The sequence below is a fragment of the Podarcis bocagei genome (genome assembly GCF_964188305.1).
Source record: "Podarcis bocagei genome assembly, chromosome: 2".
NCBI lineage: Eukaryota > Metazoa > Chordata > Lepidosauria > Squamata > Lacertidae > Podarcis > Podarcis bocagei.
The window spans coordinates 111,884,577-112,011,057 of NC_138126.1; the positions used below are offsets into that span (position 1 = coordinate 111,884,577).

General features: G+C 47.6%; 4 protein-coding genes across 5 annotated transcripts in view; 1 reads left to right on the top strand and 3 right to left on the bottom strand.

Annotated features, from left to right (window-relative positions):
- The window catches only part of TUBA1B (tubulin alpha 1b), a 10,750-nt gene extending 7,041 nt beyond the window's left edge, over positions 1-3,709 (bottom strand). Inside the window, exon 1 of the mRNA XM_081181456.1 lies at positions 3,558-3,709. Within this exon, the coding sequence (XP_081037582.1) occupies positions 3,558-3,560 (3 nt within the window). The 5' untranslated portion in view covers positions 3,561-3,709. The remainder of the gene's footprint in view (positions 1-3,557) is intronic.
- A 7,414-nt stretch (positions 3,710-11,123) lies between these two features.
- TUBA1A (tubulin alpha 1a) lies at positions 11,124-98,206 on the bottom strand. 2 transcript variants are annotated; one of them, XM_081181455.1, is made up of 4 exons: positions 98,084-98,206; positions 13,112-13,334; positions 12,865-13,013; positions 11,124-12,326 (listed from the first exon to the last, which is right to left on the bottom strand). In XM_081181455.1, the coding sequence occupies exons 1-4, from the start codon at positions 98,084-98,086 to the stop codon at positions 11,346-11,348; spliced, it is 1,356 nt and encodes a 451-aa protein (XP_081037581.1). In that variant the 5' UTR covers positions 98,087-98,206; the 3' UTR covers positions 11,124-11,345. The 2 variants fall into 2 exon arrangements, with proteins under 2 accessions (XP_081037581.1, XP_081037580.1); XM_081181454.1 differs by lacking the exon at positions 98,084-98,206 and adding an exon at positions 16,495-16,654.
- On the top strand, positions 62,417-79,331 carry LOC308580146 (tubulin alpha-1C chain). Its single transcript, XM_081181459.1, has 4 exons — positions 62,417-62,575; positions 75,986-76,208; positions 77,466-77,614; positions 78,251-79,331. Exons 1-4 carry the CDS (start codon positions 62,573-62,575, stop codon positions 79,223-79,225), a joined length of 1,350 nt encoding a protein of 449 aa, XP_081037585.1. The 5' UTR covers positions 62,417-62,572; the 3' UTR covers positions 79,226-79,331.
- On the bottom strand, positions 87,737-98,217 carry LOC308580145 (tubulin alpha-1C chain-like). The gene is made up of 4 exons (XM_081181458.1): positions 98,084-98,217; positions 92,500-92,722; positions 92,253-92,401; positions 87,737-88,816 (listed from the first exon to the last, which is right to left on the bottom strand). Exons 1-4 carry the CDS (start codon positions 98,084-98,086, stop codon positions 87,842-87,844), a joined length of 1,350 nt encoding a protein of 449 aa, XP_081037584.1. The 5' UTR covers positions 98,087-98,217; the 3' UTR covers positions 87,737-87,841.
- Positions 98,218-126,481: the final 28,264 nt, after the last annotated feature.

The following is a 126,481-nucleotide window of genomic DNA, read 5'->3' on the forward strand; positions in this document are numbered from 1 at the left end:
TTTACTGGTAACGGGAGCAACGTCGTGCTGCAGTTAAGATTGCTAGTGAGGCACATTTACAGTTCAGCTGGCAAGGCCTAGCTCACCATATTGAAAGAGGAATTTTTTTAAAACATTAGCTTCCATTTGCAGGCCTAATGAAGTTCCCGCACTAAGACAGACTTAATCACAGAGGGGAATTCTGCCGTCTATAAAAAAACCAGCATGAATAAGCTGTTCAGCACAAAGCTGTGACTGTACTCTCTGCAGTCAGCAACCAGCAGGTCACGCCACTTGCCGTCAGCTGACTCGGAAGGCAAAAAGCCGATGGAATCGGCTTCTTCCCCCATGTGTAGAGCAGAGACCGGAAACCGCTAGCCCCACCCTTCGAGAATCAATTTACTCTGTGCAGCATCTGCTGGCGGCCTGCGGCGAGGATTATCTCAAGCCTAGATGTAGATTCCTGTCAGATGCCTTCTGCAATCCACTTGTGCTCATCAGGCACAGACCACACACCCCAGGGTGTCACTTGCTTTGAAACATGCCTTTTGAATCTTCCAACAGATGGCACTTGAGAGGCCATTGGGCTCTTGAGCATGTCAGACATTAGTCATTCTAAGCAGGGATGCGGGTGGCGCTGGGGGTTAAGCCACAGAGCCTAGGGCTTGCCGATCAGAAGGTTGGCGGTTCGAATCCCCGCAACGACGGGGTGAGCTCCCGTTGCTCAGTCCCTGCTCCTGCCAACCTAGCAGTTCAAAAGCACACCAGTGCAAGTAGATAAATAGGTACCACTCCAGTGGCAAGGTAAATGGCGTTTCCGTGCGCTGCTCTGGTTCACCAGAAGCGGCTTAGTCATGCTGGCCACATGACCCGGAAGCTGTACACCGGCTCCCTTGGCCAGTAAAGCGAGATGAGCGCCGCAACCCCAGAGTTGTCCGTGACTGGACCTAATGGTCAGGGGTCCCTTTATCTTTACATTCTAAGCAGGGCAAATTAGGCAGTAGCAGAACATGCCCCAGGGACCCCAAATTTAACCCTCATTATTCAGGACAGCCCACTGCGTCGTGCTAACCCCTGGTTTCGGCGGCCTGCCTCAGCCACGGCTTTCCTCAAGCGTCCAAGGGCTCAGTAAGACTCCCTTTCCTTGGATGTCTGAAAGCAGAGGTTGGACGGCCGTCATGGATGCTTTAGCTGAGATTCCTGCATCGCAGGGGGTTGGGGTAGATGACCCTTGGGGTCCCCTTCCAACTCTAGGACCTACCATCCTGGATATGTGTTACTGAGGAAAAGTAGCACTCCACCCACCTATTTAATTGACCTTTCTCATTCTCATATATATATATATATATATATATATATATATATATATATATATATATATAAACATTACATACCATTTTGACTTCCATCAGTCCTGTCTGAAAATTTTCCAATCTAATCTCTTGGTATACGTTTCTTATTTTCCCCGTTACATTTAAAACACATAACCAGTATCTCTATTCTTTATCTACTTTGTAGCACTTCGAAACCGGCGGGACCAGAGATTTACAGAAGACTGGAAGAAGTATATGAACTATTTGAAAAGCATTTGTAACCAACAAATTACGCTAGTAGGACTACAAGAAGTTTTGTAAGGAGGAATATTTAATTGACCTTTCTATAGGTCTTCTTTCCAATTACTAGAGATTTTGTTATGTCCAGTCCTGAAATCTTGCAAAAATAATAATAAAAAGGGGGGTGTAATATAGCAAAGATAGAGCTCTGGATCCTAATGTTCTGCAACGTTTCCAAAAGGTTGTGGGGGGGGGGAGATTTGCAGAAGCAAGCAGGGGACAGGGTTGCCATATTTCACACAAAAAAGTAAAAACCAGGACACTCCAAATGTTGTTGAACTTCAACACCCCAAAATTCTTGGGCTACTTTCAGGAAAACCTGGCGAGCTTTCCCCCTTCCCGATTGAGCAACCTCCCCTTGTGCCGAAACAGAATATGTGATGTGTGCACTGCTTCGCGGATGGGGGAAGGGGAGGCATATGCACCCGCTGCGTCTTTGCTGTGGCTGCAGCGGAAGCAGACCTCGTGGCGCGGGCTCAGCGCCCCTTCCGCGCGCCAAAGGCAAACAGCCCCCTCCTCCAGCCTCGCAGCGCGGGAAAATGTTAACGGCAGGCGCGCGGGGGAGGAGCCAAGGAGGGGGGGCTCCATGCGCCTTTTCAACCTCTCCCCATCACCACCAGCGTAGAAGAAATAATAATAATCCGAATAACCCAATGAAATTAGCAAAACCCCTCCCACGCATCTCGGATGACAAGGCTTGCAATTCCTAATAATAATAATAATAATAATAATAATAATAATAATAATAATAGGGAGGCAAGCCTTGGCCCCAGTAGTTTTCCCCCAGTGGCATCAGCAAGAATGTCTATTCCAGTGGATAACGGGGACTATATGTTAAGGGCTTTTAGGATATGGAGGTAATCCATGCAGAGCCTTCAGATCCTGTTAAGAAGTTGGCATCTATCTTGCAGTGGCGCGGGGAGCCCTCTTGCATTCCCACCTCCAGACAGAGGAAAAGCCCTTCTTGATTGCGCCCAATGGCGCATTTAGTCGGCCCCCCTGTTCCACCGGGGCCGACCTGGTGCATTCTCCGCTCCCGCAATTGCAATTCAGCAGCAGGGCTGCCTCCGACCTAAATGCTACCCCGCCCCCCGCCACGATCTCACACACACTCTCTTCCAATCCTGCCATTAATCCGGAGGCGGTAATGAACGGGTCGGATCAGAGCCGAGGATTGACCCGGCTTCGCATCGCGTGTCTCGTTCAACTCAGCTGAACCCACCTGGCTGGAAGGTGAAACGGGGAGACGGGACCGTGTAGGGCACGGCATAAAATGCAGGGGAAAAAGCCCCCTTCATCAGCACCTCCGTCTTTTGAGATCCCCCCCCCCCCTTCTCCATCATCGCCCTCCTCCAGGCCCACCACCAGCTCCTGGCCACCCAGTTTAGAACCTTCTCTCCGCCCCACCCCTGGCTCTCCAGCGTCCACCCCCCAACAAGAAAACCTCACCACCTTCCCTCCCGAGATCAAGGACTGGCCCGGCTCCTGCCACGATCCTTTTCCAGCCCCCTCTTTACGCCTCGCGTTTTTGTTATTATTTCAGACGTGCCCTTTCCAAGATCCAAATCGATTTCTCCGCCAGCAGACACATCACATCCTCTCCCGAGCCACTATGGGCGAGCTGCCTGTCCCTTGGGCTCCCCCAGCTTCTCGATGCTTATGTTCCTTAAGGTAAAACCTCCTCCCCAGCCCCCACCCGACCCTCCAAGCGGTGGATCCCGTAATCCTTGCGCGCGCGCTCCAGCCATCATCGCCGGTGGCTTTCCTAGTGGGGAATCCAGTCCGGCCTCCGGGTTCTCCCCCCTCCCGCCCCGATCCCTTCGCCCCACGCTTCCCTGGACATCGGAGGGGCGCCCCACCCTGGGATCTACTCCTTTGCAAAAAAAGCACCCCTTCTCTCCCCCCCCAAAAAAACCCCACTCCGGCTTCCTCCTCCTCCTCCTCCTCCTGCCTCGCCTCACTCACCATGATGTCGACGAGGAAGGGCTTCAAGAAGCAGGAGAAGGAAAGAAGGGACAGAAAACAGGGATGTTACTTCTCTCGACAAGCTAAGAGTCGATGTAAGTAACCGAATGGGAGATGGAGGGGCCGCCCGGCTGCTTTTATCTCACATCTCCCTCCCAGGGCTGGGCGGGGGAAGCTGGGCTGGCAATGCATTTAGGATAATCCTTCTGCTTGCGCGGTTGCCATTGGGCAGCCGGGCACGTCCGTCTGTGAGCTCACAATCCGTGATTGGCTGAAACCAATGTCCCCCTTTTCGCTGGGAAGATGGGTTTTGGGGAGAAGAGAGGGAGGCGGCGAGGTGTGTGGGCTCCCGGGATCCACTCTTCCTGTTCTCCGACGAGGGCGAATCCTTCATTTTTTTAGGGGACAGGCTTGAAGATTCTTTGATAGCACCCAGCTGAATTCCTTGCATCGAAAACTCTTGATGCGACTATTCCCGATCACAGGGTGTTTTATTTATTTATTTAAAAACAACAACTGTTCATAGAGTGATGTAACAAAACAGTCCCCCCCCCCCTCTAGGGAGACGGGAGAGCCCTGATCCTTCAACAGGGCAATTATCTTTGCTTTTGGAGAGGATCAAAGGGTCATTCTGTAGGAAGAAATGCAGGGGGGACATCCGGCCACTCGAATGGCGCCACTGTCACTTTTATTCACATCCTATTGTCCCCATAGGGATACAGTGGCGCTTTTGGATTATAATGTGTTATCTAAGCCGTCTGTCTGGGACACAACAGTTGCAGTAGAATCGTGTGCGCAGACACATGCATTCATAAAAGCTGTACCCTTTGAAATCGAAGCAGAGAAATGGGGCTGCGTTTTGCCATATCTTCAGCAAACCTTCCCCAAACCACAGTTTCCCCAGTAGGTCTCTGTTTTTTAACCCAGGGCTTATATTCTTTAGGACAATTCCATCGTTGCCTTGTTTAAAACAGCATTGAAATGCACGGTGCAAAATGTCGCTTGCGGCGTTAAAACGAAAAACCGACTTCAGAATGATCTCTATCCTGCTGGAATTGGGTGGGTGGGTCTGGAAGACAAATGGCGGACAGCTGCAGGGGCTTCTCAGCATATTTGGTGGTCAAATAACTCGCATGCTTTCTGGCTGAGATACAATATGCGTATCTTCCCCCATCCCCCTTGTAGCTGGATCTGCTGAGTGATTTATAAGACAGGCCTGGAATTCAAGGAAGGCCAGCGCAGTTGCATTTTGATTTTATTTTGACCTTAGCCCAACCTGTCGTAGCGTCATCATAGGTCGATAAGCCTTCCTTAATGAAAAAAGAATCAGAAAGACTCAGCCCCAGTCTTTGTCCTAGATAGAGATGATCGTTCGGAAAAGCAAAAACAACACGGCCATGTGCAAGGGGATTAAAAGGGCTCTGGAACAACAAGAGGACGGGGAGCCAAATGCAGAGCATGAGTGAGGAATGTCCCGGATGCCATAAATAATAAGACAGAACTGCAGAGCAGAGCGGGGGTGAGCTGACGCTGAGCGGTGCGCTGCGTGGCTGCAGCTTCATCCTGCAGAGGAAAACTGCGGCAGCCACGACGATATTAATATCTCTGGAGTTTGCTGCAGACCGTGAGACACTGGGACCGGCTTTGCTCTCCTGCCCTTGGGCAGAAGCAGCAAAGGCTGCGAAGATGCAAATACGCACGACTGCCAAGCAAAGGCTCCTCTGCTGCCCTGTATAAGGATGGAGATGGGACTGAACGAAGGGAAGTTTCAGAGATTGGGTCTCCCGGCTGTGGGTACTGGATGTCAATTGTATGAAGCTGGATTTACATTTTTGTAAAATCGGGGAGAGCGGGGAAAGAAGGATGGGCGGGAAACAAGGCGAACCTCCTTGCAACGCCATGTTTTGCCTTGCGTGCCCTCGTTTTGCCGGCTCCATGGTCTGTGTGTGCAGGCAGAATGGAAGAGACCTGGCTTCTCACCCAGCACCCACGTGGCATCTCTGCCCCTGTTCACTGCACTCCCCTGCGCAATGCAGAGCCGACGCCTTTCTGCTCTGTGAAACATCCCCACCTCTGTCTGGCCAAATGCAAGGTGGTTCTTTTGAAATGAGATTCGCAAGCAATACAAAACGCAAGTGAGTGAGAAGATTAAAGATTTTATTCTTTTTTTAAAAAAATGCTTTTTATTGATTTTCCAAAACAATAATAATAAGAATAATAATTTATTATTTGTACCCCGCCCATCTGACTGGGTTTCCCCAGCCACTCTGGGCGGCTTCCAACAAAGATGAAAATTACACTAAAATGTCACATATTAAAAACTTCCCTGAACAGGGCTGCCTTCAGATGTCTTCTGAATGTCAGGTAGTTGTTTATCGCTTTGACATCTGATGGGAGGGCGTTCCACAGGGCGGGCGCCACTACCGAGAAGGCCCTCTGCCTGGTTCCCTGTAACTTGGCCTCTCGCAATGAGGGAACCGCCAGAAGGCCCTCGGAGCTGGACCTCAGTGTCCAGGCAGAACGATGGGGGAGGAGACGCTCCTTCAGATATACTGGACTGAGGCCGTTTAGGGCTTTAAAGGTCAGCACCAACACTTTGAATTGTGCTCGGAAACGTACTGGGAGCCAATGTAGGTCTTTCAAGACCGGTGTTATATGGTCTCGGCGGCCGCTCCCAGTCACCAGTCTAGCTGCCGCGTTCTGGATTAGTTGTAGTTTCCAGGCCACCTTCAAAGGTAGCCCCACGTAGAGCGCATTGCAGTAGTCCAAGCGGGAGATAACCACTTGGCGTACCACTCTGGCAAGACAGTCTGCAGGCAGATAGGGTCTCAGCCTACGTACCAGCTGGAGCTGGTAAACAGCTGCCCTGGATACAGATTTGACCTGTGCCTCCATGGACAGCTGTGAGTCCAAAATGACTCCCAGGCTGCGCACCTGGTCCTTCAGGGGCACAGTTACCCCATTCAGGACCAGGGAATCATCCACACCTGCCCGCCTCCTGTCCCCCCAAAACAGTACTTCTGTCTTGTCAGGATTCAACCTCAATCTGTTAGCCGCCATCCATCCTCCAACCGCCTCCAGACACTCACACAGGAGTGTAAATAAAGCATATACTCTTACAGTCAACATTTTTGTGTCTGCTTATTTACCATGTGCATTATCGCACCCGGACTTCCTTCCTTCCCTACATCGGCTTTCAAAATTAACATCCTCTCTTACATCCGATTTATAGATAACTAGCCTGTGTGGCTTCCCGACTGGCTATGTGCAGATTATTCATTAGCCCCCCCCTCCCAATGCTTCACTTTCTTAAAACAGTGTCCAGCATCAAAGAAGATACCTAGCACCAGAGGCGGAGCTAGCTGCTCCAGCACCTGAAGCAGCCCGCAGGGGCAGGGCTAGTCGTCCGTGGGGGTGTGCCAGCGATGGCACATGTCCCAGGGGTGTGTGCCAGCAGCAGAGAGCGTCTCAGAGGGGTGCACCAGCAGCGGCATGTGTCCCAGGGCGATGTCACCCCCTTCAGGGATGACACAAGGGGCGGACCACCCCCACCACCTTTCTCCGCTACCGCCTAGCACCATCACTTCCTCCCAACTGATTAGGACATTAAATGCTGTTCTCATGCCATCAAATAGCTTAATAAGAGATAAGAAGAGGAAGGAACAGAGGCAGGAAGGGCAACCGTGTTAGATCATAAACTCCTCGATATACAATTTATCTTCCGGATACATTGCCCATACAGTCATACTTCATGTTACGTTCTTTCAGGTTACGTCCCGCAGTGACCTGGAGGTACCGGAAAGGGTTACTTCCGGGTTTTGCTTCTCGCGCATGTGTGCAAAATGACATCACACTCATCCGCAGAAGCGGCAAATCGCAACCCACGCATGTGCAGACGTGCCACTGCAGGTTGTGCTCTTTTCATGTTGCGAACGGGCCTCCGGAACAGATCCCATTCGCAACAGAGGTACCACTGTACAACCTACTACTGCAACCTCACCTTATTAAGTACAATTGCGGTCTTTAACGAGGGTGTCGCTTTTAATCTCATTTTCTCTATCCCTGCCCTCTGCTTGCTCGCCTGGGACAATTCTCACATACTAAACATTTTATAGCTTCCCCCAGTCTCCCTTTGCTGGGGTCCAGGGATGCCAACTTGAATAAAATGTTGAGGAGGCCCAGGTAAGCCCCACTCCACATGATTGATCACATAATGCAGCGCGCGCACATCATTTGAACGGCAGTGCTCATTAACGGGGGGGGGGTGTCCTCAATTTATAGGGGGAGGTGAAGGGACCTCAGCCCCTAGAAGTTGGCTTCTATGGTGTAGTGGGGAGGGCATGTTATGTATAATTGTTTAATTGCACCGGAAATGGAGAATGCCTGCATGTGTATTGCTGACCGGGTTTAACATTGGAAAATTCCATTGCAGCGTACTGAAGCTCTCTAAGCTTCTAATTGAGCTGATAGTTAACTGTTGATGTTCTCTGCTAGCTTTCACATGGATGTTTAACCTTAAATCATGTGAAAGGTATTCGATTGCAAATCTCCATCTTGAAGGGTGTTGCCTCTGGGCCATTTGTTCCCAGGCACAGTGAGAGAAAGATGTGATAAATGAGTCTCTCCAGGAGCTGCATAGCTTTAGGCTGAACGCAGGCGAATGCAAGCTATGGAAGAGACAGACCTTTGAATTTTTACTCTAATTGTAATTATGTTATATGAACCACCTATATGCATATGCTTTATACAACTTTATGGATGTATCATTGATTGTTTTGTACCTGTTTTGAAGACGTTCTGGTTAGAAAAGCTTTGAATAATATTTATGGGTCTGGACTACTTTTATTTCCAAAGGAAATGGTTTTTATGCATCCAATTGCTTCATGCTGTGCAATATTAATATCTACAGTAGGAGAGGAATTCTGTCCTCCAACCCAACTGGATTTTGCATTCAGCTATTCCTTTGTGCTGAACCTCCACTGAAAATGTCAGTAGTGGGAATCAGTGCAAACTTCAGGCACAAAGAAGGCAGGAGGTGATTCTCATTTTTTCCACTTCCTGCCTGCAGCCTGCACACTTCGCACAAATTTTGCATGTTTTGGGTGCCTACTGTGCATGCTAGCACTGCCTTTAGGTAGGAAAGAAATCTTCCTAAAGAGAAGGAAGAAACTAGGATTACTCATCCTGACATGTGATGCCAAATCTGTAATGAAGGCAAAGAACTGGAGTGCTTTGGATTTGAAGACGGTTCCTTTCTCCTCTCCAGATGTTCCCAGTCTAATGAAATGCCAAAGAAATATTAGCATCATCACATGTTGTTGGTAACACTATCACCTGAAACGTAAGTTTTTCTGGTTCTTGAGAGGGACTAGGAAGACTCAGTTAAGGCTTTATGACTCACTGTTAGAGTCTGGAGTTTGTGTCCATTTCAGAATCTAGTAGCAAGACATGCTGCAGGAAAATGGTACCTTTGCTTTGTTTATTTGCCCTTTGTGATAGTTCCTTGGTAACTGGAAAATACAAGGGCATAAGTAGAACCCTTCCAGATCAGACAAAAATCTTATCTAGATCCTTATCAAGAGTTGCTTAACAAGACTTGCTGACATCACTACTCACTCCAGTATTCATTCATGCTTGCAGATATTATCGGCTTCTGTTATAGACATTCCCTTTAAAATAAATACCGTATTGGCCTGGATATAAGCCTTGCTTTCTCTCCAAATTCTGTTCATGAAAAGTTAAAGTGTGACTTATATTTGTGACCTTATGGTAAACAGCCAGGAGCGTGGGGCAAACAGCACCATGACTGTGGTAATATTTGTATTTACCCATGCAAAAGGCAGAACTGTCATATGGTCATCTCCAGTGAGTGACGTCACTTCATCAACCAAAGTTAATAGCAATAATGAGCATGGTCACATCATTGTTTAAAAACGTTCCACATAAGCTCAAGGATTTTTAGCACAGCCCCATTATCCCAGTCTGCTTGTGACATGTGGGGTTGGGAAGGGCCATAGCTTAGTAGCAGAACACATGCCTTACATGCTAAAGGTCCCAGGTTCAAATCCCACCACCTGCAGGTAAAGGTAAAGGGACCCCTGACCATTAGGTCCAGTCGTGGCCGACCCTGGGGTTGTGGCACTCATATCGCTTTATTGGCCGAGGGAGTCGGCGTACAGCTTCTGGGTCATGTGGCCAGCATGACTAAGCCGCTTCTGGTGAACCAGAGCAGCGCACGGAAACGTCGTTTACCTTCCCGCCAGAGTGGTACCTATTTATCTACTTGCATTTTGACGTGCTTTCAAACTGCTAGGTTGGCAGGAGCAGGGACCGAGCAACAGGAGCTCACTCCGTCGCAGGGATTTGAACCGCTGACCTTCTGATCGGCAAGTCCTAGGCTCTGTGGTTTAACCCACAGCACCACCCGCGTCCCACAATCTGCAGGTAGGGCTGGAAAACCTCCTGTCTGAAACCCTGGAGAAGTTGCTGCCAGCCAGTGTGGGTTATATGACTTGGTGTTAGGCAGCTTCGTATGTCCCTAAGCATGGCATTGCATTTAAAGCCATCTCTACGTGAATAAATGTGTTGAAATGTGTAGCAATAGCAGTCTACGCTAGCATCGTTTTACAATACTTTTTGGAAAACATGCTAGGAATCTACACACGCCTGAGAGCAAATAATGAAGTATTTATCTGCCACAAATAAAACCATATCACCAAAGCTAATGGTGGTAAGTTTGCTATTTGGAAGTATCATATAATATCCCTAACTTTATAGCATGCTTAAAAAAACAACACTCTCTTGTAATTATTGTTTTTGAAAAAGAAATAAAAGGCAGCCCTGTTTAGGGAAGTTTTTAATGTTTGATGTTTTATAATGTTTTAAATATTCTGTTGGGAGCTGCCCAGAGTGCAATGGGCGGGGTATAAATAATAACAATAACAAATTATTATTATTATTATACTGAAAACAGTTTTCCTCTTTTTGACATCTCTTCTTTTTATATGAGGCATATTGACTTGGTGTAGATCTTTGGGCTGGACATTTTTACAGCACATGTGAGTTTATTCTCTCATGGCATGCTCATTCTTCTCAGCTTTCCCCATCTCCAATTTCACTCTGCTTCTTACTTCCTTTTCATTATTTATTTAAAACATTTGTTCCCTTCTGTGTCAGAGGAGCAGAAATGGTAGGGTTTGTTTGTTGTTGTTTCAAAATGCAAAATACATTACAATCCCATACATGTCCATTCAGAAGGAAGGCCCACTGAATTCAATGGGAATTACACACCAGGGTGAGCGTTTTCCAGAATTGTAGCTAGGCAAATAACCTTTAAAAGTAAAAACACCAGCAGATAGGAATTGTCTGTGTTTGCAACTGTGACTACATGGGAGATATGCTTTGGTTTTTGAACATTTCGGAAGTCAAATGGTCTTCCAGAACGGATTACATTTGAAAACAGAGGTAACACTGGATAGGAATGTGCCCCCAATCAATTCCCAATATCATATTTTTCAAAAAATAAATATTGCATGTATTAAGAATAAAGACAAAGACACAAATCTCCTAGGACAGGGAATGCCTTTTATTCTCAAACCCAAACCCACAACATTAAATGGCTTGGGCTTGTAATAAAAACCGTCATGTTTTAGAGCACAGATCAGTTATTGTAGGGCAAACAAAGGTTTCTGAACACGGCTACATAAATTAACTGATCAGACCAAAACTTGAATGTTGTTAAATAGCTTTAATTTCCCTGTAAGAGCAGCACCATTGTGACATTTTGTTTTAGTATTCCTCTCCTTCCTCTTCACCCTCCCCTTCGACAGAATCCACACCCACTTCTTCGTAATCCTTCTCTAGGGCAGCCATGTCCTCCCGGGCCTCCGAGAACTCGCCTTCCTCCATCCCTTCCCCAACGTACCAGTGGACAAAGGCACGCTTGGCATACATCAGGTCAAACTTGTGGTCCAGGCGAGCCCAGGCCTCAGCAATGGCTGTGGTGTTGCTCAGCATGCAGACGGCACGCTGCACTTTGGCCAGGTCGCCCCCGGGGACCACTGTGGGGGGCTGGTAGTTGATGCCAACTTTGAAACCAGTGGGGCACCAGTCCACAAACTGGATGGTACGTTTGGTCTTGATGGTGGCAATAGCAGCATTGACATCTTTGGGAACAACGTCCCCACGGTACAACAGGCAGCAGGCCATGTATTTACCATGACGTGGGTCACATTTCACCATCTGGTTGGCCGGCTCAAAGCAAGCGTTGGTGATCTCTGCTACAGAAAGCTGTTCATGGTAAGCTTTCTCAGCTGAGATGACCGGGGCGTAGGTGGCCAGGGGGAAGTGGATTCGGGGATAGGGCACCAGATTGGTCTGGAATTCTGTCAGATCTACATTCAGGGCACCATCAAATCGCAGGGAGGCTGTAATGGAGGACACAATCTGACCTATCAACCTGTTCAGGTTGGTGTAAGTGGGGCGCTCAATGTCAAGATTCCTGCGGCAAATGTCATAGATGGCCTCGTTGTCTACCATGAAGGCGCAGTCGGAGTGCTCCAGGGTGGTGTGGGTGGTCAGGATGGAGTTGTAGGGCTCGACGACAGCTGTGGAGACTTGGGGAGCTGGGTAGATGGAGAACTCCAGCTTGGACTTCTTGCCATAGTCCACGGACAGGCGCTCCATCAGCAAGGAGGTGAACCCAGAACCGGTGCCCCCACCAAAGCTGTGGAAGACCAGGAAACCCTGGAGACCTGTGCACTGGTCGGCCTGTTGGGATAAATTGATGCTAATGTAAATAAAAAAATATTTTCTCTCTCCATTCTGTTTAGATGAGAAAGGACTGTATACTTATGTAGCTTCTTAAAGTGAACGTGTATCAATCTAGTTCATGACATTCTGTGTCACCAAGCTTTTTGGGCCAGTGAGCATATTTAGAATTTTGCAAAATGGGATTTAAAAAAAATAATAGTCTAGAATGTTTAGTTCCTGTTCAAAAGCATTACAAGAAAAATCCATTTCCCCATGAACTTATTAGGATGATTTATACATCTTCTCTTCAAGTAGGTTAGCTTGATCTTCAATGTAACTCCAATGTCAAGCTAACTTTTTAATCCCTAACATTAGAATAAGGTCTATAATTAATGTATATCTGCATTTTCAATACTAACCTAGTAGCTAATATCAATGTTGATCTTCTTTTAACTACTGATATTTGTTATATGGCAGTAAACAAAACAGCAACATACGATCATGTTGCTTCGTTTTCTATCCTTCACAAATCTTCCATCAGACAAAACATGTTTACCAGTTTGCGTATCCTGTCGAGGACCAGGTCAATGATCTCCTTGCCAATGGTGTAGTGGCCCCTGGCATAATTGTTGGCAGCATCCTCCTTGCCAGTGATGAGCTGCTCAGGGTGGAAGAGCTGGCGGTAGGTGCCAGTGCGCACCTCATCTGTGGAGAGAAGCAAGTGGAAGCATCAAGACCTCTGGCATCCCTCCTGTAGACACAAACACAGCTAGAAAGCTATTAGAAGTGCCTTGTTTGCTCACCAATCACAGTTGGTTCCAAGTCCACAAAGACTGCCCTGGGCACGTGCTTTCCAGCTCCCGTCTCACTGAAGAAAGTGTTGAAGGAGTCGTCGCCTCCCCCAATGGTCTTGTCGCTGGGCATCTGCCCATCAGGCTGGATGCCGTGCTCAAGACAGTAGAGCTCCCAGCAGGCATTGCCAATCTGGACTCCGGCTTGGCCAACGTGGATGGAGATGCACTCACGCTAAAGGTGAAGGAGAAGCACATATATGTATTAATTGGGAATTGCTTTTGGGTGTTGTTTTCATAATCCTGCTATTTAGGATTCTGCTCATAGGCTACACCTGTAATCGCTACCTCAGTCCTGTCAACTGGACATTGATAGAAGAAACGCAGGCAACCAGTTTTGTGGGAGATGCGTACAAGGTGAAAAGCAAAGGTCAGCGAATGACAAAGCCAATAATTGTGATAAAGAAGAATGGCAACTTCAGCTGACAAGAGTATGCGCAGCTTGCAGTCTTAACATACAGATAAAGAGAACAAGAAGAGCATACGTTTAGAGAAGATTGGAAAATGTTTATTGAATACATGGGGGGAAATTGTGTGCATTTGAAAACGTTGGAAGCATTAAGATAAATTCAACAGTGTAAATAGGTTTTGATGGATGCAATAATGGAATACTGAATGGTTTACTTTTTGCAAAATATGCAGGGATTTTTGATATGCAAAATGAACCATGGGAAGAGAAGAAGGGAAGTCACTGATAGTTTAAGGATGTTTAAATGAGTATTTTAAATTGCAAAACAGAAAATTTAATAAAAGTTATTTATATATACAAAAGCCAAAAATTGTGCAGCAGGTGCTAGCCCATTGTTCAAAAACCCTTGTTCAAATGGGAACTAAAAAACAGTGGGAGAGAGCCACCTTAATCCCCTTGAAGGGAATCCAGTGAAATTTAAAAGCTCTAGTAGCATACCTGTTAATGAGGCAAGGGTGCCACACCCAGGCCATTGTTCCTTGGATACTATGAATCTCAGTGAATTCACTATCCAACTTTGTTGCTCACGGAGATTCGGAGACTTATTATCCAAGAATGCTCAGCCTTAACATGGCACATAGCAAATGCCTGAATTTTCAGAAGACCCAAGCCCTTTGAACCCTGGGATTTATCGTCAGTCTTTTCCTCCCTCCAATTTGCAAGCACAATGTGCCCAATCCCAGGTATTGTTTCCGTCGCTTTCAGGGACATTTAGTCATTTGAGGTGATCTATTCCTTAGCCCATAGGGAACACCAAGAAATGCCACACCCTGTCCAGGAATACTGGGTATTCTTCTGCATTAGGTACACCCATTCTAGTAAATTATTTTTGCTGACTACGCCCACGCTGACTGCTGGAGCCTGCGCTCTGTGATGGATTAACACAGCCGAGTCTATTTCCAGCATGATCTCATTATACCGTTTTGCCAATTTTCCCTTCTCTGACCCCGGCTGAGAACATGCTTGGGAATGAAATCAATCAATGGGGGTGTCTGGACCAGAAGACAAACCTCCTATCTCTTGCCAAGGAGGGCATGTTGCTGTCTGTTCTTCCCATGAAAATTGAGGATGCGTGTGTTGTTGTTTTTTAAAGCCCCAGTATCTTTTTATTATATTGGGAAAGTTTCAGGGGCAGCTAAAGAGTCGTTCCAGAGCAGGAAATGTATAGGAAGCTATCTGCAACACCACAACGGCGAGGGTGCTTTTCGAAAACGGCAACCAGCGCAGTTAAGCCGCCTTGCATTATTGTCTCTCCATAATTATTCTGGTCACATCTGCCAGAGGAGCCACTCTCTTTGTCTGCTGTCTCAGCCATCGCCTTCAGACCAATCTGTGGGCTGGGAGGGGGAGGGGAGAGGGAAGGAGCTGCCACTTAAACCGACGTGATTCTCGGTGGGTCCCCAGCCCTGCCCTCCCCCACCCCCTCTTCCCGGCTGCTCCCCATCCTTAACACAGATTCCTCGCTTAACAATGCTGCTCTTTATGCGGAATCTCTTGGAGCGATGCAAAGGCGTGGCTTCTGCCAAGATGATCCCCTCTGCGCACAAGAAATCGGCAGAGCTGACAACTCCTGAACTGGTGGCGATCCCCCCCAGCCTATGCATGCTTCTCTGCTCAGAAGCAAGCTCCCCTGCCTCTACCATTTCTTCCTAGAGCGCAGGATTGCAGCAGAAGACAAGAAAGCTTCGGTATAAGCCGCCCCCCAAGACCCACGACTGCTGCACTGGTGCTAACTTTTGCCCCCTTGCGGAATCGCTAGTGGCGCAGAAATCAATCATACTGAGTATTTTGTTTCAGACGGAAACCTATTGCTTTTGATTGCTACTGAAACACGTTTACTTCCAAGGGGGTGTGTGGAATCCTGAAGCTTCAACCCCATAACATTGGCAGAGGCGTAGTGTCGGCGGGCGGGAGGGGGGTGGTCCGTGGCCCCACATTTTTGAAGGGGCTCAATCAGCTGCCCCCGCAACGGGCACAGAGCCCTGGCAGCTGAGGCGTGGCGGCAGGCGGGTTGGTCTAAGGGGCAGGCGCGCCCTCCCACCCACCCCAGCTGCCCAGTCCATCAGGGGGCGCAACACTTGCCCTGCCCCGAGCGCCTGCAACCCGTGCTACGCCGCTGCATTTAGTACGCCTTGTTTGTTTGGATTCTTTTTTAAAAAAGGGGTTTTAATTTTATAATCACTGATATCCCCCAGTCTAATCAGGTTTACATCCTGTGAAATAACACCCCCCTCGACTTCCACCCCACTTCCTTCCGAGTCAGGAGAGCAGCTTTGAATTGCAGATGGCTCCATTTGCGCCCCTGCATTCGGGTTAAAGCACAGGCTTGCTTGGGGCTGGTACCGCTGCTTCCCCGCTGACACTGCCTCCTCCTCCTCCTCCTCCTCCTCCCTCCTATGCGCATCCGCAGCTGGGAAGGACTGGAGATGGAGACGCAAGCCCGCAGCCAGCAGCGCTACGCAGGCAGGAAGCCACCCTTGCCTCGCCTTTCCCAGCCAAGGGGAAGCCATTGCGTCAGGCTTCGAAGATGCACTGCTTCTGCTACCGCCGCCTTGGAGAACAACAGCTCGTCCTTTTTCTTTCTTTTTTTACAGAGGGGAAGGGAGAAGGAGGAACCAGAAGCCTCAGGAAGGCTCTCTGCATTTCCACAGCTCGGCAGCAGCAGCAGCGAGCCGCTGGAAGAAAAAGAGCCCCCGCAGAGGCGCAGGGACAAAGCATGCCCAGAAGAGCCAAGAGAAAGATGGGGAAGAAAGCAGAATTGGCTTGGGGCGGGCCAGGAGAAATGCTGCCAGGATTGCCTGTGCTTTGTCCCACGCCCTCCTCCTCTGACCCCCCCCCCCCGCAGCCGAGAGGCGCTGGCGCTTACCATATCTGCCTCTTGGTTGCCGAGCTTCGAGAAATCAAACGGGAGCCGAGGAGGGTTTTTGCTTTCTTACAGCGCGACTCTTAGGAGGTCGATGTAAGAGAACCTGTAGCACACAGGGCAACGCGGCTCCCTATATACAACCTCGTCACCATGGGGACGGGCGAAGGCTTTTTGCGGTTGGTCGAGACACCCCCAATCTGCCTGGAGAAACCAGGGGAGGAGAAAAGCCATTGGCTCAGGGCGCATAGGATGAGGTAATCTCTCCCCACACCCCGCCTCTCCTCAGCATCCAAAGTCGCCTCGCATCCTCCAGACAAAGAGACCAAACAGAAGAACAGTTACTCTCTTCCATGCGCCATAGCGCGCGAGGCGGGGCGGGGCGCGGGGGGGGGCAGTACCAGAGGAGCACCTGAATTTTGCATGATTTTAAACATTTAAGTACAGCCCTCTCCCCGCTCAGGACGGTGCAGCCCAAAATGTCAATCCTGCATTAACATGCAAAGAAATAATGTTGCCACAGGATGCGCATTTCTGCAAAATCAAGGGCAACAGCAGCAGGTCGCTGGGCTGAGATTCCCATAATTTGGGGGGGGAAAGTACTGTATTTTTTATTTTTATTTTATTTTATTGGAAAGAGAGGTCTGGGCAACCGGCGATTGCTTTCATTTGATGAGCACAGAAGATATTTAATACATTAAAAAATATTTTATTAGATATAATTAAGATGGAGGAAACTTGGGACTTAGTGGGGCCACAGCGGTGCTGACGAGCAGGCAAAAATGTTAGGGGTCAGCAGAATTATGCATTCAAGGAAAAAGCTGCAGAAGAGGGCTTTCTACGCCCAATTGTGCATTCGGCTGCTGCCTTACGCTGCAGACCTGCTGTAAAAGCGACTTTGGTTGCAAACCTGCTCTGTCACACGGATGCCCTGGGCAAATTACGCAGCGAGCTGGCGAGAGGGACGCAGCGCCCCATGGGAATCTGCGGCTGACGTGGAAATAAGTCTGGGATCGGGTCCCTGTTCCTCCCAGTCTACGCAAGAGTGAGACGCGCGTGGGTGGTGGGGGAGCCCTCGCCAAGGAGAAAGCGCCGCAGGCGGCTTCCGGCGTGGAGGTCTCTTTCCTAGCAGGGGATGCGGTGGAGGGGAAAATCTGAACCCAGAGCTTGAAAAGAAAGGGGCTGAGGTTAGGCCCGGTGGGGATAAAAAACGATAAACTGGGATGTTTTTTTGTAACTGGGGGAAGGAAGGAGAGCGAAACCCAGAGCTTAAGCGGGGGCGCCTAGGTCAGACGGCAAAGCCTTAAGCGCAATAAAAGTGCCGCCTTCCGCCTCTCCAACTCCTGCTTCCAGCAAACCGCTCCCAGCTTCCTTTCTGCAGCCAAGAAGGGCGAAGGAAGGCGGGTGGGTGTGCGCGCCCTCTTGTAGGGAAGGCCCTCGGAGCATTTGTTCCAACGCCCCAAGGGTGGGTGTGGCTTTTTGTCTGGGGAAGAAGCGACGGGGAGGGGGCGCGGGGGAAGGAGGAGTAACCGTCGCAGTCTCCGTCGATCCGGATCGTGCCTGACAAGGGCTCGCAGTTAACGATCTTTCCCGGCTCTTCAGCCGCTTCTCTTCCATCCCCGCCCTCCTCCCTTGCTCGTCTGGCAAGATAGACGGCGGGTGGCGGGGAAGGGCGCGCGGATATGAGAGAGAGAGACAGCTGCTCGCAGGTGGAGTCGGAGGCAGACAGCCAGGCAGCCGCCCCTCCGCAACCAGAAAGATGAAAACCCACGTATCCCCTCGCCCTCTTCACACCAAGATCCCGCATCTTTTACGCATTTTCTATGTTATATAAATGTGCTTCCCCCACCAAAAAAAAGCTGGTTGGATTGCGCCCCCTCGACCTCTCCAGCGGATGCCCAGATCTTCCTTTATTTCAGAACCATGCCCGTTTGATTGAAACCTTTGACTGGCAGCCCTGATTCCCTGACACTGACCTGCAACCATCTCCCCACCCCGCCTCCCCAGATATAGCTTCCTTCTGACAATAAATGTTTTGACGGAATAAACAGTAGCTCCTGTTGAGACAAATTTTAATGCACACTTGCTAGCTGGCCCTCAGATCAATGGCTGGGTTTCCTGAGCGTGGACGATGCGTTTTCCTCTGCCCCAAACCTTAGCTGTACAGCTTGGTATTCCGCGGTTTCGGATCTATAAGCAGATCATTTTCTTTTAGCGGTTCTTGAAAGCCGGTCGCTAATTCATTTCCCTTAGGTTGCCACCGTTTCTCCTGGGAGTGGTCCTGTGCTTTTAGCAGTGGCACAGTCTGCAAGTGTGCGCCTAGGGAGAATTATTCATTTATTTATTGTAATCGTGAAGATGCTGTGATAGGGAAGCAGACTGGATTTCTGGCTGTCTCGTTGTTTTTAAAGGCACAGGGGAGCCCTGCCCCAAACAAAAGCTGTAACCTAATGTCACTTTAAGAAAGGCACAGGCATCATAAATAGTTCTATATCTGCCTTCTGTAATTGCTCCAAATGATGGAGCTGACTCCTTTTACTTTATTTATTTAAAAAAATCTAGACTGCAGGCATAAATCTGGGATTAATGGAACACTGAAATAGCAAAGTATATTATAGCAAGCAAACAAGGAAAGGGTAGTTTTAGCTTTGTCACTAGAATATAGTAAAGCCCTAATACAGAGCACAGGAACATCATTATTGCAATTCCTCCTTTTCTTGTTCCATGAGGATTAGAAAAGCTCTCTTTTTAAAAAAGAAATGGAGATTGTGCTAATGTTTAGTAAGTGAAAGGGGAGGGGAGAGATTTCATCAGGCAAGGCCTCCTTCCATCTGCTTTGCCCACTCTCCAGTCTCTGCTTCTCAGTTTATATTCTATTATTTTATGCACTGTGACTTGCCGTTTTATTGATTATAGTTTAGAATTTATTTACAGTGGTACCTCTGGATGTGAACGGGATCCGTTCCGGAGCCCCGTTCGCATCCCGAGCAGAACACAACCCGTGTCTGCACGTGCGCGGGTCGCGATTTGCCACTTCTGCGCATGCGCGTGATGTCATTTTGAGTGTCTGCGCATGCGCGAGTGGCGAAACCCGGAAGTAATGTGTTCTATTACTTCCGGGTCACCGCGGAGTGTAACCTGAAAATGCTCAACCTGAAGCGACTTTAACCCGAGGTATGACTGTATTATTGTTGTTAAGAGTGGGTTTCTGTTTAATTTTTAGATGTTGATATTTAATATTCTGTGACTATTATTTTATTTGTTATAAGTTGCTTATCTTAAAGTTATGTTTTATTGTCACATTTTTGTATTGAATTAGATTGTTATAAGGTGTACATTCTTTGATTCTTCAGCTTGTAAACCGCCTTGGGTATTGTAAGATAGAAAGACGGTATACAAAGAAAAAATGATGATGATAAGTGAAAGAAGCCTATCTCAAATGAAAAAGGTGTGAGCTAACTTGCAGCGCAGACAAGTGTTCCAGAGATGCTAAAATATAGCGGGCATAAAAAAGAAAAAGAAATCTTATCAATTTGCTGGGGTTTCTTAATAATAATAATAATAATAATAAAGCCCAACTATTTCCTGACATTTTTAAGAAGTTCATGAGCAAATAACAACACAATTTATTTATTTATTTTTAAAAGACGTTCATGTGGCTTAGTGGGGCACGGGTGGCGCTGTGGGTTAAACCACAGAGCCTAGGACTTGCCAATCAGAAGGTCGGCGGTTCGAATCCCTGCGACAGGGTGAGCTCCCGTTGCTCGGTCCCTGCTCCTGCCAACCTAGCAGCTCGAAAGCACGTCAAAGTGCAAGTAGATAAATAGGTATAGCTTCGGCGGGAAGGTAAACGGTATTTCCGTGCACTGCTCTGGTTCGCCAGAAGTGGCTTAGTCATGCTGGCCACATGACCCAGAAGCTGTACACTGGCTCCCACGGCCAATAAAGCGAGATGAGCGCCGCAACCCCAGAGTCGGCCACGACTGGACCTAATGGTCCCTTTAGCTTTACCTATGAGGTTTAGTAACAAAGCAAGTCTACCTACAGAGACTTCATTAGCAATAGTGGGCTGTTGGCTGGTGCCAAGAGAGCATCAATATTTTACTCCAACCAAGCTGCCCCCTGCTAAGAACTTCCAACTAACTAATACAGTAAATGAAACAGGCTAAATGGAAAAGGAGGGAGGAGGGCATGATTGTGGGGTTCTGTATGATTTCTTTACATTAGTAAATCTAGGGGGTTTGCATCTGGGGAATAATTGGGATAGGCACATTTCAGCTTCACTGGCGAACAAGTAGAATGAAGAAGAGTATAATGCTTTCCATGCAGTATATAATAAGATTCTGAGCTCAGCTTTAGCCAGACACAGCAAAGTGCTACGTTCACCTTCCCCTGCGGTTCAGTGAGACACATATTGCTCACTTGCAATACTGTATCCCTCTTCCTGGATGATGATCAGTGCTTTCTGAGCAGGGCTATTTTGTGCCTATTCCTTGCCTCGTGGGGGGAAGGTGATGCCAGGAAACTCAACTCTCTGTACGGTCTAGTTCTCAGGGTCATTTTACTCTGGTTTGTGCAATGGCTTTTCAGTGCATTTGTGACAATAGGAACCAGGCTTGAAATGAGATCCAGTTGAACGCTAGCCAAAAATGCTACTACACAGGAAATGATTCTTGTTCAATTGGGGTTTTATTTCCCTGGTCTACTTACAAACTGATTTATTTTTTTAAATCTCATTAGTGGCTTTAATTGTTATCATCATTTGCCTGATGACACTAACTGCTGTGGCTTTGCTAAGGAGACAATCCAAACGCTCGCAAATGATGAGGGTACAGTGGTATCTTCGTTCTCGAATGGCTTGGCTCCTGAACAAATTGGCCCCCAGATGCTGCAAACCCAGAAGTAAGTGTTCCGGTTTGCGAACGTTTTTTGGAAGCCGAATATCCGACGTGGCTTCCGCTTGGGTGCAGGAAGCTCCTGCAGCCAATTGGAAGCCACACCTTGGATTTCGAACGGTTTTGGGAGTCGAACAGACTCCTGGAACGGATTAAGTTCGAGAACCAAGGTCCCACTGTACTTGCACCAATCACAGTGGCAAATGAATCAAGTTTAGGAGTCCCATCCTGCGGCCACAGATGTTGGAGGAGATGCTCCAGCCCAACCATTAGGCAGAGTGAGGCGGCAGCTGATTTTGGGTGCCTGCCTCAAGTGTCAAAATAACTTGGCCAGACTTGGGTCTCATGTACCTCAACAAGGGGAGGGGAGGAGCACATTTGCTGTTCCATTTTGGACACTAAAAAAATAATAAAAATTGTAGAGCTGGAAGAGACCCAAAGAACAACAAGAAGAAGAGTTTGGATTTGATATCCCGCTTTATCACTACCTGAAGGAGTCTCAAAGCGGCTAACAATCTCCTTTCCCTTCCTCTCCCACAACAAACACTCTGTGAGGTGAGTGGGGCTGAGAGACTTCAGAGAAGTGTGACTGGCCCAAGGTCACCCAGCAGCTGCATGTGGAGGAGCGGGGAATCAAACCCAGTTCACCAGATTACGAATCTACTGATCTTAACCACTACACCACACTGGCTGACTATCTAGGCTTGTGGTTCCCAACACACCCCACAGGGGGGCAATTTGATTTTTAAAGGGGGTGATTTGATTTTTAAGGGGGGCAATTTGAGAATAAGTTATTAACCCTGAATGGCCTTTTAGGCTTCCACCACGTGAATAGTTCACTTTTTGAATAATAAAAATTACTATATGTCATGGGGGGGGGGTTACATCAGGATTTTAAAGATGCTTAGGTGGAGCATGGCCAAAAAAAGGTTGGGAACCACTGATCTAGTCCAACCCGCTTAAATATTATGGGCTGGCCTAGCGGTTACATGACACCAGTAGAGTTGCAACTGAAGAAAACAAGGCTCCTGGATTTCTCTAAAAAAAGCTTTCTGGGAGACAAAAATTTAGCAAGGAAAACATTTCCCATTACTTCATAGCTTTTATATGCTCGTCTTCTTACAACACTTCTTTTGATCTCAGCTTTCTGACTCAGCTGACTGAGGCAAGTTTCTTACTCAACAGCTCAGACGAGTTTCCCCTGGCAGTGCGCTTCAGAGCCTGAAAAATAGAGCTCTCTGAAACCAAGCCCTGGCACATCCTTGGAAATAAAGAGCAGGTCAATGGAATAGAAAATAGAGATGGGGCACCAAAGTGCTGCTGTAGATCAGTGACAAGAGAATCTGCTTTGCTTTCAGAATGACCCAGGTTCACTCCCTGGCCCCTCCAGGTAGGATGGGGGAAAATTTATGGTGGTATTCAAATAAGTACAACTCAAAGTCAGGGTCATTAATTTCAGGGAAAGGTAAAGCAGGTGGCGCTGTGGTCTAAACCACTGAGCTTCTCGGGCTTGCCGACCGGAAGGTCAGCGGTTCGAATCCGTGCGACGGAGTGAGCTCCCGCTGCTCTGTCCCAGCTTTTGCCAACCTAGCAGTTCAAAAGCACGCCAGTGCAAGTAGATGAATAGGTACCACTGCGGCGGGAAGGTAAACGGTGTTTCCTTGCACTCTGGATTTCGTCACGGTGTCCCGTTGCGCCAGAAGTGGTTTAGTCATGCTGGCCACATGACCCAGAAAACTGTCTGTGGACAAATGCCGTCTTCCTCGGCCTGAAAAGCGAGATGAGTGCCGCAACCCCATGGTCGCCTTTGACTGGACTTAACCGTCCAGGGGTCCTTTCCCTTTGCCATTAATTTCAAGGGGTCTACTCTGAGCAGGATTGGTGTTGAACACCACCAATGAACTCTAGAAATATGCTCCAAGTCCGTGCACACAATACTGAGCAAGATGCTCCCATGATCTGCTTTGGCATGCTCTGTACGATCTCTCCACAATGGGCACTTCTCAAGATTTTAATAAACAAAGGAAGCTTGTAAATGGGCTTAGGAAGTGACAGCCCAGCCATACCTGATGTGCCATGTTCCTTCCTTTCCCTCACATCATTGGAGCAGCAGAAAACCCTGGTCAGAGGACAATGTCAAATGCTGTTTTACAGTGGCGTAGCGTGGGGGGTGCAGGGGGGGCCGGCCGCACCGGGCGCAACATCTGGGGGTTAGGGTTAGGGGGCGCAAATCCACGGGTTAGGGGGCGCAAATCCACGGTTTAGGGGGCGCAAATTACTTGCCTTGCCCCGGGTGCTGACAACCCACGCTACGCCACTGCTGTTTTACGGGACCACCACTCCTGGTATGCCCTGCAAAGGACCTTAAGGTCCATGAATAATCATAGGTTAGAGGTCCTGGGCCCTGAGGAAGTCAGATTATCCTTCACTAGGGCCAGGGCCTTCTCAGTGATGGCTCTGACCTGGTGGAATGCTCTGTCCCATGAGACCAGGGCCCTGCAGGATTTAACTTCTGTCCACAGGGCCTGTAAGACAGAGCTATTCCGCCTGGCTTACAATTTGAACTTAGCCTGATCTTTTATTCCCCTTCCTTCCCTCCCTCTTCCCTTTTTATGAAGATCCCACAGCTAATTCTCCCCTGGTCTCCCCGCTGGCCCAAATAGGACTAATTTAGCCAGCTAGCCCTGGTGATCCTCTAATGTTTATTGGGTAGATTTCCCCCCTAAATTGATTTTTGAATTCTGAATTTATTGTTATTCCCATTTTATACTGTATTTTATGCTGTTTTTTTGTTGCATCAATTAAGTGTTTTAAATTTGTTGTTAGCCGCCCTGAGCCTAGTTTTCTGAACTGGGAAGGGCGGGGTATACTGTAAATAGAAAAATATTATTATTTATTATTTATATTATTCCTCCCATGTGCAGCCTGCATGCCTCAACCCTCTGTTGGCCTGTTTCTTTCAGCCAGCCACTCAAACTCTGCGCATGAAGCTTATCAGCAAGGAGAGGCAGCAAAGGAGAGTCTTATAGCACTTGATAGCCTACCACATTTATTGTAGCATAAGCTCTCCAGTAGTGATGTATGGAAGTGAGAGCTGGACCATAAAGAAGGCTGATTGCTGAAGAATTGATGCTTTTGAATTATGGCGTTGGAGGAGACTCTTGAGAGTCCCATGGACTGCAAGAAGATCAAACCTCTCCATTCTTAAGGTAATCAACCCTGAGTGCTCACTGGAAGGACAGATCCTAAAGCTGAGGCTCCAATACTTTGGCCACCTCATGAGAAGAGAAGACTCCCTGGAAAAAACCCTGATGTTGGGAAAGATGGAGGGCACAAGGAGAAGGGGACGACAGAGGACGAGATGGTTGGACGGTGTTATCGAAGATACAAACATGAGTTGGACCAAACTGCGGGAGGCAGTGGAAGACAGGAGTGCCTGGCGTGCTCTGGTCCATGGGGTCACGAAGAGTCGGGCACGACTAAATGATTAAACAGCAACAAAAAGCTCTCCATCTAGTTCATCAGATTTGGAGGCTAATGGGGTGTCCTTGTGGACAATCGCATTTCCCAGGAGGTGATGGCCAGAGTACACTCACATCAAATTAGCAGGTAACCGTGGAGGAAGCCCTCGTGTCATTGTTTGCTTTTGAGAGACAGTCACCAATGCCAGCCCATCTTTCTAGCACAGCTGAGATCCCAGCGGCTCCAGTGAGAGGCAGAACAAAGCAGACAGCTGCTTCCTAAGAACTCACCTCTCTTCGTTTCCAGGAGTTTTCCTGCTTGGTTCATTCGGACTGCGCTTTTTCGTCCTTTGCTGCTTGGAAGCAAAAAAAATACCCTTCCGCAGAAATGGATCCCGCCCGTTTCATTTGTGGATTGATTCCGGGACTCCGTTCCAGCTGGGACCCCAAGCCAGGTGCTCCCAGCCCCACTCAGTTCTTCTCTTGTTGCTGCCCCCACCCGGAGGTCCAAATATCTCTCAACCATATGGTCAAATATGAGCTTGAGAAGCTCATCCCTACTTAGGATCAACATAGGTCACAGCGGTACTCCCGGAAATAGAAGCCAAAAGGAGGTCAATCCCAGGTCCTACTAGGCTTTGGTGCCAATTCCCAAACTACAGCTGCCCCCCAACTGTGCAGGGGTCTGTGGCTGCTTTCAGTTCCACTTAAAATCCAATTGACCAATTGGTAGCTTATAATTTGCCATGTGTGCTGTGAATTTGCTAGCATAGTTGAGCCACTCACTGTGCTGATATTCCGTGACTTCATGCTCATTTTTGAATTGTGAAACACACAGATTTTACCACAAACAGACACACAAAGTGCAAGGATTTGAAAATCCTACAGAACTGACTGAAAAGGCTGCAGTTTGGTCGAGGGGGGGGGGGAAATCAGGTGAGAAAAAAATGCGGCGTACATAATAGCAAAGTAATGCATATTATGATTTGAAATGATCAACACATCATATTTTACAAGAGTAGTGATGTTGAGGAAAGTCACAACAGACTTATTAAAGTATTTAGACAAAATAAGCAGTACCCTAGGGACGCGGGTGGCACTGTGCTCTAAACCACTGAGCCTAGGGCTTGCCCATCGAAAGGTCGGCAGTTCGAATACCCGCGACGGGGTGAGCTCCCGTTGCTGGGTCCCAGCGCCTGCCAACCTAGCAGTTCAAAAGCACACCAGTGCAAGTAGATAAATAGGTACCACTGCAACTGGAAGTTCGATGCACTCTGGTTTCCATCATGGTGTCCCGTTGCACCAGAAGCGGTTTAGTCATGCTGTCCACATGACCCAGAAAGCTGTCTGTGGACAAACACCAGTTCCCTCAGCCTCAAAGCGAGATGAGCGCCGCAACCCCATAGTTGCCTTTGACTGGACTTAACGCTCCAGGGGTCCTTTACCTTTTTACCTTTTCTTTTTAGCTGATTAACATCTGATACCCTTTTAAATGTGTTGTGGGAGGAGGGGTATTGTTTTATTTTCGTTCTTATTTTTATTATGAATTTTGTAGGGGTTTTGGTGTTGTCTTTTTGTGTTGTGAATTATCCTGAGATCTATGGATGAAGGGCAGTATACAAAATTGTAAAAAAAAGGAGAGAAGGAGGCCATGCAAAACATTTCACCCCCACCCCACCCCTCTGTTCCCCACATAGCCTCCTGAATGCTTTACTTCTTCCTCAGGGTCTGGAGAGCATTGGCTTTTGGAAGACATCTGAAGGCAGTCCTGTTTAGGGAAGTTTTCAATGTTTGATTTTTATTGTGCTTTTGATTGTGTTGGGAGCTGCCCAGAGTGGGTGGGGTATGTATAAACAAACAAACAAACAAACATACTGGGACACGGGTGGCACTGTGGGTTAAACCACAGAGCCTAGGACTTGCCAATCAGAAGGTCAGCAGTTCGAATCCCCGCGACGGGGTGAGCTCCCATTGTTCGGTCCCTGCTCCTGCCAACCTAGCAGTTCGAAAGCATGTCAAAGTGCAAGTAGATAAATAGGTACCGCTCCGGCGGGAAGGTAAACGGCGTTTCCGTGCGCTGCTCTGGTTCGCGAGAAGCGGCTTAGTCATGCTGGCCACATGACCCGGAAGCTGTACGCCAGCTCCCTCGGCCAATAGAGCGAGATGAGCGCTGCAACCCCAGAGTCGCCCATGACTGGACCTAATGGTCAGGTGTCCCTTTACCTTTAATAATAATAATAATAATAATAATAATAATAATAATAATAATAGGTTAGCTCTGAACCCTTGCTCCGTAACAGCTTTCTGGGCGATGAGCAGACAAAGAGCTGAGGGGAGGTTTGGAAGCTTTTCTTCCTTACCCCTAGCAAACTTAGCAAGCTTTTAGCTAGCAATTCGTACTACACAGGATGCGGAGTATGGTTGCCGGTAACAGCAGAACTAAAAAAAGGTCTCTTCCAAATGCAGCAGGGATGATCAATAGGCTGCTCTCAGGAGGAGCAGGCCTCGCTTGCTTGAGAATAAAAATCAATGCCTTCACATCCCCAGGGCAAGCAAGATGCTGGGAGATGCTTGCAGCCTAATTATGTATGTAAGATGGCCCCTTGCGCTGCTAGGCAACGAGCTGTTCGGTTGCTAGGAGATGGAACAGGAACCCTGGTGGCATTTGGTATCCCCTTTTTCACCTTGCAAGTCATCAGAGCTGTGCCTTTGGGATTCGCTGTGCTGTGCCTTGATTGTGCGCGACAGCAGTGGCTGGGAGACGGGGAGCAGGAACAACACAACGGACAGTTGCCTTGTCTACTTTTTGGTTGCTAGGAATCTCCTGTGTCTTGGCCTCCCACTCTCCCTGACACCAGACATTGCGTACAGACACCGTACAGTGGTACCTCTCGTTAGGAACTTAATTCGTTCCGGAGGTCCATTCTTAACCTGACACCATTCTTAACCTGAGGTACCACTTTAGCTAATGGGGCCTCCGGCTGCCGCTGCATGATTTCTGTTCTCATCCTGAATCCGAGGTACTACTTCCGGGTTAGCAGAGTCTGTAACCTGAAGTGTTTTTGTAACCTGAGGTACCACTGTATACCTAAAGCACATTTTAAATCACCCCTCCCGCAAGAATCCTCAGAAATGTAGTTCACCCACCACAGAGCTACAAATCCCAGCACCCTCAACAAACTACAGTGGTACCTCTGGTTGCGAACGGGATCCATTCCGGAGGCCCGTTTGCAACCTGAAAAGAACACAACCCACGTCTGCGCGTGCGCGGATCACGATTTGCCGCTTCTGCGCATGTGCGTGACGTCATTTTGCGTGTCTGCGCATGCGCGAGCAACGAAACCCAGAAGTAACCTATTCTGGTACTTCCGGGTCACCGTGGGACGCAACCTGAAAACGTTCAACCTAAAGCAAACGTAACATGAGGTATGACTGTATAGTTGCCAGAATTTGTGACGTGTGCATGCTTTAAATGGCTCTGTGAGGGGTCCTCTTCATCCTCCTCCTTTCTCTGAGTGGCAAAGAGCAATCACAAAGATGCCGACGCTGCGCTTCATCGTTTGGTTTGGCATTTTGACTGCAAAGAAAAAAAGAGGGCTGGGATAAAAAAAGGAGATGAAGCCTACTGTCAAAGGGAAACTCTAGGCCACAGTTTGCAAGATCCACATTATGCAATAACTGGCCTGTAAGCGTACAATTTGACAAGGATTGCTGACAAAGAATCAGAAACGTGAAATGTGGCTCTAATTTTTCAGCGGGGCCAAATGCAATCGGGCTTCATTTGGCGTTTTGCAAAATGGAGGCTCTAATCATTTTTTGAGATATCAAGTGTGTAATCCTAATGTAATACTCTTAACACTTGTAATAAGAAATAGAATACCACATTATTTTCCCCCCTTCAATCCCTCCCTCCCTCCCCCACCAGAGACTTCCCTCAGCTCCTCTCTCTGAGGGGAAAAAATAATGTATACGATTATATGGTTTGATAATTTGTTATGTTGAAATTGCTAATAAAAAATATTTATTTAAAAAAGAAAAAAATAAATAGAATACCAGAGTTTCCTGTAATGGTTTGAGTGCTGGACTAGGAAACTAACATTCAAGTCCCCAAGCAGTCATGAAGCTTACTGGCTGACCTTGGGCCCGTCCTTTCTCTCAGCCTAACATACCTCACTGGGTTGTTGTGACGATAAAATGAAATAATAATAATAATAATAATAATAATAATAATAATAATAATTATTATTATTATTATTATTATTATTATTACACTGGCCTATACCCGGAGGTCTCAGGGCAGTTCACAGAAAAGATCACAACATATATAACCAGAATAAAAGCAACAACCCAATAACACCCCAATAACACCCCGAAAAAACAGCCACATTTTAACAGAACAACCAAAGGCCTGGTTAAAAAGTAACGTTTTTGCCTGGCGCCTAAAGGTGTATAATGAAGGCACCAGGCAAACTTCCCTGGGGAGAGCATTCCACAGACGGGGGGCCACTACAGAGAAGGCCTGTCCTTGTGTTGCCACCCTCCGGACCTCACATGGGTGAGGCACACAAAGAAGGGCCTCAGAAGGTAATCTCAGGGTCTGGGTAGGTTCATATGGAAAGAGGCGGTCCTTGAGGTATTGCGGTCCTGAGCCATTTAAGGCTTTATAGGTCAAAACCAGCACTTTGAATTGGGCCCGGAAACTCACTGGTAGCCAGTGCAGTCAAACCAGGATCAGTGCGATATGCTCAAACCGTCTTGCAACCTGACCACCGAATTCTGCACCAGCTGAAGTTTCCAAACCGTCTTCAGAGGCAGCTCTACGTATAACGCATTGCAGTAATCTAACCTTGAGGTTACCAGAGCATAGGCAACAGTAGTTACATTTTCCAAGAATGATCAATTGTAGAAAATAGCTTTTCAGCTGTTCAGATGAAGCCCCCCCACTACCTAAACACTATAGCGGATATTCAGTTGTGGAAACATACTGTGCTCATTGTGCTTTGTGTCCTCTGCGCTAGATGTATCCAGATATTGAAAGTCATAGAGAATCTTTGCTATTCCAAACCCCCAAGCCAGCCAGTGCTGGAGGATATGTTGATTTTCAATCAGACCAGTGGCACTAATCTTGACATAGGCATTAATCTATTTGTCAGGATGATCAATGCAGTCAGCAAGAATGAGCAGCAGCTTCTGTGAACCAGAAACAAGTCTTGTAGGGCTGTTTGTGGATGCTGGATTCCCTGCGCTGAGGAACATCATGTCACAAGAATATACATTTAGCTAACATGTAGTTTGTGGTCCAACACACACAAAAATAATTATATTGGGTATTAAAGTGGAGTGCTATACAAATATATGTGTTGTGCATGATTGCAGTGTAAATACAGAAAGCAGTTGCATCTTACGCCATTCAGTTCTGCCCAGCTTTTGAATCCAAACAATGGATTGCAAAAGCAATGCTGGCACGAAGGCTCATGTTTCAATAGCAACGACACCAGCCTTTAAATGCAATTTAAGCTCACCTAGTTACTTGGCACGAACAGCCAAATGGTTATAAGTGGGGAAATACTCACTTTGGAGCAGAAACATGAATTTTGGGTCGAATCTAGTTCTTATCAGAAGACCCTCACCATCTGGCCTTGTTTGACAATGGCGTCCTTTTTCTCAAATAGTCATTCAGTTGATGCATAGATTTTTATTAAGGTAGCATACCACTTGATTAAATTGTATAGTGTCTGTGAACCCATCCTCGATATCCACGTGGCAGCCCTTAAAAAAAAAAAGTCTAACAGATTTATAAACCTCTTTGACATAAAAGAGTCTTTGCAACGTGGTTCACAAAAGACACAGCCAAATACAGCCAATAATTAAAAAAAAATATTTTAAAATAAATTTAAAACATCTATTTCACAATTCCACCCAAAACATCAGCATGAAAATAACAAGTAACTCAGCAAAATTTGAATGTTCAAAAACCAGACCATAATACTATTCCCATGGCTCAGGTTACCATTAGCCACTGAAGGCACATGGCAAAAGGGAGGCAGGGAGAGCCGACACTCAAGGCCTGTTTAAATGGAATGCCATTGCCAAAAACCCATGCAAATTGTTGAAAATGCATTGCGTTCCACTTTGAAATCAAATGATATGGTTGGCATTTTCATGCGGTGCAGAACCAGACTGTTATTTGTCCTCTAACTGAACTTGGGCTTCTACCATCATAAAGTCCTTGTCTCCATGATTTTTCGTGCAATGGAATGTGTGAAAGTAGCCAGGGACGAACTGAACCTGGGCAGATGCCTCTTATCGCTAGTATAATCCAGATCTTGTTTGCCATTGTGAAGACAATTGCCAGCTGTAGAGGGCAAAATCTTGTGATAGGTTTATTGCCCATCATACAGAAAAGACAATTTACGAAGTCCTAGGTGACTGTGGCTGTTGGGGTGTGTCTTCAAGCCTGCTGATCAGCAGAGAAGAAGAAGAAGAGGAGTTTGGATTTGATATCCCGCTTTATCACTCCCTTTAAGGAGTCTCAAAGCGGCTAACAATCTCCTTTCCCTTCCTTCCCCACAACAAACACTCTGTGAGGTGAGTGGGGCTGAGAGACTTCAGAGAAGTGTGACTGGCCCAAGGTCACCCAGCAGCTGCATGTGGAGGAGCGGAGACGCGAACCTGGTTCCCCAGATTACGAGACTACTGCTCTTAACCACTACACCACACTGGCACAGCATGGAGATCTTTGCGAGCCCCGCATGGTCATTTGAATCATGGAATTGTAGAATTGCAGAGTTGGAAGGGACCCTCCGGATCATGCAGGAATACGCAGCTGTCCCGTATGGGGATTAAACCTGCATCCTGGGTGTTTTCAGCACCACACTCTAACCGACTGAGTCTATAGAATAATCACCAGATGCCTATAGAATAACCTAGGAAAGGGAAAGGGAATGACACACTTCTGATAATGACTAAGTTATGTATAGGCTGCCGATTAGAATCATAAAATCATAGAATTGCGGAGCTGAAAGGAACCCCAAGGGTCATTTAGTCGATATACAACAAAGATATCCCTAAAAAGAAGACCCAGATAGGAAACCGAAGGTACGTAGGGCCTGTGAGCACAGCAGACATTTAAAGCTCATGGCTTCCCCCAAATACAGTCATACCTTGGTTTTCAAACAGCTTAGTTCTCAAACATTTTTGCTCCCGATTGCCACAAACCTGGAAGTGACTGTTCCGGTTTGCGAACTATTTTTGTAAGCCGAATGTCTGATGGGGCTTTTGCGGCTTCTGATTGGCTGCAGGACCCTCCTGCAGCCAATCAGAAGCCGTGCTATGGTTTCCGGATGTTTTGAAAGTCGAACGGACTTCCGGAATGGATTCCGTTTGACTTCCAAGGTACGACTGTAATCCTGGGAACTGTAGTTTGCTAAGGGTGAATTGTAGCTCCATGAGGAGGAATCCACAGCTCCCAGGAATTTTTTTTTGGGGGGGGAACCATGCGCTTTAAATGTACATTGTGTCTGCAGCATGGCTTCTTAAAGCGGGGGGGGGGGGACCAGGGCCCCTTGACCTCAGATCCCCCCCAAATCTCTTGGGATAAGCAGCTTCCTTTCTGGCTTTTTGTTTACTGTTGATAGCAACTCTTCCAAGCGACTGTTGTCATGGCCGTCCCTCGATGCTGCTTCAGGCATTAGAGAGGGAGAGGGCGAGAGCCACAAAGAGATAAAGAATCACTCAAAGGAAAGCATGCAGGACTGTTAGAAGCCACTTATCCCCCCAACAGTCATTAAGTAAACAAACAAGGCATTCTGGCCAAAGCTCCCTTTGGAGTCACCGGATTTGCGAATAAGTCCCCGGAAAAATTCCATCCCCGGAATGTCCCCGGATTTCATCTAATGTCCCCGGGAAACGCAGCAGCGGCAGTCTCAGCAGCCCGGAGCAGTTGGCTCTGGTTGGCTTCAGGAGCTGCTCAGAAGTCCCCAAATGATCGTGGTGCAGGGGCTCTAAGATGTGGCTTCCGAATTGTTCAGCAACTAAGCCGTGAAGGGAGGCTTCACGCTGCCTATCAGAGCTTGCATGCAAGCAGGAGGGGGCAGGGATCTCTGTTAGGCAACAGGAAGCCCCCCTTCCCAGCTGAGGGATCCCCACCCCCTCCTGCTTGCACGCAAGTAGGAATGGGATTAGGGCTTCTCCGATGGGAAGGGAGGTATCGCGCTGCCTGAGCCTCACCGCTGCCACCGCCGCTCTTGGCTCTCGGCTCTCCTTCTCCACCTCCACCAGACAGAGGGCCTTCTCAGTAATGGCACCCAACCTGTGCAACGCCCTCCCTTCAGATGTGAAGGAAATAAGCAGCTATCCTATCTTTAAAAGCCATCTGAAGGCAGCCCTGTTTAGGGAAGTTTTTAATATTTATTGCTGTATTGTTTTTAACACTTGATTGGGAGCCACCCAGAGTGGCTGGGAAAACTCAGCTAGATGGGCGTGGTATAAATAACAAATAATAATAATAATAATAATAATAATAATAATAATAATAATAATAATAATAATTCCGTGCTTGACCCACCGCACACCACTTCCCCACCACCACCACAACCACCAAAGGACCAACAACTGAGGGGCTGCCCAGGCTCATGGAGAAAGGAGATGAAGTCTCGGAGGAAGGGGAAAAGTGGCAGTTGAGGTCAAGGCGGCGGCCACCCCTCTGCCACTGCCATCGCTGCAGCATCAACATCGCGAACGTGTAGTATGTATGTATGTATGTATGTATGTACGTATTTAAAGTGTCCCTGGATTCATTGAAAAAAATCTGTTAACCTTAGCATAGGAACCCAGTAGCTCCCCATCTGTGTTAGGGCAATAGACCATGATGGAAAGGGCAGATGAGCTACCCATTAAGAGATCTGGAGGCGATGTCTCCAGTCAGACTTGACTCAGAGCCGGCCCAGTCATTAGGCAAGGTGAGGCTGCTGCCTCAAGCGGCACAAGCCCCTCCAGGCAGCATTCCCTACAGATTCCCAGCTTGTTCCTCCATCTCTGCCAGCGGCAGAGAAGCACTGCTGCCATTGGTGCTGGTTTGGGGCAAGATCACATCCATTAGGGGTGAGATCTTGCCCCAAATTGGCATGATCTTGCACTGAAGGCAGCGGCAGACGTGGCAGGGTGTGCGATGGCATTGGTGATGGCAGAGACAGGGCAAGGCGGCACGACCCATTTCTCCTCAAGCAGCGAAACGGGATGCGCTGCCCCTGACTTGACTCCACTGTTCTCCTCCCCCCCCCCTCCGAAAAATAATCAATGCCTGTATGGCTCCTAGCAGCTATGGCTCAGTGTTAACAGAATTGCAGAGCAGGGCGCCAGTTCTGTGCAGCGGTCCTCATCAATGGTCCTCATCAACCCATCAATGGGACGCGGGTGGCGCTGTGGGTTAAACCACAGAGCCTAGGGCTTGCTGATCAGAAGGTCGGCGGTTCGAATCCCCGCCACGGGGTGAGCTCCCGTTGCTCAGTCCCAGCTCCTGCCAACCTAGCAGTTCGAAAGCACGTCAAAGTGCAAGTAGATAAATAGGTACCGCTCCGGCGGGAAAGTAAACGGCGTTTCCATGCGCTGCTCTGGTTCACCAGAAGCGGCTTAGTCATGCTGGCCACATGACCCGGAAGCTGTACGCCGGCTCCTTCGGCCAGTAAAGCGAGATGAGCGCCCCAAACCCAGACTCGGTCATGACTGGAGTGGTCAGGGGTCCTTTTACCTTTACCTTTACCTCATCAACGGGGGTCGTGAGCATTAACTGATAATATGACCTGCCACTACATCAGTTAATGGAGAGATTCAGTAGCCCTCCTGAAGTGCTCCTTGGGTGGACAGCCGTCCAAACAGGGAAGGAGGAATAGGGCTGTGGTGCTGGACTTGCCCCCAAGATGTAAATGGTGTCTGAACGGTTAGCAGTGAAGTTAAGGAAGCAGCAAATAGAAGGCAAAAATAAGGAGATGGGCAGTACTAGCAAGCTGTCGCTTTTTAAGTTTGACCAGCTTTCACTGCCCATGCATTAACACACCTATGGGTTACCTTTCCTCTCTGAGCACTCCCACAGTATGAAAAAAATTATTCTGCCATGTACAGTGGTACCTTGGTACTCAAATGCCGAAAACCTGGAAGTGTGTGTTCTGGTTTTCAAACCTTTTTTGGAAGCCAAACACCCAATGCGGCTGTTGGTTATTGTTTCCAGGGTGCCTGCACTAATCAGAAGCTGCACCTTGGTTTTTGAACATTTTGGAAGTCAAACGGACTTCTGGAACGGATTAAGTTTGGTGCTTTTGTTTTTGTTTTTCAGTTCATTTGTTTTTGTGACTGTGTGGAATCCAGTTCAGCTACTGATTGATTGATTGTGTGACTGCGGAAATGGATAAAAGCCCCCCATCCAAACAATGACTATCATCAGTGCAGGTAAGAATTAAAAAAAATATTTTTTTTAATCATCTACAATACTGTCTTCTTTATTTTATAGTACAGTACATAGATTATTGCTTTCATTTTATGTGCTAAGTTTGAGAACAAAGGTACCACTGTATTCTGCAGTGTAAGGATCCCTGAAGTCCACTTGCCAGCAGCAGTTTTTGGGGTGAATGAACTTAGGAGGAGGGGAAAAGGGTATATTAAAACTACCTTCCTCTTTTGAGACTGTGTGACATCTGCCCTCCTCCCTCAACAGTGATACATACATCTTTCAGCAACAGCTGCCTCTACAGCAGCATTTCCTCAGGCTTTGTATTCCCAGAACCAGATGAACACAGAGCAACCAGATTTCCAAGCTGTTAGCTCTGGGATGCTGCAATCCCAGGCTCCTTCCCATGTACAGATTCCAAACACCTGCAAGACGATGCGCGAATCTCAGTCCTAAAAAGCCATGGTGATCCATATCCCAGAAAATATTTAATGAAAGCACATGTGAGGAACCTATGGCCCTCCGGATGCTGCTGGACTGCAACTCCCATCATCCCTAGCTAGCAGGACCAGTGGTGAGGGATGATGGGAATTGTAGTCCCCAAAAAACAGCTGGAGGCCCACATTTGGGAAACACTAATTTGGCAAGTAAAGGCTTGCCAAATATGGTGTGTGTGTGTGTGTAATTCTTATTAAATTTTCTGTTTTACAATTTAAAATACAGTCATACCTTGGGTTGAAGTTGCTTCAGGTTGAGCGCTTTCGGGTTGCGCTCCATGGCAACCCGGAAGTAACAGAACGTGTTACTTCCGGGTTTTGCCGCTCGCGCATGCGCAGTCAAAATGACATCCGCACATGTGTGGAAGCGGCAAATCGCGGCTCCGGAACGGATCCCGTTCGTATCCAGAGGTAGCACTGTACTCATTTTACATCCTACCGTCTTTGGACTACAACTCCCATCATCCCTGGCTAGCAAGACCAGTGGTCAGGGAAGATGAGTCCCAAAGCAGATGGAGACTCAAGTTTGGGAAGCACTGGGTCTGATGCAAAAGATCTGAGGCTCTGGCCCACCCCTTAACGAAAACCCTGATTCGGGGGAACCTAAAGAAGGGTCTCCTTGGATGATTTTAATAATGGGGACACAAGATGGGGATAGATATGGGAGAAAACAGTTCTTAATGTGCATTTCATTCCCAGGGTGACGAGTCCCTTAAAAGAACACAAGAGGAAAGAAAGTGAAAATCAAAAACAGAATCTGCGAATGTCTTCAAGGGCTATGGCTGGTGGGATCCATCCTGCCCTGTTTAGATCAGTGTTTCCCAACCACTGTTCCGCGGCACACTAGTGTGCCGCGAGATGTTGCCTGGTGTGCCGCGAGATGTTGCCTGGAGGGAGGCGGGCGAGTCGGGCGGCGAGAGGCGGGGCGGGGGCGGCGAGGAGAGGCCGCCCAGCGCGGGGCTCTCGCCGTCTGCCTGCCTGGCTGCCTGCGAGCTCGGCGGGCAGCGCCTCCGTCCGCAGCGCCCGCCTCGCGGCTCTCATTCCCTGCCCCTGCCAAAGCTCACCCAGCCAAGCCGCGCTCTCCTTCCTGCCTCGCTTTGCTGCCTCCTCCCCCCCACCCCCAAAGCTTGGAGGTTCCCCAGCAAGGGGGAGGGGAAAAAAATGAAACTTACACTTTCGTGTGTCCCTCCCGGCGTGATGCTGCGCGCTGACGTCACGGGGCTGTAATGGTGGTGTGCCTCGAGATTTTTTTCATCAAACAAGTGTGCCTTTGCCCAAAAAAGGTTGGGAAACACTGGTTTAGATAATCTGCTGGTGCTTTTGTTTTTGTTTTTTTAATGAAGCCTGCCTGTCTTTCAAGCCCAGTCAATTATGCAGGGCCACAGGATAAAACAAAGAGGATGCAGCTCAGGCACGGCCATGAGAGGAAGCACGTCTTCAGCGGGAAAGCCTTCGGAGATGGGGAGAGAGATGCCTTTGTGCCGCTGCAGCTGCTTGCTTTTGGGGGGGTTGTGATGTGCACTGATTGATCTCGGCGGAAAGAATCGAGCCTTTTAGATCCCATGAAATATGCATGCGAGTTGAGTGACGGCCGCGGCAGATGGGCCGCCACACTCTGCTGCTCTGCTTGGAAGGTGAGACGGACGGACCAAGCCTAGTTGTGCCTTATGCATGCTCCCAACCGGACAGTGAGGAGGCTGTGAGGCAGGAGCCTAAAAGCAGAGGAGGAGACACAAGCACAGGGACCGAGAGGTAAAGCAGGAGGTGCCTTTGTACTCGGCTTTAACAGCAATGAATCCTGAGCTGATCTCTCTCCTAGTTTGTGGCGGCTGGTCCATTTGGGGCCCTGCCCCACTTACTCCCAGACCTCTGCTCCCAACCAACCTGCACTTTCTGCTTACAACTGTTACAAGAGGTCTCAAATGTAGAATATTCATAAATGCTCACATATCTAAATATATAAACCACATGTCTGAAATAGTAAAGGTACCCCTGACTGTGCAGTCGGACCAGGATCGGTGTACTATGCTACCACAGGACTAGACTATTCAAGCATGGTAAAGGTAAAGGGACCCCTGACCGTTAAGTCCAGTCGCGGACGACTCTGGGGTTGTGGCGCTCATCTCACTCTATAGGCCGAGGGAGCCGGCGTTTGTCCACAGACAGTTTTCCCAGTCATGTGGCCAGCATGACTAAGCCGCTTCTGGTGAAACCAGAGCAGCGCACGGAAACACCATTCACCTTCCCGCCGGAGCGGTACCTATTTATCTACTTGCACTTTGATGTGCTCTCAAACTGTTAGGTTGGCAGGAGCAGGGACCAAGCAACGGGAGGTCACCCCGTCGTGGGGATTCGAACCGCCAACCTTCTGATCGGCAGGCCCTAGGCTCTGTGGTTTAGAGCACAGCGCCACCCACGTCCCTACAGTTTGAAATAGTACAGGAGAGCAATCCTGAAGCCATTTTGACTCTCCCAATGAGCTCAAAATATTCCTCTGCGCTAAGGGAGGCAAATGGGGAAAGCCTTCCAATTGCCTTTTCGCTTACAAATCTTGCCTTAAGGGCATATTTGTGTATGAATGGGGCAGGGGTAGGCAACCTAAGTCCCGGGGGCCGGATCCGGCCTAATTGCCTTCTCAATCTGGCCCGTAGACGGTCTGGGAATCAGCATGTTTTTACATGTGTAGAATGTGTCCTTTTATTTAAAATGCATCTCTAGGTTATTTGTGGAGCATAGGAATGCATTTATTTTTTCCATCAAAATATAGTCCGGCCCACCACATGGTCTGAGGAAAGGTGGACTGGCCCATGACTGAAAAAGTTTGCTGACCCCTGGAATAGTGTGAGCCTGTGACATGGATTCAGGAACGAAAGTATTCACCACCACAAAAGAAGGGCCAGGCTGCCCAGGTAATGAGATCAGCAACCATTATCAGGTATCCTGAAAGACAGGATTTCTGCTGTAGACCACCTCCTATGATGTATGTATGATGATTCTGGGGCAGTCTTTGGCTAAGGGGGTCAAAAGCCTTTAAAGTTTCCTACACACTTTTGTTCTGGGTCTCTCCCTTCTTGGAAGGAGAGGAGGGAACTCTGTTGCAAATGAAAAATAAATATCTGTGTTGCTTTCCACTGGATCCTGCCTCCATCCATTCTTCTCTGACCGATCATGGACTTAGGGGACTCAGAGTCCCATGGGGGGTAGGGCAGCAAAAGCCAAACCCCCATTTATACATCAGTTCTTTGGAGAAAGGCTGAGATACACATACAATAATCCAAATCCATTCATCACACTGTAGCTGTGCAGCAAAGCACATGGAAATCAACCAGTCCGAAGGCTTGATTGGTAGGTGTTTGCAAAGCAAATTGCTTCCAGACAACCTATGCAAGCTGAGACAAGTCAAACACTGCAAGGGAAGACAATTCCAAGCACTGGGTGTTTGTGGGAGGCGGGGTGGGGAGGTCACCAGTCAATCTAATCAGGGTCAGAGGGAATTCTTTCTAGATTCCAGTTATTGCAATCAGTCAGAACCTGAGAAGCAGACGCTCTCCACCCCATAACAGAGGTACACTGTACCCTAACCAATGGCCTTGAGGCAGGCATCAACCAAGTGGAAAATGCACTCTACCTCTAGGTAGCATATATGCCAGTTACTAAGGTTGGTGGTTCAAATCCCTGTGATGGGTTGAGCTCCCGTTGCTCTGTCCCTGTTTCTGCCAACCTAGCAGTTCAAATGCATGCCAGCGCAAGTAGATAATTAGGTACAGCTGAGGAGGGAAGGTAAATGGCGTTTCCGTGCGCTCTGTCTTCCGTCACGGTGTCCCTTTGCACCAGAAGCAGTTTAGTCATGCTGGCCATCAGTGGCGTAGCTAGCTGCTCAGGTGCCCGGGGCAGCACAAATGCCTTGCACCTGGGGGCGGGGGAAACCGGAGTCCTCAACCCTATGTTGCCATTTCGGGCAGCGCAGTGCCTGCAGGTGCCCGAGCCACTGAGTCATTCCCCAGGAGAGACGTGTGGCTCGGGTGCGCTGCAGGCCAGGCCCCGCGGTCACCCTCCTCAGTGATGACACCCAGGGCGACCCACACCCACCGCACCCCCCTTCCTATGGCACTGCTGGCCACATGACCCAGAAAACTGTCTGCAGACAAACACCGGCTCCCTCAGTCTGAAAAGCGAGATGAGCACCGCAACCCCATAGTCGCCTTTGACTGGACTTAACCGTCCAGGGGTCCTTTAACTTTTTACCTATGCCAGTTACTGTATAGGTTCTTGTTTTGCACAAACAGCAGAGGCCTGTGTGAGCTCCATCAGGCAGATTATTCAACAGTGTTTTGCAAGCAGGTAGAATAGGAATCCGTGATTTTTTGAGCCTGTGCGAACACAGGTTTATAATTTTTTCTTTTCTTTTTTTTTAATTGACACAGCAAGAAAAGAAGAAAGAGAAAACACAAATACCAAATTACACACAGGAATAACCATAGACACATAATTTTCTTAACAAACGATAAAACATAAATTGGTCGTAACACTAAAGACCCAATTATTCCATATTCCATTATTCCATCTATTCCATATTTCGATTTCATATTACTTATTGCCAATACACACTTTTATCATAATTAAACTTTTTCTTAATATATCTTAATTCTTATATCTACCTTGGAACTATTGTTCCTCGAATGCTGCAACAGAGTTTAAACTACTATATTTATATTTCAAATATTCTTTGAAAACCTCCCATTTTGAGAAAAAATCCTGTTTTGATTTATTCTTTATTTTTTCTGATAGACCCTCTAATTCGGCATATTCTGTCAGCTTTTGGATCTAATCTTGTATAGACGGGATTTCATTACTCTTCCATTTTGCCGCGATAAGAACTCTTGCTTCCGCCATAGTGTATAAAAAGATACCCTTCCTCTTTTGCAAAATATCCAGATCTGTAATTCCCAGGAGGTAGGCCTCTGGTTTTTTTATTAAAAGAGATCTCTAGCATTTTTTGAAGTTCTGCATGAATACTCTCCCAGAATACCTGTATTTTCTTACATATCCACCACATAGGGTAGAAAGTTCTTGAGTTGTCTCTGCATCTCCAACAATTACTTGACACATTTCTGTACATTTTCGAAAGTTTCCATGGTGTTAGGTACCATTTGTGTTGCATTTTTTGTGAATTTCCAATTGATCTTCCATACGTTTTCCCACACAGGTTTAAAGGGTCAGCTTTTTAACTTACTTTAGATCTTCTGGCTTTTTTAAAAAATCGCTTTTATGTAGCAAGCAGTGCATCATCCAACATGTGCTTTGCACAGGAATCACATCAGGCAAGGCAGCTGTAGAACAAAGAAACAAAGACCCCGCTGCCCTTCCTGCCATTCTCTCTCTCTCTGTTACTTCCTTCCCCTGCTGCGCTGTTGAATTCAGCACCTTTCCTAGAGATTTTAGTTAATTTGAAAAGAGCAGGCATGTGCATAGTCAGCACCTTGTCTAAGGAAAGTCAGTACTTTCCTTAGATGGAGGGAGAAAGGTTGTTTTCTGCTGCTCCAGAGAAGCGGACACGGAGCAATGGATCCAAACTACAAGAAAGAAGATTCCACCTAAACATTAGGAAGAACTTCCTGACAGTAAGAGCTGTTCGACAGTGGAATTTGCTGCCAAGGAGTGTGGTGGAGTCTCCTTCTTTGGAGGTCTTTAAGCAGAGGCTTGACAACCATATGTCAGGAGTGCTCTGATGGTGTTTCCTGCTTGGCAGGGGGTTGGACTCGATGGCCCTTGTGGTCTCTTCTAACTCTATGATTCTATGATTCTATGAGTACAGCCATACCTCGGCTCCCGAACACCTTGGGAGTCGAACGTTCTGGCTCCCGGATGATCAAAAACTGGAAGTGAGCGTTCTGGTTTTCAAACGTTCTTTTGGAAGCCGAACGTCCAACTGGGCTTCTGTGGCTTCCGATTGGATGCAGGAGATTCCTGCAGCCAACCAGAAGCTGCGCTTTGGAAGTCGAACATTTTGAAAGTTGAAAGGACTTCCGGAACGGATTCTGTTCGACTTCCGAGGTACGACTGTATTCCTTTCCACACCACACCAAGGCCCTATTGCCACTTCAAGGTTTGCGGGGGGAGTACAATTAAGACGGCTCCGGGAGGAACAAAACCTAAAAAATCATCCCTCACCACTTGTACACATTTACACTCCTGTGCTTCGTGTCCCCCAGTAGCTATTGTATTTTGCTCATGGACTCAGCATCCTTTACGAATCTCTCTCACTGACATGCAGAAGAACACTGTTTGAACAGGAAACACCACTTTCAAAGCCTCTGACTGCCAGAATCAATGGTGCTCAAGGGCCAAAGTTGCAGATTTGATCCTTGTAAGGGACAGCGGCATATTTCTGCATTGCAGGGGGCTGGACTACATGATCCTCAGGATCCCTTCCAACTCTGATTCTATGATCCTATGAATGTGGATCCCATAGTTTCAATGGGATACATAGCAAAGGTCTTACAGCCTGTCTTTGGCAATCACTCGTAGCCAAGTAAGATTGTCTTCCATGAACACAATCTTAACAGTGAGTCCATAAGTGACTGTGGAGGCCAATTCTGGATCCACATGTCCTTCCACAGTGGGGACATAGGTTTCCGGGCAGGAATTGATCAGGGTGAGGGTTTGCCAAGCGTGCCTTCCTCCTAGTACGTTTCTCCCTTTTGTCCTGAGTTCGAGCGTCTTCAAAGTCCATGACAGCTTTGGTAAAGGCTGTTTTCCACCTGGAGCGCTCGCAGGCCAGTGTTTCCCAATTGTCAGTGTTTATACTACATTTTGAAAGATTTGCCTTGAGAGAGTCTTTAAACCACTTTTGTTGACCACCAGCATTACGCTTTCCATTTTTAAGTTCGGAGTAGAGTAGTTGCTTTGGAAGATGATAATCAGGTATCCACACATGACCAGTCCAACAAAGTTGATGTTGAAGAATCATTGCTTTGACACTGGTGATCTTTGCTTCTTCTGGTACCCTGGCATTAGTTCTCCTGTCTTCCCAAGTGATGTGTAAAACTATTCGGAGACACTGTTGATGGAATCTTTCAAGGAGATGGAGATGGCGTTCATAAGTGGTCCATGCAAGTACACTCAGTAGTAAGCCCTACTGGGTTCCGTTGTCTTTCACCCAAGAAATCATGAACAGGACTGCAGCCTTACAGCACAATCTTAAACATGACTACGACTGAATTTGGTGGGGCTTACTCCCAAGTACATGAGGTTCTGATGACTGCAGTTTAAGCAGCATAAAGAGGTGTGCTGCGGTGTCCCGTTCTATTTCTTAATTACATGTTTATTCCCAAGGAGCCCAGGGTGGCTTACTTGATTATAAAGAGAAAGATCGTGGGAAGAATCATGTTGGGAGTCACTCAGGGCTGGGAATTCTTGGAAGTTCCTTGATCTGGCTCAAAATCAGACTGGGTATGTGGGGGAAAAACCCACCCCATCCTACAGTGGATTCATGGACACACCCATTCCGTTTGGATTCAACACCCTGGAAGATCTAAGGGTAGGGGGTGGGCAACCTGATGTTCTCCAGATGTTGCTGTGCTACAACTCCCACCATCCCTAAGCATTGAGGAGACTCTGGAGCCCACCAAACATCTGCAAGGCACCACAATGGCTAGCCATGAGAGAGGCGAGCAACGACCTCTGCAGGTGGCTTCATGCAACCTTGGAAAATGACCTCTGTTATGTACTGAGTTGAATAGGATCCAAACTGCAGCAGTCTGATTGGTCCTAGAACAATAGGATCCAAATTGCAGCAGTCTGATTGGTCCTAGAACAATAGGATTCAGAATGCAGCAGTCTGATTGGTCCAAGAACAATGCAGCAGTATGATTGGTTGGCAGGAACCACCCAATCATGCTCCAGATATAAGTGAATCCACAACCTGATTGGCTTACAGTAGAATTCCAGAATTAACCAATCATGTGCAGCCCATTGTGTAAATAATGTATATAAAGCAGATACTTTGAGGGGACTTTCATTCATTCCTCCTCACCACTATGAGCTGAATAAAGAGCATGAAATCACTTTGCGACTCTGAGTATATTTCAACCTCCATCTCAGTAAACATTTCCCCATCTTCTTTAAATGTATATTCTTCTTGTTCTCTTATTCTATACAGTGGCACCTTGGTTCTCAAACTGAATCCGTTCCGCGAGTCCGTTCCAAAACCAAAGCATTCCAAAAACAACGTGCGCTTTCCCACAGAAAGTAATGCAAAATGGATTAGTCTGTTCCAGACTTTTAAAAACAACCCCTAAAACAGCAATTTAAGATGAATTTTGCAATCTAACAAGGGCATTGATCCATAAAATGAAAGCAATAAACAATGTATTGCAGTCACACACTCAATCAGTAGCTGAACTGGATTCCATACAGTCACAAAAACAAAACAAAAAGAGCTGCAAAAACAAAAACGCAAAATAAATTGCAAAAACAGACCTCAGCGTAACACTCAAAACGGAAGTGTGGCACTCAAATCAGAAGCGTAACACTCAAAACGGAGCATGTTCGGCTTCCAAAAAAGGTTCGCAAACTGGAACACTTACTTCTGGGTTTGCAGAGTTTGGGTTCCAAGTAGTTTGAGTACCAAGGCGTTTGAGAACCAAGGGACCACCGTATGTTAAATCTGCAAGCTGCGCGTATTCCATCGGTTTAAGTTGCCATTCTTCTTTGGTTGGCGCCTCACTTGCTTTCCATTTTTGGGCTAACAAAACACATGTAGCAGTAGCAGCAGCATATATAGTCTTTTGACACATGGGAATTTCCCTCTGAATTATCCCCAGAATTTTTTCTGGGTGCTTAAGCACCCACAACACTGGGTTCGAACGTGACTTCCCAGATGACATCAGAGGCCCTGACAATAAAAACAAAAAAAATGCCCTCCAAACCTCAGAGCCCAGAAGACTGGCAGTAAAGTAGAGCTATAGATGAGCACAGATGGGGTTCTGTAACAGCACAATCCATAGCATGCTTACTCAGAAGCAAGCCATGGGCATAGCCAGGATTTGAGGGGACAGGGAAGAACCGCAGTTTACTATGTACAGTGGTACCTCGGGTTACAGACGCTTCAGGTTACGCAATTTCGGGTTGTGGACCGCGCTGAACCCGGAAGTACTGGAACGGGTTACTTCCGGGTTTTTGCATAAGCGCTAGAATGCGCTTTGCGCATGCACAGAAGCGCCGAATTGCGACCTACGCATGTGCAGATGTGGCGCTGCAGGTTGCGAACGCTGTGGGTTGCAAACGTGCCTTCTGCACGGATCACGTTCGCAACCCGAGGTTCCACTGTATTTTTAAAAGGCTGTAGAGTATTAATCAGCCTTATAAAACAAAAGAAAACACACAAATTCAAAATGCACACTGACATATAACTCTTAAGAACAATTAAAAACAAACCCACCCCAAAAAGATAACACCCACCCAAGTTAAAACCACAACTTTAGCACAAGGGGGCTGGCCCACACCCTCGTCCGTGGTGGCCCTGCAAATATATATATATAAATGGCTATGTCCACGCTGCTGCAGAAAGCGGTGACGCCCCTGCTTTGGAAGCCCAGTAACCTCGACGGCGCGTGGGAGGACGCGCCTTCCCCCCTCCCCGTCTCTGACCCCGCCCACTCCCTGGCGGCTCTTTGTCTCTCCCCGGCGGCTGCTCGCCAGCGCCCCCTTCCGTCCGCACTGCGAGAGGCAGGGCGTTGGCTGGGAGGTTTTGCGCCTGCTTGGCTGCGGAGGAGGAGCGGCGGCGCCACCCGCCTCCTCCTGCCGCCCAGCGCGGGCGAGGCGCGCTCTTTGTGCCGCGGTGGCTGCGCGGACACGCGTGGCGCGGGGGGAGGGAGGGGAGGCGGGGACTGCAATGCGGCAAAGCCCAGCAAGCTCGCTGGGAGCCGAGGCTGGCTAGCGCGCATCCTTACCACGCCCCGAAATATCTGCGATCGGAAGGAGAAATAGCAGCCGCAGGGGTGCCGGCTGGGCATCGCGACCGTGGGTGCCACGCGGCGTGCATGCCCGTGGCACCGAAATTTGTGGGTGCCTGCCCCCTGGGCAATTTTGTGGGTGGTCGGGCACCCAGGGACATAGCTGTCAACTTTTCCCTTTTCTTGCGAGGAATCCTATTCGGAATAAGGGAATTTCCCTTTAAAAAAAGGAAAAGTTGACAGCTATGCCAGGGCCCCAGGGACTTGGCACCTTTGAGCAGCCGGATTCTCGGCATGTATTGCTTGCTTGCTGCTTCGTGACTGAGTCTGACGGGTGACATATTAATGCGGAAAAATGAAAGCACGTGCCCAGCCGTCATGATGGGCGTAGCCAAGGGGTGCTGGTGGCAGTGAATCAATAAAATATTTAAAATAAAAAGGCAGCGAGTAAATCGATAAAGTCAATCAAAAAAATACATCAAGTAAAAATGTATCAAGTTCACTCAAAAAAATGCATCAAATAAATATATATATTTTAACAGAGGTTATGTGCCCCCCCAAACATAAAGCCTGCCCCCCCAACATAAATTCTAGCTACGCCCATGTCAACTGTGGGAGACACTTCAATCGTACAACCTACCCCAACCCCTAAACAAAAGCCGCTCACAGCCCGGCTATGGTTTCCCTGTTCCTCCCTTCATTTTAGTTTCCCCATGCAAGCTGCAGCTGTCATGCCCAAGAGACGAATCCTGTCGGTGGCTTTGGCGGAGAGGCAACATTTGTCCCTCTGCAGACAGCAACCAGAAGGGAAAGGGGGGGGGGAGAGGGAGGTGACCATTTGTTCAAGAGACAGGAAGATACTTTAGGAACACGGTGGGATATCTCATTCGTTCATCCCTACTGATCAGCTTGCGTCCCTAATAGTGGACTCTTCGTTTTCTGGATGATCTTTGGCAATTGGTGATCAATAAATGTGATGGAAGTGTTTGTGCTCTGCTCCTAATTTGGATTTTCTTTTCTTGCAGAAAGCTCAAAAGTGGCAAGCAGAGACTGCTTTAGCTAGCGCACAGATTTTGGTAACTGCACCCCTATAGAGGAGACCACGTCTACTAAGGATGGTGATGCTTAGCCTTTATATATAATGCCCATTTAGAGCAAAACCTCAGCAATTCTTAGAACAGCCCTGTGAAATTTGATTAGCATTATTTGATTGCAAATGGAGAAGGAGCTGAGGCTGAGAACCTCAGCGGCTTGTTTAAAGATTTCCTCATAGGCTTGATATCCGAGGAGAGATTAGAACGCAGGGCTTTCCAACATGTGGTTCCCACTTTGCTACTGCTCTACACCACCACCAATATTCTAAGGTAAAGGTAAAGGGACCCCTGACCATTAGGTCCAGTCGTGACCGACTCTAGGGTTGCGGCGCTCATCTCGCTTTATTGGACAAGGGAGCCGGTGTACAGCTTCCGGGTCATGTGGCCAGCATGACAAACCACTTCTGGCGAACCAGAGCAGCGCACGGAAATGCCATTTACCTTCCCGCCGGAGCGGTACCTATTTATCTACTTGCACTTTGATGTACTTTTGAACTGCTAGGTTGGCAGGAGCAGGGACCGAGCAATGGGAGCTCACCCCGTCGCGGGGATTTGAACCGCCGACCTTCTGATCAGCAAGTCCTAGGCTCTGTGGTTTAACCAATATTCTACTGGGCTTTTTCAGCTGTGGCTCCGATTTGGTGGAACGCTCTGTCACAAGAGACTAGGGCCCTGCGGGATTGGACATCTTTCCACAGGGCCTGCAAGACAGAGCCCTTCCACCAGGCCTTTGGCCAGGGCACAGCCTGACTCCCTCCTTTGGCAATCTTCACAGAACTCTAGCCCAATGGTTGCCTGATCTGGCTTTCCTCCTGTCCTCCAGCGCCGCAGCGAGATAGTTCTAATTCCATTCCACAGATAACGCATCATCATTGCACACATCCTTATACACTGAGTCTACTCCCTTACAGTATCCATTCCTCACAGATCTCTGGCGGTGGTGTCAGCAGCTCAAATTCTTCCTTATAAAGACGATGGATAGGCCTTGCTGCAGTGGCGTAAGGAGAGGGAGATGTTGGCAGCCAGAGGGGACGGGACAGCAAAGAGCAAATAAAATAACATATAAAAAATGCAGTAGTGTGATAACAGGTCTTGCTTGGTTTTTCAGGGCAAAGATGAACATTAGGTTGGGAGTTCCAGGATCAAAACACCCAGTGTGAAGTTCCTTTTTAGAAAAGCATCTGTTGGAGGGACAATTTAAACAGAACAATTTAAACGCTCTCTCTTTGTGTGTGTTTGCAGAAGGCTTAACCGCTGCTTTCCACTTTAATTCACCACCCCCCTTTAGTTGCCGTTATTCCTGAAGGAGCAAACATATCAGCACAATTTTTTTTGCCCATATTGCTTTCCTGTTTTCTTTTTTTTAATTAATAGCAGCTCCCAAAGGCAGGTACAATTTGCACTATGCCAATAAAGGCTGAATGAATGAATGAATGAATGAATGAATGAATGTATAATTTGGGTCACAACTACAGCATTGTGGGGGACAGTGCAAATTGGCCCCCCATCCAAATCAAGACCCCATTCCATGGCTGCTATTTTTGAAGAATATTGCATTGACATTCCAACCGCAGGATTTCCAACATACCGTTGTAGTCTGGCCTTCAGAACATTGTTTCCCCAAGCTTTTAGGCTGCTGTTGACACTTCTTTAAAAAATAGCATTAATCTGAATCCTGAAAACGATTACATGCTTATGATCCATTACCTCCAGGGGGAGATCTATACACATAGATGTGTTTATGGCTGGGGAGGTTTACGGTCCAAATCCTGAGCAAACTTACTGGGTTTTACAAAATCAGAAAGCACACAAGCAAATTTACGATTGCCTAACTAGGTGCTTTTGCACACATTGCGTGGGCATTTAAAAAATACAAACCCAACAGCCAAAGTGCACAGTACTTAATTTTCTTAATAGAATCAACAAATCATAAGGCAGGAACAAATAAAAAAGGGGATATTTACTGGTATGAATGAGAAAGATCAAAATTGCTCTTCAGTCATACACCAATTCAAGTAAGTGCAGGTGTGGGCTACAAATGAGAGAAAAATGGACTAACAGTTAAATAATGCTCAAATGTGGACAGGTTCACAGTTACTTTTCTACTGTAACAAACCAGGGCCAGCCAATTCCAAATTGCCTTGGGCTCAGAGGCGGAGCTAGCTGCTCCGGCACCTGGGGGCGGGGCTAGCTGTATGCGGGGGCAGGGCGAGCATCTCAGGGGGGGTGGGGGTGATGTCACCCCCCCTCAGGGATGACACCCAGGGCGGAAAGCACCCACCACACCCCCTTCTTCCACCAGTGCTTGGGCTACAGAAATCCAGGAATTCCAAGCTAGGAGAAAAACCCTAAGACCCACAGTGGTACTTCGGGTTACATACGCTTCAGGTTACAGACTCTGCTAACCCAGAAATAGTACCTCGGGTTAAGAACTTTGCTTCAGGATGAGAACAGAAATTGTGCTCCGGCGGTGCGGCAGCAGCAGGAGGCCCCATTAGCTAAAGTGGTGCTTCAGGTTAAGAACAGTTTCAGGTTAAGAAAGGGCCTCTGGAATGAATTAAGTACGTAACCAGAGGTACCACTGTAGTAGAATCACAACCACCCACTTTCTACTCTAGACTATTGGGAAACTGAATTACAGACTCCGCGCCACCCCATTCCGTGGAAGTGAATTTGTACTCCCTTCACTTGTACTGAAAAAAAGAAAACCCAACAGAATCAGAATAACCCTTTAGCGGGAAATGCAAGCCCTCCATCGCTCCGAGATGTATAAAAATGTTCCACTGTGGCAAAATAGTTCAAGCTAACACACCCTAGGCTGCCAACCTAGCAGTTCGAAAGCCCCCGGGTGCAAGTAGATAAATAGGGACCGCTTACAAGCGGGAAGGTAAACGGCGTTTCCGTGTGCGGCTCTGGTTCGCCAGAGCAGCGATGTCACGCTGGCCACGTGACCCGGAAGTGTCTTCGGACAGCGCTGGCTCCCAGCCTCTTGAGTGAGATGGGCGCACAACCCTAGAGTCTGGCAAGACTGGCCCGTACGGGCAGGGGTACCTTTACCTTTACCTTTTTAACACACCCTAGGATATATAGGCATAATCACATCACATAGTTTTTTTAAAAAAACCTGACATAATCATAGGAGAAGCCGCTAATGAAATGCTAATGAAATGCGGAAATGGATCAAAATCCTGTCTGTCCAGCTTCTCCATGCTAAAAGAGCTCCCTGTGTCATGCAAGTGGTTTTGAAATGTCAACCCTAAACAGGGCCAGAAGCCAGCCCCCAATCTGCTGCCCATCATCTTGTCTTGCCTCTAAGCCTCCCTGTCGCAAGCTTTCTGACCCACCAGTTAGGATTTGCACACACCCCTAGATTATACACACAGGAATAATAACTCCTCTTTAGATTTTGTTTCAAGGGCACCTACATCCCAGTAGACCCGGGTTAACCCTCAGGCCAGTGATGCTGTAGCCCAGAATCTTAGACAACTCTGGTGAGATTCCCTGTGAGCAGTAGGGTAGGGAGCCACCGTGTGTGTGTGTGTGTGTGTGTGTGTGTGTGTGTGTGTGTGTGTGGTGGCACAGGGGTCTGTACTGCAGCATAGTGGCTGCTGTGTGTTGGGGGTTGGGATTATGGGCGGCAGGGGAAATTAAGGGACCATGGCAGTTGCTGGATGTTTCATGCGCTGGCAGAGGGGCTAAGCCACTTGCCGTCCCCGAAACCGGCGGCCGGCTTATTGCACAATGGGGATAAATTGCCTTGCCTTGCACTGAGAAGAAGAAGAAGAAGAAGAAGAAGAAGAAGAAGAAGAAGAAGAAGAAGAAGAAGAAGAAGAAGAAGAAGAGTTTGGATTTGATATCCCGCCTTTCACTCCCCTTCAGGAGTCTCAAAGCGGCTAACATTCTCCTTTCCCTTCCTCCCCCACAACAAACACTGTGAGGTGAGTGGGGCTGAGAGACTTCAAAGAAGTGTGACTGGCCCAAGGTCACCCAGCAGCTGCATGTGGAGGAGCGGAGACACGAACCCGGTTTCCCAGATTACGTGACTACCACTCTTAACCACTACACCACACTGGCTCAACGTGAAGGAAAAAAACCCAGCAGCTTGCCCAGTTACAGCTATGAGCAGGAGGGAATTTGTGTCTACTCAAAGGAAAGAGACATGCACAGCAGCAGCTAAGCATAAAAGCTAGTTGTCCACTAATCTGGCCTTCTGCCTTTCTGAGCCTGTTTCATCTTAGGGGAAAGCGGAGGGTTGTGTTTTTGTTTTTTAACGTTGCCACGTTGCAAAAAGGGATGAAAATAGAAAGCCTTGTCTTTGCAGTTTTGTGCACGACAGTGCTTCTGGGGGCCAAAAATAATTTTTTTATTGTGGCACCACCTTCTGGAAGCAACTGGAAGCAACAGCCACAAAGATAACTGATATCACTGTTATCACTGATAAAGCAAATTATCTGTTCAGTGTGAGGCCTTAGCACAAAACAATCTGATTCTAACTGTGCTTACTTGGAAGTGCCACTGATTCCTCTGAAAAGTTAGCTTAGGGTGTCATCCTTTGCTTTGCCAATAATAAATTTGTTGTAGCGATGAGGCTTTTCATCTCTCTCTCTCTCTCTCTTTAAAGCGTACAACAGATTCTGCCCTCCAAATTATACTTTGTGGAGGGAATAGCCCTTGGAAACATTCCAGGATGGACATAGGGGGTGTTCTTCTGATACAAGGTTCACCAACTTGGTGCCCAGGGGCACCCAATGGGCGGCCCTCAGGTTGTTGTTGGTTTTTTAATGGGGAGAGAAATTGGATTTGTTTGTTTTTTAAATTGAGGGGAAATGGCATGCACTTCCTTCATCAATGGAGGTTCTTTCTGAATGTGTAGGTGCTGAGCATGCTCTGTGGGAGACTGAGAGAAATGCACCTGGGCAGAGAGACAGGGATGTTTGTGTGTCTTATATGTGAGAGATGCAGGTGGCGCTGTGGTCTAAATCACTGAGTCTCTTGGGCTTGCCGATTGGAAGGTTGGCAGTTCGAATCCCTGGGATGCAGTGTTCTCCCATTGCTCTGACCCAGCTCCTGCCAACCTAGCAGTTTGAAAGCACACCAGTGCGAGTAGATAAATAGGTAGCGCTGTGGTGTTTCCATGCGCTCTGGTTTCCGTCATGGTGTTCCATTGTGCCAGAAGTGATTTAGTCATGCTGGCCATATGACCCAGAAAGCTGTCTGTGGGTAAATGCCAGCTCCCTCAGCCTGAAAGCGAGATGAGCCCTGCAACCCTATAGTGGCCTTTGACAGGACTTAACCATCCAGGGGTCCTTTACCTTTACCTTTACCTTATATGTGAAATGTGTGTGTGAGAGAGAAAGTGGTGTATTGACCTTGTATATTTTTGCTGGTCCTAGAGAATATTCCCTGTTGTCCTTAGACAGCATCATTGTGTGTGGACTGGGGTGGTGGCAAAATTAATATTGTACAGTCTTCACAATCAGGACCAGCAGGGTATTGATGACTTCCCCCCAGAAGTATGAGGCTATTGGCAGGCAGGCGGAGGCGGGGAACAATGACTGCACCCTCTCTAATTTTGTGTTGTGCCATGCCCCTATGGCAGCCATTTGGGACTTGGCACCCTCCGTACTGTCTCGAAATTCAAAATATGCACCAAAAATGTTGGTCATCCCCATCATTCCTCTTTGTTGACTCTGCTGCCTGGGGCTGATGGGAGTTGGAGTCCAACACTGTACAGTGGTACCTCTGGTTACATACTTAATTCGTTCCGGAGGTCCGTTCTTAACCTGAAACTGTTCTTAACGTGAAGCACCACTTTAGCTCATGGGGCCTCCCGCTGCTGCTGCTGCGCCGCCGCCGCACAATTTCTGTTCTTATCCTGAAGCAAAGTTCTTAACTTGAAGCACTATTTATGGGTTAGCGGAGTCTGTAACCTGAAGCGTATGTAACGCGAGGTCCCACTGTATTGGAGGGTCACAGTTTCCCATCCCTGGCTTAGAGCATAATTTGTAATTTCTAAAACCCAATGGAAATCCAACTCACTACTCCTGTATGGTATCATGGTATGGGCAGAAATAAACGCCCTTCCAGTCTCAGAGCAAAGCATTGCCCTCTGGCACCCAGACTCATGGGAGATGATTTTCAACATCCATAAATTCCTTCTGCGTCCCAGGGAAACTGAGAGAGAGAGTCAAGCTGGGGAAGAATCATAGGCTTGCCACGGGAAAGCAAAGCAACATAGCTCGCCTGTTGGCATTCTGGGCCCAAACTTTCCTCATAGATCAACAGGACCTCAGAGAACACTATTGGATCGTTGCCCAAGCTTCACATAGTGGGCACAGACAGCATGAGGTTTCTGCCCCTTGTCTCACTTCAGCTTGCCTTGGAATTTGGAAAAACAGCACTGGGAAATTCACATACATCTATTCAGAGTTATCTTTTCTTTAGCTGGTTGGAAAATCCCATTAAATCAAGGGAATAAAATATGCAGACTCACATACCCATGCAGAGAATGTTAACAGACCTTGCCTATTTTTAGACGTTCCCAGCACGATGGACAACCCTAGTTAGAATGGAACATCAGATTCTCACTGTAGCCTTTTTGGGGGAAAATCACTAGTAAATCATTGGCATTCACCTCCCTCACTGAGGGGCTTTCTCATTTGCTCCCTGCCCATGTTTGCGAGGCTTAATTCCTGTTTTGCTTCAACATTAATTTTTATTCCGAAGTCCCTGCTGTGCAGGGTGGACTTCCTCATTTGCAAATCCACCACAGTGTGTCATTTATCCCTCTGCCAAAGAAAAGGGCAACACCAGTTGACGCTGATGAAAGCCATAGGACCTGAATCAAACCATGCATATTGTTGCATTTCAAGACAGATTTCCTGTTTAATGTTATTATTATTTAATTCAGGAAATGTGTTCTTGGTGTGTGTGTGAAAGGATTCACCCACCTTGAATGAATAACAGCCCCTTCCTTCAGTTATTTTCCCTTGGCACTTGTCCTGGGGGCGTGGTGTGCGTCCTGGGTGTGTGTGTGTGTGTGTGTGGTGAGCAGTGCGTGCCCCGGGGGGGGCCACTGATCAGGGGTCGGCATCTTGTCACCCCCCCTTTGTAATGGCACCCGGGGGGCGGACCGCCCCCCGCCCCCCCTTGGACTGCCCCTGCCTCAGTGTACAGGCTGAACGATGGGGGTGGAGATGCACCTTCAGGTATACTGGGCCGAGAGGCCATTTAGGGCTTTAAAGGTCAGCACCAACACTTTTAATTGTGCTTGGAAACGTACAGGGAGCCAATGTAGGTCTTTCAGGATTTGGGTCATTAGCATGCACACCCTTATACAAAGGACCATCTTATTGTTTATAACTATGGTGAGTAGGAAGGGACACAGGTGGCGCTGTGCGTTAAACCACAGAGCCTAGGACTTGCCGATCAGAAGGTTGGCGGTTTGAATCCCCGCGACGGGGTGAGCTCCCGTTGCTCGGTCCCTGCTCCTGCCAACCTAGCAGTTCGAAAGCACGTCAAAGTGCAAGTAGATAAATAGCTACCGCTCCAGCGGGAAGGTAAACAGCGTTTCCATGCACTGCTCTGGTTCACCAGAAGCGGCTTTGTCACTCTGGCCACATGACCCGGAAGCTGTACGCCGGCTCCCTCGGCCAATAAAGCGAGATGAGTGCTGCAACCTCAGAGTCAGTCACGACTGGACCTAATGGTCAGGGGTCCCTTTACCTTTACCTAGGCAAACTAAGGCAGGGGGGCCAGATTCGGCCCAATGACCTTCTAAATCTGGCCCATGGATGGTCTGGGAATCAGCATGTTTTTACTTGAGTAGAATGTGTCCTTTTATTTAAAATGCATCTCTGGGTTATTTGTGGGGCATAGGAATTCATTCATATTTCCCCCCAAAAATATAGTCCAGCCCCACACAAGGTCTGAGGGACAGTGGACCGGCCCCCGGCTGAAAAAGTTTGCTGACCCCTGCTTTAGAGCTGTCTTACCCCAAAATGGCCACTAGACATTCTGTTTTGGTTACTGTAACCCTGGTTTAAGCAGCCATTTGGCACCAAGCTTATATATCTGAGTTTCTAACACTGATGGGAAATACGTTGGCTTGAAAGCCCATAGGTCCACTGCCAATTATTGTGCTAGATGGGCCACTAGTCTGATCAGGTATGAGGCAGTTGCCTCTGCCAATGAATTTTATCTCCCCCAACCAAAGGCATGGGGCCATGGTGAAGGAACAGAACATCTCTTTCCTGGTTGCTTGGCTTGGTTTGCTGCCAGCTCCAGGGCAAACCTTTGTCCTCGCTCTTCCCACGATAGAGGAAACCCCTGGGAGTGCAGAAAACCCTCAGTGGTTATGTGGCAGTCCTTTCTCACGGTTGGCTTGAAACGCTGGCCAAAGATCATTAAGCCTAGTTGCTAGCAGCGCGTATACAAGGGCAAATGGGTAAGGGAGCTGTGTGGGAATAATGGGACCAGTAACAAAGCATATTGGGCATGCAAAGATGTGGTTGGGCCCCTTCTGTTTAACGAGTCATTTTAAAAGGATGTTGGGTGGGTGGGGAAACGCTGCAATCCTTTGGTTTTTCCAAAGCTGCTCTGTGTGTGTTCTGTTATGAACTGCGGGGAAAATACATATTTGGCTTAGATGGATGAGAGAAAAGGCTTTTCCCCTGAATGGGTTTCTCAGCTGCCTCGTACAGTTCACCCCAGGCCTCTCCTGCTGGGGAGAATAGAGCTGGCACAAGGAATCACCATCCCTGGCCCTATGCCTGAGCACGGTGTGGGTGGCTGAGGACAGGGAAGGAATGCAGTCAATGAAATGTGACTGGAGATAACTAGTTAGAGCAGTTCAGAGTGAGAAGGCTTTGCATGCCCAGAGGAGAAGACTATGAAGGGAAAAGCTATGCTGAGATTCTAGCTCGGGGTCAGCAAACTGTCCCTCAGACCTTGTGGGGGCCAGACTATTTTTTTTGGGGGGGGGAATGAACGAATTCTTATGCCCCACAAATAACCCAGAGATGCATTTTAAATACAGTGGTACCTCGGATTAAGTACTTAATTCGTTCCGGAGGTCCGTACTTAATCTGAAACTGTTCTTAACCTGAAGCACCACTTTAGCTAATGGGGCTGTGATAGGAATTTTATGGTCTTAGATATATGGTAATGTTCATAACTGCACATACATAGATCAACACAGGAAGATCAACCTGGAACCATTTTGATTCCTAAACTGACCAAATCCTTTCTCTGCAAGGTTAAACTGGAAAAGCCTCCCCATTGTCTCTTTCCTCACAAATCCTGTCTCAAGGATATGTCTGTTTGAATAAGGTGTGAGCCTGTGACCTGGCCCAGGAAATAAGTATTTTACCACTACAAAAGAATGGCCAGGCTCCCCAGGAAATTCAATCAAGCAACCTGCCAGACAGGAGATAAACTGTGACAGGAGAAAAACAACATTAAAATTTCTGTGATGTAGGTGGGATGTATCTGAAGGGTGGTCTTAGGTTACACCCCTTCTGTGATGTATGCATAATGTTTCTGGGGGTGGTCTTGATCTAGAGGATGGGAATTTCAAAAGTCTTTATAAGCCCTTGCACAGCAATTTTTGGGGGTCCTCTTCCTCTCCTGCGTGTGAGGGGAGCACCCTGTTGCAACAGATCAATAAAGATCAGGCTTACTAGCTGCTTTGCTTCTCAATATTCTCTGGTTGGCCTCTGTTATTTTACATAGGTTCCCAATAGGGAACCTATGTAAGGACTCTATATGGGCTCTTGGATACCCCATAAGGGAAAAGGGCATATTTTTATTTACAACAGGGCCTCCCGCTGCTGCCGCGCTGCCAGACCATGATTTCTGTTCTCATCCTGAAGCAAAGTTCTTAACCTGAGGTAATATTTATGGATTAGCGGAGTCTCTAACCTGAAGCGTATGTAACCCGAGGTACCACTGTAAAAGGACACATTCTACTCATGTAAAAACACGCTGATTTCCAGACCATCCGCGGGCCGGATTTAGAAGGCGATTGGGCTGGATCCGGCCCCCGGGCCTTAGTTTGCCTACCCATGTTCTAGCTCTTTCCAAGGGTTGTATAAAACTAAGTTTTACTAGGGCAGAGATCCACTGAAATTAACTTTGTCATGTCTATTAATTTCAGTGTGTCTACTTCTGGGCATAATTCATCTTGAATATGAGTGCAATGTAAGAATTGGCTTCCTTCTTGTAAAGCAACCACTTTGGGTAATTGCTCCTTGATTTTTTTAAAAAAAGAAAGCCTTGATAGATCAGACCAGAAGGACTACATGGAACTGGCAGAAATGACTGGCAGAATCCGAGATCAGGGAGAAGAGGTGGTGGAAGAAGACTGGAAGAAATTTAAAGACTACTTGCAGAAATACTGTAAAATCAATGAAGGTTAAAGGGATGTTGGATTGAAAATAAGCAGTATTGGTAAAAAGATTAACAAGAATATGTGAATATGGATTGACAATGGTTTAAAATATATAGTCATAATAGGTTAAGATATTGAGTAAAGATAAATGATAGAGGGTAAGGATTTGCTGAATTAATTATGTGAATTGGAATACAAAAAAGGGGGTGTGAGGAGGTCAGGAAACAAGTAAATGAAATATAAGACATGAAAATATTGATTTCTTTTTAACTTTTTCTTACTTTTTATGTGTTTTGTTTTTGTATTTTTGTATCTTTTTTTCTTTTACTATTGTCATTCTTTTTATTTCTTATTTTTAATCTTGTAACTTTTTATTGCCTGTAAAATCTCAATAAATATCATTTTTTTTAAAAAAAGATAGATCAGGCCAGAAGTCCACTTGCTGTATTATTGTCTTTCCAACGGTGCTCAGCCTGATGCTTGGGAGAGGTTGATGAACTGGGTATTATTATTTTTATTTATTGAATTTACATACCGCCCTATACCCAGAGGTCTCAGAGCTATTCACAGAACAAGATCAACATAAAATCCATAATATATATAAATAATTCAATATAATATATGAATTGAACAGCCCCCCCCCCCCGGTCTGTTTCTTGCTCCCAGCATTTGGTATTCAAAAGTATCTGGCATTTATAAGTGAATTCATGGTGTAGCTAAAAGGCAACATTCTTGCACAAGAGGAAGATCTCTGGTTGGGGGAATCCCAAGGTTTGGAGCAGGGGAACCTGTCAAAAAATAATTCTAACAGGGTGGGAAATTCCAATACAGCTCAAAGAATATGTTGTGTAAACTGAGCCCTGGTTGACTTGGAAGGGATGAGAATGGAATGGAGTGTGCTGAAAGAGGCATGGCTGGCTGGAATACTGCAACATTTTCTTGCAGATGCCACAGCTAATATGTTTTGAAATACATCTAACGCCTGCTCCAGAATCAAACGTATCAAATCCCTGTACATCTATTTTCTCTGCTATTTCTGCTCCGGGTACTAAATAAGCATCAGAGCAAGCAGCACCTTTCAGGCACACTCCCTCCCTCTGCCCCAGGTTAGATTTTAATTGTTTCGTGAGAAGGTATATTAGATTTTTATAGCATAGCTGCATCTAGGCCGCATTGCACCACACTAGATTATGTTGTAAACCACAACATAAGGCAACAGACTTATTAATGCAACAAACTTCAGTTAGCATCCAGTCCCAGGAATTCCCAAGGTCTTACAAAGAGGACAGACAGCCAATTGTTTTTAAAAACAAAAAGAAAGTTTCTTCCCAGAAACAGAGCTAGGCCCATGGGATGCAAATTTGTGGCTAGAGCATGGGTAGGCAAACTAAGGCCCGGGGGCCGGATCTGGCCCAATCACCTTCTAAATCCGGCCCACGGTGGGTCTGGGAATCAGCGTGTTTTTACATGAGTAGAATGTTTCCTTTTATTTAAAATGAATCTCTGGGTTATTTGTGGGACTGCCTGGTGTTTTACATAAGTAGAATGTGTGCTTTTATTTATAATGCATCTCCGGGTTATGTGTGGGGCATAGGAATTCGTTCATTTTCCCCTCCAAAATATAGCCCGGCCCCCCACAAGGTCTGAGGGACAGTGGACCGGCCCCCTGCTGAAAAGGTTTGCTGACCCCTGGGCTAGAGGAACAGAGACATTTAGGGAACCATTGACAGATGTGGAGAGGCAGCTTGTATTTAACAGTAGTGGGGAATACTGCATAGCACATAGACTGATGGAGACTTATTCTTCCAAGAATTGTGGTATGGACTCCATGTTCTAGGTAAAGGTAAAAAGGTAAACGATCCCTGGGTGTTTAAGTCCTTTCAAAGGCGACTATGGGGTTGCAGCATTCATCTCGCTTTCAGGGCGAGGGAGCCGGCGTTTGTCCACAGACAGCTTTCCGAGTCATGTGGCCAGCATGACTAAATCGCTTCTGGTGCAATGGGACACTGTGATGGAAGCCAGAGCACACGGAAACACTGTTTACCTTCCCACCGCAGCAGTACCTATCTATCTACTTGCGCTGGTGTGCTTTCAAACTGCTAGGTTGGCAGGAGCTGGGACAGAGCAACAGGAGCTCACCCCGTTGTCGGGATTCGAACCGCCGACCTTTTGATTAGCAAGCTCAAGAGACTCAGTGGTTTGGACTACAGCATGGTGGTGGCATTAATCGAGAGGCGCCAACAAATATTTTTGAGCTGCTGGTGTTTCCAGTGCTTTGAGGTCTGTGGGGACAGAAGGTATGGTTTCAAGCACCTATTTAGGATCAGGATGCAAGCCTGTATGAATTGCTTTACTTTATCCGTAAGACCGTAAAAAGAGCCTGCTTGATAAGGCCGATGGCCCAGCTAATCCAATAAACTTTCCCAACACCTTGCAAAGCTCTGGGAGTGGCTGTCTTGATCTGATCTTGCTATTGTATGTTTCCTTCCTGAGAAGAGGGTCTTTTCTTATCAGGGGAGTAAATTCACCTCATTATTGCACCCATTCCTCTCTCAAGAACAACAGTCACATCCTGGGGAAAGAGCTACATCATGTGTATCAACAATGTGTTAGCTAGTTAATAATAATAATAATAATAATAATAATAATAATAATATTTATACCCCACCCATCTGACTGGGTTTCCCCAGCCACTCTGGGCAGCTTCCAACTGGATATTAAAAACAATACAGCGTCAGACATTAAAAACCTCCCTAAATAGGGCCGCCTTCAGTTGTCTTTTAAAAGTAAAATAGTTGTATATTGCCTTGACATCTGCTGGGAGGGCGTTCCACAGGGCGGGTGCCACTACCGAGAAGGCCCTCTTCCTGGTTCCCTGTAACCTCACTTCTCACAGTGAGGGAACCACCAGAAGGCCCTTGGCGCTGGACCTCAGTGTCTGGGCTGAATGATGGGGGTGGCGATGCTCTTTCAGGTATACTGGAGTGAGGCCGTTTAGGGCTTTTATGGTCAGCACCATCACTTTGAATTGTGCTCGGAAACGTACTGGGAGCCAATGAAGAACTTTCAGGACCAGTGTTATATGGAGATGCAGCAGAGAATAAATAGGTGGGGGGGGGGATTGGATACTCTCTGGTTGACGTCTCCTTCCAGCAGTGGATTATTTCCAGTCTCTGAACTAGTTGAAAGGAAGGGAGGGGGCAACTGGGATAAATTGTAAGGGAGAATGGGGGTGGGGTGGCCGGGTAACCATCCACTCCATCTACAGATTCCCCTATGCCAATTCCCCATCACAACAATAGTGTCACAAGTCAACCATTAAGTCTTGCTAGATGTGGTAAAGTCTGATTCAAAGCCAGATCCATGTTCATAGGACATGCCAGGACATGGGTTTCCTCCACACTTCCCGTCTGCAGCATGTATACACATGTGAAACAGTCACATGTGACAATCTACATGCAGGGAACACTTTTTTCTTACACACGTTTCCAGTGATTTCAGTAGTCCTTACTTCCTGGTTACATGCACAGAGATTTATTACACTTATGCTTAGGAAGGTCAATGGATCATAAAAGGGGCTTCCAGGCAGCTTCTCATCCAGACATCAAATCTGGACCTTTTTTTAGGAGCGATTCCTCCACCACCGCCATCCTGCTCCTTTTGCACTCAGAGTTTAGTCTAACAACCTGCAATTTCAGAGAGTCCCTGAAATAGCTTCCAGATCTGCAGCACAGATTGCCGCCTTGCTTTCAGCTATCAACTGATTTGATTGTATGTGTGTGTCACTCAAGAAGACTTGCCCAGAGGCGCAAATGTTGATCTGGAAAAAGCCACAGGGGAAAAAATCCCTGTTGCCCAGGGAACAATGGCTATTTATTTATGAACATGAATGACAACTGGCACATATCCCCAGGGCACAACCATCCAGGAGTGCTGTGGGGGAATGAAGATGGCAGGTTGCTTTAATTGCAGCGAGACCCCGTAGGTCAGGTAACAGCTATCAACATTAAATCAGCCTAAAGCAGGGCTGGGAGCCCTTGCATAGCAGAGAATCAGCTTGCAAGATTTCTCACGAGACTGCAGAATTGGATATAACAGTAGGAAGATCTGGGGGAAGGACATAAAAACAATAAAGTCTTTGTGCTCAGTCCAATACTTCAGTCATGGCCCAACGCATCCCTCAAGAACCACAGGCAGGAAGAGCTTTCTCAGATAAGAATAAGTCATTTTATTTAAGATGGAATTAACTTTCAAGTAAGACATGCTGTGGGTTAAACCACAGAGCCTAGAGCTTGCCGATCAGAAGGTCAGCAGTTCAAATCCCCACGATGGGATGAGCTCCCGTTGCTCGGTCCCTGCTCCTGCCAACCTAGCAGTTCGAAAGCACATCAAAGTGCAAGTAGATAAATAGGTACCGCTCCAGCGGGAAGGTAAACGGCGTTTCCGTGCGCTGCTCTGGTTCTCCAGAAGTGGCTTAGTCATGCTGGCCACATGACCCGGAAGCTGTACGCCGGCTCCCTCGGCCAATAAAGCGAGATGAGCACCACAACTCCAGAGTCCGTCACGACTAGACCTAATGGTCAGGGGTCACTTTACCTTTATGATAATAGTAGGAAAATCTGTGGGAAGTACAGGACGACAATCAAGTCTTTGTGTTCAGTCCAATACTTCAGTCATGGCCCAACGCATCCCTCCAGAACCACAGGCAGGAAAAGCTGGCTCAGATAATAAGTCCTGTTATTTAAGATGGAATTAACTTTCAGGTAAGACATGCTTTCATTTGCAGGCATGGGAAGCGTGGGGGTGCGGTCCTTCCCCCCCACCCCATACAAAATATTTGAGGGGGCTGGCACCCCCCCAAAAAAAGTTGCTGGGCATTGCCATTGGGGGTGTGTGTGTTTTGTGATCGATTGCGCGGGGCGGGGCTTACCTGCTTGCCCCCCGCCCCGCACATTTTATTCAAGTTGGCACCCCAACTCTGTTTCGTGGAGGTGGAAAGCGCCTTTAGCTCGGGTCTGGGTTCGAATTCTGAGCTCGCTCGTCCCCGCCTTCCCCTTTCGGGGAATTCGAACGTGCCAATCAGGGGTCAGAGCGGGGGCGGTGCGCCTCCCTCTCCCCCCTTCTGTTCCAGCCACGAAGCCCCGCCCCCGTTGCCTACGTCACTCACGCCTTATAAAAGTAAAAGCCCCCCCCCCGCTCCCGGCAAAGTGCTAAAGTTGGGAAGAAGTTTTTGCTCACTGGCGACTCCCTGAACGGGTCGGTTCGTGAGGAAGGCGGAGCTCATCCCGTTTCTCAGCCTTCTCTTTCTCCTTTATCTGTTTGGTCTCTATCCTGCCTGCCGGGAAACATGGTAAGTCTTGGGTCGGGTGCTCCTGCAGCTTCACCTCGGCTTCGGTTCTGAGGATTTTGGTGCCTTGGGAAAGGGAAAACAAGGCTGGTTAAAGCGCAATGCGTGTTTCCTCGTGGGTCTTGGGAAGGCGCGCAGGACTGTGTCCCGGGAGTGTCAGCTGGGCCCGTGGGTGCCATGCAGCGTGCACAGCCCTGGCCCCGAAATTTGTGGGTGCCTGGCCCCTTCGTGGGCAATTTTGTGGGTGCTCGGGCACCCCAGGGCGTTGGCACCGTGTCCTGCGCGTGTAGGCAGCCAGCTGGGTCTCCCGGAACACGTGTGTAGCGGTAAGCCGGTCACGGGTGTGGCTGAAGGGCGCTAGGTTGAGATTTCGTGTGAATGGGGAGGTGTGGCGTCGAGTCGCCCTTCCCTTCCCCTCGGGAGATGGCCCCTGGCCCCATCGGCTGCGCTGGAGCTTTTCTCTGACTCCTGCGATGGGACCCAGCGCTTAGGAAAACAAAAAAAATCGAGGGAAGAGCACTTGCGTGTAGGACGTGGGGATCGTAACGCGCAGACACGTGTCTGTTGGGCTGATGTCTTGAGGAGCCGCATCCAGGCTCTTTCCGCAGGCCAGGCGTGGGGTGAGCAAAATAATGCTCTGAGGGTTAGGGATGTGGGCAGGATGCGCAGCTCTGTTGCCAGCTTCCTCATGTATAATAATAATAATATAATAATAATAATAGACATCCACTCCCACCCAGCGGGCGAACCCGGCTCTGGGGAACTTTTCTGAATCTCGATTTAGCTGACGTGAGGTGCCTTCTCTGCCTGAGTCAGGCGCTGGATACTGATAATCCTGGGGGAGAGGGCTTGGAGTGTATTTGTTGCTCTCTTGCAGCTCTGTAGAGCCTGGTAGGAGATAAGCCAGAAGCAGGATTCATAGGTAGTCAAGGAGCAACAAGACAGGCCCAGGAGGATAATAGTATGTGCGAGAAACAGGGAGGGGTTGCCAGTGGCGTAGCGTGGGTTGTCAGCACCCGGGGCAAGGCAAGTAATTTGCGCCCCCTAACCCGTGGATTTGCGCCCCCTAACCCGTGGATTTGCACCCCCTAACCCTAACCCCCAGATGTTGCGCCCAGTGCGGCCGGCCCCCCCTGCACCCCCCACGCTACGCCACTGGGGGTTGCTAGAAACGTCCCTTTATTCATTCTGAGAAATGGGTCTCCATGGATCTGCAAATAAGCTATTTCCAAGATCCTCCAGACTGCGCGGTTATCTTGCTTTTGCGATGCTCAGCGGCAGGACGTGACCCTCTTAAGCTCAGAATGACAGTTTCCTGGCACCATCTCCCTTCTTGACTTTGGACACAGCATGCTAAGACGCTTAACGCAGCAGGGTTCAAAAGATCTACACAAGCAGGGTGCAGAGAATGTGGTGGAAGGGGCCTGTCGAAGAACCGAACCAGTGCTTGCTTATTTTGGCTATTGGTTAAAAGAAGGAAGTGCTGTGAAGCAGAGAGCTTCTCCAAATCACAGCTCTCTAAAAACCGCTCTGTTTCCAAATGCCCATTGCAAAAGTGCCAGCCTAAGCTGTTTGGGTAAGACTTAAAAGGCAAGCTCCTTTGGGCTTGGGTAGCATCTTGAAAGCGAAAGTAGCCAAGTTTGGACTTGCCAGCTGCTCTTGCAAAGAGATGCCCTAAACGGCCTCGGCTCAGTATACCTGAAGGAGCGTCTCCACCCCCATCATTCTGCCCCGACACTGAGGTCCAGTGCCGAGGGCCTTCTGGCGGTTCCCTCACTGCGAGAAGCAAAGCTACAGGGAACCAGGCAGAGGGCCTTCTCGGTAGTGGCGCCCACCCTGTGGAACACCCTCCCATCAGATGTCAAAGATGTCAAACTACCTGACATTTAGAAAACATCTGAAGGCACCCCTGTTCAGGGAAGTTTTTAATGTGTGACATTTTGATGTATTTTTAATCTTTGTTGGAAGCCGCCCAGAGTGGCTTTCTGCGGCATTGCATAATGCCCAGCTGCTGGTGAAAAGGACGAAACTTCTTTTAACATGTGCTGGAAGATGTGGCACGTACAGCCAGAGTCAAGGAAGGACAATGGAAGGTAGAATTTTTATAATCGAAAAGGGATGTAGTAAAGCACTCAAGATGCAGTTCCAGCGTCAATAAAAAATGTATGAGGCTGCTCAGCAAGTAGTGATTTATTTACTTCATAAAGTTTATATATGTCTGCACCAGGGATGCCAACTTCAATAAAATATTCGGGGTGGGGGCAGGTAAGCCCCACCCCGCCTTGGATCTGTCGTGTGGGTAGCCTTCTCTTCTGTTTTCAGCTGTTGCTGAATACTGCCTCCACCGCAAACAACCAGCTACAGCAAGCCTAATCTAGTCAGGTATTCAAAATAGTTGGTTTTGAAACATCTACCCATTAGCATCTAGATTAGATGGGCACACCTGAGGAAGCAAGCATTACAGACTAGGAACCACGATTCCCTTGAACTCAGGCTCCCCTATAATATCCGGACCTTGCCTATTTTTTTATCAAGGGAAGAGCTCTGAACACAGGGCCTGCAATTGTGGCTGTTACAGTCGAGCATCTCTCTGTGCAGATTATTAAAAGAATGGAAGCAGAACAGGCTCAAATTGAAGATGCCATAAATGTAACACAGTTAATCTTAGAATATAGTTGATGGCAGGGATAGCCATTAATGTAATAAATAAATTACAGCATTTGTTTGTGAGTGGGTGTTATTGCTTTTTTTGGTCATGTGTTTATTTTTTAATTTTTTATTTCAATACATTTCCAAAGTTTACAAAAAAGTAAATAAAAGATACGTAAGATAGCAGCGCAAAAGGATATAATGTGAAACATTGAAAAAAGATAAACTCAGCTTACGAACAGGAAAAAAGGGGGAAACCCTAAACAAGACAGAAAAATATTTATCAACAACATTATTTAAGGAGTACAAACCATAACTTGAATAATCTATACACAAAATCATAAGAAGAAATTACCTTCATACTAGTTTGAGTCCCTTATTAGTTTTATTGACTTCCAACTATCTCTTTGCGGTTTAAATAGCCTGTACAGTAATTAATTGTTTGTCCAGATATGATGGAAAAGTTTCTCTTTCTGTGAAATTAGACTAAACACAACCAAGTGTCGTTATAGGAGGTTTTTTTGTCATTTATATGTATTTTGTGTTTTCCTTTTGTATCTTTCTGCTGTAAACTGCTCTGTGATCTTCAGATGAAGGGTAGTATATGAATTTAATAAAGAAATAGAAATATACAAATATCCAATAAAGTGTATTTTGGAGTCCAGACGGTTACTGGGTGACTCACCTGTTTCCATCAGCTCCAGCCAGCAAGGCCATTCATCATGGTTGGGAGTTGCACTCCAGCGATATTGGGATATGTTAGCTATTTATTTATTTATTGAATATATATACCACCCTATACACAGAGGTCTCAGGGCAGTTCACAGAGCAAAATAAAAAAATGCTAAACCACAGAATAAATAATCAAAATAAAAACAACACTGCAATAACACCCTCCCCCCAAAAAAACCACATTTTAAAAAGGCAAAGGATGTCAATCAAATAAACCAAAGGCCTGGTTAAAAAGGAATGTTTTACGAAGGTGCCAGGTGAACTTCCCTGGGGAGAGTATTCCACAAATGGGGAACCACTGCAGAGAAGGTCTGTTCTTGTGTTGCCACACACTAGATCAGCGGTTCTCAACCTGTGGGTCCCCAGATGTTGTTGGACTACAACTCCCATCATCCCTGAGCTCTGGCCTTGCTAGCTAGGGGTGATGGGAGTTGTAGTTCAACAACATCTGGGGACCCACAGTTTGAGAAAGGCTGCTCTAGATCATGGGTAGGCAAACTAAGGCCCGGAGGCTGGATCCAGCCCAATCGCCTTCTCAATCCGGTCCGTGGACAGTCTGGAAATCAGTGTGTTTTTACATGAGTAGAATGTGTGCTTTTATTTAAAATGCATCTCTGGGTTATTTGTGGGGCATTGGAATTCGTTCTCCCCCCCCCCCCCGTCAAAATATAGTCCGGCCCCCCACAAGGTCTGAGGGACAGTGGACCTGACCCCTGCTCTAGATCTCTTGAGGAGGCACACACAGAAGGGCCTCAGAAGATGACCTCAGGGTCCAGGTATGTTCATATGGAAAGAGGCAGGCCTTGAGGTACAGTGGTACCTTGGGATGCAAACAGGATCCGTTCCGGAGCCCCGTTCCCATGCTGAAGCGAATGTAACCCATGTCTGCGCTTGCGCGGGTCATGATTCGGCGCTTCTGCACATGCACGTGATGTCATTTTGACAGTCTGCGCATGCACGCATGGCGAAACCTGGAAGTAATGTGCTCCGTTACTTCCGGGTCGCCGCGGAGTGCAACCCAAATCTGCCTAACCCGAAGCGTATTCATCCCGAGGTATGACTGTATTGTGGTCCTGATCCATTTAAGGCTTTATAGGTCGAAACCAACACTTTGAATTGGGCCCAGAAACTCATTGGTAGCCAGTGCAGTCAAACCAGGATCAGTGTAATATGCTACCACAGGACTAGACTATTCAAGCACTGTAAAGGTAAAGGGCCCCTGACCGTTAAGTCGAGTTGCAGACGACTCTGAGGTTGCGGCACTCATCTTGTTTTACTGGCCGAGGGAGCCGGCGTTTGTCCGCAGACAGCTTCCGGGTCATGTGGCCAGCATGACTAAGCTGCTTCTGGCGAACCAGAGCAGTACATGGAAACGCTGTTCACCTTCCCGCCGGAGCGGTACCTATTTGTCTACTTGCACTTTGAGGTGCTTTTGAACTGCTAGGTTGGCAGGAGCAGGGTCCAAGCAATGGGAGCTCACTTCGTCGCAGGGATTCAAACTGCTGACCTTCTGATTGGCAAGCCCTAGGCTCTGTGGTTTAGGCCACAGCGCCACCTGCGTCCCTGTAGACTGTAGAAATGTCTAAAGAGACTTCCTGGTGCTGCACTTGAGGAAATGAGTCTTGGAAATTGGAGCTCTTAAGGTCTGGTGAGCTAGTCCAAAACAGAGTACAATTTGCTCCTCATCTTCCTCTCCGCGGTCCACGCTGGTTTCCAAAAATCACCAGCTTCGAAATCTCCATTGCTGACTGATGACCTGCAGCCACATCCCCTTGTTAGTGTTTTTTTTGCCCCCGTTACTTTGTGCTATCCATACCACTTTATCTTTGGCTTCTTATCTTATTGTAAAGGTAAAGGGACCCCTGACCATTAGGTCCAGTCGCGGACTCTGGGGTTGCGGCGCTCATCTTGCTTTATTGGCCGAGGGAGCCAGCATACAGCTTCCGGGTCATGTGGCCAGCATGACTAAGCCGCTTCTGGCGAACCAGAGCAGCGCATGGAAACGCCGTTTACCTTCCCGCCGGAGCGATACCTATTTATCTACTTGCACTTTGACGTGCTTTCGAACTGCTAAGTTGGCAGGAGCAGGAACCAAGCAACGGGAGCTCACCCCGTTGTGGGGATTCGAACCGCCGACCTTCTGATCGGGAAGTCCTAGGCTCTGTGGTTTAACCCACAGTGCCACCTGCGTCCCTCTTATCTTATTATAGGACTAGTTAAACAACTATCCCCACAGCTGTTTCTGCTGGGGACTTCTCTGTATTAAGTGGTCTGTACTTTTAACCATTGCTGAGACCTATCCAGCCATAGTTTCCAAATGCCTGGGATGTTCAGTGACATAGCAACAACTTAGCCTGGCCTTTTGTTGAGCTGCAAACACTTTGCTACTCTAGGGATGTACATGAATGATCCGAACAAGTAATGAGATTTCAAAGCTGCCCATGGAAAATATGTGGACAATGGACTTCCAACAACTAGCAGCTGAGATATATGAAGGACCAGGGGATTGCCCTGAGAGATTCAGGGCAAATCCCAAGGCATAAATTTGCCTGCAATTGCACATGCCAATTTTTATTCATAAGTAGATGCAAGTTTTTGTTTTGGGGCAAATTAAGATCACAGGTTACTGCATGGTGCTGTGAAGCATGCCCAGCAGCCTCAAAGTCCAAACAGTTTAAAATTAAGATTTTAGAAAGGTTGGGGAAGGGGCAGAAGATTGGGGGGGCAGTGCAGAAGGACTAGAACTTAGGCCTACCCCAACAACACACTTAAAGGGACTATAGGAGTCTTGTAAACATAATTCTACCTGGAGACACTCCAATGTACTCTTTGACCAGGACAGTCACTTGTTCATTCATCTCTGTGTCTGCGTATTCTTTGAGTAGTGGTGTTTAAGAAGGGGCAAGACTGTTGCAACTGTACAGTCATACCCCGGGATAAATATACTTCAGGATAAGTATTTTCGGGTTGTGCTCCACAGCGATCCGGAAGTAACAGAGCGTGTTACTTCTGGGTATCGCCGCTTGCGCATGCACAGACGGTCAGAAAGACGTCACGTGCATGCGCAGAAGTGGCGAAACACGACCCACAGATGCGCTGTTGCGTCTGCATGTTCTATTCAGGATGCGAACAGGGCTCCGGAACGGATCCCCTTCGCATCCCGAGGTACCACTGTATACTGTATACAGTGGTACCTCGGTCTATGAACAGGCCTGTTTAGGAACTATTGGGTAAACGAACACCGCAAAACCGGAAGTACAGTGGTACCTTTGGTTACGAACTTAATTCATTCTGGAGGTCTGTTCTTAACCTGAAACTGTTCTTAACCTGAGGTACCACTTTAGCTAATGGGGCCTCCTGCTGCCGCCGCCTGATTTCTGTTCTTATCCTGAAGCAAAGTTCTTAACCTGAGGTACTGCTTCCGGGTTAGTGGAGTCTGTAACCTGAAGTGTTTGTAACCTGAGGTGTCTGTAACCTGAGGTACCACTATAAAAAAAATTCCTTCCAGTAATTTCCTACCTGTAACTGAGGTACCACTGTAAGTGTTCCATTTAGCGAACTTTGCCATGGAAGCCGAACGGTGGAAGGGCACCGGTGGCAGGACGCCTCAGTAGGGAAAGCTCGCCTCGGTTTAAGAAAGCTTTGGTTTAAGAACGGACTTCCAGAACAGATTAAGTTCATCAACCGAGGTACCACTGTATTAGGCTTCATGCTTCAGGCACTGCTTGTTCACTTGACCAGTCTTTTCCACAAGGAAATGCCTACTAAATGGAAGCTTAATATATAAATGCAAACATCTTGTTCCTCCTTAAGCAGCACCAGCCTAGTTGAAGAATATGGGGCAGGGAGACAGATTATAATGGACAGAGTACCTTCAATAAGTACACTCTCTCCATATGCATTACTGGCTAGAACACGGGCCAGCAAACTTTTTCAGCAGGGGCCCGGTCCACTGTCCCTCAGACCTTGTGGGGGGCTGGACTATATTTTGGGGGAGAAAAGAACGAATTCCTATGCCCCACAAATAACCCAGAGATGCATTTTAAATAAAAGCACACATTCTACTCATGTAAAAACATGCTGATTCCCGGACCATCCGCAGGCCAGATTTAGAAGGTGATTGGGCCGAATCCGGCCCCCGGGCCTTAGTTTGCCTACCCATGGGCTAGAACATTACTTATGAACCTTCTAAGCTTTTAAGGCCAGGAAATAGAGGCACATTGTCTTCAAACAAGGACAGAATGCAAAACATGTTCTGCTTTGCATGAACAATTCACAAATTGCTACCATAGTTGAATTTCCTCTGACCTATCCGTCTTGTTTCTCACACTGGCTACACAATCCTACTTAATGTTTCCTTGAGTGACGTCCACTGCATTCCTCTGGAGTTAAAACTGCCATCTTGTGCATATTTACATGGGATTATTAAGCGAGAAGGATTCCAGGATAAGGGTTAGTATAGCCTTGAAATTCTTGTCTTCAGCAAAAGCACAGAATGCCTCTGATAAGTTCTTTTTCTTTTAAACAATCTGTTGCAAAAACTTCACCGCTGGTCGTCTTGAGGTTTGTACCTTTCCCTTGAAAGACCAAATATAGGATTAATTGGGGCATACTTACCCCTAAACACAAACTGCTTTGAGGTTCTATGAACGAATTTGATGTGTTTCTTTTAAAAGTCAAGTGGCAGATACATTTTGCTAAAAAATTTTTTTAGAAACTGCTGAGCTCATTGAAGTTGTGCTGCCCATTTAAACCTCTGAATAGGATTAATGACTTCAAAATGGCCTTCAGAAATGAAATTCACCCTAACCAATTCCTCTGACTATTTATACTACAAGTCTGTATGGTGAAGAACTCCAGATTTGAGGATTAAAGAATACTTGGAATGAGCACTGCTAACATTGCCCATCCAGTAGACTGCTATTCAGGCACCAAGAAAGGGACAACATTTTAATCTGGAATGTTTGTGGAGATGGGGAAGTCTTCCATTGAGGTTGAATCCTGACAAGACAGAAGTACTGTTTTGGGGGGACAGGGGGCGGGTCTGGTGTGGAGGACTCCCTGGTCCTGAATGGGGTAACTGTGCCCCTGAAGGACCAGGTGCGCAGCCTGGGAGTCATTTTGGACTCACAGCTGTCCATGGAGGCGCAGGTCAATTCTGTATCCAGGACAGCTGGACTACTGCAATGCGCTGTATGTGGGGCTACCTTTGAAGGTGACCCGGAAACTACAACTAATCCAGAATGCGGCAGCTAGACTGGTGACTGGGAGCGGCCGCCGAGACCATATAACACTTGAAAGACCTACATTGGCTCCCAGTAGTGTTGGTGTTAACCTTTAAAGCCCTAAACGGCCTCGGCCCAGTATACCTGAAGGAGCGTCTCCACCCCCATCAGATGTCAAAGCAATAAACATCTACCTGACATTCAGAAGACATCTTAAGGCAGCCCTGTTCAGGGAAGTTTTTAATGTGTGACATTTTAGTGTATTTTTGGTCCCTGTGGAAGCCGCCCAGAGTGGCTGGGGAAACCCAGCCCGATGGGCGGGGTACAAATAATAAAATATTATTATTCCTGTTTCAAAGGTGAAAGGCAAGGCATATCAGTTGAAGGTGTAGGAATTCCATTTTGAGTTCTCTTCAGATTGGCAGATGCTGTTAGTTGCAAAAGCTGTCATCTGTCTCTATTACCAATGGTCAAACAGAAGCATGAAGTGAGAACGTCATTCTTCTGAAAAGAGGGCTGCCATATTTCCAGGGAGAATTTCCAAAATGTGGTGCTTTGTCCAGGATCTTGTGGGGGGAAAACTCAACAACTTTGGGGTTTGTTTTTTTTAAAAAAAGCTCTGTTTTGAAATATGGCAACCCTGCTGAAAAGAACTCCAAATATCAATTTTTCACATATCCTGTTTCTAAGTCAATGAATTGTGGCTGCCTTTGCTTTCGTGCTGTCGAGTCTTCAGAATATTCTATAATAATAATAATAATAATAATAAATTTTATTTATATCCCGCCCTCCCCAGCCGAAGCCGGGCTCAGGGCGGCTAACAACACTAAAATAGTGCCACATTATAAAAACATCATAAGAATTAATTAAAATCAAAATTGATGGCAACCATAAACTAAAGTATTGTAAAGATTGCCAAAGGAGGGAGTCAGGCTGTGCCCTAACCAAAGGCCTGGTGGAACAGCTCTGTCTTGCAGGCCCTGCGGAAGGATGTCAAGTCCTGCAGGGCCCTTGTCTCTTGTGACAGAGCGTTCCATCAGGTTGGAGCCGCAGCCGAAAAAGCCCTGGCTCTAGTTGAGGCCAGCCTAACCTCTCTGTGGCCTGGGACCTTCAAGATGTTTTTATTTGAGGACCGTAAGTTCCTCTGTGGGGCATACCAGGAGAGGCGGTCCCGTAGATACGAGGGTCCTAAGCCGTGTAGGGCTTTGAAGGTTAAAACCAGCACCTTAAACCTGATCCTGTACTCCACCGGGAGCCAGTGCAGCTGGTATAGCACCGGATGAATGTGATCCCACAGCGAAGACCCCGTAAGGAGTCTCGCTGCGGCATTCTGCACCCGCTGGAGTTTCTGGGTCAGTCTCAAGGGCAGCCCCACGTAGAGCGAGTTACAATAATCCAGTCTGGAGGTGACCGTCGCATGGATCACAGTGGCTAGGTCAGGGCGAGAGAGGTAAGGAGCCAACTGCTTAGCTTGGCGGAGATGAAAAAATGCCGCCTTTGTTATAGCTGCAATCTGCGCCTCCATGGAGAGGGAGGTATCGAAGATTACACCCAAACTCTTAACGGACGGTGCTGGCACTAATTGCACCCCCGCAAGAGATGGGAGTTGCCCCCTCAATCCTATATCGTCCCGTCCCAGCCAGAGGACCTCTGTCTTCGAAGGATTTAACTTCAACCGGCTCCCACGTAACCATCCAGCCACAGCTTCCAAGCATCTGATCAGTGTGTCTGGGGCCGAGTCAGGATGGCCATCCATCAACAGATAGAGTTGGGTGTCATCAGCATACTGATGGCAGCCCAGCCCAAAACTCCGGACAAGCTGGGCGAGGGGGCGCATAAAGATGTTAAAAAGCATCGGGGAGAGAATCGCACCCTGAGGCACTCCACACACCAAGGAGTGGCGGGATGACAGTTCCCCCCCAAGCGCCACCCTCTGTCCCCGACCAGAGAGAAACGAGCGCAGCCATTGAAGGACTGCGCCCTGGATCCCCACGTCGGCGAGGCGGTGGTCCAGAAGTTCGTGATCGACCATGTCGAAAGCTGCTGACAGATCTAGAAGAATCAGCAGCCCCGACCCGCCTCGGTCCAGCTGTCTACGAAGATCATCTGTTAGGGCGACCAGAGCCGTTTCGGTCCCATGACCAGCGCGGAAGCCGGACTGGAATGGATCCAGAGCCGATGTTTCATCCAGAAACCTACCAAGCTGTTCAACAACCGCTCTCTCAATCACCTTACCCAGGAATGGAAGATTCGAAACTGGGCGGTAATTGGATAGATCTAAGGGATCTAATGATGTTTTCTTTAAGAGCGGACGCACCACTGCCTCCTTCAGTTCCCCTGGGAATGTCCCGGTGCCAAGGGACAAATTGATGATATCCCCCAGGGGGGCCCGCACCTCGTCTGGACACACTCTAATCAGCCAAGACGGGCACGGGTCGAGAGGACAAGTGGTGGGTTTTCCAGCTCGGAGGAATCTGTCCACATCGGCTGGGGATATCCGGTCAAAGTGGTCCAATACTGGACCCGAGGACAGTCGAGGGGCCTCCAGTTCCTTTATTGTATCCAAATTGGCAGGGAGGTCATGGCGGAGCGACAGGACCTTCTCCGCAAAAAAGCTCGCAAATGCCTCACAGCTGTGTGTCGAATTGTTATTTAAATTTGGCTGTCCTTCGAGGGACGTTAAAGACCGAATTATACTAAATAATTGTGCCGGGCGAGAGCTAGCGGATGCAATGGAGGCCGAGAAGTAGGACTTCTTAGCGGCCTTCACTGCCATCTCGTAGGTTTTCATAAAAACCCTATAAGATGTTCTTGAGGCTCCGTCACGGGCACCCCGCCATACTCGCTCTAGCCGTCTGAGGTCCCGCTTCATTTTCCGGAGCTCCTCAGTAAACCAGGGAGCCCGGTTTCTGCGGGGTCGCAGAGGGCGCTTAGGTGCGATCTCATTGATGGCTGCCAGGAGCTGGGTATTCCAGCCCTCAACAAGCTCAGTCAATGAGTCGCCAGGGGGAGAAAGGTCCCGCAAGGCTTGACGGAATCTATCAGGGTCCATCAGCCTCCGCGGGCGAGCCCAAATCGGCTCACCACCTAAGCAGGGTGGGGGTGGAACATCAATCCTGGCTTTCAGAGCGTAGTGATCAGACCATGGCACCTTCATCGAAGGAAACATGATCACATCTATACCGACGCCAAAGATCAGATCCAGCGTGTGGCCTGCTTGATGTGTGGGGCCCGAAACAAACTGGGAGAGCCCTAGTGTTGCCATGGAAGACACCAGGTCCAGAGCCTGTGAGGAGGGAGTGGCATCGGCATGGATGTTGAAGTCCCCCAATACCAATAGGTTAGGGAACTCCAAGGCCCAGCCGGCCACCGCCTCCAGCAGGCCTGACAGGGTGGCTGCTGGTGCGCTAGGTGGCCGGTACACCAGCCAGACAGCCAAGCTCACCTCGGAGCCCCACACTAGGCCAACACATTCAATGCCGGGGATCGATGGCGGTGGTAGAGCCCTGAAAGAACAATCTTCCCGGATTAATAGTGCCACCCCTCCCCCCCGGCCCACAGTCCGTGACTGGTGGAGGACGGAAAAACCCGGGGGCGCCATCTCTCGTAAGGTGACAGTATCCCCTTCACGCACCCAGGTCTCCGTCACACAAGCCAGGTCGACCCCCTGCGAGATGATGAAATCTCGCAGGGTGGCGGTTTTGTTGCCTATAGACCTGGCATTGCACAACACCAGTGACGGAGGTGAGTAATCCTTGCTCACCCTACCCTCGTCTCTCGGGATTTTTCTACAAGTCATCAGTAAGCACACAGTTTCTAATAACATGCATTTCAATTCTGAAGGGGCAAGAAGACTTCCTTAATGATAGGGGTTTATGAATGGACTGTTCTGTTGCATGAAAATTACACAACAGCCTGCTAGTAACCAGGGCTGCCATACGTCTGGTTTTCCCAGGACATTATCAGGACTTCTTTTATTGAAATAAAGTTTATTTGGTTTTACAAAGATAGAATTATAACAATATAAAATACATATCCATATTTAGAATTTTCCGTCTTCCCCTCCATGGGTCCTATTGCCCCTGTTCAACTGCATATTATTTCATAATCCATATTTTATATCTCTCCATTTTGTCCGTAATATCTGCCACATTACAAGTAGCAAAAGACATGACACTTGCAATGTATTTTACACTTGTAACATTATTGGGATTTCAAAGATGGAATTGATGTTGGGGGCAGGGAATTGATGTCGGTCGGCGCTTTGTCCTGGATCTCAAGCAAGATTGTGTGTGTTTTTGTAAAAAAAACCCCAAAACTCAACAACCTTTGGGATGTCCTGGTTTTTACTTTTTAGAAAGATGGCAGCCCTACCATTAACTAAGCAGCTATCTAGCAAAGATTTGCTCAGAAACAGTGGCTAGTGCCTTTGTGAGACCTGGTCTTTCATCTCTGCAGTTCTGGAGGCAAGTCAAACGCCTCCACTTCTGAAGTAGAAGATAAATGAGGCTGCTGCAATTAGCGGCCCAAAGTCACCCTGTGAATTAGTGGATAAGTAGTTACAGGTTGACTTGCACATGAGTTTAAGCTGATGAAGCGTACCTTGTCCACGGAGGGGAGGGGGGAATGGTTAATGTTTTCTAAGAACAGGTCACGCTTAATTTCACAAACTTGAATTTGCATGGGAACAGGTGGTAATTGATTGACACGTGGGGAAATTGTCATGTGGTGACCGGTCCTTCAACCGAAACCTCCCTGAGAGCTGTATTTCTGCTGGAGCTACTACTATAGCTGCTTCTTTTCACAGCGCGAGTGCATCTCCGTCCACGTTGGCCAAGCCGGAGTCCAGATTGGCAATGCCTGCTGGGAGCTCTACTGTCTGGAACATGGCATCCAGCCTGATGGGCAGATGCCCAGCGACAAGACCATTGGGGGAGGAGACGACTCCTTCAACACTTTCTTCAGTGAGACGGGAGCTGGCAAGCATGTGCCCAGGGCCGTTTTCATAGACTTGGAGCCAACTGTGATTGGTGAGCATACAAACAAGACAGGCTACAGGTGGGGCTGTAGCTTACATACCCTCCAACATTTCTCCAGTGAAAATAAAGGTAAAAAGGTAAAGGACCATTAGGTCCGGTCGCAACTGACTCTGGAGTTGCAGTGCTCATCTCGCTTTATTGGCCAAGGGAGCCAGTGTTTGTCCGCAGACAGCTTCCGGGTCATGTGGCCAGCATGACTAAGCCGCTTCTGGTGAACCAGAGCAGCGCACGGAAATGCCATTTACCTTCCCGCCAGAGCGGTACCTATTTATCTACTTGCAGTTTGACACTTCGAACTGCTAGGTTGGCAGGAGCAGGGACCAAGCAATGGGAGCTCACCCCGTCACGAGGATTCGAAAATAGGGATGTCTAATAATAATAATAATAATAATAATAATAATAATAATACTTATACCCCACCCATCTAGTCGGGCCTCCCCAGCCACTCTGGGCGGTTTCCAACAGGATATTGAAAACACAATGAAAGATCAAACATTAAAAACTTCCCTAAACAGGGCTGCCTTCAGATGTCTTCTAAAAGTCAGATAGTTGTTTATTTCCTTGGCATCTGATGGGAGGGCATTCCACAGGGCGGGTACCACTACCGAGAAGGCCCTCTGCCTGGTTCACTGTAACCTCACATCTTGCAGGCAGGGAACTGCCAGAAGGCCCTCGGAGCTGGACCTCAGTGTCTGGGCTGAACGATGGGGGTGGAGACATTTAAATTACCATGTATTTAAAGCCCATTCTCTTCCCCACCCACAAGAATTATAGCAGCTGTAGTTTCCCCCTCACAGAGCCAACATCCCCAGCACCCTTGACAAACTACAGTTCCCAGGATTCCTTGGGATAAGTCATGTGCTTTACCTATATGGTGGGCATGCCGCCCAAATCTCCTCAGTGTGGTGTAGTGGTTAAGAGCGGTAGTCTCATAATCTGGGGAACCGGGTTCGCGTCTCCGCTCCTCCACATGCAGCTGCTGGGTGACCTTGGGCCAGTCACACTTCTTTGAAGTCTCTCAGCCCCACTCACCTCACAGAGTGTTTCTTGTGGGGGAGGAAGGGAAAGGAGAATGTTAGCCGCTTTGAGACTCCTTAAAGGGAGTGAAAGGCGGGATATCAAATCCAAACTCCTCTTCTTCTTCTCAGAAGCCTTAGGCATGTATTTGTCCTGGTGTACAACAAATATGATTCCCCAAGGGCAGATGGTCTTAAATACCATTTCACTCGGGATCACTTCTCTCCACAGATGAGGTGCGCACTGGCACCTACCGCCAGCTCTTCCACCCTGAGCAGCTCATCACTGGCAAGGAGGATGCGGCCAACAATTATGCCAGGGGCCACTACACCATTGGCAAGGAGATCATTGACCTGGTCCTCGACAGGATCAGGAAGCTGGTGAGTTGACGTCTGCTGCCCGTGGGACTGGGGGAAGGAAGTATTCAGGGGCTTCTAAACACAACAGGAAAGACGTTTCACAAAAGCACCCTTTATAAATGGAGAAAAGACATTTCTTTAATATGTTCCTTCTTGTTTCCTCTGTTCCGGATGTGAGCATGGTTGTAGCAAGAAAAAGCACTGCCCGTGTCAAGAGGGAATGGCCAGCTTTTTGGGAATAGACAAAACCCTTTAAAAAAAGAACAAATGGGGACCCTCCAAAACTTCAACTTCTTCTTCTTCTTCTTCTTCTTCTTCTTCTTCTTATTATTATTATTATTATTATTATTATTATTATTATTAATTAATTATTTGTATCTCACCCTCCCCGGCTGAAGCCAAGCTCAGAGCAGTTAATGTCATAAAAACAACACAATAAATGAGGACTGAGTGTGCTTAGAGTCCATAGAAATCTAGATGCTAGAATGAGGAGAAAATGCAAAATCAGAAGGGAGAGGGGAATGGAATAGCAAAGGGGGGATCCTGACACCCCCCCCACTGCTCCCACTGCAATGTTTTGTTGCAGGTTTCACTTTATGTTCAAGCTGAATTAAACTTTTGAGCTGGGGTCTTTTAAAACCTCTGTCTTTCCAACAGGCCGACCAGTGCACAGGTCTCCAGGGTTTCCTGGTCTTCCACAGTTTTGGTGGGGGCACCGGTTCTGGGTTCACTTCCTTGCTGATGGAGCGCCTGTCCGTTGACTATGGCAAGAAGTCCAAGCTGGAGTTCTCCATCTACCCAGCTCCCCAAGTCTCCACAGCTGTCGTCGAGCCCTACAACTCCATCCTGACCACCCACACCACCCTGGAGCACTCCGACTGCGCCTTCATGGTAGACAACGAGGCCATCTATGACATTTGCCGCAGGAACCTGGACATTGAGCGCCCCACTTACACCAACCTCAACCGCCTTATCAGCCAGATTGTGTCCTCCATCACGGCCTCCCTGCGATTTGATGGTGCCCTGAATGTAGATCTGACAGAATTCCAGACCAATCTGGTGCCCTATCCCCGAATCCACTTCCCCCTGGCCACCTATGCCCCAGTCATCTCTGCCGAGAAAGCTTACCATGAACAGCTGACAGTAGCAGAGATCACCAACGCTTGCTTTGAGCCGGCCAACCAGATGGTGAAATGTGACCCTCGTCACGGTAAATACATGGCCTGCTGCCTGTTGTACCGTGGGGACGTTGTTCCCAAAGATGTCAATGCTGCTATTGCCACCATCAAGACCAAACGTAGCATCCAGTTTGTGGACTGGTGCCCCACCGGTTTCAAGGTTGGTATCAACTACCAGCCCCCCACGGTGGTCCCCGGGGGCGACCTGGCCAAAGTGCAGCGTGCCGTCTGCATGCTGAGCAACACCACAGCCATTGCTGAGGCCTGGGCTCGCCTGGACCACAAGTTTGACCTGATGTATGCCAAGCGTGCCTTTGTCCACTGGTACGTTGGGGAAGGGATGGAGGAAGGCGAGTTCTCGGAGGCCCGGGAGGACATGGCTGCCCTAGAGAAGGATTACGAGGAGGTTGGGGCAGACAGTGCCGATGGGGATGACGAGGGCGAAGAATACTGATTTCTGTTTGTATCCGTTTGTTTTCTACTTCTCGCTCCTGTCTCCTTCTGGATGCCTTCTGCTGTCCATTGTGTTAGACTCATTAAAAAGAAACATTTGGTTGAAAGCAGTCTTGTTTCTTTCTTTATAGAACAAACCGTGCCCTGTCCTTCTGAGTTGTAGGCCTGGGTCCAAGATTCAGCACTGGAAGCCATGTGTCTGTGCCCTGTCCTTTAGAGTTGCATAAAGGGTTTGTAGGACTCGGTCCTGCTATAGATGATGTCAGCTGAGAACATGCTTTCTGAATGAGTGGAGCTGGACTGGCCAGGCTCTTAGGGTTGGCAAAGCTTGAATGTCTTTGCACCAGGACAACACAGGCATTTGCTGTGCACTGAAGCATGCAAGGGCACTGACCTATATATTTGCAGCACTTTAGCAATTCTGTTGTAAAATCTTTTCACCTGCTGGGACGCATGACTCCACTTTCCTGCTTACGGATTTGATACTGAGAAACTTGGCCATTGCATCAACAAGATTCCTCTGGCCTGCTCCAAAGTAACATCTTTAAAATGGTATCAAAGAAATTACAGTGGTACCTCAGGTTAGAGACGCCTCAGGTTACAGACTCTGCTAACCCAGAAATATTACCTCAGATTAAGAACTTTGCTTCTGGATGAGAACAGAAATTGGGCGGCGACAGCGGGAGGCCCCATTAGCTAAAGTGGTGTTCAGGTTAAGAACAGTTTCAGGTTAAGAATGGGCCTCCGGAACAAATTACGTACTTAACTCGAGGTACCACTGTATAAAGGTAAAGGGACCCCTGACCATTAGTTCCAGTCGTGACCGACTCTGGGATTGCGGTGCTCATCTCGCTTTATTGGCCAAGGGAGCCGGTGTTCAGCTTCCGGGTCATGTGGCCAGCATGACTAAGCTGCTTCTGTCGAACCAGAGCAGTGCACGGAAACGCCGTTTACCTTCCCGCTGGAGCGGTACCTATTCATCTACTTGCACTTTGACGTGCTTTCGAACTGCTAGGTTGGCAGAAGCAGGGACCGAGCAATGGGAGCTCACCCCGTCGCGGGGATTCGAACTGCCAACCTTCTGATTGGCAAGTCCTAGGCTCTGTGGTTTAACCCACAGCACCACCCGTGTCCCACTGTATATTGACTAGCAAAGAGAAATAGGAGTTTGCTGATGGACCTTTGACCTTAGTCCACATTCTCCTTAACTTATGACTGGTTACTAAGATTGACCACCCCCAATGCAACAAGCCCCATAGATATTCTTGACCGTTCTTTACATTATGTGACTTTATGGATTTGTAAGCATTGCCTTTGTAATGAAATGCACCAGAAGGTCTGCAAACAGATTGCTTGGCCTTCACTGCAATCTTTATTAAATTGGAGGGAGGCGCTACAACTTTCTGTGAAAGGGCAAATTTGAATCTCATTATATCTAGTTACACCGGTTTTGCAGCATTTGGGTGGTGGTAAGGTTTGTGATATTTTGATCACCTTTTTGTTGATTCTGCTTAGCTGAATAAAGCACTACTGGGTCACTGCCACCAGAGCTATACGTGGAACCCCTATTTTGATCACCTTTTTGATGGTTCTAACATTTCACCACTGGAGCACACTGGAGCAAATATGATCGTCTGTAAAATTTTATTTTCAGTTTATGAAGCAATTCTATATCCTCCAACCATGCTGACAAAGAATTCTACGAAACAGTAGTCAATATCCAGAATCACTGTTCAGTGTTGAACATCGTAATTGCCGAATACACAAAGCTTCGCAGCTTGTCTTTCATCGTACACAGTTTGGCACCTCGCTTCATTAAAAGATTTTTCAGAGACTTTGAGACTAAAGATTTCATTTTGTACTTGTTACGGTTTGAAGCAATTCTGTAAAGATTGTCTATTACATATAGAATCATAGAGTTGGAAGAGACCACAAGGTGTATATGGTCATCGTGTTGCCTAGACATTGCTGACATTCTCTTTGCCACACAGGGGTTTGTTTGGTTACTCCCCTGAGAGCCTGGCACAAGGGGGCCCCGAACCCCCAGCATCTATGGGGAAGACGGCCCTGGCTGTTTCATAAGGAGGTGCATGGGCAACATGCCATCTCCCCTCCCACTAGAGTAGCACATGGGTTTTATTTTGCGTGCCTGTTTTGTTCAGTGGAGGTAATAAAGCTATACGCAAGCTCTTTCTGTTGGCAAAGTAATCCCTGCCAGGGCTACAAGATACAGAACTTAATCTTGGTGAGTAGGTGGGGGATAAATCTCAGTTGCTAGCATTTAACTCCCGGGCTATGCCCTGTTGCTATAAAGACACCAGCCACCCTAGAAAAGCGAATCTAATAAAAATGGCTAAAAGGTGACTAGAAAAAGTGGGGAAATGGAACAAAGAAGATGTGCTGAGATTGGTTCTGAAGGCTGTCTTAGAAGCTGATGACTAACTACATACAGAAGTTGCATATTAGAATGAGAAAGTACAAGTCCTTATTACATGCAGTGATCGTGCTGGAATTAAAACCTGCATTTCCAAAATGTGCTTCTGGAGCCGTATATTGCTGCTCTTTGAAACCCCTTCATTTTTGAGTACTTTTCAGTAAAGTGGTACCTTGGTTCTCAAACTTAATCCGTTCCAGAAGTCTGTTCCAAAACCAAAGCATTCCAAAACCAAGGCGCGCTTTCCCATAGAAAGTAATGCAAAATGGATTAATCCATTCCAGACTTTTAAAAACAACCCCTAAAACAGCCATTTAACATGAATTTTACTAACAAGACCATTGTTCCATAAAATGAAAGTAATAAACAACGTACTGCAGTCACACAATCAATCAATCAATCAATCAATCAATCAATCAAACAATCAATCAATCAGTAGCTGAACTGGGTTCCACACAGTCACAAAAACAAAGCAAAAACCGCAAAATAAATAGCAAAAACAGACAAACCTCAGCGTAACACTCAAAATAGAAGTGTGGCACTCAAATTGGAAGTGTAACTCTCAAAATGGAGCATGTTTGACTTCCGAAAAAAGTTCGCAAACCGGAACCTTACTTCTGGGTTTGCAGTGTTTGGGTTCCAAGTTGTTTGAGTACCAAGGTGTTTGAGAACCAGGGTATCCTTGTAGATTGTGTCAGCAGTCTTTCCTGTATTGCTACAAAAGTACCCTGACATCAATGAGTTTGTAGGTTAGGAATGAGGCCTGCAGGACTCCTCTGAGTGGCAAAACAGTTCTGCTTCATTTTTGTCCTTTGCCAGTAAGCTTCCAATCTGCAGAGCTTGTTCTGGCCCCAACAAGCAGTGGAATAAATGGATGGGTGCGGGTTGCTAAGTCTGCAGCTTGGAATTCAGCCGCCTCTGCATGAGAAAGCAAGCTCCTGCCAAGTGGTTTCTTCCAGACAGCAGGATACTCCAGCAAGGGCGAATCTGAATGACTGCTGCCTCCTTCAGCTTCTGCTGCAGCTATATCTGCATAAATACAAAAGCATCATTGGACGGACTCCAGTTAGCCATATGTGGAGTTGGCTATGTCTGGTTAGATGATATTTTTAACAACTGCCTCTTTGCTTGCTCCTTCTTACATCCATCTTCCCTTCCTTCACATAGACTGCAGAACCTATTTTCCAGGGACAGTCCTGGATTTACAGAAGCCGTCCTGGTTTCTGATTTGATCCTGGAATGTCCCGCTTTCCCTTAAGACGTCCCTATTTTCATTAGAGGGGACACAGGTGGCGCTGTGGGTTAAACCACAGAGCCTAGGATTTGCCGATCAGAAGGTCGGCGGTTCTAATCCCTGCAACGGGGTGAGCTCCCGTTTCTCGGTCCCTGCTCCAGCCAACCTAGCAGTTCGAAAGTATGTCAAAGTGCAAGTAGATAAATAGGTACCGCTCCAGCGGGAAGGTAAACGGCGTTTCCGTGCGCTGCTCTGGTTCACCAGAAGCAGCTTAGTCATGCTGGCCACATGACCCGGAAGCTGTACGCCGGCTCCCTCGGCCAGTAAAGCGAGATGAGCGCCGCAACCCCAGAGTCACCCGCAACTGGACCTAATGGTCAGGGGTCCCTTTACCTTTACTTTACTTTCATTAGAGAAATGTTGGAGTGTATGGAGTTATGCTATACACAAGCCAAGGAGATCAGTAACTATACAACCCTTAGGAGAAGGCAGCCCTGTATAGTGAAGTTTTTTTTATTGTTTAAAGTTTTTTTATATATGTTAGAAGCCACCCAGAGTGGCTGGGGGAACCTGGTCAAATGGGTGAGGTACTATTATTATTCTTATTATTATCTATTGTCTTGCGAGGTACCACTGTATATTTATTCCTCCCATGTTCACTTCACACGCTCTTTCTTCCCTGGCTGGGGTGGGGCTCAGGTGCCAAAAAGTCTTGGACCAGCCCTGGGCTGAACGAATAACTTGCCTCTGTCTTCACTGGGAGATGCAGGGCAGATCCTTAGCCTAACTTTCTCATGGAGGGAATTTGAGGAATGAAGGCATTGACGAAAGGTGGAGGCCAACCACTGATCACATTTGTACAATTACGTACATTGGTAGGATTGACATGAAACTTGTAGATAAAAATTTGAACTATGGATTGACAAAGGATTTATGAGAATGGAGTTATAAAAGAGGTGCAGAGGGGAAAATCATTATATTAAAGTCCACATTGGGGGGGGGGAGTCAAAAAGGGATTATATGTCTATGTATTTAATTTGTTTGATAATGTAAAATAGAAAATTCAAAAATAAAATTTATTGTTTTTAAAATGTTTTTAAAATTTAAAAGCTATTTTTTAAGGAAAATTGGCAAAAATAACACTGCTGACATCAGTTGCCATAGGTCCAGATTTTCCTTGACATTTAGCCGATTTCCACCGAGACACTGCTTTCAACTAAAGTATTCCAAGTTTGTCCAATAATTGCAAATGAACTATTCATCTGTAGCTGGACAAAAGATACCATTTTAAACAATGTGTGACAGATGGGATGTGTACACTATGGCAGAGATCAGATCCAATGATTTCAGGGTTTGAGTGTGGAAGCGCTAAGCAAACGACAAATGCCTAATGCAGGCTTCCTCAACCTCGGCCCTCCAGATGTTTTTGGCCTACAACTCCCATGATCCTTAGCTAGCAGGACCAGTGGTCAGGGATGATGGGAATTGTAGTCCCAAAACATCGGAAGGGCCGAGGTTGAGGAAACCTGAGTTAGATGGAGAAGGCGAGGATGAAGAGTTATTGGAAGAAACTGGACAATAAGTGGTGAGAGCAGAACACTGACACAAGGAGAAACTTGAGGAAAACAAGGGGAGAGCATAACCACCAGTGCAAAAGCATTGTGTCACTGGAGAAGGGGGGAAGTTAAGGAAGGAAGGGTGGGAGATATTTTTTTTTGGGGGGGTGTAGGGGTTGGGCAGGAAATGCATGAATTCCTGTAAACTTAATTGACTGGGTTTTTTTGGTTTGTTTTTTAGTAAATCAATTTGAAAACGTTTGGCCACAAATAGAAGGTTTAACGATCCAACAAACTCAATCACAGGGGCAAGTAAATAATGAGTAGGAATAAATTTCTTTGCCACATCCGAATCCAGAGAGGTCATGCGAGGTCTGGACCAGTGCCTTGACTCAGAGGTGGGCTGCGTGATGGCCAGCAACAGGCTCTGAATCCTGCCAAGGTGGAAGCGCTGTGGGTGGGCAGTTAGCCATTTTGGATCATTTGGTCCACAGCCTGCTTTGAGCGACATGCTACTCCCTCTGAAGGAACAGGTTCACAAGCTGAGGGTGCTCCTAGATGACCTCAGTGGCGAGGAAGGCCTTTTCCTTCCCCACCCCCATAATTATTAAATTTTCTGTTTTACATTTTAGAATACAGTGGCACCTCGGGTTACAAACACTTTGGGTTACAAACTCCGCTAACCCGGAAGTAGTACCTCGGGTTAAGAACTTTACCTCAGGATGAGAACAGAAATCGTGCAGCGGCAGCAGGAGGCCCCATTAGCTAAAGTGGTACCTCAGGTTAAGAACAGTTTCAGGTTAAGAACAGACCTCCGGAACGAATTAAGTTCATAACCAGAAGTACCACTGTATTCATTTAAACAACAGTGACTTCCCTTCTTCTCTTTCCATGGTTCATTTTGCGTAACATAAATCCCTGCATATTTTATATAAACTAAACCATTCAGTATTCCATTATTGCATCCATCAAAACTTATTTACACTGTTTAATTTATCTTATTGCTGCCAGCGTTTTCATATGTACACAATTCCCCCCCATATATTCAATAAATATTTTCCAATTTTCTTTAAACATATGTTCTTCTGGTTCTCTTATTCTATATGTTGGAATAGGTGCAGCTTGCAGACCTATCAGCTTAAGTCTCCATTCTTTAGTTGGGACTTTGTTCGTTTTTCATTTTTAGGGATAACAAACCACGGGCCGCAGTAGTGGCATACATAAATAACCTTTTTTGACACCTGGGAATTTCCATCTGAATTATCCCCAACAAAAAGCACTCTGGTGTTGTTTGGGTTTTTTTGGAAAGGTACTTTTAAACATTTTTTTTCAGTTAACTATGAATTATTTCCCAATACAGTCATACCTCATGTTGTGAACTGTCCCCCTTACAAATTCTTTGGGTTACGCGCTCCACTAACCTGGAAGTAGATGCCCCTTCTTGCAAACTTTGCCCTGGGATGTGAGGGGAAATTGCACTCCGGCGGCGCGGCAGCAGTGGGAGGCGCCATTAGGAAAAGCACGCCTCATGTTACGAGCGGTTTCCAGTTACGAACGGACCTCCGGAACGGATTAAGTTTGCAACCGGAGGTACCACTGTTCTCTTTTACCCTTTTACAGGTCCACCACATATGACAGAATGTACCCTCGGGCTCATTGCATCTCCAGCACTTATCAGATTCAGTCTTATACATCTTAGCAAGTCTACTCAGAAGTTAGATACCACCTGTATATCATTTTCAGGTAGTTCTCCTTCCAAGGAGTAACATGCTGTAAACTTCAGAACGCTTTCCCAAAGTTTCCCCCCGAGATTAAAATCTATATTATGTCCTGTATCTATTGCCCAATGTTTCAGAGGCGCTTTGACAAACTCGTCTCATTTCCCAATCTAAGAACAGATTGTACATTTTAGATAAAAGTTTCTTTTGTAGAAGTTCTTTTTCAAATTGTGAGCTTTGGCCCCCAAAAAAACCATTTTCCTGCCTATTTTAAACATTTCATGTAACTGATGATATCGTAGGCAGTCTATGAAATGGCTCCTTATACTTTCCATTGATTTCAGTTTAGGTTCCCCCTCTGTAAAGTATAGCAATTCCCTGTAAGTTGCCCACTATCCATATTAACTCTCTTAATTGTAATAGCCTTAATAGCAGATAGCCATAAAGGTGTTTTCCTTTCCAGCAGATTTTTATATTTCTCCCAAACTCTATACAAATTCCGTAGAATATGGTTCGTAAAACCTTTATATAAGAGGAAGTCGTTTTCCCAGGTCTGACTGGCAAGACAGCTACAGCCATTCATGGACTGAGATAGGCGGTTGACTATTGTAGCCTCTAGATTGGATTACTGCAATGCACCCTATGTGGATTGATAGGCAATTGTACGGCACAAAGGAATGAATGGGACGCAGGTGGCGCTGTGGGTTAAACCACAAAGCCTAGGGCTTGCTGATCAGAAGGGCAAAGGGGTGAGCTCCCGTTTCTCGGTCCCTTCTCCTGCCAACCTAGCAGTTTGAAAGCATGTCAAAGTGCAAGTAGATAAATAGGTACCGCTCCAGCGGGAAGGTAAACGGCGTTTCCGTGCACTGCTCTGGTTTTGCCAGGAGCAGCTTAGTCATGCTGGCCACATGACCCAGAAGCTGTACACCGGCTTCCTTGGCCAGTAAAGTGAGATGAGCACCGCAACCCCAGTTGTCCGCAACAGGACCTAACAGTCAGGGTCCCTTTACCTTTATTACTGGGCTATTGTTTTTATTTTTATTTTTTATACTGTGATCTTTTTATGTGAACTGCCCTGAGACCTCCAGGTATAGGGCAGTATATAAATTCAACAAACAACAACAACAAGAGGAGAAGTGCAAGTAACTTGTCTATGGGACGGAGTGCAGCAGGGACTGATATAGGATGCCATCCTTGTTCTCTGGGTGACATGGGGTGCACCATTTTATATGCCCCTTTTCTGCTCTTTTAAATGTGGCAGCTATTTTGTCAAGCCACACTGCCAAGGCAGCCATCTTGTGTTACGCCCTCTCCACCACCAGCACACCCAGTTGTTGACCGACACCCATGGGACTTTGAGTTCCAAATGTGCCCGTCTGTTCCCACTGTAGCCAGCCTGACACTGATGGGAAGCCCACAAACAGGGACAGGGGCATAATAGCCCTTTCTCGCTCATGTTCCTCAGCACAGGGTTGCAGACACATGGCTTCCAGTGCTGAATCTTGGACCCAAGCCTACAACTCAGAAGGACAGGGCACGGTTTGTTCTATAAAGAAAGAAACAAGACTGCTTTCAGCTAAACATTTTGTTTAATGAGTCTAACACAATGGGCAGCAGAAGGCATCCAGAAGGAGACAGGAGCGAGAAGTAGAAAACAAACGGATACAAACAGAAATCAGTATTCTTCGCCCTCGTCATCCCCATCGGCACTGTCTGCCCCAACCTCCTCGTAATCCTTCTCTAGGGCAGCCATGTCCTCCCGGGCCTCCGAGAACTCGCCTTCCTCCATCCCTTCCCCAACGTACCAGTGGACAAAGGCACGCTTGGCATACATCAGGTCAAACTTGTGGTCCAGGCGAGCCCAGGCCTCAGCAATGGCTGTGGTGTTGCTCAGCATGCAGACGGCACGCTGCACTTTGGCCAGGTCGCCCCCGGGGACCACCGTGGGGGGCTGGTAGTTGATACCAACCTTGAAACCGGTGGGGCACCAGTCCACAAACTGGATGCTACGTTTGGTCTTGATGGTGGCAATAGCAGCGTTGACATCTTTGGGAACAACGTCCCCACGGTACAACAGGCAGCAGGCCATGTATTTACCGTGACGAGGGTCACATTTCACTAATTGGTTGGCTGGCTCAAAGCAAGCGTTGGTGATCTCTGCTACTGTCAGCTGTTCATGGTAAGCTTTCTCGGCAGAGATGACTGGGGCGTAAGTGGCCAGGGGGAAGTGGATTCGGGGATAGGGCACCAGATTGGTCTGGAATTCTGTCAGATCTACATTCAGGGCACCGTCAAATCGCAGGGAGGCCGTGATGGAGGACACAATCTGGCTGATAAGGCGGTTGAGGTTGGTGTAAGTGGGGCGCTCAATGTCCAGGTTCCTGCGGCAAATGTCATAGATTGCCTCGTTGTCTACCATGAAGGCGCAGTCGGAGTGCTCCAGGGTGGTGTGGGTGGTCAGGATGGAGTTGTAGGGCTCGACGACAGCTGTGGAGACTTGGGGAGCTGGGTAGATGGAGAACTCCAGCTTGGACTTCTTGCCGTAGTCAACGGACAGGCGCTCCATCAGCAAAGAGGTGAACCCAGAACCGGTGCCCCCACCAAAGCTGTGGAAGACCAGGAAGCCCTGGAGACCTGTGCATTGGTCGGCCTGTTGGAAAGAGAGAGGTTTTAAAGGATTCTCACAAGTCCTGACATGGTCTTGCTGAAAAGCCTGCTTAGTCACTTAATATGGAGACTACTGGGGGTTTGGAGACAGTAAGAGTCAGCTTTTCACAAGATCATACAGCAGAAGGCAGTCTCTGCAGAAGGCTCCTAGGCAGTGCAGCAGAGACTTCTGAATGGGATAAAGGAGAGGGGGACAGAGCCACTGAGCCTCACTTAATACTGTGTCCCTGTAGCTTCCAGACAACTATGACCTGTAATTCAAGGGCTAGACCTTATATGGAGGACAACTCAACCATTAAGCTCCCCCTTCTTAGACCAACTGGTCCTGGTAAATTAATGCCTACGCTACTCCTGCCCCAGCTCTTAGCTTTGGAGGACAGATCAATCTGACCGCACAAATCATTGCATGATCTCACACCACCTCCTCTGCTACTGGGGGTTTAGAGAGCAAAATCCAATTTCCTTGAAGATGGCATATTCCTCCAGTAGCCAACATAGTGTCCTCCAAAGGCTGTGGGGTCTATCTCCCATCAACCCAAGCAGTCTTGGCACTCACCATCTTATGAGGTGGTAAGCAATGATGGGGATTGTAGTCTAACAACGTCCAGATGTCACAATGCTAGCTAACTCTGTTGTAGCAGAAGATAATCCCTGGGCCTTTGCTTATTTAAGAATTTTGATCCTAACACTAATTTAAGATCACAACACAAGAAGACTATTCTTTATGATTATCTCCTTCCCACCCACAGCACTTACCCCCTTCAACATAACTGCCCATGAGTTGTTGACTGGGCAATGTACCACGTCCACACATCAAGGACAGACTGATCTATTTCCTTCCTCTCTTGTACAACTTTGGAGTTACCAACCTGAGCAACATCCAAAATTGGACACAGGGGCTGAAACAAATGACCTTTTGCACACCACTGGGACAATCTGCATAAGGCATGGATGGGAACCTGTGGCTTCCATACACTGCTGGACTCAAATTAAAATAGCTCATGGTCTGGGATGACAGGGACATTTTTGCTTAACCATTTCCTGAAGTCCAAAGCTTCCTCACCCATGAAGTAAGGAATGGTATTAATCAAAGTCTCCCTTTGAACAATGCTCATTTTACAGAAGACCACTGAAGCCACAAGGTAAGCCATGAAGCATGCGTCCGATAATTCTTCTTTGAGCTGTGGTTTATATAAGACGCAGCAAATGGCACCAACTTTCTTAAATCACGAAGCCCCATTTTAGAGCTAGAGATCACAGAGACTCAGCAATCTCCAACTTCCTGGGAAAAGGCAACTATGCTTATGATTGCCTATAAAAAGCACCTCAATACAACAAGCAGATTAACAGCTTGGCTGCATGCATTTTTACTCAGTTACTGTTCTTTAGCCTTAAAGCAGCAGGGTGCCTATTAGCATACACAGAGCAGTTTCCCCTCCAAATATTTATGAGAAACTACAGCCTGTACAATCCTACCTCTTCAACTCTTGCTAAAGATAAAGAGCAGAGCTAACAGTCTCCCATACAGATAAGCCCAAGAGCTTTTATCTTCAGAAACTCAACAATGCCACTCCTGGCTTCCTTAAACTGTACAATTCCCCACCCCCACAACTATCTGTGCTTGTTTTATTTCCATAGGCTGAAAGATTAGAATTTAAATAACAAGGTTCCTGTGAGCACATTCACAGCCTAGGAATTTTATTTTCCCATGACTAGAGCTATACAGAGAGCTCTTCCACTTTACACAAAGCTCTATTTCTGCTTTTCTAACCAAGCAATTGTTTCTTTGGGTGGCATCCAAATAAATAATTATGCGAGCGGAAAAACTTTGGCTTGCGCAATGGAACTCGCCCTCCCATGTGCACCCCAAAATATGATCCAGGTGGCTTGAGGAACCCCTGGAACAGTTTCTGGGGTGAAAAGAGGAGGGAAGTCTCATTGTGAAAGTGTTCTGCTTGAGCTAGGGGTTACTTAGTACTACTTTGGATATTATTCCTTTGCTATTCGTGGAGTTGGTGTTTGGGAGATCCCACCTGCAAGTGAAATGGAAGACGCATTGAAAAGCTGCCCCCAAGCTCCAGGAGAAGCAGAGAAAACACAATACAGGCAAAAATAACCAAAAACGTGAGATTAGGAAACAATACTCCAATTTGTGCGGCCACACCCCTAGGTCCAATAAGATGCACACCCTTGCTTGGAATATTGTGCATGTAGCGATGGGGAAAAGCATTCCCAAATGCATTCTAGGACTAGAGACCACGGACTTCCTCTCACAAAAATCCACTCCAGGTTTTTCCTGCAAGCCCAATTTTGGCAGCTGTAGAGTGACATTCCTCTCTTGCCTGCCAAGATCAAAGAATTTGCCTTCAGAGGCTCTCTGAGGGCAGGCAGGGGAGAAGAACCACTGCACATTCAGATTTGGAGTTGGGGTTTTTTAAGTCTATCTCAAGCATCCTTTGTCTTTAGAAGATCCTGTGAAGACCTCCTTACCCCAGTCAGCTTTTCAGAAGACCACACAACAGAAGTAAGTCTCTGCTGAAGGCTCCTAGGCAGTACAGCAGAGACTTCTGAGTGGGATGAAGGAGAGGGGGACAGAGACACTGAGCCTCGCTTAATACTATGTCCCTGTAGCTTCCTAACAACCATGGCCTGTTAAATTCAAGGGCTAGATGTTATACTGAGAACATCTCAACCATTAAGCTCCCCTTCGTAGACCAACTGGTCCTGCTAAATTTATGCCTATCGTACTCCTGCCCCAGCGCTTAGCTTTGGAAGACAGATCAAAATGACCTAACAAATTATTGCCTGATCACACCACCACCTCTGCTATCCTAAGCTCTTTGGGGAAAAGCAGGATACAGTGCATGTGAAGTATTAATTAGCAGCAGTGTACAACTGACTATACAATTTATTCTTGCCTTTAAGGAGGTGAAGGAAAACGGCAGACTTGCACAAACAGTACAGGCAGGGAGGACCTGCTGAAAAGTTTAACACAGCTTGGACATAAAGCAAAACCTGCAACAAAATGTTGCAGTGGGAGGAGTGGGGGGGTGTCAGGATCCCCCCCTTTGCCATTCCATCCCCCTCTCCCCTTTGCTTTTATATTTTCTCCTCCTAGCACATAGAATTCTATGGACTCCAAGCACACTCAGTCTTTACTTATCAATTTTGGAGGGTCCACATTTATCCTTTTTTTAAAGGGTTTTGTCCATTTCTGAAAAGCTGGCCTTTCCCTGTTAACATGGGCAGTGCTTTTTTCTTGCTACAACCAGGCTCACAGCCGGAACAGAGGAAACAAGAAGGAACATATTAAAGAAATGTCCTTCCCCCATTTAGAATGCATGTTTTTGTGAAACATCTTTCCTGTTGTGTTTAGAAGCCCCTTCCTCCAGTCTCACAGGCTGCAGACATCAACTCACCAGCTTGCGTATCCTGTCGAGGACCAGGTCAATGATCTCCTTGCCGATGGTGTAGTGGCCCCTGGCATAATTGTTGGCAGCATCCTCCTTGCCAGTGATGAGCTGCTCAGGGTGGAAGAGCTGGCGGTAGGTGCCAGTGCGCACCTCATCTGTGGAGAGAAGCAATTGGAAGCATTAAGACCTCTGGCATCCCTCCTGTAGACACAAACACAGCTAGAAAGCTATTAGAAGTGCCTTGTTTGCTCACCAATCACAGTTGGTTCCAGGTCCACAAAGACCGCCCTGGGCACGTGCTTGCCAGCTCCCGTCTCACTGAAGAAAGTGTTGAAGGAGTCGTCGCCTCCCCCAATGGTCTTGTCGCTGGGCATCTGCCCATCAGGCTGGATGCCGTGCTCAAGACAGTAGAGCTCCCAGCAGGCATTGCCAATCTGGACTCCGGCTTGGCCAACATGGATGGAGATGCACTCACGCTGCAGAGAGAAGCGGTTAAAATGAATGCATGCGTCCTTCCTCAATGCAGACACACCCCCCACAGACATGGAACTCCCCTGTCCAACCAATTCCATGTTATTTTAAATCCCCCATTCCTACCCCTGCGTCTTAAGTGTGAGTTTAGGGCCTGCCTTCAGAACTGCAGAAAGGAATGAAGTGATATATCTAGAGCAGTTTGTGCATGCACACAATGAGCAAAGCTGTGCTAGTCGGCAGTGGCGCTGCGGTCTAAACCACTGAGCCTCTTGGGCTTGCCGATCAGAAGGTCAGGGGTTTGAATCCCGGTGACGGGGTGATCTCCCGTTGCTCAGTCCCAGCTCCTGCCAACCTAGCAGTTCGAAAGCACGCCAGTGCAAGTAGATAAATAGGTACTACTGCGGTGGGAAGCTAAGCAGCATTTCCATGCACTCTGGTGTCCCGTTGCTCCAGAAGTGGTTTGGTCATGCTGCCACATGACCCAGAAAGCTGTCTGTGGACAAAAGCCGGCTCTCCCGGCCTGAAAGCGAGATGAGTTCCGGAACCCCATAGTCACCTTTGACTGGACTTAACCATCCAGGGGTCCTTTAACTTTACCTAGTCGGCAGTCTACTAGGAAGTAAGCAGCTAATGAATTGCTCACAATGCAATGTCATCATCCCCAAGGCAGAGCCATAGTACAGCTGGGAATAAGTAGTCCCCCATCCTGCCCCACTTCTGTGGCCTCAAACTTGCAGAATTCAAACTGTGTTTATAGAAATTGCGCTTTAACCACAGATTTTTAGAACACTGTATGCCAAAGACCCAGAAACCAGAATGCAAACAAAACCCATTGCCTAGGAAATAAGACATGTGGAAAATTCACTCACTTTCTTAAAGCTAAGCTGATAATACTCGGGAGTCATTTAAAGAAGGAACTTGTCCACATGCCAGTCTGTTGCGACTTTAATCCATTTTTTGATGATTGATAAGGAGAAAGTGGCTTGTGACAGCTTTGGAAGCCAACAGCTTTTACCCAGAAACTGTTGGTGAAAACCAATTCTCCCCCCTCATCCTATCTGAAGAGAAGGGAACTCTTAAACGAGACACCAGCACCTACAGAATGGGATACCTCATTTTTCCTTTAGAAAGGGTAGGCCTTTGTGATGTCTAAAATGTACAATGGGAAACAAAACAAACAAGACACTGGGCAACAGGTATTCATCATAATGTAGAAATGGAAGCATGGGAACGATTACAGAATACGGATATAAAATCCACAGCATGTAAGAGAAAATTCTATGAAAATGTTATATAGATGGCACCTAGTACAGGCATATCCAACTCTCTAGAGACTGCGATCTACTCCCAGTATTATAAAATTGGCAGCGACCTATCCATTGCCCACAGTTGAGCTTTTTTTTTGGGGGGGTGTGCCCAGAGTCTCTCACCCCTAAAAGCACTGGCCCTGAAGGATCTTGACTGGCTCCCAGTTCAAAGTGTTTGTGGTGACCTTTAAAGCCCTAAACGGCCTCAGCCCAGTGTACCTGAAGGAGTGTCTCCACCCCCATCACTCAGCTCGGACACCGAGGTCCAGCGCCGAAGGCCTTCTAGCGGTTCCCTTACTGTGAGAAGTGAGGTTACAGGGAACCAGGCAGAGGGCCTTCTTGGTGGTGGTGCCCATCCTGTGGAACACCCTCCCAATCAAACAACTATCTGACTTTTAGAAGACATCTGAAGGCTGTCAGGGAAGTTTTTAATGTTTGACATTTCATTATGTTTTCATATATGCTGGAAGCTGCCCACAGTGGCTGGGAAACCCTAGCCACATGAGTGGGGAATTAATATAATAATAATAATAATAATAATAATAATAATAATAATAATAATAATAGGGACACTGGTCACTGCAGTTTATTTGTATTTTCCACAAGTGAACTCCTGAAGCGTTATATAGAACTGCAACAATCTTGTCCCTTCTTAAGGTTCATAAACCTACTTGAACATGCAGATGGTGAGATAAATGAGCAGGAGAGACAGACTGAAGTGTGAGGTAGTAGTCTTGTCCCCTGGGTAGGAAAGAGTCCTACCTCGGACTAGCCAGATGCGCTTGGCCAAGGGTGTGCAATAGGACCAACCGATGCCCTACACGACAACACTGTAACTCAGCCCTGAAGCACCAATTGTATGCAAGACACTGTTACTCATTCTTAATCGGCACTGCAGGCTTTGGGTGTGACTCAAACAACCCGGTGCCTGTTGAGTCATTGTGTCTGCTGCAGCAGCACAATGTATCCCTCAGGACTGTAAAATCTGTATAGTATCACATTTTTGCCTCATGCTTTAGGTTACACAAACGCCTCAAATACAGAGTTGCCATATTTCAAGAGTAAAAACCAGGGCACCCTGAAGGTTTTTGAGTGGTGTTGTTTTTTTTAAACCCCTGAAATTTTTCAACTATCCAGAACAAAGCAGCAAATATAGCTTTCTTTTTGATAGGAGAATCAGGGGATTATGGGTCCTAATGGGAGGGAGCAACTGCCCCCACGCTGAACACCCATGACTACAGGCGCTGTGCTCAAAGTTGTTCCATTGGTCAAAAGGACTAAGGCCTGGAGATTATAGGAGTGCTGGAGTTTAAGCGAGACACAGTTCCTAGCTTGCTTATGCTTGCTTCTTCGGATAGCTCATCCAGATGCTAATGAGTTGATGTCTCAGAGCCAGTTCTTTTGAACTCCCAACAGGATTTGGCTTGTTTTAGCTAGTTGCTGCCAGCGAAGTGAAAACACAGCAAGAGCTAAGCAGAAGAGGCCCAAAGCCTCCCCCCACCAAGGCAGGCAATTGAGTGCTAGGCAACTGAGCCCCATTATCCTCCCCACAGCGCAAACAAGGGGGAGGAGAGCAAGGAGCAGATTTGGTTTCAAGTCCTGTGCATTATTAGGTAGCCTCAGTTTCTGGAACCCAGAACACTAGGACCAGGGTTCCAAAGGGGGTTAACGTGTCTCTCCCACAAGTTGTGGGGCACAGAGAAAGATTTCGCACAGGGCTCCAGGTTTACCAACAGGCAGTGTGCAAGACAGGGAGCCAAATAAAAGCAAACCAGAGAAGCTTTGTTTCTCATACTGTTCCCCATAAGTGTTCTACAAAGGCAACAGGGATGCTAGGCAGGTGAGAGGCAGCTGCATCCTTGGATCAACTGCAAGGTGGGAGACTTGGGGCTGGGGGGGCAATGCCCCATTTGCCCTGGGGATCAGACTCCACTGCCAACAGGTGGAGGTATCCTTTTCATGATATCTGCTACAAGGATACACCCTTAATTTCCTCCAGTTAATTCAGATTTGAAACAAATCCAGTTTTGTTTCCAGGCTCCAGTTACTCAGATTTGAAACAAAAAATTAAAAAGTCTACTCAACAGCTAGGTTTTGAGTAATCTCTTAATTTAAATTAAAAACAACAACTGATGCTGGAACTGCATCTTTTGTATTTCAACCGAGCCACAAAATGGAGCTGTTATGCCCTTTGAAGATCTGTCCCTCCTAACTCACTTTGGCTGAACACGCCTTGCTTTCCAGCAACTTTTAAGCCATTTTGCCCTGCCTGCTGGTAGCTGGACATTATGCAATGCCACATAATGCCCCTTCTATGCAGTATCTATTTGCCAGAGCCAAGCTTCGCAGCTGGCAAGTTCAAACTTGGCCACTTTTGCTTTCAAGATGCGACCCAACCCCAAAAAGGATTACCTTGCCTAAGGATGCCTCTTAAGCGCAACCTAAGCCGCTTAGCCTGGCCGATTTGCAATGGGCATTTGGGGACAAGAGTGTGTTTATTTTTTCTTGTATGGGGGGTGGGGGGCAGGATTGGTTTGCAGCGTTTCTTTCTTTTGCCAATAGGCAAATGAAGCGCACAAGGTTCTGCATTCAACCGCCCGGGGAAATGACGCAACAAGCTGGTTATTCAACAAGGCTCTTCCCGCGCGTTCTCTCTGGCGGGCTGCTTGCCTTGGACTCTGGCTTTCCAACTCTGCTTGGAAGAAGTGACTCAACACGTAGTTACGGAAGCAAGAAAAAAGAGTTCTGGACATGGGCGTAACCAGGAATTTTGTGGGGCGGGAGAGGCAGGCCTTTTGTCAGGGGGACAGGACCTATGTGATTCGTCACTTAAGTATTTCTATTGTTTTACTTGATCTGGGGGGCGGGCAGCTGCCCTCACTTACCCCCCCCTACTACGCACATGCGTGTGGAAGAGGCTGCCATGCCGGGCTTAAGCGGCCACATCCTGCTGCTTGAGGTTCTGGAAGCATGCTTCCGGAGGATTTTTTGCAAAAGAGCTTGTGCTCCATTGACCCATTTCCAAGAAAGGGTAAATCGAGGCGCACTGAGACTATTCAGATATTCTCATTGTCTAGTTTGGTAACGACTGGACTAAGCAACGCACCCCAGAATCCGCTTCCGGCACTGACCTTAACAAGCCCCGTAGAGACGCAATTGAATCCCAAGCGCCCCCCCCAAATGATCAGAATCGGGGCAAATGAGGCACCTTATGCTTCTAAATGGCGCGTTAAAGGTTAAAGAGGAGTACAATGGTACCTCGGGTTAAGTACTTAATTCGTTCTGGAGGTCCGTTCTTAACCTGAAACTGTTCTTAACCTGAGGTACCACTTTAGCTAATGGGGCCTCCCGCTGCCGCCGCTGCGCGATTTTTGTTCTCATCCTGAAGCAAAGTTCTTAACCTGAAGCACTATTTCTGGGTTAGCGGAGTCTGTAACCTGAAGCGTATTTAACCCGAGGTACCACTGTAAGGCCATTTAGGGGCTTTTCCTACACCAAGGAAGCTGGGCGTCCCACCGCGTGCGCGAAAGTTTCAGGCCACTCGCTCCCTTCGCTCCCCCAAGCCATTGCGCGGAAACGACTCGGGCAATGCTCCTCCGGATGTGCGCACACGCAGCCGAGCGGACACGTGTCTGCGCGGCGCGATTTCCTGCACGCGGAAACGCTCTTCCCGGGAGCTCCTCCTGGGACAACGAGGGAGAAGAAAGCATCACTGCCTCGCCAGCGCCTTTTGGCCCCCATCCGCTCCTCGACACCCGCGTCCCAGGAGCCCCGAACTGGCTACCGACACCCACAGGGCGCAGCTCCCTCGCACGACCCCTCGCCTCACACCCCATGGCCCTGGATGCCCGAGCGCCCACAAAATTCCCCGTGGAGAGCATCCACTAACCTGGGTGCCAGGGCCATGCGTGTCGCATGGGCACTCACGCTTGTGGGGCCAGGTTGGCACCGCTACACCCCACCCTGCCTCGCTTTCCCGGTTCCCAGGCACGCACCCCCGCGAAACCTTTGTCTCCAAGCCGCCGCCTCCTCCTCCTCCTCCTCTTCGCTACTTACCATGTTTCCTCGACGACAAGGAAGCAAAAAAGCAACGAAGCGGGAGAAGGAGGAACCGAGTCTTCCTCACTAGTCGACCCGTTGAGGGAGCCGCCGGTGAGCCAAAACTTCGTCCGAACTGCGGGACGGGTTGGGGCGGGGCCTTTTATAGGGTTGGGAGCGTGTCGTCGGCAGCAGGGGCGGGGCTTGGCGGAGGGAGAAAGAGGCGCCCTACCCCGCCCCTTCACCGGCTCCTGATTGGCGGGTTCGAATTTCCCGAAAGGTGAAGGCGGGCGGGACAGCCAATGAGGAGGGGAGAAGCGGCTACCGCCATGAATGGAGGGGGGGGAGGACAAGGACCCCGCTTTTCACAGAGGAATTCATAGGAGCCAAGGGCGTAGCCAAGAGGAGAGCAGCTGCCCCCACAGATCAATAAAAATACTTAACTAAGGTTCTGTGCCCCCCCCAAATTGGCCCTCCAACAAAATATCTGAGCCCCCCCCCCAAACTGATGGCAGGGGTGCCAACTTGAATAAAATACTGGGGGGACGACAGGTAAGTCCCACCCCGCATCATCGATCACGTGGCATGGTGCACGCACAATATTTGAATGGCAATGTCTATAAACTGGGGTGGGTCCATATAAACTGGGATGGGGGGCTTAAACCCCTTAAATATTTTATTGAAGGGGTTCCGAAGACCCCTCGGCCCCTAAGAGTCGGCTCCAATGGTTGATAGGCATTGCCATTCAAATGGTGTGCGTGCACCGTGCCACGTGATCGAGGATGTGGGGCGGGGCTTACCCGGTCCCCCCCCCAACCTCCAAATGTTTCATTCAAGTAGTTTTGGCATATTTCAAAAAAGTAAAAACCAGAACGCCCCCAAAATCGACGAGCTTTTTCTTACCAAAGCACTAAAAATTTTTTAGAGACCCCCCCCGGTCAATCCCCCCCCCCGGTAATGTCCGGGGCGATCCGGACGTGTGACAGCCTTACTTTAAGTAGGCAACCCCCCCCTCCCCACCATATAGTTGTTCAAAAAATGGAAGCCTGCTTATTTTGAAACTCAATTCCAACCTAACAAGAGGGATATTCGTGAGGCTTAACAGACCGTTATTCTTCCGGCAGGCAATTAAATGTGTTGGACAAAAAGAGACCCGCCCATGCGCAAAATGCGCTTTGCGCCCTTGCTCTTCCCGCCGGTATCTATTTCCTGCTGCGCCCCATTGGTGGTGATGCGCTGCGGGATGTGGGGTGGGGGGCAGCGCATGGGCGTAGCCAAGGAGGGGCAGGGAGGTGCATCTGCCCCCCCCCAATAATCAAAAATCAGTAAAACCACACAGCTGAGGTTCTGCCTTCTCCTAGCAAAAGGCTCTCCCCCCACAACAAAGAACCTGCCCTCCCCCCCTAACAAAAATCCTGGCAACGCCCATAGCGCAGCTACGGGGGTTGGAGATCCGGAAGGGTGATGAATGAGGTAATTGAGGGAGGAGCCCAAGAAGAACAACGAAGGAGGAATCAGCCGGGTTGGGAACAGCTAGCGAGCGACAGTTTTCCGCGATTCCTGCTTCGGAATTGCCGGCGCTGCACATTCCAGAGGGAAAGCCCTGCTGGTGCGCTACAACGAAAGATACACACACACAAAAAGAGGGGTGGGAAGAGGCTCGTGACGCATCAAAGCAGCGCTTCTCAAACTTTCTCCCCCTGTGCGCCACACTTTCAGAATAAAAAAATAGATTTTTTTCTTTAATTGATAAAGAAATAACATGGGGGGAGGAAATAACTCATTTTTTAACCCCCACCCGTTTTTACAAATATAATTTTCATTCAAATGTAATCAATTTTATACATACATATACATATATATGAGGGACGTGGCTGGAGATGTGGGTTAAACCACAAAGCCGAGGACTTGCCGATCAGAAGGTCAGCGGTTCGGATCACCGCAACGGGGTGAGCTCCTGTTGCTCGGTCCCAGCTCCTGCCAACCTAGCAGTTTGAAAGAACATCAAAGTGCAAGTAGATAAATAGGTACCGCTCTGGCGGGAAGGTAAACGGCATTTCCTTGCGCTCCCATGGTTCACCAGAAGCGGCTTAGTCCTGCTGGCCAAATGACCCAGAAGCTGTCATTGGCCGGCTCCCTCGGCCAATAAAGCGAGATGAGCGCTGCAACCCCAGAGATGGCCACGACTGGACCTAATGGTCAGGGGTCCCTTTACCTTTACCTTTATACATACATACATACATATATATATATATACACACACGGTATAGGATTCCCCGAATCCTTGGACCTCCCTCCATCCCCTCATGGTTTCCATTGCAACCTTTTCCTACTGCATCTTATGACATTTATCCAAATTTTGTTCTTATCTTATTTTAACCTTATAAGTATTACATTACAAGTGTTATATCGATCCTGCTAACGTTTTAAAATGTTTACAGTGTTCTTCTAGGTAATCTATAATTCCACCCCCTCCCCCCAATTCTTTATTAAATTCCTTGTCTTCCTGGTTTCTAAATCTCCCAGTCAGTTCTGCCATTTCAGCATAGTCCATCATCTTGTATATTCATTCTTCTCTGGTTGGAACTTTTATCTTCCTTCAGTTCTACCTCTGGGCAGAAAGCATCTGCACAGCTGTTGTTGCATACATAAAAAGGATTTTCTGCTCCCTTGAAGGAAAAAACTAGCCATGTTTGCTTTATAACACAACTTTATAACACAACTTTATAACACAACTTTAAAAAAAATACTATACTATACTATACTACGCTGAAATGTTTATTATTATTACAGTGGTGCCCCGCAAGACGAATGCCTCGCAAGACGGAAAACTCACTAGACGAAAGAGTTTTCCGTTTTGGAGGTGCTTCGCAAAACAAATCTCCTATGGGCTTGCTTCGCAAGACGAAAATGTATTGCGAGTTCCTGCGGGGTTTTCCCCCTCCCCCCCTTTTTCTAAGCCGCTTATCCGCTTATCTGCTAAGCCGAAAAGCCGCTAAAAGCCGCTAATAGCGCTAATCTGCTAATCCGTCAATGGGCTTGCTTCGCAAGACGAAAAAACCGCTAGACGAAGAGAATCACAGAACGGATTCTTTTCGTCTTGCAAGGCACCACTGTATTGTTATTTATTGAATTTATATATTGCCCTATATCTCGAGGTCTCAGGCGGTTCACAGAACAAAATCAAAATATAAAACCACAAAATAAGTGTTTCTTTGCCCTTGCATCTTCCTGCCACACTTGCAATCCTCTCCTGGCACCAGTGAAGTAGCGTGGAGGGGTGGGTGTGGCCTGGGCGCACAATCTGGGGGGCACAGGAACCAGGTGCCCCCCAAAGAGATCTCCAGCCGTGCACCATTTGAGGAGGTGTGGGTGGCCTTGCACAATTAACCCTTCATTTAACACTGATTTAAGTGCTTGCAGGAGCACTCCTATTCTTGGAGATGGCCCAACTGTGGGTTGACGGCTTTGCTGGCCTGGATCATAGGACCCCCAAGCCATCAAGCCCGGTTGGAAGCAGCGGAGTCATTTAGCCTCAACCCTGGTTTCCCCAGCTGCTCTGGGTGGCTTGCAGCATATCTAAAAACATAATGCAGTGGTACCTCTGGTTAAGAACTTACAGTGGTACCTCGCAAGACGAATGCCTCGCAAGACAAAAAACGCGCAAGACGAAAGAGTTTTCCGGTTTTTGAGTCGTTCCGCAAGATGAATTTCCCTATGGGCTTGCTTCGCAAGATGAAACGTCTTGCGAGTTCTTGCGAGTTTGTTTCCTTTTTCTTAAAGCCGCTAAGCCGTTAATAGCCGCTAAGCCACTAATAGCCGCTAAGCCGTTAATAGCCGCTAAGCCACTAATATCCGCTAAGCCGTTAATAGCCGCTAAGCCACTAATAGCCGCTAAGCCGTTAATAGCCGCTAATCCGTCAATGGGCTTGCTTCGCAAGACAAAAAAACCGCTAGACGAAGAGACTCGCGGAACGGATTAATTTCGTCTTGCGAGGCACCACTGTAATTCGTTCCGGAGGTCTGTTCTTAACCTGAAAGTGTTCTTAACCTGTGGTACCACTTAGCTAATGGGGTCTCCTGCTGGCGCCGCACAATTTCTGTTCTCATCCTGAGGTAAAGTTCTTAACCCGAGGTATTACTTCTGGGTTAGCGGAGTCTGTAACCCGAAGCGTTTGTAACCCGAGGTACCACTGTAAAAACATCAAGCATTGGGGGCTGCTAGGGGGCACATCGGAAGATGGCCGACAATACCATCTCTCTGGCTCACACGAGGTAATTAAGAGGCTGTTATGGGAGTATGCAGCCTCCCTCGTTACCCCAAGGGAATGGGGAACGCTGCCTTGCCTGCTGTGCCCATAATTCACCCCCAGATTCGAAAGGGGGTGAGGGCACTAGGTACAAAAGCCCTCGTGTGGGTCGGCTCTCCTGGACGCTGTCTCTGATCTGCGCAGCTAGTTGCGGGAGCTCAAAATAAACAATCAGAACAGAAGCAAACGCACATACTTCAAGCGATGATCGGGAGTAAGGACTGCTAACTAAAGGGATCTATGGGAAGAGGAGCGACGGGCTGGACTTAACAATAAATCAAGAAGAGGAATAAATCAAGAAGAAGATTCATCAAAGGATTGGTATGTCGGAGCGAGACTGAAAAGGAGGGGGGGAGAAAAACTTTTCTTTTTTTGTCTTATGTGAGTACTCAATAATCCCCCCCCCAAAAAAAATTGTTGCAATTACTGATCACAAGCAGGAGGAATAAGAACTGTGTGGAAATTAATTACTATGTAAGTACGTGGCTTATGGGAGCATCGGGAAACAAAAGTAAGTCCTTTGTGACGCAGCTATAAAAAGAGATTTATCATGGCAGGCCTGCCTGCAGGAATCCAGGGGGAGGAGGACTATAGCTGTTACTATGTTGGAGTGTGGGTTCAGCCTAGCAGGACCCCCTGAGAAAATTTATGAGGGAGCGGCGGGCCTGGGGAGATCAGGACAGACTGTCGGAATGTTTTGTACGGAGGTGTTGAAATGGCATCTGTCTACTTTTATGGCTCTTGGATGAGTGTAAAATCCACACAGGAAATAATGACGTTTGTCTTCAACCCGCTTGTGGAGATTATCAGAGATCACAAAGAAAGGAGATAACAACAAGAAGATGAGGAAAACAACAAAGAGAAGGTTGAACAGTTTTGACAGAACTGTGTAATTAAAGCAGCAGTAAAACAGATGACCGGATCCCTTTCGGAGCTTGAAGCATGGGTACCCCCAATAAAAATTTTAAAAAATTGGCTGTGTAATTCGGAATTATTGTTATTTGGAATTAATGTGATGTGATTGGCCTGTTAATAAAAATTATTTAAAAATAATAATAATCAAGCATTAAAAACTTCCGTAAACAGGGCTGCCTTCAGATGCCTTCTAAAAGTTGTGTAATTATTTATTTCCTTGACATCTGAAGGGAGGGCGTTCCACAGGGCGGGCACCACTACCGAGAAGGCCCTCTGCCTGGTTCCCTGAAATTTCACTTCTCACAGTGAGGGAACCAGCAGAAAACCCTCGGAGCTGGACCTCAGTGTCTGGGCTGAACGATGGAGATGCTCCTTCAGGTATACTGGGCTGAGGCCGTTTAGGGCTTTAAAGGTCAGCACCAACACTTTAAATTGTGCTCGGAAACATACTGGGAGCCAATGTAGTTCTTTCAGGACCGGTGTTATATGATCCCGGCGGCCACTCCCAGTCACCAGTCGTAAACCCTGTGGAGGCCCATAGGCAATCAAAATCTCAGGACCCCGCTTACAAATTATCTCCTAATACGTTTTGGATTTTACTAACCAACACTTTTAATAAACCAATTTTATTACAAAAGACAAATCAATATTTATTTTGACCCAGTGTCAGAGGAACCCTAAAAAGTATGGGTTCTTACTCTGCTCATTTGGTAATCTGACATTGAGGGGTTGTTGGTTGGTTGGTTAGTATTCAGTGTTAAGGTTTGTTTGTTGTTTGCCTGTCTATTCTCTTGCAACGGAGGGCTGGGTATTATTGTGTTGTGTCCTTATGCAAAGGAAGAATTGTTGTTTGATCCTTGGAAGTGTTCTGTACACTTGTGTGTGTGAAGTCATTTTGCCCAATAAAATTCAGCCTTCCTCCTCCACTGGTGGTCTACCTTTGCAACAGAGCTCCTTTAGCAAAGAATCCACTACTGCAACGCGCTCTACGTGGGGCTGCCTCTGAAGGTGACCCGGAAACTGCAATTAATCCAGAATGCGGCAGCTAGACTGGTGACTGGGAGTGGCCACCGGGACCACATAACACCAGTTCTGAGAGATCTGCATTGGCTCCCGGTACGTTTCCGAGCACAATTCAAAGTGTTGGTGCTGACCTTTAAAGCCCTAAATGGCCTCGGTCCTGTATACCTGAAGGAGCGTCTCCACCCCCTTCGTTCAGCCCGGACACTGAGATCCAGCGCTGAGGGCCTTCTGGCAGTTCCCTCATTGCGAGAAGTGAGGTTACAGGGAACTAGACAGAGGGCCTTCTCGGTAGTGGCGCCCGCCCTGTGGAACACCCTCCCATCAGATATGAAGGAAATAAGCAGCTACCCTATCTTTAAAAGACATCTGAAGGCACCCCTATCCAGGGAGGTTTTTAATATTTAACGCTGTACTGTTTTTAACACTTGATTGGGAGCCGCCCAGAGTGGCTGGGGAAACTCAGCCATATGGGTGGGGTCTAAATAAATTATTATTATTATTATTATTATTATTATTATTATTATTATTATTATTATTATATTTGCCTTTGGCAAAACAGCATGGGAAAGAGCAAGGAAAACATGATTTGTGCCCCCAGTCCTTCAATTTCCTACCTTAGTGCCTCCTAGTCCTTTGAGAGCCACTGAAGGCTTCTTCAGGTTGCATCGTTCACTCTCACATACATTTGTAGGACTAGATAGCAGCCCATGGGTGTGATGAATTGCGCCAGCCTCTATTGTGCATCTTGAACCCATGCTCCAGAAAAGAAGCCTTCCAAGGTGACACACCGGGTCTCCACACAGTTATCTCTCCCTTGGACTACTGCAATGCGCTCTATGTGAGGCTACCTTTGAAGGTGACCCAGAAACTACAACTAATCCAGAATGCGGCAGCTAGACTGGTGTCTGGGGGCGGCCGCCGAGACCACATAACACTGGTCTTGAAAGACCTACACTGGCTCCCAGTACGATTCCAAGCACAATTCAAAGTGTTGGCGCTGACCTTTAAAGCCCTAAACGGCCTAGGCCCAGTATATCTGAAGGAGCGCCTCCACCCCCATCGTTCTAGCCGGACACTGAGGTCGAGCGCCAAGGGCCTTCTGGTGGTTCCCTCGCTGTGAACAGCCAAGTTACAGGGAACCAGAAAAAGGGCCTTCTCGGTAGTGGCACCCACCCTATGGAACGCCCTCCCACCAGATGTCAAAGAGAAAAACAACTACCAGACTTTTAGAAGACATCTGAAGGCAGCCCTGTTTAGGGAAGCTTTTAATGTTTAATAGACTATTGTATTTTAATATTCTGTTGGAAGCCACCCAGAGTGGCTGGGGAAACCCAGCCAGATGGGCAGGGTATAAATATATTATTATTATTATTATTATTATTATTATTATTATTATTATTATTATGTCTTGATCAACGGTGTAGCTTGAACAAAGACTAGCTCAGGAATTCTTGCATGTATAAAGGTTTGAATCATCCCTGGCATTTTTACCCCCCCCCCATAGGGGTATGACATGGAGAACCCAAGGCCCACCTAGAATACTGATTCTCCACTTACACAACTAGCTGCAGTGTTATGCAGCACTAGGTCCAGGATGTGGGTGGCGCTGTGATCTAAACCACTGAGCCTCTTGGGCTTGCCAATCGGAAGTTTAGCAGTTCTAATCCCTGTTGCTCTGTCCCAGCTTCTGCCAACCTAGCAGTTTGAAAGCACACCAGTACGAGTAGAGAAATAGGTACCGCTGCGGTGGGAAGGTAAACGGCGTTTCTGAGCGCTCTGGTTTCTGTCACGATGTCCTATTGCACCAGAAGCAGTTTAGTCATGCTGGTCACATGACCCGGAAAGCTGTCTGTGGACAAACGCCGGCTCCCTCGGCCTGAGAAGCGAAATGAGCGCTGCACCCCATAGTCGACTTGGCTGGACTTAACCGTCCAGGGGTCCTTTACCTTTTTAAAAAAACCTATGTCCAGGAGGTGGCAGTCAAGGCCATTTCATCCATCACAATGCCCTTTCCAACGGTCATCCTTTATAAAGTAGCTTACATAAAAGCAGAGTTCTATTTATGTGGGAATGTTGTAGATACTAGGAGAGGATATATTGATTTAATAATATCCTTCCTAACTTGCGCTTGTGAGTCAGCAGCAGAGTGCATTCCCCAATAAAGAGCAGGAAGCTAGTTGGTAGATTCATTTGAATCTCTTTACTTAATAATTTAATCTGGTTTTGTGTTCCTGGTAAGTCCCCTTTTATTCCTCCTAAAAAAAAGAATAAAGACACAAGAAGCTTCTTTTAAAAGTAATAAGAAGTTTATTCACATTCAGTTCACAGTTGGATCCCTGAAGGCAGGCTTTAGCTTAGAGCAGGCATGGCCAAACTTGGCCCTCCAGCTGCTTTGGGACTACAATTCCCATCATCCCTGACCACTGGTCCTGTTAGGTAGGGATGATGGGAGTTGTAGTCCCAAAACAGCTGGAGGGCCAAGTTTGGCCATGCCTGGCTTAGAGTTACAGATGTAATAAATGAAAATCTGCCATTATTCCCTTATTTATGGGGGACACAAGAGCCCTAACAGAGTCCTTTGTAGGTTCTCCATCGGTCGGAAGAAAAAAACAGAGGCCAACCAGAGAATATTGAGAAGCAAAGCAGCTCGTAAGCCTGATCTTTATTGAACTGTTGCAACAGGGTGCCCCCTTCACACACAGGAGAAGGAGGAGGACCCAGAACCAAGGTTTGTCCGCCCTTATATAAAGGTAAAGGGACCCCTGACCATTAGGTCCAGTCGTGACCGACTCTGGGGTTGCGGCGCTCATCTTGCTTTATTGGCCGAGGGAGCCGGCGTACAGCTTCCGGGTCATGTGGCCAGCATGACTAAGCCGCTTCTGGTGAACCAGAGCAGCGCACGGAAACGCCGTTTACCTTCCCGCCGGAGCGATACCTATTTATCTACTTGCACTTTGAGGTGCTTTCGAACTGCTAGGTTGGCAGGAGCAGGGACTGAGCAATGGGAGCCTACCCCGTCATGGGGATTCGAACCGCCAACCTTCTGATCGGCAAGTCCTAGGCTCTGTGTGTGCCCACCCTTATATAGACATTTTCAATTGCCCACCTTGGAGTCAAAGACCACCCCCAGAAACATCATATCTACATCACAGAAGGGGTGTAGCTCAAGACCACCACCACCAGGTACATCATACCTACATCACCGGAAGGGTAGGCTAAGGCAGAAATCTGAGTGGGTTGTTTACCTCCTGTCTGGCAAGTTACCTGTTAATGCTTACTGGATTGATACCCCGGGGAGCCTGGCCAGTTTTTTGTAATGATAAGTACTTAGTTCCTGAGCCAGATCACAGGCTCACCCTATTCATACACAGATATACCCTTAAGACAGGATTTGTGAAGGAAAAGGCAATGGGGAGGCTCCTCCATTTGACCTTGAAGAGAAAACAAAATGGGAGTCAAAATGGCTCCATAGCTGCTCTCCTGTGCAGCTTCAGACATGTGGCCTATATATCTATGTACGTGTTTGCTTGGTACATTTATGAACCCTTATTATATGCATAAGACCTTCATTTATTTATTTCACAGAAGAGGGTTTGAATTCATCCCATATGGGAATGAGCCCATGTCCTGGTGGCTGAGAGTCAGCAGACAGCAAAATACATCAGTATAAAGAGAGAATGGCCTCAAGAAAAGAAGAGTCAAAGGAGAGAGATTACTGCATGACCAGCCTCTCTTATGGGGTCTCCAAGTGTCACGCCCACCTACCTGGTCACACGCAGGGGGAGGAAGATCCGGGCTGGAGTAACACTCCCACCCCCACGTGTCCACTCTGGGCTGTTGCAGGAACCCCCCCAATCACTCAGTTTGTACAAACACGACACACACATTCACACATGACATACGTGACGTTTCTGTTATAAATTCATAGTAAATCAACCGTACATCGGATTTACACCGGTCCACTTTTATTTTGCTCCATGAAGGAAGGACTATCAAAGAGGAATGGTTTGATACAGGATGGCCATAATCCCTTAAGTGTACCAACACGTACTCAGGAGCCCTACCCAGTTGGCATGACAACCTTGATGGTCCCAGACAGAAGACCATCAAAGTCACAAAGGACTTGCATATGGGAGTGGATTCAACATGGACTGGAACAAAAGACAATGATAAGATCTTCCCTCTGGGGGGCAGGAAACTGCCAACTCCCCATTGTCCTCTGGAAATGACTCATGGGGAGGGGGAAAGTTAGGAACCAGCCAGGTGACAAGATACTCAGGTTACCACCACAACTCCTCCCTCAACCCCTCCTTTTTGTGATGTGTCAATGATGTAGTCGTGATGTAGTTGTGATGTAGTTCTAGGGGTGTAGCTTGGGGGATTAGTAACTAATAAAAGTTGGGGTCTTCTTTTGTTCTGGGCTACCATTTTGTTTCACCTGGTGGCAGCTGGGAGTCCTGTCGCGACAGTCTTCAATAAAGACCAAGCCTACTGGCTGCTGTTTTGCTCTGGTATTCCTGGCTGGTGTCCTTGGTTTTTTTTGTCCAAGGGAGCCCTCAGATTTCTCCGTTAACAGGGCAAACAGGAAGTGTTGTACTTGACTGCTTATGTTACATCCCACAATTTATACAGCACGGTGTTGGCTCCAGGCAAGGGACTCTCCATAGTGCCCCCACGACCAGTGCCAGATTTATGTATAGCTAAGTAGGCTAAAGCCTTGTTGTTGTTGTTGTTGTTGTTGTTGTTGTTGTTGTTGTTGTTGTTGTTTAGTCGTTCAGTCATGTCCGACTCTTCGTGACCCCATGGACCAGAGCACGCCAGGCACTTCTGTCTTCCACTGCCTCCCGCAGTTTGGTCAAACTCATGCTGGTAGCTTCGAGAACACTATCCAACCATCTCTAAAGCCTAGGGCCTGTAAATCTAGGGGGCCTCGCCAGCCCTCCCGCTCCCCAACGGGCAGTCTCATCTCTCCCAAAACTGCAAACCCAAGACTTCATGCGAGGGCAGGGGAACTTGGGCCTCTAAGTCTAGGGGGCCTCACCAGCCTGCCCTCTCCCCAGTGCTGCAGTCTCCCATCTTCCAAAATTGAAAACCCAAGACTTCATGCAAGGGCAGGGCAACTCAGGCCCAGCAACTACAGTGGTACCTCAGGTTACATACGCTTCAGGTTACATACGCTTCAGGTTACAGACTCCGCTAACCCAGAAATAGTACCTCGGGTTAAGAACTTTGCTGCAGGATGAGAACAGAAATCGTGCTCCGGCGGCACGGCGGCAGCAGGAAGCCCCATTAGCTAAAGTGGTGCTTCAGGTTAAGAACAGTTTCAGGTTAAGAACGGACCTCCGGAACGAATTAAGTGCTTAATCCGAGGTACCACTGTATTAGACTCAGGGCTAGCCAGTGGGGCGCAATTTGAAGCAGTGGGGTGCTACTTGAATTATTTTTTTGTTGGGCCCCAGTTCACAGCCAAAGCCTGCGAAATCTTACAGATATAAATAAAATCCATCTGGATTGCCCTGGCGCAGGGGGTCCCTTAGGAGCAGCCCGCGGGGCCCAATTTGGCCCAATTGCCTTAAGGTCAGCCCTGATGAGACTGTGCAGGGCTGGACTGACAAGCCCTGCACCTTCTGGGTCCCTGGTGTCACTATTCAGAGTACAGACTCAAGGTATATAAGAGGACAACCCGGCCTGCCCATCATCATCGAATAGGACATCCCTATTTTCGTGGGAGAAATGTTGGGAGGGAATGAGACTGGGAAGATGTGTGTTCCAGGCATGCACTGAAGTAAAATTTCTACCCTAAATGACTCTGCCCTAGGATCCAACCAGAGGGGAGGTAATTTTGCGCCATAAGTGGTCCTGAGGACCTGGTGTTAGATGCACGTGTTGTTCAACTCAATGCATACATTAGGGGATAATTGCCCAGGAAGTATAAAAGTCACATTTGGCTAGACAAAAATGAGGGGTTTAGCGGAAAAGGAAGCTGAATAGGAAAGTCAAGACCATTAGATTTCTCCATAAGCTCTTTGGAAAACCACAACAATAGCAGACCCTCCACATGTCCTATTTTCCAGGGACAGTCCCAAATTTACAGAAGCCATCCTAGTTTCTGATATTTGATCCCAGAATGTCCCACTTTTCCTTAAGATGTCTCATTGGGGAAATGCTGGAGGGTATGGTAGGATGTCCCTATTTTCATTGGAGAAATGTTGGAGGGTATGGAGTTATCCAACCCCGGAGTCGTCTGAAGGCAATTCTGCATAGGGGAGGTTTTTTTTAAAAAAATGTTTAATGTTTTCTTATTTTTATATATATATGTTGGAAGCCACTCGGAGTGGTTGGCACAATCCAGTAAGATGTTTGGGGTATAAATAGTAAAATTATCCCCCTCCCCCTCTTTTCTTCCTAACCTAACATTGTAACTCACAACAAATGAAACTGATCTGTAAAAAAACGCAACTTGAAAAAAGAGACAATGCATGCATTTTTGTAAATTAAGAAATCTCATACTCTCTCTCCCTCTCTCTCTCTCTATATATATAAAAGCAAAATCATCATTATGGAATGGGACGTCCCTATTTTCACTGGAGAAATGTTGGAGAGCCTGCCGCTTTTGGCCACAGAGTGTGGGGCAGATGGCTGCTTTTCTGAAAGCGTCGCCTACCCGCTTTGCAAGGTTCCCATGATATTATTCTCCCTTTGCAGCAGGCGGAAGCTCACGGTTTCTTTCCCAATTCAGAGATGCTCCTTTAGCCGTCGAGCTCCGCGACGTTGGCCGTCCGCCATAGACACGGCTGGCTCGACAACAGCGCCCTCTAGCGCTCGCCTAGGAGTAGAAGAGGGGTTCGGGGTGGGAAGCGGCGCTCTCCCCGCATTGCAGCTTTTGCTTAGCGCTTTCGCGAGACACGATAATCTTTCTGCGGGGTTTTAACAAGAGAGGACGTCCCAGCCAGCCTCTTACTAAAGCTAATGCTTGGCTCCCACGAAGTGCCCTCTGCTAACACTAAGGAGGGGCTGTGGGGAGGCTCCCCCCCCCCAGTAGGGATCGATCTGGCGAGATGAGTGGCTCTGGGAGTGGCGCCAGACGCAGCGCCAGGACGCAGGGCACAACAGAATTGCATACCCTAATGATAATTTTTACGATTTATGCGCCACACATCTGACTGAGTTGCCCCAGCCACTTTGGGCGGTTTCCAAGATATATAAGAAAAATAATAAAACACTAAACTTTAAAAAAAAAATTCACTGTGCAAGATTGCCTTCAGACGGCTGGTGGAGGGCAGGTTGGATAACTCCATATCCTCCAACATTTCTCCAATGAAAACAGCGACGTCCCATTCCATAATGATAATTTTACTATTTATACCCTACACATCTTACTGGGTTGCCCCAGTCACTCTGGGCGGCTTCCAGGGACGCGGACTTAGAAAAAATATTGGGGGGGCCCCGGGAAAGCTCATGAATAATAAATAAGCTCATGAATATGCAAATAAAGTGGCTCCGGCCCTAAATAGGGCAAGCCACGCCCCCCAGCCAGCCGATTGGCTGGCTGGGAGGTGTGGCCAGTCGGGATTCCCCTGTTCTCGCGGGATTTCCGGCCGGGGCTCTCTGATTAGGGCGCGCGGCTGGCTGGCTGGCGAAGGAGCAGGTGGGGAGGAGGCGGGGGACGGCGGCGGCGCTCTGCTGGAAGGGCGCCCGCCCGAGATTATTGGGGGGCTGAGCCCCCCCCCAAAATTTTTTTGAGGGGGCTCGAGCCCCCTCAAGCCCCATGGAGTCGGCGCCTATGGCGGCTTCCAAGGTATTTTATATATGAAACATAATAAAACACTAAACATTAAGAAAACTTCCCTATACAGGATTGCCTTCAGATGGCTTGGGGGTCAGATAACCCCATACCCTCTGACATTTCTTGATGAAAATAGGGACAGCCGAAGAATTTATGCTTTTGAATTATGGTGCTGGAGGAGACTCTTGAGAGTCCCATGGACTAAAAGAAGATCAAACCTATCTATTCTGAAGGAAATCAGCCCTGAGTGCTCACTGGAAGGACAGATCCTGAAGCTGAGACTCCACCTCATGAGAAGACTCCCTGGAAAAGACCCTGATGTTGGGAAAGATGAAGGGCACAAGGAGAAGGGGACGACAGAGGACGAGATGGTTGGACAATATTCTCGAAGCTACCAGCATGAGTCCAACCAAACTGCGGGAGGCAGTGGAAGACAGGAGTGCCTGGCGTGCTCTGGTCCATGGGGTCACGAAGAGTCGGACACAACTAAATGGCTAAACAACAACAAGGAAAAGCAGGACATTCCGGGATCATATCAGAAACGAGGATGGCTTCTCTAAATTAGGAACATCTCTGGAAAACAGGGACACTTGGAGGCTCTGGAATTGCAGGACGCTCGTAATTGTCTTTGGGGTCCTTAGAATAAAACTCACCGCTCAGATGTGGCAGCTGAGCCCACAAAGCGAGAACTTCCCTGAGAGATTCTATTTACTGCTATTACACCCCCCCCAGCTTAATATGTGAGGCACAACTTGCCCCTTCAACAGGGTTTGAAATTAGCAGGGTGCCGGGTGCATTTTGCACCTAAAGATTCTCCATTTGCGAGCACTTCCCAAAGTGTGGGTGCCATTTTGTGCTCTGACACTCAAGGATTACTGAAATATCTTTGCTTTTAAGCCTCAAAGTATATGTTAAGGACAGACAATATGTTAAGGAGTTTAACAATAAAGAGTGTTTTGAAAACTGAAATACGGTACCAATATTTTTATCACTAACACCAAATTAAACACGTATTAACAATTTCTGTTAAAAATGTGATATTAGCATTGTGTCACTTACGTAAATCATGTATTACGTAGTTCATGCTTATCAAAATAATAGATAGAAAGTGTTGCCGACACCCACCCCCCAAATGGCAACTAGACATTCTGTTTTGGCACCCACAACCCTGGTCTCAGGAGCCATTTGGCTCCTAGGTTTACTATCCCAGTTTCTAACACTGCCCCCCAACAATGATTTTATTATTATTGCTGGCACATGCAAGCATTTCCTTTCCTGTTTCTCCAACAAGCAACAATTTAAAATAAAAATAAAAATGAGGATTCCACTTGATTCAGCACCCTTCCTTTAGCAAAACCCTTCCCCCCAGGCTGGTGTGGCTGTGGTGGATCCATTAAGGCTGAAAATCCAATATAGTTGCCATTTCACGGATGTTTCCGTTGCTCTGCTTCTAGCTCGCTCGCTCGCTCGCTGCCCTCTCCCTCCCCTTTAGCTGTCCTTTGGGCACATTTCAAGTCCCTCAGCAGATATATTCATTTGCCCGGCTTTCCCGTAAGTGGCTGGCAGAGTTCTCAGATGGGAGGGGGCCTGGCTGGCGGCTGGCGGCAGTGGCAGGCAGACTAGAGCTGCAGGGAATGGCAGATAGACCTCTCCGAGAATGAGTGATCTCAGAAATGTCCACCACTGACTGTCTGCGTTCCTCCTCAGAGCTTTTGTTTCAGGAATGATTAATCTGTTTCTGTGTCCGCATCACATCATGCCGACCTCATAATCTGTCCCAAGACAAATTAGAGTGGTGGTACCATTAACATCAAAACCATCAGCAGCGCCAGGAAAGTGGGATTAGCTTTTATTATTAGCGTGCACGAAGGGCCCGTGGTGTTGTGATCAGGGTTTTTTGGGAGGGAGGGAGTGCTGCTGTTGCTGCCACTGGTTTTTTAAAAAATCTCCCCCCCCCCAAAATAATTACAGTGGTACCTCAGGTTACATACGCTTCAGGTTACATACGCTTCAGGTTACATATGCTTCAGGTTACAGACTCTGCTAACCCAGAAATAGTGCTTCAGGTTAAGAACTTTGTTTCAGGATGAGAACAGAAACCGGGCTCCGGCAGCGCGGCACCAGCAGGAGGCCCCATTAGCTAAAGTGGTGCTTCAGGTTAGGAACAGTTTCAGGTTAAGTACGGACCTCCGGAACTTAACCTGAGGTACCACTGTATTTGGTTTTACATATTCAAATTTACAATCATACCACAACACATCCAAAAATACAATATTCCAACAAATCTCTAGACTTTCCCCTCCCCCTCCGTAGGTCCCATTGTTAAGCCTTTTCTACTGCACCTTTTATAATAATCCAAAATCTTATATCTCCATTGTGTCCATAGTTCTCGTTAAATTGCAAGCATTATTGAAACCCCACTAACGGTTTTAGCTGTTTACAGTGGTGTCCAAGGTAAACTATTTTAAATCTTTATTTTACATCTTGTTGTGATTTATGTGGAAATTGTTCCATTTGCTTGTGTGTTTTTTATTGTTTATGTTGTCCTTATGTGTCATTTTCATTTTGGTAAGCCACCTTGAGCATGGTTTGACTTGTGGAAAGGCGGCATACAAATAAAATTATGCATGTATCTAAGAGTTTGGGATCCTTGCATTAGTTGTTTATGACTTCAGATCTCCCCAGGCCATGATGGTTGATTTGTGTTACTGAGACACCCAGATAAGACTCTGCTGGAAGGTTGCAGAAAGAGGATAATGTGAGACAAGACACATTTAATTTAGGTCCTGAATTATCTCACATTCAAAGCCTTCTTTGGCTTTTGTCTCAGGCTTGGCATCATTACCCTGAAGGAGCGTCTCCATCCCCATCATTCAGCCCGGACACTGAGATCCAACACCGAGGGCCTTCTGGCGGTTCCCTCATTGCGAGAAGTAAGGTTACAGGGAACCAGGCAGAGGGCCTTCTCGGTAGTGGCGCCTGCCCTGTGGAACGCCCTCCCAGCAGATGTCAAAGCAATAAACAACTATTTTACTTTTAAAAGTCATCTGAAGGCAGCCCTCTTTAGGGAAGTTTTTAATGTTTGAAGCTGTACTGTTTTTAATATTCATTGGAAGCCGCCCAGAGTGGCTGGGGAAACCCAGCCAGATGGGCGGGGTATAAATAAATTATTATTATTATTATTATTATTATTATTATTATTATTATTATTATTATTATTATTATATTACCCAACAGCAAATGCCAAGGGGCCAGCAAACCTGCAGAGTCACCCTAGCTGTTGCTGGCACCTCTTCTTTCTTTATTTATGTGTGGTCGGGGGTTTTTTTTTGGTACATGTGTAATTTAGGTCCTGGCGCTGAGAGCAGTGTTAAGCTGGCTGGCGGGTGCTGCCTCCATCTTAATCCCCACAATGCACTTGGGCCCTGCCCCTGGCAGTGTCATTCTGCAGCGCTAAATGGGGGCCCAGAGGCCTTGTGTGGGAATTACTGGATTTACTCAAGTCTAACGTGCCATCGGATCTCAGTTTTCAGAACCTTGAAACCCCAAAAAGTAATTGCTGGCGAATGTAAATGGGCCATCAAATCTATTGTGCACCTTAATTTTTGCAACACAATTTGGCCAAAATAAGGTAAGGAGGTGAGCATCAGATTCGTGTAAATATGGTAAGATAGCCAGCAGGCCCACTCAACTTCCCATGCCCTGTCTCAGCATCATCTTCTGTGGCGATCACTCGAGGCGAGTAAGATTGTCTTCCATAAACACGGATTTAGCAGTGAGTCTGCAAGTGACTGCGGAGGCCAATTCTGGATCCACACGTCCTTCCACAGTGGGGACATAGGTTTCCGGATGAGAGCTGATCAGGGTGAGGGTTTGCCAAGCATGCCTTCCTCTTTGCACGTTTCTCCCTATCGTCCTGAGTTTGAGCATCTTCAAAGCCCATGGCACCTTTGGTAAAGGCTGTTCTCCAATTGGAGCGCTCACAGGCCAGTGTTCCACAGTTGTCGTGTTTATACTACATTTTTTAAAGATTTGCCTTGAGAGAGCCTTTGAACCTCTTTTGTTGACCATCAGCATTAAACTTACCATTTTTAATTTCTGAATAAAGTAGTTGCTTTGGAAAGACAATAATCTGGCACCCAAACAACATGAGCAGTCCAACAAAGTTGATGTTAAAGGATTATTGCTTTGATGCTGGTGATCTTTGCTTCTTCCGGTACCCTGGCATTAGTCAGCCTGTCTTCCCAAGTGATGTGTAAAATTATTTGGAGACACCGTTGATGGGATATTTCGAGGAGTTGGAGATGGCGTTTATAAGTGGTCCATGTTTCACAAGCATACAGTAAGGTTGGTAGCACAATAGCTTTGTAAACAAGCATTCTAGTTTCCCTGCGAATGTCCTGGTCCTCAAACACTCTGCACTTCAATTGGGAGAAAGCTGCACTCGCAGAGCTCAGGCGCAGGGTAGGATACTACCGAGAGAAACATGGGGTGGTTCCCATCAGCAATGCCACTAGCCTTCATCACCATCCTCTGCCACTCATCCCTGTTACTGCCCAATAAGCTTGCTGGAAAGACCAGCAGAGGACACAAACCTAGAGTTGGGCCTACACTGTCTCTATTCTTATCCCGTTTATCTCACATCCCCATCCATGACTTTTGCTCATTTAATTTGTTTTCCTCCCCACCCATTCCAAATTCTGCTACCTTCAGCTGCTTTAAGATCTCCCCCTCTCGCAAATGATTCATCTTCTTTCAAATCTTCCTTTAAATGTATGCGACAACAGCAGCACGGATGCTACTAGCCCAGAGATGGAAAGAAGAAAGAGTCCCTACCAGAGAGGAATGGCAAACTAAGCTGATGGACTACACTGAAATGGCAAACTGGAAAGCTCAGGAACCAAGAGGACCAAATCTTTAAAAAAATAATGGGGGAAATTTACGATTTATTTAGGAGACCACTGTAAGCAGATGAAAACATTAGCAGGATTTTAATCTCACTTGTAACAAAAACTGGATAAATATGGATGGAAACAAAATATAGATTATGAAATAATATGCAGTTGAAAATGTTGACAATAGGACCCATGTAGGGGATGGAGAGAAGTCTCTAGATTCAGAGAAATGTGTCCTTTTATTTAAAATGCATCTCTGGGTTATTTGTGGGGCATAGGAATTTGTTCATTTCTCCCCCAAAATATAGTCCGGCCCACCACATGGTTTGAGGGACGGTGGACCGGGCCATGGCTGAAAAAGGTTGCTGACCCCTGCTTTAGAGCATCAGGAGGAACACAAGTTTTCCACCCCTCATGTAACAACAACAACAACAACAACAACAATTTATACCCCGCCCATCTGTCTGGGTATCCCCAGCCACTCTGGGTGGCTCCCAACAGAATATTAAAAACATGATCAAACATTAAAAACTTCCCTAAACAGGGCTGCCTTCTGATGTCTTTTAAAGAGAAGAAAGCTGCTTATTTCCTTCACATCTGAAGGGAGGGCATTCCACAGGGCAGGCGCCACTACCGAGAAGGCCCTCTGCCTGGTTCCCTGTAACCTCACTTCGCACAGTGAGGGAACCACCAGAAGGCCCTCAGAGCTGAACCTCAGTGTCTGGGCTGAACGATGGAGATGGAGACACTCCTTCAGGTATACTGGGCCGAGGCTGTTTAGGGCTTTTAAGGTCATCACCAACACTTTGAATTGTGCTCGGAAACATACTGGGAGCCAATGCAGGTCTTTCAGGACCGGTGTTATGTGGTCTCATTCAGTAAATGTTCAGGAAGGCAAAATCAGCACCAGCTTAAGGAAGGCTGCCCCAACATCACATCGCTTGCCAGGCGATGAGATCAGCAGTACCAGTGGAACTATATTCTACCTCAGCCGATTTTATAAACTGCTCTTGAGGAGGGATATATTTTAGTGTGTGTCTCAAGCAGCCAGGGAATAAGAACTGTAATAATAGCAAGGGCAGAGTTTTATTTTTTGCTTGTCTTTTAATCTGCGGCTGTCTGGCTCTCTCTTTGTCTTCAGCACTTCCTGCTGATGAGGGATCAGATCTCTTGGGTTCTTTTTTTTTTGAAGCTAAACTCCATTAATCATTAAGAGCCAGAGGGGTTTGCAGGAAATGCTTGGCAATCTGATTACCCAGCTTGTTCTATGCTTGCTATGATATGACACCCACCCACCATCAAATCTTGGGCACATTTGCTACAATTTCTATACTTTCCATGTTCAGAATGCTTTACAATGTTGCCACCACTTCCCCCCAGGAAAACCCATTTAAATTAAATTGAGCCAAGATAAGTAAATATGCATATGCATATGCATTTTATTTGTAAAAAAAATATGTATTTGATTTTACAAACAAAAAGTTATAACAACAGCAAACACATATATTGAGATTTATCTGTGTCTCCCAACTTCCCACTATTGGTCCAATTGTCAACATCTTCAACTGCATATTATTTCACAATCCATGTATTGTATCTCTCCATATTATCCACAGTGTTTGTTACATTACAAGTGTTATTAAAATCCTGCCAATGTTTACATCTGCTTACAGTGGTCTCCTAAATAAATTGTAATTTCCCCCCATTCTTTCTTAAAGTTTTTGTCTTCTTGGTTCCTGAGCTTTCCGGTCAGTTTTGCTATTTCGGTGCATTTTTGATATCTCAGCTGACAGAGATTGTACGGCTCAACATTCCAGGGCAGAGAAGTTTGATTTTTCTTACAATATAAACAGGGCTGTGTTCCCATGGCATGCCACATATGAAATAGGTTTTGTTAGATCTCAAAATATTCCAGCTCTTGACGTTACTCGGCTGTGAGGCTGGAAGGCCCCATTAAATGGCCATCTACTCTGTATCTGGCATTAATTAGATATCGGCAACCTCAGCAGGTGGTCAAGAACTGGACAAACCCCTCCAGCTATTTTTTCTCCCCCCCACCTCTTCCTCCCTCCCCACCCTCCGCCCCCCACTGAGAGCACTCCCTCTGGCAGGCTGATGGATTGTATGAGTGGTGTTGCCATAAGGGAGTAGATTTCTATTTCCCCCTTTTTGTGCCAGTCAGAGAGGTATTAGGTCTTCTTCTTAATTTTTGCAACACAATTTGGCCAAAAGAAGGTAAGAAGGTGAGCATCAGATTCGAGTAAATATGGTAAGATAGCCAGCTGGCCCACACAACTTCCCATGCCCTGTCTCAGCATCATCTTCTGTGGTGATCACTCACAGCCGAGTCAGATTGTCTTCCATAAACACGGTTTTAAAAGTGAGTCCATAAGTGACTGTGGAGGCCAATTCTGGATCCACACGTCCTTCCACAGTGGAGACATAGGTTTCCGGGCGGGAGCTGATCATGGTGTGGGTTTGCCAAGCGTGCCTTCCTCTTAGCACGTTTCTCCCTTTCGTCCTGAGTTCGAGCGTCTTCAAAGCCCATGACACCTTTGGTAGAGGCTGTTCTCCAATTGGAGTGCTCGCAGGCCAGTGTTTCCCAGTTGTCGGGGCAGTTACACATGATCCAATTCCTAATACTGTTTGTGCCTGGGAGAGAGCGGACACACTGTTCTGTTGCTTCCTGTTGAAATCCTGTATCTTTTGCAAACATTTGTGCTATGTGGGGGCGCGGGGGGGCGGGCATGTCCTACTTTTGCTGTGCTCTAATATCAGACTGCCCTCTCTAGAACAGTGTTTCCCAACCACTGTTCCGCGGCACACTAGTGTGCCGCGAGATGTTGCCTGGTGTGCCGCGGGAAAAATTCGGAAGATTTTTTTTTTAAGTCAAATTTTCGATTGGGGCGCCGTCACTAGATGACCCCTGGGGTTCCCTCCCTCCCTCCCGCTCTGCGCCTCCCTCCTCCTCCTCCTCCTCCTCCTCCTCCGGGGAGGCCCTTCCTGGCTCTCGGCCAAGGCTTGGCGGCTGCCACTCACTCACTCGCTCGCCCACCCGTCCCTCCATCCCTGCACCCGGCCTCTCCCCCTCCGTCCCCGGCGCGGGGGCTGCCGGGATCCGTAGTCCCCTCGCCCTTGGGCTCCGTGCCCGCGCGGGGTGCGCAAACTACGTTTCCCAGCGTGGCCTGGCTGGCCGGGTGTTTTGTTTGAAGCGCTCTTCTCCCGGCCATGGAATGAGCGCAGCGGCGGCGGCCGGGCGGGCAGGGGCTCTTCCGCGCAGACCCCGCGCAGCCTGCCTGCGCCCCCGCGGAGATCGGGCGGCAGGATGGAGCCCGGGGATCCCTGCGGAGGCGGAGCGGTGGAGGCGGAGGCTGCCCCCCAGGTAGGGCTGCGGCGGGGGGTGTTTTATTTTTGCAATGCTGCATCCGCGCCGGAGGGGACGCATCGGACCGCGGGGAGACCCCTTGGCGGGTGTGCAAGGCAATGCATGCGTGCAGGCGTTGCATGGAGTGCAGTGCAATGCAATGGCAACGCAGCGCGCTGCATGCATGCCTGCAACTTCCACCGGCGCTCCGGACTTGGCAGGTGAGGGGGGTCCCCAGTGGGCGGCAGAGAGAGCCGGGAGGGCGAAGGGGAGCCGGGGGGGAGCAGCGCTGCTCCCCGAGCCGAGCCTGGGGGGAAACTTCGGCGTCGTTGCGCCGGGTGTTGGAAGCGGAGGCTGGCGGGGGCCCCTCACCTGCAAAACCTGGTCGCCTCTCATATATTTCGTGCATTGCATTCATCGCCCGCTTTCTCCTCCAAGGAGCTCCCGGGGGCACGCGTGGTTCTCCCCGTGTTATCCTCGCAACAACAGCCCTGCGAGGTGGGTCAGGCGAGTGGCCCAAGGGAGCACCCAGGGATTGTCCTGGCCAGGTGGGGTGATTTGAACCCTGCTCTCTGCCCGGTCTTCGTCCTCATTTAGCCCCCACATGTGCATGACTGTGCATGACTGAGGTTCCCCCCCCTCGTCTTGGCTATGGTGTGAGTCTGTGCTGTTAATTAATGGGGTTCTGCCTTCGGAGAAGATGAGCCAGCCCTCAAGGAGGTGATTATGTAATTTGCTAGCAATTCATGTCCCTCCTGGTGTGACGCTGCGCGCTGACGTCACGGGGCTGTAATGGTGGTGTGCCTCGAGATTTTTTTCATGAAACAAGTGTGCCTTTGCCCAAAAAAGGTTGGGAAACACTGCTCTAGAATGACATTGAGGAAGCATCACAGAATTTCAAATAAAAGTAGAATGATGTGTAGAGGATCCAGTAAGAATCCACTGCCAATGCCCTATGATTGCATCAATGACATATCACAGAATACCCCACCCCTGCAAAACAGATCACGTGACATGGCGGACGCACACATTTAATGGCAATGCGCATCAACTTGGGGGGGGGGCTGTCAGTTTGCATTTCTTAGTGCAGAAAGTATTGATCTGATGTGCAGAGATCTTTCCTATTCTACTTAATTCAAGAGGGTTCTGGAAGCTTCTCTGTGTGAAAGAAACAAGAAGACAGTTCATGATGTTTGGGTTATTCCTTCAGAGAAGCGGAGTACAGCTAATTTAAACTAGTTATGTTATCTCTTCTGTCAAGGTCATGCTGACTATAAAAGTAAGGCTAAAAGGAGCCTGGGTTTCACTTTCCCTTTCTATCTCTTTTCCTTCTGATGTGGTGCTCTGTATATAGTGTTAAGGTTTAGTCTTACACCAATCCTGAATGTGTTGGATTTGTGACCATGATGCTCATTTGCCTTCAGTAGCAGTAAAGCTCTGCTGGATGAAATATGATTGCCTCTGGTCTATTTTTTGGGAATCCTGCAACGTGTTTGAAGTTTTACTCTGCGAACTATACATTGGAATCTGCTCTGGATCAATATTGAGTAGAATTTCAATGACAGGGGCAGCCCCCTCAAATATTTCCTTGGGGGAGCCGAAGGGACCTAGGTCCTTAGGAGTTGGCTCCTATGACCCCAGTCCCCCAAAAAACACCAGTATGGAGGGGCTCTTAAGGCTGTCATCCCATACAACAGTAGTGGCTAACCTTTTTGAGGTCAAGGGTAGCATAAACCCAAGGCCAACCCTACTGAGGCTGCATATCAAACCGGGCATGGCAAACAACAACAAGTGCCCCTTTTCTGTACTCAGTTCTTCAGCAGTAATGCTAACCAACTGGATTATTATTTCATCAAGAAATAATAATCCTCGCTTTATTAATTTATTAATTCCTCGCTTTGGAACTGTTATCACATATACTTTTGAGAAGGGAGTCTCCAGGGGCCACTAAAAACCTTTTGGGGTGGATGGATTTAGCCTACACTCGAGTAGGACCCTGGCAGAGAGACATGCCCGACTGGCATGTTCCCTCCCTCCTGGTCGATCGTTCAGGAGCTTCAAAAGCTTTCTTCTGCCCAAACAACACAGTGACCGATGCCAACAGACACCAGCACGCTTAGGGATCCGCAGAATTTGCGCACCTTGCGTGACAGACCTCAGCAACTCAGCATTTTGGCTAATCTACTTTATTTACATATAAACACACACGGAGCACTGCAACATGGCTCCCTCTCTCTCTAGCATCAGACAGCAAAAAGGAAAAGAACAAAGGACAATAGTCCTACTTCACAGAACACAGTAACACAAACATCCTGTCTCCGTCACTTTCCACTGTGTGGAGTCAAAACATATACCGTCCTGTGATAGACAACAATCCCATGACTGCAATCATGGAGCAGGAATTCTAACAGCTAGCCCCCCCCCAATATACACAACTGCTCAGGAGTAACTTTAAACAAACTACAGTTCCCAGGATTCTTTGGTGGAAGCTATGGGTGGCGCTGTGAGTTAAACCACAGACTTGCCGATCAGAAGGTCGGCAGTTTGAATCCCTGCGACGGGGTGAGCTCCGTCCCTGCTCCTGCCAACCTAGCAGTTCGAAAGCACGTCAAAGTACAAGTAGATAAATAGGTACCGCTTTGGCGGGAAGGTAAACGGCGTTTCCATGCGCTGCTCTGGTTCGCTTAGCTATGCTGGCCACATGACCCGGAAGCTGTACGCCGGCTCCCTCGGCCAATAAAGCGAGATGAGCGCCGCAACCCCAGAGTCGGTCACGACTGGACCCAATGGTCAGGGGTCCCTTTACCTTTATAACTGTTTAAAGTGGTATGTTACTGCTTTTTAACTGTATAGTGCAGTTGGAGACAGTGAGACTTATTAGAGCATATGAATCATCAGATTGCACTGTTAAGCCTTGGAGAGAAAACACTGGCTGGGAGGGGGAAACTGAACTGTCAAGGAACCTTGGGAGGTGAAGCAGCAAGAAGCATTTGCCATGGGCATATGTGTGTCTCTTGGGTGGAAGAAAACAAGGACTATTGGTCAGGGAGAAGCAGCAGCACTGAAAGGGCTTCTGTAAAGAGGTGGTAAAAGCTTTCTGGGAAATGATATATAATGAATTAAAGAACATGTTTAAGAAAACTTTTACTGTATTAAAAAACCAGGGGCTTTTTTGTTAGGTATAAAATAGGTGAGGAACTACCAAAAGAAAATAAAAGACTATTTATGTATGCAATGACGGCAGCAAGGATGCTTTTAGCCCAGAGATGGAATGAAGAAGTACCGACCAGAGAAGAGTGGCAGACCAAATTGATGGAATAGGCAGAAATGGCAAGATTGATGGGAAAGATCAGAAGCCAGGAAGACCAAGTATTCTTAAAAGACTGGAATAATTTTGTAATATATTTAAAAGGCCGCTGTAGACAGTTGAAATCATTGGCAGGGTTAGAATGACCCTTGTAAAGTGAAATGAACTTTGGTTACTATGATTATATAATAGATTGATAACAGTAAAAGATTCAGGAAAACAGATTAAACTTTTTGAAATGAAACCCACGGAGGGAGGGAAGGAGGTCTGAAGGTTTGAAAGAACCTTTTCTATTCTCATGTTTTGGAATGGTTATGGTTATTGTGTATAACTTTATATAAAATAATAATAAAATACTACATGGGGGGGGGAGAAAAAGAAAGGGCTTCTGTCAAAGTTTTCTGATGCAGCTCTTCAGCTCCAAAAAAACTAGCCTCCCAATATATATATGTGCGTGGAGCGGTGGTCAGGAATGATAATAATAATAATAATAATAATAATAATAATAATAATAATAATTTATTTATACCCCACCCATCTGGTTGGGCCTCCCCAGCCACTCTGGGCAGCTTCCATAAAAACCAAAAATACAGTAAAATATCACACGTTAAAAACTTCCCTGAACAGGGCTGCCTTAAGATGTCTTCTGAATGTCAGGTAGTTTATCGCTTTGACATCTGATGGGAGGGCGTTCCACAGGGCGGGCGCCACTACCGAGAAGGCCCTCTGCCTGGTTCCCTGTAGCTTTGCTTCTCGCAATGAGGGAACCGCCAGAAGGCCCTCGGCGCTGGACCTCAGCGTCCGGGCAGAATGATGGGGGTGGAGACGCTCCTTCAGGTATACTGGACCGAGGCCGTTTAGGGCTTTAAAGGTCAGCACCAACACTTTGAATTGTGCTCGGAAACGTACTGGGAGCCAATGTAGGTCTTTCAAGACCGGTGTTATATGGTCTCGGCGGCCGCCGACTACGATATGATATGATATGAGATTTTTAAAGAGGTGTCTTGGCGTATGGTTTGTCGGCATGGACGTCTCTCTAAAACCACAGCTGATTTCTATGCAGACTGCAAGGTTGGTAAATTGGATGAGGTACCAGGCCTATGTGAGTCAGCTTGTGGGTGTGAGCTCTCTTGGCTGCATCACCCATGACTTGCATTTGTGCGTGTGTGTGTGTGTGTGTGTGCGCGCATCCCCATAGTTTCATGCTTGCTGGATATGCAAGTTGAAGTACTTGACAATGCTGCTGCTGCTGCTGTTGTGATCAATTTCTCTCTCTCTCCCGCTTCTCAGATGGAAGCTGGCAAAGGCAGAGTGACTTATTAAGCAAGCAATAGGGGAGGCACAGGAAGGAGGGCCTAAGAAGATGATCTCAGGGTTTGGGTAGGTTCATATGGAAAGAGGCGGTCCTTGAGGTACTGTGGTCCTGAGCCATTTAAGGCTTTATAGGTCAAAACCAGCACTTTGAATTGGGCCCGGAAACTCATTGGTAGCCAGTGCAGTTGGACCAGTGCATATGGAGCAAGATGCAATGGCTTGAGTGCTCACTGGGTCTGAATACAGTCATAAAAGGAAAGGTAAATGGACCCCTGACCATTAGGTCCAGTTGTGGCTGACTCTGGGGTTGCAGCGCTCATCTCGCTCTATTGGCCAAGGGAGCCAGCGTACAGCTTCCAGGTCATGTGGCCAGTATGACTAAGCTGCTTCTGGCGAACCAGAGCAGTGACGGAAACACCATTTACCTTCCCACCGGAGCGCTACCTATTTATCTACTTGCACTCTGACGTGCTTCGGAACTGCTAGGTTGGCAGGAGCAAGGACCGAGCAACGGGAGCTCACCCCGTCGCAGGGATTCAAACCGCCGACCTTCTGATCGGCAAGTCCTAGGCTCTGTGGTTTAACCCACAGTGCCGCCTGCGTCCCAAATACAGTCATACCTCGGGATAAATGTGCTTCCAGTTAAGTATTTTCGGGTTTCGCCAAGTGCGCATGTGCAGATGGTCAAAATGACATCATACGCATACGCGGAAGCGGCGAAACACGACCTGTGCACGCACAGACGCGGGTTGCGTTCGCTTCAGGATGCAATCAGGGCTCCGGAATGGATCCTGTTCGCATCCCGAGGTACCACTGCATTGCCAAAATGTCACCCCGCTCTGGCCAACTGTCATGGATGCTTTAGCTGAGATTCCTGCTTTGCAGGTGGTTGGACTAGATGACCCCTGGAGTCCCTTCCAACTCTACAATTCTACGAGCCTATGTTTCAGGGAGCCACAGAAAACTCTTCCTGCTTGGCAGCCGATAATAATAATAAACTACCCTGCTGAATGTTAATGCCTCTTTTCTGCCATGCAATGGTGGCTCCCCCATCTCACTTAGTTTACCTGCCTTCTTGCTTCCTCTCCTAACACAGAATGGTTTCCCATTGGTGGTCCACAGACCCCAGGGGGTCCACGTAACCCACCCACGGGGGGGGGGGGCGGTCTGTGGCACCATTCACAGAACAAAAACCACCACAAAGGAATCAAAATATTTCAAAAGCAGCGAGTCCATGGGTTGGCTTTTGAAAAACAGGATTTAACTAATTGGGAACCACTGCCCTGACATATTTAACCAACCCATTCCATTTTTGCCGACAGATCTAGAGGGAGAATTGGTGATCCACCGCCCTGTGCCCTAGCTTCCCCCATGCAGGCACTTCCCCCACCCTGGGTAGAGAGAGACCCCAACCACGAACGATGTACTTCCCCATTCTTGCCTGGCCCTGATGTCCCAGTCCGGTGTCAGCAGGCCCAGACGGGGCCTCGGTCAGCATATTC

Excerpts from the sequence above, each read along its gene's own strand:
- LOC308580145 (XM_081181458.1), bottom strand. Across the intron at positions 92,402-92,499 it reads CCTGGAACCAACTGTGATTG|ATGAGGTGCGCACTGGCACC; the intron begins GTGAGCAAACAA and ends TTCTCTCCACAG. Across the intron at positions 88,817-92,252 it reads TCGACAGGATACGCAAGCTG|GCCGACCAATGCACAGGTCT; the intron begins GTGAGTTGATGT and ends TCTTTCCAACAG.
- TUBA1A (XM_081181455.1), bottom strand. Across the intron at positions 13,014-13,111 it reads CTTGGAACCAACTGTGATTG|ATGAGGTGCGCACTGGCACC; the intron begins GTGAGCAAACAA and ends TTCTCTCCACAG. Across the intron at positions 12,327-12,864 it reads TCGACAGGATACGCAAACTG|GCCGACCAGTGCACAGGTCT; the intron begins GTAAACATGTTT and ends TTATCCCAACAG.
- LOC308580146 (XM_081181459.1), top strand. Across the intron at positions 76,209-77,465 it reads CTTGGAGCCAACTGTGATTG|ATGAGGTGCGCACTGGCACC; the intron begins GTGAGCATACAA and ends TTCTCTCCACAG. Across the intron at positions 77,615-78,250 it reads TCGACAGGATCAGGAAGCTG|GCCGACCAGTGCACAGGTCT; the intron begins GTGAGTTGACGT and ends TCTTTCCAACAG.